This window comes from Centropristis striata, chromosome 18, assembly GCF_030273125.1.
Source record: "Centropristis striata isolate RG_2023a ecotype Rhode Island chromosome 18, C.striata_1.0, whole genome shotgun sequence".
Classification (NCBI taxonomy): Eukaryota; Metazoa; Chordata; class Actinopteri; order Perciformes; family Serranidae; genus Centropristis; species Centropristis striata.
The window spans coordinates 1,179,317-1,285,486 of record NC_081534.1 but is presented as its reverse complement, the minus strand read 5'-3'; the positions used below and the strand labels follow the sequence as shown (position 1 = coordinate 1,285,486).

Below are 106,170 nucleotides of genomic sequence, written 5' to 3'. Positions count from 1 at the left end.
AGGGTTTCAATATGGCCTCCTGGAGATCATGTGCCAAATTAAAGCATTGCTATTGGTTCCCTATACTCTTCCCTCTTTTTAAAGTATAGCATCACTCAAAAAGATGCATTGTAGAAATTTGACAGGCAAAAAATGGATATGTTGCCTGAGGGCAACACTGTACCATAGAGCAGCTATTCTCAACCTTGGGGTCGGGACCCCAATTGGGGTCGCGAGATGATTTCTGGGGGTCGCCAAATCATTTTGGAAGTCAGCTCTGTCTCCACTGTGTTAAAGTTCATGTGTTAATGTGTTTTAGTCTTTTTGGTCACTTAATGTTTTTTTTGGTCATTATGGTTTTTTTTTGTCATTTTGTGTCTTTTTTTGATCATTTTGTGGTCAATTTGTGTCTTTTTTGGTCATTTTGTGTCTTTTTTGGTCATTTTGTTTCTTTTTTGGGTCATTTTGTGTCTTTTTTGGTCATTTTGTGTCTTTTCTTTGGTCATTTTGTGTCTTTTTTGGTCATTTTGTGTCTTTGCTTTGGTCATTTTGTGTCTTTTTTGGGTGATCTGAACTGTGCGTGTGAGATTGTGTTCAGTGAGCGGGGGTCACGGACAACATGCATGTTAAATTTGGGGTCGCGACTCAAAAAGGTTGAGAACTACTGCCATAGAGGGTTAATGTGAGAAATAAAATTGTGAATGTGAGTGGTATTTTTTGAGCATGTGAGAGGTAAGAATGAATTATGGCCTATGCAGCCCCTCATATGTGTCTCCCCTTAAACAAGTTGGCCAGTAAGGTACACCTCAGTTTCATAAACATGCCCAAATGTAATGTCTAGCAGCAACCAGAGGGGGTCACTGGATCATATTCTTACTACAATATAATGCTCCTATTATATGACTGTGAGAGTGCACATGCTGGTGAATTAATCAGTAACACAAACAGACTGGAGCTTTGTGTTTGTTGAGGCTGGGCTTGATGACAATGCCACAGTGGTCAATGCGGCTGTTTGTCTTATTGCCAATGTTGATTGAACGAAAACCTGAATGGCAGAAATGTATGAATGCATGATGCAGATTCACTGATGCTTAGCTTTCAGTTAATTTTCAAACAACTGTGGAAAAAAAAGCTTCAAAATTAAACTGAGAGGCACATGTCTCGTCTCAAGCAAAACTGTACTTAAAGTATCAATAGTAAAAGTACCTGTTATGCAGAATGGACCCACTTAGATTGTTTTATATATTGTAAATATGTTGTTATTATTATTATTATTAGTAGTAGTAGTAGTAGATGCATTTATGTAAGAAGTGCATCTGTATCTCTCTGCATCTGAGTCCTGACTTGAGCCCGGCCAGATAAGAGCATTATAGCTGTATTTTTGTTTTGTTTCTTCTTATCTTATTTCTTTAGCTATATTTCTTTTGTTTATATTGTGTCCCACTAATGCTCCCCCTCCCCAACACAGAGACACAGCTTAACACATGAGTACTGCAATATGATCATTTCAGACATTTATTATTGTTTGTTTGAGTCAGTCTGAGTCTAATTCCTTCACATGTCTTATGCCATTTCATCTTTTATTTATTTGTTATGATGTTGCTCACTTGCATTGCACTGTAAAAAAACATTTTTTTTAATGAAATTTGTTTACTGAGCTATCGTTTTGGTTCCATTTGGTATAAAATACAGAATCCAGCAGTACTTGTTTAATACATTTAATTAAGTGCATGTATAAACTATTTTTTGATTAAGTCAAAACCAGTAGTGGAGAGTAACTAAGTACATTTACTCAAGTCCTGTACTTAAGTACAATTTTGAGGTACTTTACTTTAGTATTTCCACTTTATGTCACTTTATACTTCTACTTCACTACATTTTAAGGCAAATATTGTACTTTTCATTTCACAGTGTGTATTAGTACTTTTACTGTAGTGGAGTCATTTCACAGTGTGTATTAGTACTTTTACTGTAGTGGAGTCATTTCACAGTGTGTATTAGTACTTTTACTGTAGTGGAGTCATTTCACAGTGTGTATTAGTACTTTTACTGTAGTGGAGTCATGTCACAGTGTGTATTAGTACTTTTACTGTAGTGGAGTCATTTCACAGTGTGTATTAGTACTTTTACTGTAGTGGAGTCATTTCACAGTGTGTATTAGTACTTTTACTGTAGTGGAGTCATTTCACAGTGTGTATTAGTACTTTTACTGTAGTGGAGTCATTTCACAGTGTGTATTAGTACTTTTACTGTAGTGGAGTCATTCCACAGTGTGTATTAGTACTTTTACTGTAGTGGAGTCATGTCACAGTGTGATATTAGTACTTTTACTGTAGTGGAGTCATTTCACAGTGTGTATTAGTACTTTTACTGTAGTGGAGTCATTTCACAGTGTGTATTAGTACTTTTACTGTAGTGGAGTCATTTCACAGTGTGTATTAGTACTTTTACTGTAGTGGAGTCATTTCACAGTGTGTATTAGTACTTTTACTGTAGTGGAGTCATTTCACAGTGTGTATTAGTACTTTTACTGTAGTGGAGTCATTTCACAGTGTGGTATTAGTACTTTTACTGTAGTGGAGTCATTTCACAGTGTGTATTAGTACTTTTACTGTAGTGGAGTCATGTCACAGTGTGTATTAGTACTTTTACTGTAGCGGAGTCATTTCACAGTGTGTATTAGTACTTTTACTGTAGTGGAGTCATGTCACAGTGTGTATTAGTACTTTTACTGTAGTGGAGTCATGTCACAGTGTGTATTAGTACTTTTACTGTAGTGGAGTCATTTCACAGTGTGTATTAGTACTTTTACTGTAGTGGAGTCATTTCACAGTGTGTATTAGTACTTTTACTGTAGTGGAGTCATGTCACAGTGTGTATTAGTACTTTTACTGTAGTGGAGTCATTCCACAGTGTGTATTAGTACTTTTACTGTAGTGGAGTCATGTCACAGTGTGTATTAGTACTTTTACTGTAGTGGAGTCATTTCACAGTGTGTATTAGTACTTTTACTGTAGTGGAGTCATTTCACAGTGTGTATTAGTACTTTTACTGTAGTGGAGTCATTTCACAGTGTGTATTAGTACTTTTACTGTAGTGGAGTCATTTCACAGTGTGTATTAGTACTTTTACTGTAGTGGAGTCATTTCACAGTGTGTATTAGTACTTTTACTGTAGTGGAGTCATTTCACAGTGTGTATTAGTACTTTTACTGTAGTGGAGTCATTTCACAGTGTGGTATTAGTACTTTTACTGTAGTGGAGTCATGTCACAGTGTGTATTAGTACTTTTACTGTAGCGGAGTCATTTCACAGTGTGTATTAGTACTTTTACTGTAGTGGAGTCATGTCACAGTGTGTATTAGTACTTTTACTGTAGTGGAGTCATGTCACAGTGTGTATTAGTACTTTTACTGTAGTGGAGTCATTTCACAGTGTGATATTAGTACTTTTACTGAAGTAAAGGATCTGAATACTTCTTCCTCCACTGGTCAAAACAGGTGTTGGCTAGTTCAGCTGAACTCCAGATAGTGTTTTGAGGAACTCTGTCAAAAGCTGAAACCTTTGATCCATGATTGTGTCTCCGAACAGAACAGGAACACGTTATCAACGAGTTCCTGAAGATACAAAAAGATACCAGTCAGTCAGATACAGGACGCTGATTTTCAGGAATCTGCCCTCTGCAAGTGTGATCAAACATACACTTAGAATAAAGTTTCCACATAAAGTCCACTGTAAAGAATTTACTGTGATTTTTACAGTAACTGTAATGAACAAGTAACTTACTGTAATTATTCTTTACAATAGAAGTACTGCATCTTTATTTACAGTACTGTTTTATAAACTGCAAAATAAAAAAACAATTAAACACTGTGATTTTAGTTTTATTTACAGTACTGATTTGTTTACTGTAAGAATTAAAAAAAACAGTTAAACATTGTGATTTTAGTTTTATTTACAGTACTGATTTGTTTACTGTAAGAATAAAAAAAACAGTTAAACATTGTGATTTTTAATGGTACTGTATATGGGAATATAGCACAGAAAACAATGCTGTTAATTCGATAATAATTTCATCATTACTTTTTATAGAAATAACTAGTAATTGCAAGTTATTACTCTATACACTTAAGAAAATAATATTAATACATTTACTGTTTTACAATTGATTTCCATACTGTGTTTTGTATGAAAAACTTTAAGTTAATTATTTATGTGTATAGGACTGATTCTGATCAAAATTATGATAAAAATGGAAAAAATACTACTAAAAGTCTATTTTACTTTTCACAGTACTACACTGTCTACTGTGATTTTTCTACAGTAATGTTTTAACTACTGTGATTTTGTCATTAGGAGTGATTTTTATTGTAAATTATACAGCACAATACTGTAAAAATCAGTGTGTCAACAGTGATGAACAGTAAATACACTGTAAAAAAGGTTTGTAGAAATAACAGTAAATCTCTGTCAAATACATCAGAAATAGGGTGTAAAATGAAAAATTGTACATCACCGTATTAGACACTTTTAATTACCGTAAATCAAAGAATAGCACAAAACTTTTACTTTTTTCTATCATAAACTGGAAGAAACACACAGTTTTGCTGTAAAAATATAACATTTTCATGCAAAATTTATGGAGAAATACCATGATGTGTGAATGAATGACACAATTACCCTAAAAATAACAGGATTATTCAGACTAAATTACAGTTTTTGCTGATATTTACATTTAAATTTACATTAGAAAAATCCACTCACTGTAATTTTTACGGTGAAGTTCTGGCAACCACAGCTGCCAGTATTTTACCGTAAATTAAACAGATTATTTTTTACAGTGTAGCCATTATTTACAGTGTCTATACAAGCAATTCGTAGACTTTTGACACTGTAATATCGCTTAAGTTACACACCTACAGCACCTACAGCCAGCTCTTATGTACTGTTATGCAATAAATGTAATCCTAAGCAGGCCCCAACATGTATGATAAATTCTGCAGGATCAACACTGAAAGCTAGGCAAACTAAGATTGGTTCATTATTAATTATGCAATTTCTAAAGCCTGCTGTTGGCCAACAGACTGACACTCACATGGCATGTGCACGGTTATTTATTAACTGACGGGAGAAGTAAACAAGACAAGTCAACAACATGTTTACCTCTAGCTCTACTGGTGCTCCCTCTGACTGAGTACCACAATATTCTTGAAAGCAAGAAACTGCAAAGATGTTCTCCTGAGGCTGGATTTTCTGCACTGTAAAAAAATAATCTGTTAAATTTACGGTAAATAACCGGCAGCTGTGGTTGCCAGAACTTCACCGTAAAAAAAATACAGTGAGGGGGTTTTCTACTGTAAATTTAAATATCAGCAAAAACTAATTTAGACTGAATATTCTTGTTATTTTTAAGGTAATTGTGTCATTCATTCACACATCATAGCAAATCTCCATTAACTTTACATGAAAATGTTATATTTTTACAGCAAAACTGTGCGTTTCCTACAGTTCATGACAGTAAAAGTAAAAATTGTGCTATTCCTTGATTTACGGTAATTAAAAGTGCCTACAACGGTGATACACAACTTTTAATTTTACGCCCCATTCCTGATGCAATTTGACAGTGTTTTACTGTAATTTCTACAAACATTTTTTACAGTGTGCTGCACGACTAGAGTTCAAGCTCAAGTCTCCTTATTTCTCACACCTGTCAGGTTCAAGTCAGGACTCAGATGCAGAGCAGGTGAACTTAAAAGTGCAGGGCATGACATGCTTCGCTTTTAAGTTGTGACATCATGAAGAAGTGATGCTTCGCTGCTTTTGTGGACTAGAGGGTTAATTAATCCATGTTTATGTTGTGTTTATGTTATTGTAACACAATAATTAGTGGTGCTTTTGCATGATTCTAGGTGGAGAAACTCACAAAATTGTGTGAGTGTTAGTCAACTAAGAAGTAGTTTCGTCAAGGACAGACACGCACTCCTTTAGTCATTTAAAGTCATTCATCTTCTGCTGCTGGGGAACTCCCTCACACACACAACAACCTGAAAAACCACAGCGGAGGAGGGAACTCCCTGTCGAAACACAACACCAACCATGCAATACCAGTTCTGCACATTTAGAGTTCATGTGGGAGGAAACACGGGACTATTGTTAGACACTGCCCTAATCAGGACTCAGCTCTCTGATTACACTTCTAATGTGTTTGTGTAACGGCCCGTAGGCCTTAATGCAGCTGTTCTCAACCTGGGGGTCGGGACCCCAATTGGGGTCGCAAGATGATTTCTGGGGGTCGCCAAATCATTTTAGAAGTCAGCTCTGTCTCCACTGTGTTAAAGTGTTCATGTGTTAATGTGTTTTAGTCTTTTTAGTCACTTAATGTCTTTTTTTGGTCATTTTGTGTCTTTTTAGGTCATTTTGTGTCTTTTTTTTATCATTTTGTGGTCAATTTGTGTCTTTTTAGGTCATTTTGTATCTTTTTTTTATCATTTTGTGGTCAATTTGTGTCTTTTTTTTTGGTCATTTTGTTTGTTTTTTTGGGTCATTTTGTGTCTTTTTTGCTCATTTTGTGTCTTCTGGTCAATTTGTGTCTTTTTTTGGTCATTTTGTATCTTTTTTTTGGTCATTTTGTGTCTTTTTTTATCATTTCGTGGTCAATTTGTGTCTTTTTTTGGTCATTTTGTGTCTTTTTTGGTCATTTTGTTTCCTTTTTTTGGTCATTTTGTTTGTTTTTTGGGTCATTTTGTGTCTTCTGGTCATTTTGTGTCTTTTTTGGTCATTTTGTGTCTTTTTTTATAATTTTGTGTCTTTTTTTGATCATTTTGTGGTCAATTTGTTTCTTTTTTGGTCATTTTGTGTCTTTTTTTTGGTCATTTTGTCTTTTTTTATCATTTCGTGGTCAATTTGTGTCTTTTTTTGGTCATTTTGTGTCTTTTTTGGTCATTTTGTTTCCTTTTTTGGGTCATTTTGTGTCTTTTTTGCTCATTTTGTGTCTTCTGGTCATTTTGTGTCTTTTTTGGTCATTTTGTGTCTTTTTTTATAATTTTGTGTCTTTTTTTGATCATTTTGTGTCTTTTTTGGTCATTTTGTCTCTTTTTTTATAATTTTGTGTCTTTTTTGATCATTTTGTGGTCAATTTGTGTCTTTTTTGGTCTTTTTGTTTCCTTTTTTGGGTGATCTGAACTGTGTGTGTGAGATTGTGTTCAGTGAGCGGGGGCTGGGACAACATGCATGTTAAATTGGGGGTCGCGACTCAAAAAGGTTGAGAACTACTGTCTTAATGAATGACACTGTCATATGTTGGCCAGAATATTATCATAGAAGGAAAAGCACAGGTGTTTTATTCCATTTACCTGTCCCACGGACCTGGTATTCAACACCCTGGCTTACTGGCAGGATGTCTGTGACTAAATGTAAGGAATGCAATGAAGACATCATTAATGTTATTAATTACAGCTGTGCATTTCTTCTTACGTCAAGTTAACAATTCCATGGTGACACACGTCTGTTGGGTAAATGATTCACCACAATGTAATACAGGATGTACATGCAGAAACTCTAAGGAGAGGCTCGTATGAGAGGCGTTTTAATTAATGCTGGTTGAAGGCAAAGGTCGGTCACACCAAATATTGATTTGATTTAGATTTCTCTTCTGTTCACTTTGCATTTTGTTAATGAATAAAAAAAGTTGTGAAGGGATGGGGGTAGATATAATAAGAAATAGATCCTCAGCCCACTATACAGAGGTATTTCTATTGTCGACAACATTTATATCAATGTGCAGTCAGTTATAACAAAAACAAAAACAACTTTTATTTGCCGTTGTGTTTTTTGATTTGTCGTTGTGTTTTCTGATTTGTTGTTGTTGTTTTTTATTTGTTGTTGTGTTTTTTTGATTTGCCGTTGTGTTTTCTGATTTGTTGTTGTGTTTTTTTGATTTGCCGTTGTGTTTTCTGATTTGTTGTTGTGTTTTTTTGATTTTCCGTTGTGATTTGCACTTCAGGGCCACCGTAGTTTTGTTATTCAGAATAATCCCTCATATCCAAATCCTCCCAACCGATCTTCAATGAAATTGATAGTTATGCAAGATCCTTCTAGAAAGGGAGAAATATCCAAGATATACGAAAATCTGTCAAACCTGGCAAAGCTACTATGGATCATCTGAGGTTGGCGTGGCTCTTCAATATGTGCAAGACATGGCCTCCTGCAATTTAAAATAATACATCGTTTACATTGGTCAAAACAAAAGCTTCATAAAATATTTCCCTCAGTAGATCCTTCATGTGACAGATGTGGACTCAGACCAGACTCTGGAGCTGTTCGAAGCTATCAAATTACCGGGACAATATCTTTCAGACTCTATCAAATATCTTACATAGACCTATTAACGTAGATCCATTGGTGGCGGTTCTACGAATTATTGATTCAAGCATGACAAAGAGCAACATGGAACATATTATGGTTTCGTTTGTCAGCCTACTTGTGCAAAGATTGGTATGAAAAGGCAGCCCCAACTTATGCAAATCTAATGACAGATGTTATGAGACATTTAGAGCTGGAGAAAATCAGATTCTTACTGAAAAATCAGGAAATAAAGTCCTATAGAATTTGGCAAACATTTATTGATTATTTTAACCAGAACACATAGTCTGAGGGCAAGTTATAGAAGTGCTCTTAATAGAAGGAAAGAACTTTTATTTTAATTTATTTATTATTTCTATTATTTTTTACTTTTGAAGAGTGTATACATGTTTGGGTACATACATATAGAGGTATAACCCTTTTTTTTTTAATCTATTTCCTACATCTGTCTACTTTTCATTTTGAGATACATAAGTTAATACAACTTAAATTACCTTTTTATGTAAACGTGTACTTGTAAATGTGTCTCTAGTGTCTGATATGTTCTATGTTCAAAATGAGGAAAATCAATAAAAAGAGTTGAAAAAAAAACCCTCATATTAACCTTAAACACATTTTCACTGTTTAATCCTTTTTAAAAATGTAGCAGCTATAATAAGATTTGGTCTCCACTTTTTTATGCAAATCAAAGGTTTTCTACAGCAAAAGTTTGTTGTTTCAGCCGAGGGCCTCTGATAAGTTAAGGACCCCCTCATGTAGGCAGTTTCCCTAATTAAATATGAATAAGGGGTTTTTTTTGTGCAAGAACATCAGACGTGTATTAGAAAGATTTTTATTAGGCAAGGCAGGTTTATTTGTATAGCACCTTTCAACAGCAGGGCAATTCAAAGTGCTTTACACAAAACATTAAAAGCATTTTAAAAAGACATTTATAAAATGACATTCAGATATAAAAATTTAAGACTGAAAACAAGCACATAAAATTTTTAGGAACAAATATAAAAGTATATTCAAATATACAATTTTAAAATTGAAAGTGAGCTGATTAAATCTTTGTTTTTGTTTTTATATTAAATATCAATGGCATAACAGTTAAAAATATGACTTCTGTCCTTTTTTCTCTCCTCCTTGCCATTTATCTGTATCTCAGTCAGAGGATTCCTTCTAATTTGAACCGAGTCCAGAAGTTATCTCTCCTCCTGCATCAACACAACTCTATCAGCTCAGTTATACAGGTGAGTTGATTTTGCTGAGCACTTTAAAATCAATGATAGGCCTGTCTCCAGCTAATCCTGCACGGGTCCACAGGAGTCCAGACACAAGATTACAGGCAAGGTGCAATCAGGCTTTATAGACTTTGGTTTGCCTTGCATGCAAAGTTTGGAAAAGGTAGAGAAAAGAAGAGGTTTACACTACTGGTCAAAAGTTTTAGAACACACCAACATTTCCAGAATTGAATTGAAAATGATGCAGTTTAATGTCTCAGTGTACTCTGAAATTAATGCACATTTGCAACATTTAAAATTCTTTATTGAGCATGATAGTGTTTTGAAAATAAAAAAAAGATTCAAAATCACATTTTATGTTGGACTAAAGGACTAAAAAAAAGACACAAAATGACCAAAAAAGACACAAAATGACCAAAAAAAGACACAAAATGACTTTCAAAGACATGAAAAGAATTCAAAAATGGACAAAATAGCCCAAGACTCCATAGAGTTAAGTTGTTAACCCATTTCTTGTTCCCTGAAAAAGGCCTACTTGTATAATTCTGAAATGTACATTATTTTCCAGTTTTGGTTAAGCTTACCTTTTTTTATTTACCTCTGGCAGTTCACCACTTACCTTTGGACCCTTTCAAGCTGTTCATTTGACTTGAACTGCTTGAATTTCAATAAAAAACTGGAAAAATTGGGGTGTTCTAAAACTTTTGACCGGTAGTGTATATTTACAAATTATTGTCTTAAACTCACATCCACTCAATAAAGCCCACTTTTCTGCAGACTTTGGTCACTATTTTTAATGTAACTCCATGTTTTTGCTTTACTTTAGTGACCTTAACCCTTTGGAGTCCACAAATGTGCCGGTGCATTACTTCTTCATGATGCGACATCAAGCCCTGCCGTCAACTTCCATCTAAAGTTCTGGCTTGAAGCTCCAGGACAGTTTTTGTTTGATGATGACAGGCCAAGTAAAACCAGAGATAAGGTCAAATATATTTAGTCTAAAAAATATATATCTAGGAAATTTCCTCTGGGTAAATTCTGAAAGGGCCACGGGGGCTACTGCCGGTGTGTGTACACTATGATGAGATTCTTCAGAGATTTCAAACAATTAATACTAATAGTAATGTTATGATACTATATAATATACAAGGAGCACACCTACAACAAGCATTCCTTTTCAAGTATGTGAGTGTGTGTGTGTGTGTGTGTGTGTGTTTGTGTGTGTGTGTGTGTGTGTGTGTGTGTGTGTGTCTGGTTCTCTCTTTCTGTGAGAGATGGACGAAAGGATGAAAGGCTTTGGGGTCGACCAACCAGAGCAGAGCAATCAACGTAATTAACTGCCGCTGTAGAATGTTCCGGCACAGTGACAGCAGCCAGAGGTGGACAGACTGGAATTTCTGGCCTCGAACAGAAAGCATTTTTGGCAAAACCATAATACCTATCATTGATCCGACTTCACTTTGAGCGTCCTGAGTTCTTCCTGAACGTCTACATATGTTTTTTGTGAAGAAAAATTAAGAAATAGCTTTGTAAGAGCAATCTGAAAAACTGTTAAATATGCTTTTCTACAGAAATCTTCCTGCTTTTTTAATATGAGAGTCAATGGGGCTGTTGGTGATGTTGGTGGCGCATCTGTGCGTCCTACGCCCAAACTATAACTCTGACAGCTTTACCAGAGGATTGTGAGGGAGAAGACTAATTTTCCTACGTTTCTATGTATAAATTATTTCTGTAGAGTGAAATTTGCGGCCTGGAGCGCAGTTTTCAAATTTATTTTTTGACAATTTTTTCTCTCCCTCTACACTCTGGCGATGATGTCACACACTGTGACACGAACATTCCGTGCAATACACACCCATTATAATCTCAGAATTTCTCCAAAAATGATCATGGTCATTGAACAGGGATTGATAAAAAACTATATGACCTATCGAAACGTGGATTAATACACCGATACACAAGACTTGTGTCTACTGTTTAAAGTTTAAATGGAGTCTCTAGCTGAAATTATGCCGGAGAAGTAGACGTTTAAAAATCTCCAATTATTGTTATTTTTTGCTCAGTTTTTTTCAGACGTCCCATTCACTTCAATGCAAAATTATGCGCAGTTTTTGTATTCCGTAGAGAAAAGTAATAGCACACCAATCCCGATCAAACTGCACGTTTTGATATATAATTTGCCCCTACAGCTATGCAATTCTGTACCAGTGCTCAGTGCGATTGCCCCGTGGCCCTAACTAGATGATATCTATATTATATAATATAACTAATATGATATATCTCATTTTACCATTTATGTGTTATATTTGCAACCTGTTTTCACATTTGTAACATTTAAAGTTTGTTTTGAAAGTAAAAAAGAAAAACATTATTATTAAGTTTGCTTGTTCTTTAGATTATTTTCTTTTTTCTGATTTAACTAAATAATATTGCATACTGTATAATACTCTGGATAACTTGATTTTAAATTCATATAAAAACTAAAAATTAAAAAAAATATATGATAGCAGCATGACACTGTTAACATTTTTTAATTGCTGAATGAAAAGTATTCACAAAATGGACAAAACAGCCCAAGACTCCAAAGGGTTAACTTGGTGTTTTTTTTAATTTTATTTCATACGTTGTGATTGTTATTGATGACCACTGTAACCTTACAGTGACACCACATGGAACACTTTGAACCACATTGATTTAAAGTGATTTCACTCTTTCCACAATACAATTGAGTGACATGAACGCTTGAAGTGAAGGAGACGATCAGATCCACAGAATGAACTTTGACTGGAGCTTAGAAGTCCATCAGATACAGGGCTGGCAAAAATATATTTGTTTTTTATTGAGCCATATTCATGAGTCAGAGTTTATCAGAGTCATGCTCTGATATCAATTTTAATTTCTCTTTCAGGCTCCACATTGACCCTAATATTATTGTGCTTTTCAGACTAGTTCACTTACTTTAATTGCAAGCTAATAAATCATTATTTAAGAAAACATCTGAGAAGATATCTGTATGATCTATGGATATTTATTTAATCAAAATACACTGTAAAAAAAAACCTGTTGTTTTTACAGTAAAAAAACAGCAGCTGTGGTTGCCAGAACTTTACCGTAATAAATACGTTGCAACTTTTTATAATATTACGGTAAAAAGATGTTGGCACTGTTGATTTCACGTTCACCATTTTATTTCATTTTTTACCGTAAAAAATAAAAAGTTTTACCATCAAAAGAAACGCTGTTAAGAAAATACTTTATGAATGCCGCATGAATTAAAGATTTTACCATTAAATATTACAGTATATTTCTGGTGTTTGGTGTATGATGTTTAGTACATTTAACAGTTAGAAATTAGAAGAAAGGTTTTTTTTTTTACAAAAAATAAATGCAAAAATTATATATTACAGTATATTTTTGCTACAAATACTTGCCAGTGTATTTTACAGTTGAGTAATGTATTTTTTTTAAAAAGATACACTACCGGTCAAAAGTTTTAGAACAGCCCAATTTTTCCAGTTTTTTATTGAAATTCAAGCAGTTCAAGTCAAATGAACAGCTTGAAAGGGTCCAAAGGTAAGTGGTGAACTGCCAGAGGTAAATAAAAAAAGGTAAGCTTAACCAAAACTGGAAAATAATGTACATTTCAGAATTATACAAGTAGGCCTTTTTCAGGGAACAAGAAATGGGTTAACAACTTAACTCTATGGAGTCTTGGGCTATTTTGTCCATTTTTGAATTCTTTTCATGTCTTTGTAAGTCATTTTGTGTCTTTTTTTGGTCATTTTGTGTCTTTTTTTAGTCATTTTGTGTCTTTTTTGGTCATTTTGTGTCTTTTTTTTAGTCCTTTAGTCCAACATAAAATGTGATTTTGAATCTTTTTTTTACTTTCAAAACACTATCATGCTCAATAAAGAATTTTAAATGTTGCAAATGTGCATTAATTTCAGAGTACACTGAGACATTAAACTGCATCATTTTCAATTAAATTCTGGAAAAGTTGGTGTGTTCTAAAACTTTTGACCAGTAGTGTATATGCATTTACGGTGTTTCATTGTTACTGAAACTGAATTAGCTCATTTATCATTTTATGGTCTTTTACTGGTCTTTTCACCGTAAAATCCACAGACATTTTTTACAGTGTAACCCCAGGAAAAGCCTCTTTTAACTGTCCCACATTTACTTTGTGTTGCTATAACTTTTAATTATGTCCGTTTGCTTCAGGCCCAGTGAGGTATTTTGTACGTTCTGTGATCACTGTACTGCCATTGTGCAATTTCAGACCATCTTCTTCTTCTTCTTCTTCTTCTTCTTCTTAACTTATCTTGAGTTCAGCTCTGTTGTAATCCTGATCAAACAGCTGCTCTGTGTGAAAGGTTACCAACAATGTTATGACACCAGTCTTTTTGATCAGTAAAGTTTAACAGGCGTATGTTCTGTCTGACTGTCTCACACACAGTTAGTTATTAAGCCAAACACACTAGGGGCCTACCTTCATAGGCAGTTATCACATTTATCAATACTATTTGATTGGTGACTCCTTTTGTCATATAATTAGAATTATCCAGTAACTACAGTCATGTAAATGCAGTGGAGTTAAAAGTAAAGATTTTCCCTCTAAAAAAGTAAAGTGCAGATACCTCATACAGTCCAAGGTTATAATAGTTTTGGATTTTTCATCAGTTTTAGTTTCAATTTCGTTGTCAATTTTTGTTTTCAAATTCAGTTAGTTTTAGTTCGTTTTTAGAGTGAGTTTGCTAGTTTTAATTCGTTTTTATTTTTTGGAAAACACTTCATTTTAGTTTAGTTTTTATTAGTTTTAGTTTTTTTGTAATGGGGAATTTGTTGGGTGCCAGATTCAATAAGGTCATAATAAATGTTTCCTTTATTTCCTTTGTCTGATCCATCTCAGCCCCAATAAGTTTATTAAGTCATAAAACCAGATAGATGAAATAGATTTCATATCAACCAAAAAGGTTTATGTATGAAAAAAGTTGATAAAGATGAAAACTAAGGACATTTTCACTATAATTTTAGTTAGTTTTAGTTAGTTTTGTAACCACACAATACAGTTTCAGTTAGTTATCGTTTTGTTAATGAACTCGTTTTTATTTTTATTTCAGTTAACAAAAATGGTTTTGCAATTCTAGTTTTTGTTACTTCATTAGTTTTCGTGAACTATAATAACCTTGATACAGTCATGGAAAAAATGATTAGACCACCCTTGATTTCTTAAATTTCTTGTTCATTTTAATACCTGGTACAACTAAAGGTACATTTGTTTGGTCAAATAAAATGATAACAACAAAAATGGCTGATAAAAGTTTTATTTGAGAGCTGATATCATATAAAGACATTTTTTCATGATTTTTTTAAATAATAATTTTGGTTATTATCAATAAAACCATGAAAAATGTCTAGATATCAGCTCTTAAATTAAACTCTTATCAGATATTTTTGTTTGTTTTCAGTGGTCGATGACTGGCAGCCTTTAACGGTGGACGGTCCATGGGCCTAACTCTGAGTTGCATACAGTGGTTGTCATGGTTATAATAATAATAATAATAATAAAAATACTAATAATAATAACTTTATTTATATAGCACAGTTTAAAAACAGCAGCTTATAAAGTGCTTGGACAGAGAGCAGTTAATCACACAGAGAATGATGCCATCAGGCTAAAAACAATTCTTAGGTTAAAGAAAAAACAATAAGAGACAGAGGACCAATCACAAGACATTCTCACATACACAGAAAATAAAAGGTAAAAGGAGCAAAAAAGTAAAAAAAAAGTGAAGAAGTCACTTACGCCACGTTACGATACGATACGTTATGTTACGCTACGCTACGTTACGCTACGTTATGCTACGCTACGTTATGCTACGCTACGTTATGCTATGCTACGTTGCATTACGCTACGCTACGGTACATTACGCTACGCTACATTACGTTACGTTACGCTATGTTACATTACGATACGTTACGTTACCTTACATTACGCTACGTTATGTTATGTTACGCTACGTTACGCTACGTTATGCTACGCTACGTTACACTACGCTACGATACGATACGTTACATTACGCTACGCTACATTACGTTACGTTACGCTATGTTACACTACGCTACGCTACGCTACGTTACGTTACGTTACGTTACGTTACGTTACGCTACGTTGCGAAAACTTCATTATCCACTGAGTGTAAATTCCTCTTTGGTTTCACCATAGACATGTCTCAAAACAACAGAACAAATAGTAAAACAATAAAGAACAAATTTCAAGGATAGAAAAATATAAAATAGCCTACAGCAATAACTGTACTTCATAAATCACCCATTCAAGTACATCATTTCATAAAAGCACACCACAGCACATATCAAGTTTACAATTGTAGGTCTAAGACCTGATTTATTCAGAGAATAAAAGGAAGAAACAGGAGTCATCAGGTAAACAGCTGAGCATTCTGCTCTAATTTATTGCGTTGACAGATTCTGGGACAAAGGACTTTTTGTATCAGTTCTTCCTGCCATCGGTAGCCTAGACCGCGTCCCTGAAGGTAAAAGCTCAAATCCGCTGTATATGGGATGAGAGGAGTCATTAATTATCTTCTCAGCTTTTCTTCTAATTAATTTATCATCAAGACAGCTCAAATGTTTCTGTGGCTCCCCTAAAATCTTAGAGGCCATGTTCACTATTTTCTATTTGTTTCTCCCTTTAATATTCAGGTTTCTCTACCACATGTTCATATTAAATGATAAAATACTTTCCACCAGGCTCTTATGCACTGTTTCTAAAATACTTTGACTCACTTTACATAAAAGAAAATCTATAAAAGTGGGTTTTAAGAAGTGATTTAAAAGAACTTTCTGACTGGTTACAGTGGTTTAGGATCAATATGAAGTGCCAAAACATTCAAAACATTCCCTGTTTTTAACCTTTTTCTACATTTTTCCAAGAGCCAAATCTACCAGCAGCATATAGTTTCAGTCTGTCAATCCTCCCCTCACACTTCTTCTTTATAAACAAGATTTATTTTAATTTTTTTGCACCTTATTTACATTAAAAGTATTTTTTTTAAATCATCAAAAGTATATTAAGTAGTTAAAATTATTAAAATGATGCTTACAATATTAATAATCCAATTAGGGCTGCAACTAACGATTATTTTCATTATCTATTAATCCGTCGATTATTTTAACGATTAATCCATTAGTTGTTTGGTCGATAAAATGTATAAAAATATCAATCAGTGTTTCCAAACCACAAGATGACGTCCTCAAATCTCTTGTTTTGTCCACAAACCAAAGAGATATTCAGTTTATTGTCATAAAGGAACAAAGAAACCAGAAATATTCACATTGAAGAAGCTGAAATCAGAGAATTTAGACTTATTGCCTTTAAAAAACTGCTCAAACCAATTATTATTCAATTATCAAAATAGTTGACGATTAATTTAATAATCGATTATTGTTCGATTAATCAGTTAATTGTTGCAGCTCTAAATCCAATAATATATTTATAATATAGAAAACAATCTGAGTGGGTTCATTCTGCATAACAAGTACTTTTACTTTTGATACTTTAAGTACATTTTGATGCTTTTACTCCAGAAAGTTTTGAATGCAGGACTTTTACTTGTAGTGGAGTAATTCTGCAATGTAGTATTAGTACTTTTATTTAAGTAAAGGATCTAAATACTTAATACACTGCTAAAGAGCACAAAAATAGTCTTAAAACAGAGCGAGAGCTACAGCTTTAAGACATGCTCTAATATGTGGTGATAAAACTCTGCAAGTGCTGTAACAGAAGCAGGTCACGCAGGTTTCGATTCTGCGTGAATATGAATCATAAGAAGTCATGGGGCAAAGGCCTGCTGAACTTTCTTTAAGAGTCCTTCATATACACTACTGGTCAAAAGTTTTAGAACACACCAAGTTTTCCAGAATTTAATTGAAAATGATGCAGTTTAATGTCTCAGTGTACTCTGAAATTAATGCACATTTGCAACATTTAAAATTCTTTATTGAGCATGATAGTGTTTTGAAAGTAAAAAAAAGATTCAAAATCACATTTTATGTTGGACTAAAGGACTAAAAAAAAGACACAAAATGACCAAAAACAGACACAAAATGATTAAAAAAAAAGACACAAAATGACTTAAAAAAGACACAAAATGATAAAAAAAAGACACAAAATAACTAAAAAAGACACAAAATGACCAAAAAAAAGACACAAAATGACAAAAAAAGACACAAAATGACCAAAAAAAGACACCAAGAGACACAAAATGACTAAAAAAAGACACAAAATGGCCAAAAAAAGACACAAAATGACTAAAAAAAGACACAAAATGACTTACAAAGACATGAAAAGAATTCAAAAATGGACAAAATAGCCCAAGACTCCATAGAGTTAAGTTGTTAACCCATTTCTTGTTCCCTGAAAAAGGCCTACTTGTATAATTCTGAAATGTACATTATTTTCCAGTTTTGGTTAAGCTTACCTTTTTTTATTTACCTCTGGCAGTTCACCACTTACCTTTGGACCCTTTCAAGCTGTTCATTTGACTTGAACTGCTTGAATTTCAGTAAAAAACTGGAAAAATTGGGGTGTTCTAAAACTTTTGACCGGTAGTGATCATGACTGATCATGTTTGGGCTAAAAAAAGAAAGAACTGCAGAGTATTTCATTCTTTTTTCATCTCTGAATTAGTCAAAACGATGACAATCACTTGATTTAAATAATAGCTTGTAACATTCAGAATGTCTCCCAGAAATCCCCTTAATTTGCTGATACTACATATTAGTTTTTACAGCCCTTTTGAGCACGGCAAACAAGCAATCAGAGTCAGTTAATCAGGTTTTATGGTCTATTATATGACAGCAGTCTGCTCACAAAATGTTTTTTGAGGTAAAGACATGTAATGAACACGAATATATCCATTTATCCATTAAAAACACGACCTCAGGAGGGAACAACAACCCCAAACTATAAAAAAAGAAAGAGTTAAAGGAGGTAATGTAACTCCCCACCCAGTGCTGACAGACAAGTCCTAGTTTGTGAAACGCTTTAACCTTTGGCCTGCCACAGGGACTCAGACTTTGGAACCAGGGCAACACATTTGCAAGTCCTGCTGATCACTTACAGTGAGACTGGAAAAGTATAAAAGGCGAGGAAGAAGACCACAAGAATTAGTCTTCAGAGAAAGAGGAAGACTCTTTATATCTTAAGGCTTCCAGAGCTTTACTGATCCCACCATGGGGAGTATCAAGCTCTGCCTTCTGCTGCTGCTGGCCACATACACACTGGCCCGTAAGTATCCTGCTTTTATTTTGAAATTATATTTTAAGTGTAAATATGTTGGAGAGAAAAACAAAAAGTTGGAGGATGTTTATTGTTTTCTTTTAAGTTGCTCCTGTTTTTGGTTCTTGAGAATTAATTTTGTTATATGTTATAGTTGTGATGCTGTTTACATTTTTTAAATGTACAAAAATGTAATACAAACACTGAAAATGTGTCTAATTGTACTTGTAAATACTGATTTTATATCATATAAGTATTGAATTCATTTCAAAGCAGATTGTGGCTTTTAGAAATGTAAAGAAAACATTTTTTGTCATTGTTCTTTCCAGAGCAAGATGTTGAGGAACAATCTCCAGTTTGCTCATGTGAGTTGCTTTATTTTATTTTTTTTAATATGTTTTTATTATTAGTTTATAATAAGACTGACTTCACTGACACTTACACTACACTTTTTAATCCTTACTGATGAGCTCACTGTCAGTAACCTTTTATCAGGTTTTAATTTTTATATATATATATATACTTATTTGCAAAAAAAAGTTAAATTACTTGTGATGATGATCACACTTTCTATAGGCTATTTTATAGTGGAAGAAAATGGTAAAAAAAGACAAAATAAAGGAGTGGAGAAAATTTACACTTTTTAATCCTTACTGATGAGCTCACCTGTCATGTTTTAATTTATATATATATATATATATATATATATACTTCTTATTTGCAAGAAATTAATTACTTACTTATGATGATGATCACACTTTTTATAGGCTATTTTACAGTGGAAGAAAATGTTTAAAAAAAAAGAAATTTAAAAGAAAAAGAAATAATTATAATAACGACAAAATAAAGAAGTGAAGAAAATGCATAAAAAGGATTTAAAAAAAAAGAAAGTAGGCTAGTATGATGGTGCATGTATGTATATATATATATATATATATATATATATATATATATATATATATATATATATATTATATATACACACACGCACACACAGCCAAACACATACATGTTTTCTTAGTATTCAAGTAAGTTAAAACAAAAAAAAAAGTGCATAACTTAGCCACAACTTCTAACATTCCAGAGCTCTAACTGAAGTTTAAATGATATTTTAGTGGCCAAAAGATTCAAGAACTTCAGACGGTTTGTGTACGACTACGAGGCCGAGGCGTTCAACGGCGTGAAAGGAGCCACCGACAACATGAGCGGCCCCAAAGTCTCCTGCAGAGTGAGTCAAACAGACCCCATTTTTTTTTACTGCAAACTCAACAGACCCTAAAATGGAAACAGAAATGCTAAAGAAAAGCGTGTGATCTGCTGCCCAGGTGGAGGTTGAGGTGCCTCAGACCTGCAGCTTCATCCTGAGGACCACCGAGTGCTCTCTGAGCGAGGTCTCTGGTGTGGACGCTGAGGGGAACCCACTGTTCCGTCCTGCTGAGGGAGCTGACGCCTTCAGAGACGCTATGGCCAAGTACGTTATGATTCAAAAATATAATATTCACTGCAAAAAAGGTGTTTAGTCTAAAAACAAGAAGGTACGGTCAGAATCTGTTCTTAACTGTGAAATCTAACCTCAGGCCTCTTCGGGGGCTAAAACATTGAGCTCGTTGAAGTTATCTTTACACTTTATTCTCACTGAGTTAGTTTTACGATCGACAGGAAGTCTCTTTGTCCTTTCAAAATAAGTCAGTTGTCAAAACACACTCAAAAAAATCAAACTGGGTGTCTGCTACCTTCTCCTTAGTCTAACATGTAGCTTCTACTAAATAAAATGATGTTTTGTGGTTGAACAGTTTTAAAACATGTAGTTTTAGCATAAAATGCAACACTTTAAAATTTACTAGAATACTTTATGTTAAAACAACCCAATTAAATTGCTGAATTTAATACTAATACTGTTTAAAAATGATTTATTTCCTGAATAATTACTATTATGTTCATTTTCATATGATAAAGGTAATCTTTTAGGCTAAACCACTTCAACCTAACTTTGTTTTGTTGGCTCAGCACAATTAATTTATGTACTTCACTATTTTAAAAAAGTAGTTGTAACTACCCTACCCAAATTACAAAAATAACTTAAACTCAACACTGTACACTGCAAAAAAAGGTTGTCTGAAAACAAGATAAACACTAAATCTGAGGGAAATGATCTTATATTATTAAATTATCTTGCTGTGTGGACAGATCATTTGAATTAACATTGTTAAATCTAGAAATAAGCATGTTGAACACTTAAAATAAGAAATTAACTCTTAAAACAAGATAAATGATCTAACACTTCTAAATCTAAAGTTTTTTTTTATCTTGGTAAGAACCAAATAATCATCAGGTCACTCTGCTCGGGCCAGTTCATCACTGCTGGCAGCTTTAATTTATCTTGTTTTAAGAGTTTTATTTTAAGTGTTCAACATGCTTATTTCTAGATTTAACAAGCTTAATTTAAGAAATCTTGTCAAGAAATTATCTGTCCATGCAGCAAGATCATTTCCCTCAGATTTAGTGTTATTATCTTGTTTTTAGACACCTTTTTTGCAAGTGTTCTGCTAAATTATTAAGTCCTGAAACTGAAGATTTTATGATCAGAAAAGTGAGGTCAAAGGGGAATAAAAGTGTGGCTGTAAATGATGATGATGTGTCCACGTCCACAGCTTCCCGCTGAAGATCACAGTCCAAGGCGTGACAGACGTCAGCCTCTACCCCGAGGACGCCGAGCCGCTCAACATCCTGAACATCAAGAGAGGAATCGTCTCTGCGCTCATCGTTCCCGTCATGGAAGAGGAGAAGAACAACATGATGGTAGCCACTAACCCAACTCCTCTTTTTATTGCCTTGTTTGTGTTTTTCTCAGTATTTACAGCAGTTGCAAATCAATTCAGGACAAAGTTACAGCCTGATTCTGATAGAGGACAGGTAGGGCTCATGCAAAGATCAACAAGTTGCACAATAAGTAGATAAGGTGGCCCAGTCACGGTGATAAATAGTCAACACACTCCTGTAACATGATGTCCTCACAATGACAATCTGCAGGTCAAAGTCCCAGATAAGTTTATCTGGGTGATAGCATCACCTTCTCTCTTAATCAGATCGATTGATAATCATTCAGAGAGGTTGCTACAGGACAGAAAAGCATGTTTATCATGTTTTATTTTATTAGCATCCTTGATTGATTAAGATGATGCTCCTTTATTGCCTTATTTTTTCTGGCATCACAGCAGCTCCACTTTAAAATTAATCATGCATTTCATTTTTAATTTAATTTATATAGCGCTTCTTCTAGACCATGGGTCTCAAACTTGCGGCCCGCGGGCCAATTGTGGCCCTCATGATGATATTTTGTGGCCCCCACCTTGATATGAAAGTTTAATGTGAGTTTTATATGAATGGCACTTTACCGTGTTGTGTGTGGAAGGTCCCTTTAATTACTTTTTTTAGTAATTTTGTGTATTTTTTAAATGCTTTTGTGTCTTTTTTTTTTGGTAATTTTGATCCTGCCGATCCGATTTTCCTTTTAACACACTTTTATTCACAGATTGAGCTCCATGTTTAATTTTAAGATTAACTGGTGGACGAAGAGTACTTTAACCTTATTGAATCATTAAGAAAGAGGACATGGCTGCATGGGCTCAGAAACAATGTTGTTGGCATTGTTTCTAAAGGGTTACCCTATGATTTTTGAGTAGGTTTTTTCTATAGCAGGAGAAGTTTTGACTTTAAAGTATTGGACCGTGCCGTTTTAATACACAGTGCTGAAAAAATGTCTTTATCACGGAAGTAAAATGATGGTTTTTCTCGTTATTTTTCCTAGTCCACCGTGTACGGAGTTTGCTCCAACGACTTCACCGTCAACGCCAGAGAGGACATCGCCACCGACGTGACCGTCACCAGGGATCTCTCCAAATGTGACGCTTTCTTCGCCCGCCGCCAGGCCACCAGCCCCCTGGCCCTGCTCACCGGCATGGTGAGACTCCACAAATTAACCCATTGAAGCCTGGAAAGCGGATACGTCGTTTTGTAGTATTTGTATAAGCTCTCAAATACTTTTTGAATTTCATTTCTATCTGTTACAGAGGCTGAAAAATCTATTATTTAGTAGAAGCGTTGACACTTCTGTTGAATTTCCAGAAAAACTTCAGGTTTTAGGGGCTTATTTTAAAATCGCCCAGAGGTTTTACAAGCGTTTCAGGCGTCAATGGGTTAACACCACTGTCCTCGCAGGAATCTGTGAAACTGACACGGATTTGGCTACAATGCAAGTTAATATTTGTTCCTATTGGTTTGTTCCAAGTCACGTGACTTTCAAGGTCCTGGTGGTCAGAACAAAAAACATGGCGGACATTTCTCTCATTTTTAGTGAAAAAAATCAATATTTTGACTTAGTTTCTGCATAAAAATGGATTTTGATCACATTTCTAGCGAGAAATAAATGTTTTATTTTCTAAATCTTCACTCAGTGAATGTACATAATCACTTTGTATGTTGGAATAGCCACGGGATATGACTGGCATTAACTTGCATTGTAGCTAAATCTGTGTCACCCTTTTTGGGAAAAGTGGGGGAAAACATAGTACCCAAAATATGCTTAGTATGTCAAACGTACTGTTTGTACAATACATACTGGGGAGCATAGGGCCCTTTGGGTTAGGGTTAGGGTTAGGTTATTTGCATACGCACGTCAAACAGCCTGTCGGCCTACATAGGCCTATTTGCCATGGAATTTGGCAGTAATGGTGGAAAAAGCTTATAGACTGTGTACACAATTAAATAGCATAGTGTCCATTAAAAGAAGCTTTATTTTCTTACTAATTTGACTAACAAAGCCACAAAAACTAAACACTAAAAGCATCCGATTTGAAGCTGAAAACGAAACCATTAAATAGAGTCTGCTCTTCTTCATTATCTAAAGAAAAAAAACCCATGAATGTTGTCTTTCCACCATCAGAACTACCCTCTGTCCAAGATGATCAGCAGCACCCAGACCTGCAACTACAAGTTTGACAACCAGAAGAAGCACATGACTAGTGGAACCTGCACAGAGAAACACATCTTCCTGCCCCTCTCTCACCAGTGAGTTGCAAATCAATAAAGAATGCACTAAATAATAGAGGAGCATCACATTTACCAAGTCTTTTAGTCTTCAAAGGTGACCCATTTCTAGAGAGAGAGGATTCTACTGACAATAACTATTTCTTTTTCATCATTTGTGCACACTTTAGGGAATTTCTTGACTTATATACGCTTCAGAAAAATACTTTAAAATACTATCAATATGTTTTGATGAATGATGTTGTGTTGCATATGTACTGAGCAACCTAACTCAAGGATGGGCAACTGGAGCTACAACTACATGCATTTGAGCATGAAATCTTAAAAGTGCAGTGTAAAAATGCACAAAATTACTTCTTGCAATTAATTAATCAAACCTTTTGTATTCCTATTTATACTGTTCTACATGCATTTGAGCATGAAATATGTTAAGTTACTGCACTGTAAACATATTTAAAATTGCAGTTTCATCATATCTGGTTAAGTGCACGCTCCTATATGTGGCCCTGTGGTAGTGAACATGAAATATTGTGGCCCCCTGCAGCATTTAAGTTAAATAAAATGGTTTTGCGAAGTGTTTTTATTCTCTAGTATGTCTAGTTTGTTTAAATTGTCTTATCTTATGCAAACAGGAATGAATATGGAATTTCTACTCTGGTGAAGCAGACCGTGATTCTAAGAGAGATCGCCAAGATCAACGACAGAATCTTCAAATACAGTGAGTGTTTTTGGTATTAAAAATGAAAAATGAAAAATCAAAATTGGGATTATTTTTTAAAGATCTGGGCATGGATTATTTTTTAAACATCCTCAAATTAACCAACCTGGTCTCACAGGAATCCGTGAAACTGACACGGATTTCGCTATAGGACCCTTTTTGGGAAAAGCGGGGGAAAACATAGGACCCTTTTTGGGGAAAGTGGAGGAAAACTTAGGACCCTTTTTGGGGAAAGTGGGGGAAAAAATAGGACCCTTTTTGGGAAAAGCGGGGGAAAAAATAGGACCCTTTTTGGGAAAAGCGGGGGAAAACATAGGACGCTTTTTGGGGAAAGTGGAGGAAAACTTAGGACGCTTTTTGGGAAAAGCAGGCAAATGTCAAACGTACTAACTGCTTAGTATGTCAAAGGAACTAACTGTTTGTGATGTGATTGTGAACAGACAACAACCAGCAGGACCTGGCCATGTCTGTTGCCGACGATAAGTCCCGCGTGCAGTCTGCGGACGCAGTCATCACCACCATGCAGCAGCTGAACGACCTGTCAAAGACCACCAAGGGCGAGGAGCGTGCCTCCATCTTCCACAAGCTGGTGTCGGAGCTGCGCAGCCTGAACGTGGACGTGCTGGGATCTGCCACCGAGAACATGATGGAGGTGTCCCAGGCTCTGACATGGCAAGCTTTGGCTCAGTGCGGCACCCCAGAGTGCACCAGCGCCATGCTGAAGATCCTCAGGACCTTCAATGATGGAGCTATCGAGGTGGATGCTGCCGTCTACGCCCTGGGGCTGCTGCCCAACCCCTCCCGCCTCATGGTCAAAGACATGCTGGCCATGGCTCAGTACAAGCAGAGCAAACCCATCATGTTCGCTCTGAGCAACGCCGTCAGGAAGTAAGTAAACCTAACCAACCTCTCTTCTCTAGCTCTTACTTCTTTATTGACCCTCCACAGCGGCTTTATTCACAATAAACATACATTCCATGAGCTTCCAATCACGACTGCATACACATCTAAAATAATGTAAAAACTATTTCAGGACAATGTTTGGTAACACTTTACAATAACCAACTAAGTGATGTTTATAGATGGTTTATAGACCAATTTAAAAAGTGCTATACATATTTAATCATTAAATGTTTTAAACCAATTTCTTAAATGTATATGAATAATTTCAAAATCATTAAAAATACTTAATATGGTGATTAAAATGTTAAAATGAGTGCAACTGAAACTATTACTAAACTATAAATTATAATTCAATTGTTTGATATTGGTAAAGTAACTATAAACTTACTATAATTAATATACCATCCATTTGTCATTTTTATAAATGATTTAGTTAGTTAAACATTAATAAATGATGTATTTCCCATTCTAAATGGCCTATATATGGTTTATAAATGATGATTAAACATTAATAAACTGTAATCTGTTTACCATTTATAAATGATGGTTATTGTAAAGTGTTACCCAATGTTCACGTGTGTTTCCTGTAAGTCGCTTTGGATAAAAGCTTCTGCTGAATGACTAAATGTAAATGTAAATGTTCTACATGACAGTGATTTCCGCCAAAACTTATATCTCGTTTAAAACTATTAGAAATCATTTAATAGCATTACATCTTGAGAACATCACTGAGCACAACTTAAATACACACTTAAAACTCCTCAATACTGCAGCAGTGAACAAATGTCTAATGTGTGGTTGTGTTTCCAGACTGTACCAGGCTGAGGGCGTCACCCCCGAGATCACCGCCGTCTCTGAGTTCATGTCCTCCCTGCTGGGTGCAGACTGCGCTGGAGAGAAGGAGCTCACCTTCCTGGTCCTGAGGGTAGGTTACCAGCATTTACTCAAGTACTCTACTTAAGTACAAATTTAAGGTACTTGTACTTTACTTGAGTATTTCCATTTTATGTAACTTTGTACTTCTACTCCGCTACATTTAGAGGCAAATATTTACTCCACTGCATTTAGCTGACAGCTTTAGTTACTTTTCAGGTTGAAATTTAACATGAATAACATGATACATTTGAAGTTTTTTTTTATTAAACCTCATAACTGATATTAAGTAAACATGACACCTATGTTTACAGCATTAAAATGCTGCTATACATAAATGCATCAACCCAAGTAATCTAATATTTACAATAGATGAACACAATTCAACTTAAATATTTGAGTGTCCATGCTGCGAAAGATTTGTATGTCGAGACAACAAAGATAATGCAGTTAACTCAAATGAATCTTGCTATTTGAGTCAATATTTTGTTCAGACAAAGACAAAATGAACTTGCTAGAAGTAATATTTTAGGTTAAAATTACTTTTTGCACAAATCTTTGTTGTATTGAAAAGGAAAAATGTGTTATAATAACACACAAGCAACATTGTTTTACAGTTTTACAGCGTACTTTTACTTTTGATACTTTAAGCACATTTTGATGCTGATACTTTTGTACTTTTACTTCAGTAAGTTTTGACTGCAGGACTTTTACTTGTAGTGGAGTCATTTTACAGTCTGCTATTAGTACTTTTACTGGATCTGAATACTTCCTCCACCACTGCCAGCTATAACATTAGACACCTTATAAATAATATATGTATAACTTTTGAAGCAACTTCCTCTCCCATGTCTTTTCTAATGGTCTGAACCGTTCCCTCCAGGTTGTGGGTAACATGGGAGATGTGATGGAGGAGGCTGATGCTTCCATTAAGAACATCCTGTTGAAGTGCATGAGGCAGCCGGCCACCACTCTGTCTGTGCAGCTGGCCGCCATCCAGGCCTTCAGACGCATGTCTGTCACCGACGAGGTAACTAATATTTATATATATTATAATATAATCCCCTCCGCCAGCGCTCATTTGGCAGCTTTTTGAGATTTACTCTGAAGTCGGGCGAAGAACTATATTTGGTAACTTCAGTGAATATCAAAATGGGGTCCCCATGTCTCTCTGTGAGGTCGTAGAACCACATGGATTTGTAATATTTAGAGAAAAAAGTTGCAAATTTTCTAGATTAAAGTAGCAAATCTACAAGAAAAAAAGTTGCACATTTACAAGGTTTAAAGTAGCAAATCTGAGCGAAAAAAATCGCAGATTTACGAGAAAAAAATGAAAAAAAAAAACAAAACAACTTTTTAAATCTAATTAAATTAAATCTCATAAATCTGCACATTTTTTTCTCGTAGATTTGCCACTTTAATATCGTAAACTTTTTTCTCAAAATAAACCCCCTCCCCCGGGTCCGTATTTTTACACATTCTGGCAATATGTAATATCCTCCAATATTCTCTAGGATTGAAATTTGGAATTTGCAAGTATTTCAATGAGTTCCCAACACTGCAAAAAAAAGAAAAGTTGGGTGAACTCAAAATTTCAAGGCAACAAACTTCGATAAAATTTTAAGTTGGACAATTAAACAATTAATTTTAAGTTTTGTTTTTGAGTTTGCTCAACTCTGAATTTCTCTGGCACGATTGTAACGCCGCTATGAAATGTCAGCTAATGTTGTGACCACAATTTAGAGTTAGCATTGATACGCTAATGGCTACTCTTGTAGCTGTAACAAGCAGCGCCGCTAGCATCAGTTAGCCGCTAGCATCAGTTAGCCACTAGCTTTCGCTAATGACCGAACTTCCCAACAAAGAAATAAGAGTTATCAGAACTATTGTCCCTTGTTGTGAACCCCAACTTAAAGATATAAATAACAACAACTCACCAACTTGTTTTTGAGCAGACAACTGGCTTCCTTTGTTGTGCTAACTTACATTATTGCCCTAAATATCAGTAATTTATATTTATATTTATATAGTTTTACCAAATTAAATCACTGTTTTAGGCCAAAAAATACAAGTTGGCTTTTTTGCAGTGTATTAAGGGTTAACACTGCTCTCCACAGTTGAACAGTATCCTAGATTGCCAAGTTGATAGTGTGAAGTTTCCACAATACTAACCAGGTTTCTGTTGTTTTTCTGTCCAGGTCCGTTCTAACCTCCAGAGAGTCAGCCAGTACCCTAAAGGTGCTGTGCAGAAGCGCCTGGCAGCGTACCTGATCCTGATGAGGAATCCTCAGGACAGCGACATCGAGATCGTGAAGAAGCTGCTGAACCAGGAGCAGAACATGCAGATCAAGTCCTTCGTGTCCTCCCACATCTACAATATCCTCTCCTCCACCGACTCAGAGACCCAGAAGTAAGAAAGGAGCCCTTTATTAACTGACAGCACAATTTATAGTACAATATAATAAAAGAACTCTGCTGATTTACACTGTAAAAAAAAGATTTTACAGTGAAAACTGCTAAACCATGACAGTAAAAGACGTAAAATGATAAATGGATTAATTCAGTTTCAGTGACAATGAAACACCGTAAATGTATATATCAGCTAAGACAGTATTTTTTACAGTTTTTGAAAAAAAAATATTCATGACTCCACTGTAAAATACACTGGCACCGTGTTTTTAACAAAAAATATACTGTAATATATATACAAGCCATCATTTTTTTTTCTCACTGTTAAATGTACTGAACACCATATCTCTAACAGAAATATACTGTAATATTTAATGGTAAAATCTTTAACTCATGCAGAATTTTTGAAGTATTTTCTTGTCAATTATATGGCAGAACAGCATTTCTTTTGATGGAAAAACTTTTTATTGTTTACGGTAAAATATGGAATAAAATGGCAATCTTAAACGTGAAATCAGCAGTGTTGATATCATTTTACCGTAATATACGAAAAAGTTGCACCATATTTATTACGGTAAACTTCTGGCAACCACAGCTGCTGTTTTTTTAGCGTAAAAACAACAGGTTTTTTTTACAGTGTAACAACCAACTTTTCTTAATGAACCTGATTTTTCTCCATTCCCCCAGGCTCGCTCAGAGGATAATGGACGTTCTGCAGGATAATGAAGTTGAAACACACAGCGACTACTTGACAAAGTCTCGCAGCTACAAACTGGGCGTTGCTCAGGAGAACCTGCAGGCTGCCGTTCAGGGCAACATTGTCTTTGATCCCAGCAGCCAGTTGCCGAGGGAGGTGATGCTGGAAACCACCCTGAAAGCTTTTGGTTTCAGCATGGACCTTTGGGAGGTACGTTAATAATAATACAATAATCAGTCAATTATTGGGTAACTTTACAATAACCATCATTTTCTAAATAGTAAACAGATAGTTTATTAATGTTTAAGCGTCATTTATAAACCATATATAGGCCATTTAGAATGGGAAATACATAATTTATTAATGTTTAACTAACTAAATCATTTATAAATGGCAAATAGATGGTATATTAATGTAAATTCATAAGTAAGTAAGTAAGTAAAGTTTATTTATATTGCACTTTTCACAAGATAGGGGAACATAAGACAATTGAAACACAATTAAAACACAATTTAAAATATTTTTTTATAAAATGATATGTACAATGCATGGTGGTCATTTAAATGCCTGTCTAAAAAGATAGTATAATTTACAGACAGAAGACAACAAGACACGATAAAACAGCAACAAATAAACATTCTCAAGATGAGATGAGTCATGCAGAGCATCAGGAAAATAAAATAAAGTGCTCGTGAATATTTAATAGGGCTGCCCATCTGCCCTGTAATAACCACTAAACACACACTGTTTTAAATCCAATTGTTTTATTTTTCCCACAGATTGGCATGGAAGGAAGGGGCTTGGAGCCAACCATTGATGCTTTGTTTGGAAAGAACGGCTTCTTCCCCGACACTTTCAGCAAGACTCTCTACTGGACTTTGGACAAGATCCCACCAACCATTAAAGATGAACTGGAGAAGTGGATTTCTCCCCTGGACACGGAAGGAAAAAAGGTATTTCTTGCACTCATTTTAACATTTTTAACACCATATTAGGTACATTAATGATTTTGAAATGATTCATATACCTTTAAGGAATCGGTTGAAAACATTTAAAGATTAAATATGTATAGCACTTTGTAAATGGTTAATAATTAGTTTATAAACCATGAAACATTACTTAGTTGGTTATTGTAAAGTGTTACCGTTATTTCTACTGAAACTACCACAAAATGAACTTTGAAAGGCGAACAATAGCAACATGGTCTCACAGGAATCCGTGAAATAGCCACGGAATCACTCAAATTTCCGTGAAACTGACACGGATTTCGCTACAATGCAAGTTAATGACAGTCATATCCCGTGGCTATTCCAACATACAAAGTGATTATGTACATTCACTGAGTGAATATTTAGAAAATAAAACATATATTTCTCGCTAGAAATGTGATCAAAATCCATTTTTATGCAGAAACTAAGTCAAAATATTGATTTTTTTCACTAAAAATGAGAGAACTGTCCGCCATGTTTTTTGTTCTGACCGACGGACATTAAAAGTCACGTGACTTGGAACAAACCAATAGGAACAAATATTAACTTGCATTGTAGCGAAATCCGTGTCAGTTTCACGGAAATTTGAGTGATTCCGTGGCTATTCCACGGATTTTGAGTTAAGCGAAATCTGTGGCTATTTCACGGATTTCTGTGAGACCAGGTTCACAATAGACATCTAGACATTCATATTAATAAGTCTTTCTGTGTTTGGGGTGTGTGTGTTTTAAGGGGCTGTTTTAACGAGTGCTGCTGAACACACAACTTACTTGAAATGAAAACACAACTCTCTCTTTTTAGATCCCCGAAAATCTTATGAGAGAAATTGTCCGCAACTTCAACAAGCTGGTGAAGGACCTGCAGAGCCAGGAGGCCCCCGAGGCCATGGCCTACCTGAGGATCATGGGCGCTGAGCTCGGCTACATCAAGGGCAACGACATCAAGCCGCTCGCTTACAACGCCATGATGTACACCGACATTCTGATGAAGACCATTCCTACCAAGGTACTGCTCTCTGCTGCTGTTATCCTCCTGGCTCTTTCTCTACCGCGGCCAGAAAGAATTCAAATGAACTGTTGATTCTTTGTTTTTAACAGATTGTGGCTCAGCTGATGTCCAGCACTGACAATGAGATCTTTGCTCACTACATCTTCATGGACAACAAATTCATCATGCCAACAGCATCTGGCTTGCCTCTGACGTTTGCTCTGTCTGGTACCTTCGCTCCTGGAGCAAAGGGAGGCCTTCGCATGGCCCCCAACATGGTAAATGCTCCAATGAAAAGATTGAATATCACTGTTGTAGATGGTTTTAATTACCGTTAATCAAGGCATAGTACAAAACTTTTAAACTGTAGAAAACACAGTTTTTTTCATGTAAAATTAAAGGAGAAATACCATATTTTCATCAGGACACAATTACCCTAAAAATAAAGGGAATATTCAGTCAAAATTACAGTTTTTGCTGATATTTACATTTAAATTTACAGTAGAAAACCCACTCACTGTAATTTTTATGGTGAAAGTCTGGCAACCACAGCTGCCGGTATTTTACCGTAAATTTAACATCTCAACTGTGGTATTTCCTTAAGTGGCCTGAAAAGTGTTTATTACAATCTATTGCAAAAATAACAATCCAGTGTAAGTAGTATGTTAGATTGTAGTAGCAGTTATATCAGTGTCGTTTTATTAAATGTCATGTGATCTGTTGTTCACAGAAGGAGCTGCTGTTCATGCCCTCCATTGGAGTTGAGTTCGTGACCAAGATGGGAGTCCATGTCCCCGAATTTGTCGAGTCCGCCGTGGAGATGCGCACCAACTTGTACCACGAGAGCGCACTCAATGCCAAGATCACCATGGAGCAGAACCAGATCAAGCTCTCCATCCCCGCCCCACAGGGCACCACCAAGCTCCTGAGCATCAGGTAACAAATAACATAAAATACATTCACATGAAAGGTGTAATAAAAAAAAAAAAGTTAGTTAGTTTAGTAGTTATAGTAGTAGTTGTTGAATGAATTGTTGAAGCATGTTTAACAAAGCTAGCAGAAGATGGAAACTGATTTTGCTGTTTTTTTTTCTTCTGAAATAGCAATAAAGTGTTCATTGTGGGCGCCGGTCAGGCTGAACTGATCCCACACACAGAGGGTGATTCAAACTGCAGCCCTCTCTTCTCTGGAGTCAAATACTGCACCAAAACACTCCGCGGCAGCACTGGTGGCTCTGCTGGTCCTTACTTCCCCCTGAATGGAGAGACTAAGTAAGTTGTTCTTTTGTCCAGATTAATATCACTGATCGCAACATACTGAATGATTATCATTTTTTGAATGAGGCAAAAAAAAGACACAAAATGACCGAAAAAGACAAAAAATGACTAAAAAAAGACACAAAATGACCAAAAAAAGACACAAAATGACTAAAAAATGACCCAAAATTAAAAAAAAAAGACACAGAATGACGAAAATTGTTCGGCTAAACACACAAGACACAAATAAAATCGACACAACACCTGTATTTAGAAGTTTGGCCACACGAGTTAGTACTGTAGGTAAATATGGTTGTTTCTCCTGCTGTCCTAGTCATTCTCTGTAAAGTCCAGCCGTTTACGCACGTTTTTCTGGGCTTTTTAGTAGTTTAGACATTTGAAATCCTGCTTAAAATGAACATTCAGCGTGCTGTTCATTGTTTGTTTACATCCCAGTACTTCCAATATGGCCGACATCCTGGTAACTGGCTACAATGCGCTGTGTTAAACACTCTAAAAAGTGCCGGTCAGAGCTGCTCTGATTTTCTTTTTTTAATAAAAGCCTCCTTCAAATAATAGCCTGCCCCTATTATTAGCCGGTTCCCAAACTGATTTTTTATTAACAGAAGCCCCGGCTACTATTTTAGGAAATACGGTAATTATAAAAAGTAGTTTCTGACTCCTAAACGCCTCCTAATGTTGAAACAACAACTCTGAATATCATAGAAGATGTACCTGAAAGAGACTTACACTTTGCTCTTTCATTAGGTTTGCTCTGGACATCAAGGCTTCCAAAGAGGTCGGTGAGTACACCGCCACCATCGCCTACGAACTCCTCAGCGAAGGAAACGACGGTCTCGAGAAGGTTGATTCCTTGAAGTTCGCCCTGAGAGCTGAGCGTATGAACATTTTATTTGGTCAAAAAATGATTAATTATTTGTACATGCAATAACCTCCTTTTCCATTTCATAGGTTGCATTCATGAGTAATCAAGTTATATATTTTTTCTAACTTTAGGTGAACCACCCACTGAGGCCACAGCCACCATGAAGTACAACAGGAACAGGAATCTCTTCACCACCGAGGTTCTGGTACCTGACTTTGATGTTGAGGCCGGCATTAAGATTGGCATGTCCGACAGCAATGCCAGAGACAAATCCCTTATTCTGGAGCTCTCCAACAAGAATGTGCCCCAGCTCACTCTGATTGGCCGTGCCAAGTGAGTCAACTCAAATCTTCTGCCAATAAATAACATATCTAACTTAGAGCTGTATACTGTAAAACGCTCTTGTCCAGATTTATGCAACAGCAACATTCATTGACTTTATCATGTCTTTTTAATTGACTACAGGGTTCAGGACATGACTGATGGCATGCTGAAGGTTCAGCTGATAGTCCCCCAACTCAGGACTGATGCCGCCATCACTGCCACCATGAGCAACGCTGATGGACTCACCATGGAGATCAAAAGTGATGTCAAGCTCCCAGAGACCTCCTCCATCCAGGCAGTCACATTCAGATATGGTATGTTCAAGAAAATACTGCTCATTGACTTTAAAGATTGACCACTTCAGACATTTATCTCACACACTGTGGCAGATGTAAAAGTAAACTGTTTTGTATCTCAGGTGAAGACCAGGCTGAGGTTCAGCTGATGTCTGACATGAAGGCTGACACTAAGATCCTGGTGCCTTACACTGAAGCCCTCCGGGCCTGGCTCGGCCAGTTTGCGGAAGATGTCATGGACCAGCAGATTGTCAAGACTGACATGAAACTGCGTCATGTCCTCAACAAGGCCGTTGAGGTGAAAACAATATGATTATAATGATTATAACTATTTCCAAAGACTTAGTTTGACTTAGTTCTTAGTTCAGTTCTTTTGGACCAAAGCATGAAAACTTTTGTGTTTTTCTCATCAGGCTGGTGATATCTGGATGGACAAGATCTCAGCTGATGTTCCCTATGTTGAGTCTCTGAGGAACACAATTGCACGTGTGGAAATGCCCGCTATCCCTGAAAACCTGTTCATGGCCCTGTAAGTAAACTCCACATCTAATCATGATAATTGTTATTATTCGCAACATTTACTTACCAGTTCAGTGTCTGTTTTAAGTAACTTAATAACCCATGTTCTGCTTTAATCCTTTCATCAGTGACAGCACATTCAGATACAAGTTCAACAAGGACCGCTTGACCATCACGGTCCCTCTGCCTCTTGGAGGCAAATCATCTGAGGAGCTGAGGATCCCTTCAACCATCAACTCCCCACGCATCTCAGTGCCTCAGCTCGACATGGACTTTGCCTCACAGGAGATCCCAATCCCCACTTTTACCATCCCATCTGAATATGATTTCACCATGCCTCTGATGGGAATGGTGGAAGCATCTGCCAAGATCAACAGCAACTATTATGACTGGGAGGCGACTATGTCTGTTGGTAACAACACTGTAGACTCTCCCAACTACTTGGCTAAGTTCAGCATCCTGGCTGAAAGTCCAATTCAGCTTCTCTCCTTCTCAACTGAGGGTAATTTCATTTTTCGTTTATCCTTGTCTTTAATTATAGGGACTCTTTGTTTGTTATTTAACTCTAGAAACATCATATAAGGTCAAAACAATTAATATTTTTGCTTTTTTGTCTGTTTTAAAGGAGCTACATCAGTCACAGACACACCAGAGAAGACAATGAAATTCACTATTGATGGTGCCCTGAACCACATGCTCCTGAAAACCGATATCAATGTGCTGGAAACCATTGCTGTCACAGAGAATGTAATGTCAACAGGAAGGTACCACATCTCTGCCCTCAGCCCTGTGGGTCTGGAGACTTCTCTGACCGTTACCACCCAGGTCACGCTTGACTCAAACATACTCTCTGGAGATATCAACACAGACGGAAGTGTGACTGTTGGACCCATGAGTGCTACCACCACTTACCTCCACACCTTCTCTGTTGAGCCAGCGAAGAAAGAAGCTAAACTGGAGAGCACACTGAGGCTGAGCTCTGAAGTCCTGAAGGTTGTCAACAAGATCAAGGCATCATATGCAAATGAGGAGCTTCTGATTGAGTCCAACACCAACATGAACACCGAGCCCATCAAGCACACCACCAAGATGAGTCTTAGCTACAAAGATGTCACGCTGAACATCCAGTCTGACTCTGTGACCAAGGCTGATGAGCGCATGGTTCGTAACCAGATGGAGTTCTCTGCCTCTGGAGGACAGGCCAGCCTCAGGATCGAGAATCAAGCTGATGATACAGTGAACCGTGCCTACTCTCTGCTCACTGGGTCCCTGAACCCCTCCGGCTTGGAGATCAATACTGATGCCTCCTTGAACGTCTTCTCAAGCCTTGCCTCTCACAAGGCAACCTTGGCTCTGACCATGAATGGCCTGACCACCAGCTGCACAACAACTGCTCAGTACAGCCCAATGACCTTTGAGAATGTTTTCCACGGTGGAGTTGACACCAATGGCGCCACCATGTCTCTTAGCACTAAGGGAGCCATTAAAGAGAACAAAGCTGAGCTCAGTGTTGAGGGAAAGATTGCAAGCACAGAAGTGTATCTCAACGGCATCCTTAAGGGCAACCTCTTTGACGTCAACACCAGGAACAGAGTGAACCTCAGACTGAATGAAGATGGCTTGATCCTCTCCAACAACATTGTTGGATCTTTCAACGAGATCAGAACCGACAACACCCACTCCCTGTCTCTTACGCTGAGATCTTTCAACCTTCAGTCCAAGACTGACAACTTCCTCAACAACAGGAACTCCTACATGCACGACATCACAGTTAACATGGAGCGTTTTATTGCCTCAGTCAATATGAAAAATGACCTGAAGATCATGGAGATTAGCTTTGTGAATGATGCCCACTTCAAGGCAGAGCCCTACAAGATGGAGCTGACTGGAACAATGATGGGAGTCTTCTCAGAGGAAGAGCTCAAGCACACTTATGAAGTCAAGTTCGTTGACATGGTCCTCTCTGCAAAGTGCAACACCAATGGTAAACTCCTTGGAGCTCAGATGACACATGCCACTGATATGGAGGTTGCTGGTCTCACTATGAAGTTCAACAATGTGGCCAACTTCAACTCACCAGCTCTTCGCATGGACAGTACAGTCAAAACTGTTGCTGCACCCTTCACTCTGACCATTGATGCCATTTTCAACTCAAATGGTGAAGGATATCTGTATGGTCAGCATAGCGGCGAACTATACAGCAAATTCCTCCTGAAGGCCGAACCCCTGCTGTTCACACAATCCTTTGAGTACAGAGCCTCAACCACCAATGAACTGGAAGGCAGACCCGCTTTCAACACCAATATGGACAACAAGTTCACCAGCATGCTGAGCCTCCAGGAGCAAAGTGTCACACTGAAGATGGTATCCAAAGTGAACGAGCACACTTTTGATCAAGAACTAAATGCCTACAACAATGCAGAGAGAATGGGCATTGAGATGTCAGGAGCTGTTGCAACCTCCATCCTCAGTGACGCCAATGAAGATTACACCATCTCTGGGTTTGTGAAATATGATAAGAACAGCGAGAGCCACTTCATCCAGATTCCATTCATTGAGCATCTGCCTGCAGTTATTGAGGACATGAAGGCCACAGCGATGAGGCTTATGGACCAAAGCATTGTGATGCTGAAAGACATCAACACCAAGTATGAGATCAGTACCAAGCTTCAGAACAAAGTGTCAGAACTGAAGGAGGTCATTGACAACTTTGACTTCAACCTCTTTGTCCAAGACCTGAGAAAGTTCCTCAGCTCGATTGAAAACTACCTGACCAACCTGACAGCCAAGTTCCCTACTGACAAAGTCATGAATGTGCTGAAATCAATCAAAGACACTATCCTGGCTTGGATCAAGAAGTATAACATTGCTAACAACTTCAATGTAATTTATGCCAAAGCAGAGGAGATCCTCTCCAGCTACGAGATTGAGAAGATGATTGCCGCCGTCATGGATGAGATTGTTAAGATTATGAAGCAGTATCAGGTGAGGGAAAGGATGCAGTCTGCAATTGCTGCTCTCAAGTCTATTGACATCCAGCCTTTGATCGAAAAACTCATGGCACCTGTTCAGGAGCTTGTGAATGAGCTGTATTCCTTTAACTTCAAACAGCTGATTGATGACATGAGTGACTATTTCATGAGGATGATCCAGAAAGTCAAATCTTTCGATTACGACACATTCACCATGGAGTTGAAGGACAAAGTTGCAGATATGAGCAAGATTCCCTGTTTTGGAAAACTCTATGGAGAGTTCAAAGTTACCTCCCCCCATCTCACTCTCAAGACAACTGCTGACCTCGAGAACACCACAACTGCATCGGACACACCAGAGTTCAAGATCAACCTGAACTCAAAGGCTTCATCTACTTTGAAAAGCCTTGACTACACCGTGGACGCCAGTGCCCATTTCGCTGCACCCAAGATGAGCCGCCTGTCCATCTCTGAGACCGTTAAAGTTGATCAGTGTTGTTTCACTCTTGACCACAAGGGAACAATGACCCTCTATGGCCTCTCAGGTCAAGCTTCTGCTGAAACTACTGCAAAAGTCAACACCGAGGTCTATGTTGCAGAGCTTGTCAACAATGCATTCTTTGCCATGGAAAATGGAGTTTCTGCCACCGTGGAGACATCTTACAAACATGACATCAACATGCCAGCCTTCAACATCTTCAGTGACACAACAATGAATCAAAAGAATGTCCTCCAGATTGAGGCTCGCACTGCCCGTCTGACCATTACCAATGTGGGCAATGGAAAATATGCAGTTCAGGACTTCTCAGATGAGGCAACCCACAAGAGTGACATTGAGGTAGTCATTGATTTCCCCACAGCCAAAGTGACCATCACAGGAGAAACAGGTAGCAACAGCTTCAAACTCAATCAGAATGTGGTCGCTGACATTGACTTTTTCCACCGCATCAATTTTGATGCCACGTTTGAGACAGAAACACCTTTGATGAAGGGCAGCGTTGCAAGTATCAAGTTCCAGGCTGATTCTGGAGACCTGAAAATTGATTTGACTGCCTCTCACAGTGCAGAGCTAGTTGGACGGGTCGAGGGAACTCTCTCAAACTCTGCCCTTGCTTTGGTCACACCTAGCGAGCTTATGTTTGACACCAAGAACAAGGGAAATGTGAAGGTTGCCCTTCCATTCGACTTGGCTGGAAAAATTGACCTCCAGAATGACATCTCCTTGACCCTGAACTCTGAAGTGCAGCAGGCTAGCTGGACAGCTCTGGCTAGATTCAACCAGAACAAATACTCCCATTACTTCACCATGGATAATAGTGACAGTGAAATTAACATCTTTTCCCAGATCAATGGAGAAGCTAATCTGTATCTGCTGACCTTGCCTATCGAAATTAATCCAATTAAGCTGCCATTTATTGAAACAAGGGGACCTCCAACCCCTTACGTCATCACTCTGTGGCAAGATACTGGCCTGGACTCTCTCCTGATCACACCTCAGCAGACATTTGACATGAGCTCCAAGCTGATTTACAAGAAGGGCCCTGTGATGACCTTTGATGTGGAACCAATCATCAATTTCATGAATAACAATATCAAGACTATGCAAAGGAACATGGTCATCGGCAAGGATAAGGCTGCCGCCATCCTGGCTACATCTTTTGACCAAGTGAAGGCGGAGTATGAAAAGTACAGTACCGAGTTGCCCAAAACCATTGTGATCCCTGGCTACACAGTTCCAGTGATGAATGTTGAGGTCTCCACATTCACCATTCCCCTGCCCGATGTCACTCTCATCAGAATGCCTGCTCTGTATGTTCCCCCTGCCCTGAGAAGGCTGACTATTCCAAGAATCACCATGCCCAAAATTCAGTACATCAGGATCCCAGTGCTGGGTGATCTGACCCACGAGTTCTCCTTGAAAACCCCAATGGTCACACTCAAATCTGATGCCAGCCTCCAGAACCAGGACAGCATTCTCATCAAACTTGATGCTTTCTCAACCTCTGAACATGACCTCCTTAATGGAAAGGTTCAGGGCAATGCCAACATAAACAAAGAAGAATTTAAAACGGCCTCTTTCCTGTCTGTGGAACATTCACTTCTTGAGGGAAAACATGACGGCACCATCACCTTAAGCTCTGACAATGTGGATGCCTCCATCATCAACTCAGCAAAGCTCAATCTTCGTTTCCTCGATATGGAAGTCAATCAGGAGATTACTGGAAATCCAGAGGAAGGCCTTGTTGTCTCCATGTCCACTCCAGCCATGGGACTGATTGCAGTTCAAATGCAGACTAAGAGCCCAGCACAAGTGAAAGCAAGACTCTATGGTCGCTACCCGGTAAGAGAACTTTAACTTACTTTTTTGCCTACTAATAACCTTATATAGTAATTTCAATTTGAATGTTGTATTGATAATTTATGAATATTTATTTCGTGTTTTCTTTTCCCCCATAGTCTGAGCCAACAACCGACATTGATATTGCTGGTCTGAAGATGTCTGTGATCAACTCTGAGAAGCTGAACCTTCAGACATCCTGGAACATGGAGATGCCCTATGAGGTGATGCTGGCACTGAAGGAACAGGTCCCCACAATCATGGAATACGTGTCTGCCCCTGTTATCGGTGTATATCAGTCATTCTCCGGAGTTTTTATAATCCTTGAGAGTCCTCTTAATGAGGCTAAAATCATATTCCAGAGGGTCGTTGACAAAGTTGCCGAAGTATATCCTTCTAATTTCATGGCAAGTGTCACAGATAAGACCATTGTGATCCTCAGGGGATACCAAAAGAAAGTTGAAATCATTCTTGATGCTGTTGTGAAATTCCTGAGAGAGACCAAGTTCCAGATCCCCGGTTATGAACAGAGGCTGTCTGGACTTGAGGTTTACCAGAAATTTAGTGCTTTTGTTGCCGATGTATCTGAGGAGGCAGTTGAAAAGGTTCCAGCATACTTTTCCTCTATGTTTGCAGCAGTCCTTGATTATTTCCAGACCATTGAATTCACTCTTCCTGGCTCTAACTATGTTGTCCGTGGAAGTGAAATTCTTGAAGACTTGTTTGTAGCTTTGAAGAAAATTCAGGACCAAGTAATTGACGCTGTTAGGAAACTGGGAGAAATCCAGCTGGAAGATATCATTAACAATTTCTCCACATTTGTGAAGTTTACCACTGAACAAAGCGAGAAGCTTCTCCAAACCCTTAAATCTCACAATGTAGATAAAGTCATCAAGTTTGTGAATGAAGTGTACAAGGATGCAGTTAACTCTGAAGCCCTGGCTGATGTTATCACGCAGATTAAAGAGGCCCGCAAAATTGTTGAGGAATATCTAAGAGCTGTGAATGCTAAACTCCAGGATATTGTGGCTGACATGTCTTTTGAACAGCTTCAAGCTGACATCCAGTCCTGGATTGACTTATTGGTAAAACGTCTGAATGCTTTCCACAACAATGTCATTAAGATGCTAAAAGAGAACACCAGGGATCTTGGATTTCTGACAGTGGGTGACAAAATGATGGAGGTTGAAATTCCTTTACCATTTGTTGTCAACGCTAACTAACTCACGATGGCCAGCCAGGATCTACTAAAGTGTTTGTATTAACTGTATCTGTTGTGTAACCATGTGTGTCTCTCTACTCTGTTTTTCAAACTATTAATTTTGTTAGGCGGCCCTACTGTGCTCCCTTTGTGTCTTGTACTATTTAAAAAACATTGTGTCCTTCAATAAAGACAGTTTGAACTGCATACTGTACCTCTCTTTGCATTTCTTGCATATAAATTCATGTCTTCAAACCTTTCTTGACAGACTTATGAAAGTTAAAAGGTACTATGATGTGATTTTTACACACTGGTAGTAGATTATTCCTTTAAAATGCTGTTAAAATGTACAAATCCTGACAGAAAGCACATCCGTTTTCTCCCTTTAAACTCACAAATAAGACAGTTGTAGTTACTCATTAAAAAACAATATACTGAACACAGTTACAATATGGTATAATTTTAAAAAGCTTGATATACACCCCTGTCATACGCACGTTAGTCATTTGTATCCCTGGGTCTAAATTTAGCAGAGACACAAATAGCTTCTCTGACACACATGCTGTTTTATCTAAAACAATGAGGAAAGTGAGTCAGTTTGACGGCTTTTGTTAACAATAGTAGAAAGGAAAAAAAAGTCCTAAATCGGTCTCCTCCTTTGGAAAACATGAATTAATTTTTCCAATAATGCCTGTTGGCTTTGTGTGATCATAAGCAGATGTATTCAGATAATTAAGCAAAAGTAGCAATATAACAATACAAAAATACACATTGAAGGTGCTTTTAAAATCTTACTGTATGTCAAAGTACAGATGGATTATTAACTAAATGTATATAAAATATATATTTTTTAAATAATACAAGCATATAAGGCAGTATTCTAAGGTTCTTTTAAAATCTTACTGTATGTCAAAATACAGATGGATTATTATCTAAATGTATATAAAATATTAAAACTAATAATATAAGCATATAAGGCAGTATTCTAAGGCGTTTTTAAAATCCTACTGTATTTCAAAGTACAGATGGATTATTAACTAAATGTATATAAAATATATTTTTTTTAAATACAAGCATATAAGGCAGTATTCTAGGGTGCTTTTAAAATCCTACTGTACGTCAAAGTACAGAAGGATTATTAATTAATGTATAATATTAAAACAAATAATATAAGCATATAAGGCAGTATTCTAAGGTGCTTTTAAAATCTTACTGTATGTCAAAATACAGATGGATTATTAACTAAATGTATATAAAATATATTTTTTTTAAATACAAGCATATAAGGCAGTATTCTAAGGTGCTTTTAAAAACTTACTGTATGTCAAAGTACAGCTGGATTATAAACTAAATGTATATAAAATATTTAAAATAATAATAAAAGCATATAAGGCAGTATTCTAAGGCGTTTTTAAAAATTTACGGTATGTCAAAGTGTAGATAGATTATTAACTAAATGTATATAAAATATTAAAACAAAAAATAATACAGGAATATAAGGCAGTATTCTATTGTATCTTCCGGGAGTGGAACTACTTCACAAGCTGCTGGGTAGTTAATTATATAACATGCATTTTACTTCATAAATATGTTTTGTATGTAAACTAATAAATGGTCTACTAACAATAGCTGTCAGATACATTTAGTTGGGTAATAAGCACAATATTAAGTATTATATACTACAAATTAATCTGTTTAATTTACGGTTAAATTCACCGTAAGAAATACAGTGAGCGTATGTAAATGTAAATTATAGCAAAAACTGTAATTTATAATGAATAACCCCGAATACTTTTAGGGTGATTGTGTCATCATGGTATTTCTCCATTAATTTTACATGAAAATTTCATATTTTTACAGCACAACTGTGTGTTTTCTACAGTTTATGACAGTAGAATATAAAGTTTGTTATTCTTTGATTTACAGTAATTAAAAGTAACTACTACGGTGATGTACAATGTTTAATTTTACAACCTATTTCTGGTGCAATTTTACAGTGTTTTACTGTAATTTCTGCAAACAAAAAATTGTACACTAAAATTGTACATAGTTTCTTTCCACCAATAATCATAAAACTTGTATTAAAGTTAAGGTTAAATGTAGCCTATAAATTCACAAGATAGGAAAAAAAAGTTAATTTTTGATTTTTTATTTTATTTATGTTGACAGCTGCAATGCCACATTAAGTATCTGTCTTTATTGTGAGAAAACGGGACAAAAGAACGGAAAAGTAGAGGTGGTGACACACATTGATTTTTTTATTGACTTTCCCAAAACAGTACCAATTGTTCCCTTACATTCTGTATTGTTTTCCTCACAAAAAATCCATTGTTCCATTCGAACCTGGACCTTATGTCATTACATTTAATGTGGTCAGAATTTGACAAACTCTTACAAACATGTTTGGCACGTTTTCAGCATTTTCCTCCTCCATGATTCCATAGCTTTATTCTTCAAAGAAAGAAAGAAAGAAAGAAAGAAAGAAAGAAAAAGATGCTCTGCTCTGTCTGATCAGTGAATAATAACCCAACAACATTGGAAATCAGAGGCACATGAGGGGGGCCAGTGTGGGAAAATTAACCAGTCCAGCACAATGCATTCCTGTCCTGTAAGTCAGCAAAAAGCCCAGCAACAGAAGGCAGGCAGGAATGTGACTTTTACACCATTGTGACTCTGGTTGGGTTTATAAAAGATACTCTTTCTAAACTCTGATTTATCTCTACTATGGTTCTTTAATGAACCACAGAAAAATGACATGTTTTAAGCGAAAAGAGTAAATCCGACAGGGTTTTTTCTTATTTTTCAAACGCTGTATTCCCAGTGTTGCACCACCCTGGCCTGTGTAATTGATGTTCATAGCTGTCACTTGAAGCATGCAGCACTCCCAGCACCATGTAACAGGACAGCAGCACAACACAGATCATACATGAGCTGGAGTCATTACACAAGTGTGGAAAATCTGCTGAAATACATTTGATTTCTGTTGCCAACAAAACCTCCAACAATACTTTTCACCAAATAAATCTGAGGTACATTCATGGTCATAATGGAAGACATTAAGATTGTATTTCTCAATCAATCGTAATTCAGTTTTACTGCTGTAAACAAACCTTTAACACCACCACTGTAAATAACTACTTTACATGTACTTTGTGTAGTGTTTTAGTCAAAGATGTACCCTTTTGTTTCAGTTTGTGTAACTATTATAAGATTGTAGTTTTAACGACATATGATACAGTTCCATCCATTTCTTTTTTAAGTGCCACGCGCTCCCATAATGCCATGCGAGCGTGTGCCACAAGCTCACAGAGCTCTGACACAGGCTGCATTTCTTTTCACGAGCTAAGCGCTCACATGCTAAACCATCTCACATGCTTCATCTGCTCTTGGGAATATCCCCTCCAACACTGCTAGATAGAAAATGTCAAACAGGTCTTTTCAAACAGCTGGACCTGAATTTCAGAGTTCAAAAACATGGCATGTGCTTCAAATGATTTGGTTCAGCTGAGCAGTAAGGACAAAGCACCCCACCCTCCTTTGCTGGCTGTACTATTTACAGGCTACAATGTATTTGTGTGACATATTATTTCACTGTTTTTTTTCTTAATATTTCACGAGGAAAAAGCACCCCTTTTTTTTTAAATGTCCTCCCAGAGCAGATTATTGTAGCCACCAGCAAAGCGTAATGTTCAAAGTGGAAGCATGCTTAGCAAACATAAAAAAAAAAAGATATTTCCGGTAACTGTTTATACATTTAACTGTAAATAAGCATCTACCTGAAAACTACACTGGACAATATGGTTAGCCCTTTACTAAGGCTGGCCACTGTGTAGTCTCTAGACACAAACACTATGGGCATCCTGACACTCACACTTCTTATAAAACTGTCTGTGAATAACTGAAGTGTCCAGACGCTGTGCAATTTCACAAACTATATGCAGTAATTATACAATACAAAGTGGACATAAATAACGAGTGCAATTTTTTCACTGCTTTGCTTAATACAAAGTATAACCTTGGCAGTAAGGCAGTAGCCTATGCAAACACTTTGAAAACACAAAAAGTGAGCAATTTAAACCTTGGCTCCAAAGAAGGCCTTTTGCAAAAGGACATGTCCCCATGAGGAGGGGTCCTCTGACATGCAGTCTGTCCTTTTCACCCCCTCCACCTGTCAGACTGGGATCATGTGACCCACTATGAACATGCTGTAACCAGTGCATCTCACACACAAAAAACCCGATATATCGGATGATCATTGAGTGTGTTAATAAGAAAAAAACAACTTGTTTTGCAGTCATTGGTGCAACCAAGGTCGTCTGATTACTGAGGGAGTATCCAAACTCATGGTGACTGCCCAGACATGTTCAGACCGGATCCCAGCGGTGGAAGCGTCTCGCCTGCTGCTGCGCGTCGCTGTTGTCCTCCAGACAGCGTGGGTTCACATCAGAACACAGCATTTGAGACAACCTTCCGATGGCGTTTTCCGTTTCTGCAAGGCGGCCCGCGTCGCAGTCTCGAACACCTCCCAGATCCCCTCCTTGGTTTTGGCAGAGCACTCCAAATAGTCATATGCGCCAATGCGCATGGCCATGGCGCGGCCGTCCTCCGCCTTCACGGGCTCCAGCTTCAGCCGGGACAGCTCGTTCTTCACGTTCTCGTCGTTGCGCATATCTTTCTTGTTGGCCACTAGTATGATGGGCACATTGGGGCAGAAGTGTTTCACTTCAGGGACCCACTTTTCGGGGATGTTTTCCAGCGAGTCCGGGCTGTCCACGGAGAAACACATGAGAATCACGTCAGTGTCCGGATAGGAGAGGGGCCGCAGCCGGTCGTAGTCCTCCTGGCCGGCTGTGTCCCACAGAGCCAGCTGGACCTGCTTGTTTTCCACCTCTATGTCCGCCACATATGTCTCAAACACAGTGGGGACATACACCTCAGGGAACTCGTCTTTGCTGAACACAATCAGGAGACATGTCTTCCCGCACGCGCCGTCCCCCACCACGACAAGTTTCTTCCGTATGTCAGCCATTCCTGCCCTTCTTCTCCCGGCCTCTCGCTACCAAGTGCGGCGTCAAAAACACTAAATGTCCCCGGTGTCCTCACTGGCTCTTGCTTTTATACTCTTTAGTGTGTGTTGTCCCGTAAGCCGCTCCCGTCTACCAACTCCAGAACATTTACCAGGAACCGCTGCGATCTCTTTATAAAGCAAAGGGTGGTTTCCTAAATATAGCAATCCAATCGGAAATAGGGAGGTGAGATCACAGTTTGTAAAGGAGGAGGTGATTGGATCTCACCGGGTTTCCTTCTGGAGAGGAGGGTCATGGACCACGAGGACCCACCCGACCCAGGATCAGCCCAAACCCACCAATCTGACTGCATGATGATGTATTATAACCCCCTTTTGGTGTAATTCTCATTTAACTTCTATTATTGGCGTCATTAAAATCACCCCCCATATCCGATTTTATTTTTTTATATTTTGTTTCTCAGCCAACTAAATTGAATTATTAAGATTTCATTCAAACTTACCCAGCAAGAATATAAGTGCGACATTAGAGCATGTAAAGAGCTAATTGATATATATAAGGTTAGCTGCTAGGTTGTTAACCCTTTGATGCACAACATGGTGGAGTTTTTATTTTCTATATCTTTGCAATAAATTAATTTCATCATTAATTATTCCAGGCTTATCTTAAACAACTTGTTTTTGATCCTCATACATCCTAATATTTTTTTCATTTCTTACTTTTTGAATAAAAACCCTTTTTGTATCACTACGCTTCTAATGCACAACATGGGTTAAAAATTACCCATATCTATTTTCAATGTTATTTCATGTATGGCTGCGTGTTACTATTATGCATTTATGAAATAAATGTATTTTATCATTTATTAGTCCAAGTATTCAGCATAAGTACAGTACAAATTATTATTATTATTATTATTATTATTATTATTATTATTATAGTACTAGATCATTTCATTTTAAATCAAATTTGGATGAATGTTTCGCTATTTTTCTTTATAAAGTATGAAAGGAAAAATGAATATAATGATCTGTTGTAATAAAAAAAGATATTCAAACACACAAGCAGCATTAAATAACATGGGAAATGAATGCGGGTCATTTTTTTTTTACCCATTTTGTGCATTAGAAGAGGTGTCAATATGTTGTGCATCAAAGGGTTAAACACATTAAATTCATCTTAACCCTATAAAGCCTGAACCATGAAATAATTGCCAGAAAAATATATTTTTTTTAAAAACCAAGTGCTTATTAACCTGCTGACGAATTTTAAAAAATAAATAAATTGCATATATGAATTCTAATTTGTATCATATTTGATACATCAGGTCTTTTTGTGCAATTTGTTGCTCACAGATTGTTTTTCTTGAACTAACAAAAACATATAAAACCTAACATTTTTAACCTATTAAGACTTTGACTTTTCCTTTTTCCTCATACATGCAAAATACATATTTTTTCCATATAACACAACATCATACATCAGCTGATATTAAGTTTTTTAATGCAGCAATGACTGATCCACTCGTGGAACCTGCATATCATTTTTGCTACATCTGATATTTTTGTGCAATTTGTTGCTCAGTTTGTTCATCTTCAACACATGTATACATCAGGTTTTTGATGATGTAGAGGTCTCAAAAATTACTGTATCTAATATGATACACTTGGCTTTATAGGGTTAAACATCTATATGTTGCATTCATATTGTGTACAAAAGGTGCGTTGTGAAGGCACATTTACACTGACATTGTTCTACGCATGTGTAGGTAGTTGAGGCTGTTTACAGGGAGGGGGTACTTAAGTACTGTACTTAAGTACAATTTTGAGGTACTTGTACTTTACTTGAGTATTTCCATTTTATGTCACTTTATACTTCTACTTCACTACATTTTGAGGCAAATATTGTTCTTTTTACTCCACTACATTTAGCTGACAGCTTTAGTTACTTTTCAGGTCGAGATTTAACATAAAAAACACAATAAATTTAGGTGATTAGACACTTTTTAAAATAAACCTCATAACAGTATATTAAGTAGTCAATATGAGCCCTACCTTGAGAATATTAAAACGCTGTATACATAAATGCATCAATAATAATAATCTAATATAATATTTGGAATATATTTAAAAAAAACTAACTGTCTCCATGCTGCATAACAAGTACTTTTACTTTTGACTTGCAACATATAGGTGTTTAAACACCTATATGTTGCATGCATATTGTGTAGAAAAGGTGCGTTGTGAAGGCACATTTGCATTGACATTGTTTGTTCTACGCATGTGTAGGTAGTGGAGGCTGTTTACAGGGAGGGGGCACTAGCGGAGACAACTGACTACCAGCTGCTAAATCACCGCTCTGTCCAAGGAAACTAAACTCTACAGGACCTGGTTGAGGCGTGCAACAAGCACAGACCCGCTCTCTAACGACAAGGCGTGAGTATCTGCTCTTTATTCATCACATAAAGAACAAAAAGCTCCTGCAAAGCGACTGATTTAAAGGCGCTGCCGTGCTGTGAGTGTTTCCCCTTTTGTTTAGCAGTAAGGCCCCTCTGTTTGGGACCTGGAGGGGCCATGTTGTTTAGCCGCTAACTGTTAGCTTCATGTTTTAGCAACAACACCAATTAGCGCCTGCTAGCTCTTATTAGATGTTTTAATGGGGGGTTATTTGGCTTGTTTGCATTAAACTAATGTGATATTTAGAGATGATAAAATAGCTTGGTTTCTCGCCCAACAATAGAGGCCACTAGCTCACTGTAAAACAATAGTAAATTGATGAATTTAACTTTGATGTCTAGCGTCGCCAACCAATAATAAACAGAGGAGGCCCCGCAGCGGTTAGCATTAGCTTGTTAGCTTAGCAGGTTGCTAATGCTAACTGTAGCGAAGTAACATTAGGGAACAATAAACATGTCCAATATCCGCTACTGCATACAGAGGACTGGGTTACTTAAAAAAACAACAATAAGAAGCTCTGGTACAGGCTAGTAGCCGTTAGCCATTTAGAATAATAATTAAATGTAAAGTCCAAGCCGCTAAGTTAGCTTAGCTTGCTAGCAGCGGACCTGCTGGCTAGCTTAGCTACATTAGCTACATTAGCTAGCCAGCTGGCTAACAGGTTTGCACGTCGGTTTTCACAAATGATCAGCAATTGTGCATGTATCGTAGTAGCTAGTTGGGTTTTTAAAAAGCTAGCAGCAGCTCACATTGTGGCAAAAATCATAAATAATAATAATAAATAATAATAATAATAATAATAATAATAATAAAGAATATATGGGTAGTGTTGCGTTAGCCATGACAACCAGCTAACAGTAGGCTAACGACAGCGTTAGCTAGCATTCATCAACATGCTTCACATTCACCTGATTGTTATTTTGTCATTATGAATTACTGGATCAATATTTTGAAACACACAAAAACACACACACAAATACAAAAAACACGCAAAAAAAACAAAAGCACACAAAATAAGAAAACATTTTTTTAAACATTTTTTTTTTTTTTTTACAAAAAACTCACATATAAAACACAAAAATACAATAAATAATTTTTTTTTACAAAAATTACAAAAGGCACAAAAATGAAAAAATTAAAAAAAACACACAAATAGCCCCAAATCACACACACATACAAAAAACAGTCAATACAAAAGATTGCATTTAAAATGTTAATTAAATTAAATGTAAATTTTAAATGTTGAAACACACACGGCAACATCTGAAATCTCTGCATACCATGAATCCATACCTGGATCAACATTTTGAAACACACAAAAACACACACACAAATATAAAAAACACGTAAAAAAACAAAAGCACACAAAATAACAAAACATTTTTTTTAAACATTTTTTTTTTTTTTTTTACAAAAAACTCACAGAAACGCACATAAAAAACACAAAAATACAATAAACAATTTTTTTTACAAAAATTACAAAAAACACAAAAATGAAAAAATTACAAAAAACACACAAATAGCCCCAAATCACACACACATACAAAAAACAGTCAACACAAAAGATTGCATTTAAAATGTTGAAATGCACACGGCAACATCTGAAATCTCTGCAAAAAAAAGTAAAATCATGTTACACTTGGTTGTGGTGATTTTAGCCATTGCTAAAAAAAGAGTTGATGCATTAAATTGGACATTGAAACTTGTGGAAAAGCCAGAACTTAAGAGGGAAGCTGACAGCAAGGCTCCATGCTGCTTCGTTTTTACCTCATGAAGAAGTCAAGATGAATTTAATGTGTTTTAACAACCTACCAGCTAACCTTTTATGAATTAGCAATTTACATGCTGCTCATATTCTTGCTCTTGAATGAAAGCTTAACCCATAAGAACCCAGACCTGTTTACCCAAGCCTTCCTGTTATACACAATATGAATGCAACATTTCATCACCCTGTTAAAATAATCGCCTAACTGATTTTTTCAAGTTTTACAGGAAACACAAAAACTTCACAAAGTGTAACCTGTGACATTTATTGATCATGTCACTCAAAAAGGATGTAACAAAGGATGGCTATTGGTATAGTGATAACACTGTGTGTAAATTATGTAATTTAAGAGAAATAAATGACTTTTTTTTTTTTTTTTAACATGCCTTTGTGACTTAAGCAAGATATGGTAACACTTTTTTTATTATGACACGCTCATGTCACTCTTATGTAGACACCTTCAAAATAAAGTGTTACCATATCTTGCTTAAGTCACAAGGGCATGTTAAAAAAATTGCCTAAGTCACAGTTTATTTTGACTTGGGCATAATAAATCCACTTAAGTCACAGTTGACATAGGCCATTATCTTACAGGAGTAAAATCACATGATCTGATCAACTGAGGATCTAGGTGATTTTTACCATCATGAGGAGATGATGTAGGCAAAAGCCAATTTTGACCAAAAATGACTTGGGTGATTATTTTAACAGTGTGACGTTGTTGCTTTGCCCATTCGTAAATCCACAAACCACCAAATTAGACTTCCCATTTAATGTTTATGCACCGTCATTAACCCTTTGATGCACAACATGGGTCTAAAGTTTTTTTTATAATCTATATCTTTGCAATAAACTAATTTCATAATTCAGTATTGCAGGTTTTCTTCAAATAGCTTGTTTTTGATCATCATACATCCTATTTTTGTTTTCATTTCTTACTTGATTTTCCATTGTAATCTGGTGGTTCTAACAACTCTTTTAAAGTTAAACCTTAAAAATAAGACACAGTTACACATACACTAATTGATTCAGTGCATCACTTTTTGTATCACTACGCTTCTAATGCTCAAGGTCATTTTTGACCTGTGTGTAAACTTGATGTAGTAATACAAAAAATGTTTTTTTAAGTATGAAATGAAAAATGGATATAATCTGTTGTAGTAGTAATAATAATAATAAAAATGTCTTAAACCGTAGAACAGCAATGAGGCTAGCAACTCAGGAATTAGACATGTTCCAGCGAAGAAAATTAAGTTTTACAGGTTATTGGTGTTATTTTTGGCGCCTCTTTTTTTGGAACATTACTTGAAAAGTTGTTTTGTCTCCTGGCGTGCGTAGGAGTCAATGATGAAGGCTACATGGTGTAACTTTCAGCTTTTATTACTTAAAAGCCCACCAGAATACAGTAACCAACTCTCACTTTAAAATGGGTGCTATGTTGGCTTTATTTAGATATAAAAATTATGCAGAACAGCACTAAAGAGTGATGTAAGATTGCATATTCATGTAACACAATCGATTTCAATTCACCGATTGTGATTAACTCCGACAATTTCAATTTGCAAAAATAATTGAAATTGTCTTATTTGATCACAATCGGTGAATTTAAATCGATTCTTAAGGATAAAGAAATTTCCCTTGGTCAGTGTGACTGCTCCGTATAAGTCTCTACTGAGGCTCCTTCAGTATTATGATGGCTGGATTTGTTAATTGTTTATGTTAACTGTGTTTAAATGTTGAAACTTGTCTCTTTTTATGCTGCTTTCTTGGCCAGGTCTCTCTTGGAAAAGAGATTTTTTTTAATCTCAACGAGACTTTTACCTGGTTAGATAGATAGATAGACTTTATTTATCCCAAGCTGGGAAATTACAGTGTAGCAGCAGCATTACACACATAGACAATGACAATTAAATAAAAAGAACAACCTAGGCATACTTCAAGTAATAAAATATAAAAATACAATAAAATATAAAGTGTCTAAAGAAGGAGTATGTATTAAGGAGTAGAATAGAATTCCAGTGCAGAATAAATATGAATATACAGTATAAAAATAAAAATGTTGGTGCTATGAAACAAATAAGGTGCAATGAACAGTGTGCATAAAGAACACATAAAGTGCATAGACAGTATGTAATGAACCAGGCTATTATCTGTTATATATATTTTTACATAGCACTCATTTTTGCGTATTTTGTCGTCTGTAGGCTTTCCCGTGGAATGAGCGTTCCATGCAGCATCCTAGGTATGAATGACGTGGCCTGGCAGGAGTCAAGAGGTGGGATGCTGCATGCAAATGGCGCTCCTGAGACTGGTGGTGTCAGAGTTCATGTTGGAGGGTCCCTAGCCACAGTCGGGGGAGCCGGACAGGCTCCCGGAGTCCCACATTTACAGGGCATGGACAGGGTTGTGCACCCCACCCCAGGTACCCCGCAGCCTCCGCTGAGTGGACGGTCTCAGGACGACGCCACAGTGGGATACTTCTTCCAGAGGCAGCCTGGGGAGCAGCTGGGAGGCTGCACGCCCAGCAAGCATCGCTGGCCAACTGGTGATGCCAATCACGTTGATCAGGTAAAGGGACTTCGCTCATTTATAATATTTATTTACCGTATTTTCCGGACTATAAGTCGCAGTTTTTTTCATAGTTCGGCCGGGGGTGCGACTTCTACTCTGGAGCGACTTATGTGTGAAATTATTAACACATTATTACCGGTATATCATTTCACATGTTATTTTCACGCAAGAGGGCGCTCTAGGCCGAGTATGAGGATGAGTCTGACGTAAGCGACGTAGAAGAAGAAGCGCCGCATCTTCTACCTCCGGAGTTAGCGGAGTTGTTTAAAAGTGACACCGAGGATGAAGATTTCATTGGATTTTAGTTATTTGGAGTGACACGGATGGTTTGGTAAACTTCTTAGCATGTTATTTATGCTATAGTTATCTGAATAACTCTTAATATGTTATGTTAACATACCAGGCACGTTCTCAGTTGTGTCATGTAACGTAAGCATACCGTACAATTATTCAGCCTGTTGTTGCCTCTATTCTATTTTTATTTTAAATTGCCTTTCAAGATGACATGTCTGTTCTTGGTGTTGGATTTTATAAAATAAATTTCCCCCAAAAATGCGACTTATACTCCAGTGCGACTTATATATGTTTTCTCCGTCTTTATTATGCATTTTATGGCTGGTGCGACTTGTACTCCGGAGCGACTTATAGTCCGGAAAATACGGTAATTAAGTGCAGATTATAGGGACGGACAACAGTATTTTGCATCAGCTAAGGGCGACCAAAAGAGGTGAACTCGGTCCGGACCAAACGAACCAAGGTCCGAACCTTTTGCAGTGTGAAAACAACTTTTTTTTATAGTTTGGACCTTCGTATCAATGACAGGACGTTTTTTGCCATAACTGGCAGGATCGCGAGCCGTTTTCTCCTCCTCTCCTGTCGACAGCGATACAGTTTTGGCATGATGAGGAGGCTCATCTTGCGAATACCAAGCACTCTCATGTATTGCTCATTAAGCTGGTGCTGCTGGTAGCAAAAGACCAGCTAAAGTATTACCACAGGTGGATTAATTTTGTGTAAACACGTTGCGGAAGTAACACTGATGTCAGATGGCGGCCGGCCTAACAACGCAGCGTAACCAAAACAAAATAAAATAAGCCGCGAAAGTCCACAGGGAGATGACGTGTCCAGTAGAATTGTTTTGTAAAGTCCGTTATTCCTTTTGCAGTGTGAAACCAAAACCAACAGGACCAAATGTAGACAATGTAACAGAACATGGACCTTGGTTCGGACTTTCAGGTGTGAAAACGCCCTAAGGCTACAAGGTTCACTGAATATTTTCTCAGTAATTAAACCTATTGTATTTTCTTTGTTTGCATATATTCTACTTTGTTATGGGTAGCTGGGGGTGACAGAGGGGACGCCAGTTTTACTGCACACCAGTAACAAACAAAGCAATTAACAAAACATAATTATCTGTTAGTGATTCCTGTTGGGCTCCTATTTTGTTGCTATTGGAAACTTGTCAGTGGGGTTTGTAGCGTCCTGCTGTGTCAGGGTTTGTGTTTGGACACATAATTTGATGTGCAGCCCGGACAATAGTCGCCACTGACACCAGGTCACATATTCCACATGCTCGGTTAATATGTGATGATTTACACCATATACCAGCCATTCATCAATTACCAGTTTTTCTAGCCATGTTGTTATCGTAGCTGGAGCATATGAAAATGTAAATGTTTTTTGTTGGTAAAGCTAAATGATCTTGCATGCAGCAATACAAGAAGTTGAATACAGTGACAAACTAAACTAATAGAAAACAGGGAGTGCATATATAATTTCCTGATTTTAAAAAAACAAACAAAAAACAATGACTAATTTGAGGTAAAATGTTGTTTGGCTTGAATTTGCAGTTTTTAAAATCCAGTTTATGATTGGAGAGTACAATGTGTAGAATGAATTTAACCACAGCAAACAAAGAGGAAATGGTAAAATGGAAATACGTTAGATTTTTATTTTATAAATGACCCCAACATGCATAAAAAATACTGTCAGTTGTTTAAAGAACACACCTGAGAAAATGCATCTATCTACTATAACCTCTAAAAAAAGTAATTTAATTAATCTGGATTATTTTTATGTAATTTGACTGACTTTCACTAAATTAATTTGAAAACAAATCCAGAAAATGGAAATATTTGCTCCTGCAGCGTTGTTGCTTTATTCACTCAGTAAATATTTTTTGCTTATATCAGATAAGCTGCAGCATCCAGTCAGTAATATATTTCCCGTGAAGTAATGTGTCCATTCAATAAAACTTCAGGGTTTCTGCCAGTGTACTGGGGCAGAAGTAGACTCCATATGGGTGTTAAGCATTGAGCAGTTGTTTTTGAGTACAGTTTTTTTAAAACTATTTGTATAAAATGTGTTATTCAAGTAGCAAAATTCTGTGCTTACATTTTTTTAAACTTCAGCGAGTGTGTGATGAAGAGAGAGAGACCCTGTGTGTGACAGTGAGTCTGAAGTTGGCAGTAATGTTGTAAACGTAGCAGTTAATTCTGTGCACACTTTAGGCTATTTGTTGATGAATAAATGCTACAACCTCCCAAAACCCAAGCCAAGTTCCTGAGTGTGGCTTGTGACTATAGTAAAGGGGGTTAAACTTCTGGTCAGGCTAACTTTAGGTGGACTGGTGTTTAAAATGGGCCAGTTATTCTCATTTTAGTGGCATGCAGGCTATCTGTCTGAATTTTTGTTTTCAAATTCAGTTAGTTTTACCAAAAAAGACACAAAATGACCCAAAAAAGAAACAAAATGACCAAAAAAGACACAAATTGAGCAAAAAAGACACAAAATGACCCAAAAAAGAAACAAAATGACCAAAAAAGACACAAATTGAGCAAAAAAGACACAAAATGTCCAAAAAAGACACAAAATGACCCAAAAAAGAAACAAAATTACCAATAAAACCCACAAAATGACTAAAAAAAGACACAAAATGACCAAAAAAGACTCAAATTGACCAAAAAAGACACAAAATGACCCAAAAAAGAAACAAAATTACCAATAAAACCCACAAAATGACTAAAAAAAAGACACAAAATGTCCAAAAAAGACTTAAATTGAGCAAAAAAGACACAAAATGACCCAAAAAAGAAACAAAATTACCAATAAAACCCACAAAATGACTAAAAAAGACACAATGTCCAAAAAAGAAACAAATTGACCAAAAAAGACACAATGACCCAAAAAAGAAACAAAATTACCAAAAAAAGACAGAAAACAGTTGGTGGCGTCGGAAAGTTGTTAAAGTAATTACCAAGGTTATAATAGTTTTGGATTTTTCATTAGTTTTAGTTTTAATTTCGTTGTGAATTTTTGTTTTCAAATTCAGTTAGTTTTAGTTAGTTTTAAGAGTGAGTTTTCTAGTTTTAGTTTAGTTTTTAGTTTTTGAAAATGCTTAGTTTTAGTTTAGTTTAGTAAGTTTAGTTCAGTTTTAGTTTTTTTGTAATGGGCTATACGTTGGGTGCGAGATTCAAAGTGGTCATGATAAATTTTGCCTTTATTTCCTTTGGTTTATCATCTCAGCCCCAATAAGGTCATTAACTGTTTTGTATTTTGGTTCTAGTGTAAACATCCCAGTCTCAGTAAACATATTCACCATGTGTTGCATGTTCAGATAGAAACACTGAATTATGAATGAAAAAAGTTGACAAAAACGAAGGACATTTCCACAATAATTTTAGTTAGTTTTGTAACCACGCAATACAGTTTCATATTGTTTTTTTAAAAACTGTGGTTTTTATTTCTATTTCAGTTAACGAAAATGTTTTTTCAATTCTAGTTTTCGTTATTTCGTTAGTTTTCGTTAACTATAATAACCTTGATATAGACCTAGGTGAGTTAACAATGCTTTAGAAAACAACAACAACAAAAAACCTCATGTGTGACGAGTGGTTTTGCCCCTATGTTGGCGCAGCAGGAGAGTGACGGTGTCTGTGATAACCAGCCAACCTTTAATACCCCGTCTTACAGTATTTAAGCTCCGTTACATTCAAGCCCTTGTCAAACTAGTTCATGCAATTCTGGTTTAATCCCATCTCTCCCAGGGAAAGCTCTGTATTTTACAGCCAGGAGTTGTGTTGTCTGTGTTCCCACGCTGGCCTGCTGGAAGTGATGTCAACCAGCCAGTTTTAAGTTTTAAGTTGTTTTGTTTTTTATGCACCAGAAGACTTAGGGGCGGTTGAAGATGTGGTGATCTCACCTGCAGGCATATGTCATTAGCACGCGTCAACAGTGCTTGTGTAATTACTTTCACTGCCGGAGGACGAGACAAAAGTTCACACGGCAGGTTTTGGCATCTGAAGTCGTTAGTTATTGTTTGTATTTCACAAACTGGACTTCCTGGATTAGATTTGTTTTTTACAGTACATGTAGCAACACACCCACCTCATCTAAGGTGCATGTGTTCAGGCTATTGAGTGGAATACAATAGTCTAGAGCTGCAATAATGTTGGAGGAAATGTTAAAAAATAAAAGAGAAATCATGGTATTAGCCGTGTTTCGACTGGGGGGGGGAAAGTCTCAGGCCACGCCCTCTCAAAAGTCCGCTCACTCTGCCTGTCTCCATTACAAGTTAGCCCCCAGAGGGATTTAGAGACTCTGGAGGTGATGTGTGGTTTTTCGCCATCTCTAACTGTGAGTCTCCTCTGATCATAAACAGTGATTGTTAATTAACGGCATCACTAACTGTGCACAGAGTGTCTGGTGCTTGTTGTAAACAAACAGAGATTGCTAAGTGAACACCTCCTGCAGCAGCAGCACATACACACTGTACTGCTACAGAGCTAACTGTTAGCCTGTTAGCACATACACACTGTACTGCTACAGAGCTAACTGTTAGCCTGTTAGCACATACACACTGTACTGCTACAGAGCTAACTGTTAGCCTGTTAGCACATACACACTGTACTGCTGCAGGGCTAACTGTTAGCCTGTTAGCACATGCACACTGTACTGCTACAGAGGTAACTGTTAGCCTGTTAGCACATACACACTGTACTGCTGCAGGGCTAACTGTTAGCCTGTTAGCACATGCACACTGTACTGCTACAGAGCTAACTGTAGCTAACGGCGGCGCTTCTTTACAAGCCGGTTAGCGGCGTAAGAAGGAGTCTCTAGATTTGTCTCCAGTCGCTTTCTTGAAAAATAGTCGCTAAGGGGGTCTGAAAAGTCGCAAAATTTAGCAACAGTCGCTAAGTTGGCAACGCTGCTTTGCCGGCTTTTACAAATGGCGTGTGTTGTTGTTGTGTAGAGTACTTCGTCACATCCTGCTTAGCGATCTATCCAATCAGTAACCAGGCTGTTTTCAGGGGAGAATAAAGACCCTGCTCTTCTACAGGGACTAAAAAAGTCCAGACAAAAGCCGGCTCTGGGCTGCTCGTATTCAAATGAGGGGCGTTTCGCCTCATTCCAGGTAGTGAAAACAGCCCTATTATGTACTAAGTATATTGGCCCTCATTGGTCTCATCTATTAAATGAATAGGTGGCTGATCCACCAGACACTCCAACTAACAAGCTCAGTTTGAAAGAGCTTTTTTTTTTTTTTTTTTTTTTTGAACTTAGTTTTTATTTAAGTTTCATTCACAATCGTGTACAGAATCATATTCAACATATCTGCTGTTTCATACACATGGTAACACACATATAAATTAAAATGGAATAAAAGAAATAAAATTATATCAGTATACCCATAGCAGGGCTCCACCTTTTAGTGAATATATGTTTTTGAAGTCTTAAGGAGTATGTTATTTGTTCCATTTGATATATTTCCTTTATTTTTTCAGACCACATACTATATGTTGGGGCTTCAACTGCCTTACTGTATTTGCATTTAATTGCTGTTGCTAGTAATATCTGTAAAAGATATTTTTTTGGCTCTTAGGCCCTCCTAGTAGGGCCACCATTGGATCCATAGTAATATTTCCACCAAATATGTTATTAACTGTTTCAAACACTTCCTTCCAGAATGCTTGAAAGAGCTTTTTTTTGTGTATTCTTTTGTTCTTTTCCCTCTTTTACACATATGCATTTCATTTGTGCAAGCTTTCTAATTGAGACATGCGGCCCATTAATCTGCCCCAATCCACTGACTGTGCAATGGCCCCTCTCCAGTTTGTGTATTGAGCCCCCTGTGTCCTCTGCATGTCTGAGACCTTTGTCCAGGCAGGCCCCCGTGCATACAGTGGGTCTAGCTCAGGGTTATCACTCAGCCTGATAAAGGGGAAGATGTTATTGTCGGGCGACCTATTTCTTTCTTTGTGTTTTTACCGCTGATATAAATCAGGTTAACGTTGCATTACTGCGGTTTTCTTTTATTCCTTAAAATATTTTATTGTATGGTGTCCAAGGTTATTATAGTTAACGAAAACTAACGAAAACTAGAATTGAAAAAACATTTTCGTTAACTGAAATAAAAATAAAAACGAGAGATTTTAAAAAAACTAACTGAAACTGTATTTTGTGGTTACAAAACTAACTAAAATTATAGTGAAAATGTCCTTAGTTTTCGTTTTTGTCAACTTTTTTATTCATAATTCTGTGTTTCTATTTGAACATGCAACACATGGTGAATATGTTTACTGAGACTGGGATGTTTACACTAGAACCAAAATACAAAACAGTTAATAACCTTATTGGGGCTGAGATGATAAACCAAAGGAAATAAAGGAAACATTTATTATGACCACTTTGAATCTGGCACCCAACACATAGCCCATTACAAAAAAACTAAAACTAACACTAAAACTAATAAAAACTAAACTAAAACTAAGCATTTTCAAAAAATAAAAACTAGAAAACTCACTCTAAAAAAACTAAAACTAACTGAATTTGAAAACAAAAATTCACAACGAAATTAAAACTAAAACTAATGAAAAATCCAAAACTATTATAACCTTGATGGTGTCATCTCTTTGTTCTACGACAAAGATCTCCATTTGAGATGATAAAAAGGCCCACGGGCACACCAGAGTGAAGTTTTAGTTTTCTATTAGGACACCCCTACTTTCCACATGAACACAATCAGGAAGGGCCAGAATGAAAAGAAATTGGGTGTAACACGATTGCTTTGTTTTGTTCTTAACCCATAAGAACCCAGACCCAGTAATGTTTAAAGGAACATTATGGGGGATATACCACAGACCAAGTGGACCACATAGAACACATTTATGATTATTTTAAAAAAAATACTACACCTAAATGTCAAAGATCTGTGATGTGACATAAACGTTACATTGGGCGTTTATGGTATTTATGTTCATAATATTTCTTGTTTTAAAATAAATAAACTAGACATTTTGTGCTTACAGAAACACAAATTTGACTTTTTCTTTGCATCTCCACAACATTTATCAAAATTGAGACATTAATAATGCTGTTTAACAACAAATTATCAAAAATTTTCAGATTTGTTTTTAAGTAACAAATTAATAATAAATAAAAAAACAAATAACCATTTGCCTTTTTGTTTTCATCTCCATAACATATATCAAAATTTTGACAGGAAATATGGTCAGAACAAGTTAAATGCAATACAGGACAAACTATTAATGGGTTAGACTTGTTAAATGGGTTTAATCTTAGATTCTAGACGATTTAAAGTGTTTGTTACAAGGGTGTCACCATGGGTTCTTATGGGTTAAGTGTAAGGTTTTAGTGCCATTATTCTAGTCTTTGGTGTGTTTGTAACCTTTAAAAAAAATCCACATTAGTTTCAACAACTTCACCCACAGTGCAGAAAGTGAACAAAGACTCATCCCTTTTAGGAAAATCCTTCTTTAGAGTATTTTGAAGATTAGAATAATTGATGGATAGCTAATAATGCCTGCACATTTATAATTACATGTCAAAGCAAAAACTGGTGTTGATCCTGGGATGTCGTCATTTTTTTGTATTTTGTTTCTATGTGGTTGTATTGTGTGGATTAGTGAGATGTTGAATGTGTCTCTATTGAAAATGCCTTTGTTGACTTAGTGGCCTCTAAAATAACGTGCAAGGCCATATTTTGTAGTTGGCTTTTTATTTCACATAATCAAAATATTTTCATGGTAAAGTAATAATAATGGCCGATTTATGGAGGGCATGTCATGGCACATCTACACTACTGGTCAAAAGTTTTAGAACACACCAACTTTTCCAGAATTTAATTGAAAATGATGCAGTTTAATGTCTCAGTGTACTCTGAAATTAATGCACATTTGCAACATTTAAAATTCTTTATTGAGCATGATAGTCTTTTGAAAGTAAAAAAAAGATTCAAAATCACATTTTATGTTGGACTAAAGGACTAAAAAAAAGACAAAATGACCAAAAAAAGACACAAAATGACAAAAAAGACACCAAAAGACACAAAATGACTAAAAAAAGACACAAAATGACTAAAAAAAGACACAAAATGACTAAAAAAAGACACAAAATGACTTGCAAAGACATGAAAATAATTCAAAAATGGACAAAATAGCCCAAGACTCCATAGAGTTAAGTTGTTAACCCATTTCTTGTTCCCTGAAAAAGGCCTACTTGTATAATTCTGAAATGTACATTATTTTCCAGTTTTGGTTAAGCTTACCTTTTTTTATTTACCTCTGGCAGTTCACCACTTACCTTTGGACCCTTTCAAGCTGTTCATTTGACTTGAACTGCTTGAATTTCAATAAAAAACTGGGAAAATTGGGGTGTTCTAAAACTTTTGACCGGTAGTGTAAATCTTTTACAGTGTCTGTTTGGTGACCTTCATTGAGTGCTTTTAGTTTTTTTTGTTCACAGTCCATTTTCTCTTGCTTTGTCTCAGGTCCGTGCTGTGGATGAAATGAACTATGACTTTCAAGCCCTGGCTCTGGAGTCGAGGGGGATGGGAGAGGTAAGGGCTTTTTGGTCATAACATCTGTCTTTTTCTTCATTGCACTAAAGCAAAAAAAAATCTAAATCTGTATGGAAAACTCATCCTGTCTAGACTTAAAGTGCCAGTAATACCTCCTATAGTTTGCTCCTTTACATACCTCAGGTTTTGGACTTTAACACAGGGGTGTCAAACTCAAATACACAGTGGGCCAAAATTTAAAACTTGGACAAAGTTGCGGGCCAACATTGATATTTATTGAAAAAATGGACCTTAACAAGTTCAAACGAAATGGAACAAGCAAAGCTTGATATAACTTAATATTGCAAACATGCAAAATCGAATATCAGATAAAACAAACAAACACATCAATGGCATTCATTTCTTAAATAAAATGTAAATAAAAATCGTATGTCCCTTTATTTTATATGTGGCCTTCTTTAAATTTAAATTTAACAGTAATCTTTTTCCACAGGCTAAAATAAATGTGAGAATAAAATAACAATAATAAACCAAATGACTAATAATAATATCCTTCAATGAATGTGCAGCCATTCAAGCCTTGGACTAGCAAGAAAAAGTGCATAAAGACACTTTAACTGTTGCTCAGTTTGCTCCACACTGATCTACTGTGTTCAAGCCAAAACACCAGCAGAGCATTCTGGGATTTGTAGTATTATTTGCGCTGTATAATACCGGCGGGCCAGCTCTGGTTGTCATTTGGTACAAGTTTTTGCGGGCCAAATATAATTATACCAGAGTTTGACACCTGCTTTAACAGAAGGAAACCAAAACCAGTTCATGCTTGGTAAAAGTTGTAATGTAAAGTTGCATTTAAGGATATTATAGTGCAAGGGTGAATGAATTTGTCACTATAAAAATAAACCATGACAGCACTGTAGTAGTAACGACCATTAAAGGGACATTTTGACATTTTCAACCTGGCCCCAGGTGACTAATTAGGACAACAATTTTTTAAATTGGTCCAGTGTTGACCGAGAGTGCTGCAGCGGTGCAATTTTGCATCATCAATTTATATCCACTTAAGGTGGGAGGCGAGAGGTGACTTGTCGTGGCAACATGAGTGAGAGTTTGAGAGAGAAGTTTGTAGTGTTGGAGTACAGAAAGCGAAGCTGTTATCTAGGAGATTTACAGTTGTCGTGGCTGGAAAATTAGCTGATTTGGAGACCACAAGATTTCAGAATAGATAGATAGATAGATTACTTTATTCATCCCCGAAGGGAAATTCGGTTGTCACAGCAGTCCGGTATTCAAGTACAATAAAATACAATAGAATAAAATACTGAGATAGCATAAATAAAAACAACAATAGAAAAAAAAACACAGAATAGAACAAGGACACTTAAGAAGTTAAAAAAGAACATCAGTTGGTAGGATGGTTGGCAAGATGATGGTAATAATTAAACTGGTGATATGATGGAAACAATGCTATATTGACTAGACGGTATATAATAATAATAATAATAATAGTACAGTATATAATATAATATATATAATATAATATGTAATAGATAATAAACAATATAAAAATAAATAAAATGAAAAATATAAATAAAGTAATTTTAAATAAAATAATATGATATATAATAATAATAATAATAATAATAATTAAGGCTGGTATAATAATAATAGTAGTATATTACAGTATATAGTAATAATAGTAATGGCAGCAACAGTATATATAATAATAATAGTAATATTAATAACATAGCAAAGTGTCGTGCATAGATTTAGTGCATTTGAGTAATGTTGGAATGAGACTTCTCCTTGAGGGACACTTGGTTGTCAAGTTAATAGTCAGTCAAAAGGTAAAGGAAAAACATTGCCTTTCTCTGTAGGGTCCCTTTTCCATAATGTTTTTCAACTCCTAGAACGGGGATGGGCAACAGGAGGCCCGGGGGCCGCATACGGCCCGCACCCTCACTTGAAGTGGCCTGAAATCTTAAAATTGCAGTGTAAAAATGCACAAAATTAATGTTGCAATTAATGTTGGTCTGCTGTTCTTGCACTGATAAAAAAAAGAAATCACAGTAAGTGGTTATTTTTAGCTGCTTAAAACCTTTTATTTACTATTTATACTGTTAAACATGCATTTGAGCATGAAATATGTTAAGTTACTGCACTGTTAACATATTTAAAATAGCAGTTTCATCATATCTGGTTAAGTGCACGCTCCTATATGTGGCCCTGTGGTAGTGAACATGAATAATTGTGGCCCCCTGCAGCATTTAAGTTGCCCATCCCTGCCCTAGAATAACAATCTGAGCCTGTTGGAGGCAAGAACAAGCACTTTAAGTGGAAATAAATTGATAGTTCAAAATTGCCCAAAGGATTACATTGAAGCCTTTTTTGTGGCTGCAGCACTCTGGCTCAATACTGGACCAATTTCAAAGATTGTTGCCCTCATTAGTCACTTGGATACGAAATGATCGGCCCAAGGTGGAAAATGCCACAGTTTGCCCTTTTTGGAGAACACTTTGTAGCAATTTTATCTGAAAAGGGAAACTCCAGCCCTTTACAGCCACCATTGGAGGGAAAAGTGTTCAAACTATGACAGATTGTTGATGTATGGTGTACAACTTAAAGTGAGAGAATGTTTGCAGACCAAGACTACAGTAACGATGAATATTTGAATTTCAGGATTGTAGAACCTGATAATGTAATAAATTCCCGATAATGTAATAAAAATCTGCACTTGAGTCCATTGAAAATGTAATAAAACCTGATAATGTAATAACTTCCCGATAATGTAATAAAGTGCATTTCCCAATAATGTTATACACTTTTTTTTAACCAATAATGTAATAAAGTATAACATTAATGGGAGGTTATTACATTATCAGGTTAGCCTTCATTTTGCAAGTCCTGATTATTTAATAATTCCCGATAATGTAATAACCCCAATAATGAAATAAAAAACTACACTTGAGTCTATTGAAAATGTAATAAAACCTGATAATGTAATAACTTCCCGATAATGTAATACACTTTTTACCAATAATGTATAACATTAATGGAGGTTATTACATTATCAGGTTAGCCTTCATTTTGCAAGTCCTGATGATGTAATAATTCCCCAATATTGTAATAATGTAACAGCAGACCACCCATTACTTGGGTTCAAGTGGTGATACTGTGTATCAACTCTAGCTCAGAGCTCTAGCGCCACCAACAGGTCAAAGTTGAATCTTTATTAACTTTTGACTAAAGGTGCTTGGTCAAAGTCAAGTCAAAGTTTATTTATAGACATTTAAAAACAACCTCAGTTGACCAAAGTGCTGTACAGTTATTAAAATAGAATAAATCATACACAAATGGGTATAAATAAAAACAATGAAAACAATAAAATACTAAAAACAATAAAATAAAATAGTAATAAAAGCTCAATCCAAATCAGAGTTAGAGATAAAAAGACAAAAGGGTAAAAAAGTAAAAAAGAAAGCCATGGATTGTTGCGTAGCTGGGACTGAACGCCAAGGAGAATAAATAGGTTTTAATAATGTTTTGGTATTATACTTTATTACATTATCGGGAAGTTATTACATTATCAGGTTCGCCTTCATTTCGCAAGTCCTGATAAGTCCTGATAATGTAATAATTCCCCAACAGGTCAAAGTTGAATGTTTATTAACTTTTGACCCGTTCATCCATTTTTCACAAAAGAGGTATCCATGACAACACGAATGCATTTAACAGCTTCTTGAAATCTAAAGTGTTATACTTTATTACATTATTGGTAAAAAGTGTATTACATTATCGGGAAGTTATTACATTATCGGGTTTTATTACGTTTTCAATGGACTCAAGTGCAGATTTTTATTACATTATCGGGGTTATTACATTATCGGGAATTTATTACATTATCAGGTTCTACAAGGATTTTAACCCAACTGCTATACATTCATTTTAAAACAGGGGTGTCAAACTCAAATACACAGTGGGCCAAAATGTAAAACTTGGACAAAGTCGCGGGCCAACATTGATATTTATTGAAAAAATGGACCTAAACAAGTTCAAACGAAATGGAACAAGCAAAGCTTGATATAACTTAATATTGCAAACATGCAAATAAAACAAACAAACAAACACATCAATGGCATTCATTTCTTAAATAAAATTTAAATAAAAATCGTATGTCCCTTTATTTTATATGAGGCCTTCTTTAAATTTCAATTTAACAGTAATCTTTTTCCACAGGCTAAAAATAAATGTAAGAATAAAATAACAATAATAAACCAAATGACTAATAATAATATCCTTCAATGAATGTGCAGCCATTCAAGCCTTGGACTAGCAAGAAAAAGTGCATAAAGACAACTTTAATTGTTGCTCAGTTTGCTCCACACTGATCTACTGTGTTCAAGCCAAAACACCAGCAGAGCATTCTGGGATTTGTAGTATTTGTGCTGTATAATACCGGCGGGCCAGCTCTGGTTATCATTTGGTATTTCCTCGCGGGCCAAATATAATTATACTGCGGGCCAAATTTGACCCACGGGCCAGAGTTTGACACCTCTGTTTTAATATGATGTTATTGTTGATAGTGGCATATATCATTGCATCACATTGCATTTAGACATGTAGCGATCTTACAGATGCTAATAAAATCTGTACAATTCATTTGTAGCTTCTGCCAGCAAAAAAGCTGTGGGACTCTGATGAGCTGGCCAAGGATGGAAGGAAAGGGATGCTTCTCGGAGAGGAGTGGAGGGACAACGCATGGGGATCACCTCGTGAGTGGCTCCTCTGTCTTTGTGTCTTTGTATTCTCACTTAGCTTTTCTTTCTTCCAGATGCAGAATTCATTATAAGATCTGATAAGATGTGCAGATTTTCTTCACAGTAAAATAGGGCTGCAACTAAAGACTATTTTAATAGTCGACTAGTCACCGACTATTGAAACGATTAGTCGACTAGTCAGATAATTATTAATTTTTTCTTAAATTTAGCATGAAGTTGCTTTAAATATGTGGCAAATGATAATAAACACAAGAAAGATGGGTACTTAAATGAAAAAAGCATCTTTTATTCAACAATTCAGCTGCTGATTCACACAAAAAATAAATAAACCTCTGTCCATTTTTTCTGGACAGGAAAATGTGTTTTATAAAACTGTATTTCTGCTCCATCAAGTGGGTGGAACTGGTTCTGGGTTCTGGATGTAGTCTGGGTTGAACTGGGCTCACCTGTTGGAACCGCGTATCACAGACCAGAACCAGTACTGACCATAGACTGTATAAATATAAATATATATATATATATATATATATATATATATATATATATATATATATATATATATATATATATATATATATATATATATATATATATATATATATATATATATATATATATATATATATACTGACTCAGTGAGGAGCTTGTTGCTGCTGCACATCTGCTTCTTCTGCAGAAATTTAATTTATAATACGTTTGTCAGACATAACGTTAAAGCTCTCTTTTAAAGCGAAAAAATGCGCTTATAAACGAAACGTATGGAATTCATTGTCGACTATTTCTATTATCGATTTTTGTCGACAACGTTGACGAATCGTTGCAGCCCTACAGTAAAATGCACATTCCTCAGCGAGTGACTATGATTTTCAGTGTTTTCCTTCAGCTCCACTTCATGTACACGACTATTCAGATATTTGATCACGGCTTCTCATTCAGATCATTCAGTGTCTCAGCCAATCATGGTGCAGCGGCGACCAGGCCAGAGTTTCCATGGCAATGGTGATGCCAATTCTGTGCTTTCACCTCGCTCAGAAGGTGGAGGCCTGGGGGTGAGCATGGTGGAGTACGTCCTGAGCTCCTCGCCTGGCGACAAGATGGACGGACGCTACAGGAACGGAGGCTACGTAAGTTCAGCTCCCGCCTCATTCATTCAAAACACTTGTTCTCAAGGGCAGCTGTTCTCAACCTTGGGGTCGGGACCCCAATTGGGGTCGCGAGATGATTTCTGGGGGTCGCCAAATCATTTTAGAAGTCAGCGTGTGTTGATGTGTTTTAGTCGTTTTGGTCACTTAATGTCTTTTTTTGATCATATTGTGTCTTTTTTTGGTCATTGTGTCTTTTTTTGATCATTTTGTAGTCAATTTGTGTCTTTTTTGGTCATTTTGTGTCTTTTTTTGGTAATTTGTGTCTTTTTTTTTTGATCATTTTGTCGTCAATTTGTGTCTTTTTTTGATCATTTTGTCGTCAATTTGTGTCTTTTTTGGTCATTGTGTCTTTTTTTGTGTCTTTTTTGGTCATTTCGTGTCTTTTTTTGATCATTTTGTCGTCAATTTGTGTCTTTTTTGGTCACTTAATGTCTTTTTTTGGTCATTTTGTGTCCTTTTTTTGGTCAATTTGTGTCTTTTTTGGTCATTTTGTTTCCTTTTTTTGGTCATTTTGTTTCCTTTTTTTGTATGATCTGAACTGTGCGTGTGAGATTGTGTTCAGTGAGCGGGGGTCATGGACAACATGCATGTTAAATTGGGGGTCGCGACTCAAAAAGGTTGAGAACTACTGCTCAAGGGTGCCACATAGTCTGACCTAATCATTTTTTTTTTTTCTTTCTTTCTTTGAATGCAGGGTGGAGGAGATGTTGACCAGGACGGGAGAGAGAAGATTGATGCCCAAGAGAAAGTGTCGCCCTTTGAAGAGGACAAGAGTCCAGAGAAGAAGGTGGGAGATGAGAACGATCCTGCTAAAGCCAACGGGAGAGGTCTACTAAACGGCATGGACAGAGACTGCAAAGACTTCAAGTATGTTTTTCATTTACACAAATATAAAGTAACTGTGGTGGTTTTAACCCATAAGAACCCACGGTGACAACCATGTAACAAACACTTGAAATATTCTAGAACAGGGGTCTCAAACTCAAATTACCTGGGGGCCACTGGAGGCAGTATCAAAATGACCAAAAAATCTAAATTACTTAAAAAAGACACAAAAAAGACAGACAAAATGACTTAAAAAGACACAAAATGACTAAAAAAGACACAAAATGACTAAAAAAGACACAAAATGACTAAAAAAAAGGACACAAAATGACAGAAAAAAACTAAATTACTTAAAAAAGACACAAAAAGACAAAATTACTTAAAGACACAAAAAGACTAAATTACTTAAAAAAGACACAAAATGACCAAAAAAAGACATAAAATGACTAAAAAAAGACACAAAATGACAGAAAAAAACTAAATTACTTAAAAAAGACACAAAAAGACACAAAATTACTAAAAAGAGACACAAAATGACTTAAAAAGACACAAAATGACCAAAAAAGACATAAAATGACTAAAAAAAGACACAAAATGACAGAAAAAACCTAAATTACTTCAAAAAGACACAAAATGACAGAAAAAAGACACAAAATGACAGAAAAAAACTAAATTACTTAAAGACACAAAACCCCCCCACAAAATTACTAAAAAAAGACACAGAATGACCAAAAAAACCCCACATCTGTGATATATCCCCCATAACTTTCCTTTATGGATAACTGGCTCTGGGTTCTTATGGGTTAAATTCAGACTATGAACTCTAACCTAGATTCCCAGAAACAGGGATGCAAATTAACTGCTAACCAACAAGACTGGCACCTTGCATGCAGCTGCAACACAAACATCAGAGTTGACTCTCCCCAGGCAAGCAGACAAACACTGTTTGTGCAAGTGGAACACCTTGTACAGTTGTCTAACTGAGCTATTCTCAACCTTGGGGTCGGGACCCCAATTGGGGTCGCGAGATGATTTCTGGGGGTCGCCAAATCATTTTGGAAGTCAGCTCTGTCTCAACTGTGTTAAAGTGATCATGTGTTTCAGTGTTTTTGGTCATTTAATGGCTGTTTTTTTTTTAGTAAATTTTTTTTTTTTTTGTCATTTTGTTTACTTATTTGGTAATTTTGCGTCCTTTTTTGGTAATTTTGCGTCCTTTTTTGGTCATTTTGTCTTTTTTTGTTAATTTTGTGTCTTTTTTTTGTTAATTTTGTGTCTTTTTTTGGTAATTTTGTGTCTTTTTTTATCATTTTGTGGTCAATTTGTGTCTTTTTTTTGGTCATTTTGTGTCTTTTTTTTAGTCATTTTGTGTCTTTTTTGGTCATTCATTTTTTTTCTTTTTTGGGTGATCTGAACTGTGCATGTGAGATTGTGTTCAGTGAGCGGGGGTCGTGGACAACATGCATATTAAATTGGGGGTCGCGACTCAAAAAGGTTGAGAACTACTGGTCTAACTGAGCATGTGAAAAATACAGGTGATTTTTTTTTTTTTCATTTATCCTTTATTTCTCAATAATCATTGAGGGCAACCCCTCATTTACAATTATGTCGAGTACAGAGAAAAACAATGGAGAACAAACGGCACAGACAAAACACTTGAAAAAAACATTAAAAACAGTTGCCGTGAAAGGAAGATTTTCAGTTATTGGTTATCATAGTTTTAACCTGTTACTATTCAGAAGTATGATATGAAACTAGAAGCTCCAAGGAATCTATAGAGCCCCACCCAGCATGTTGGGGAAGTTACCGCGTCAGGAAGTTGCTGAAAAAACGCTGCAAAGATCTGCTATTTTGGTGATTTTCAAAGTGGTCATGTGACCTCTGACGTCACACTATCTTAATGAAAATAGACCCCAATTGGGGTCACGAGATGATTTCTGGGGGTCGCCAAATCATTTAGGAAGTCAGCTCTGTCTCCACTGTGTTAAAGTGTTCATGTGTTTGTCTTTTTGGTCATTTAATGTCTTTTTTTGGGTCATTTTGTGTCTTTTTTTGGTCAATTTGTGTCTTTTTTTTGGTCATTTTGTCTTTTTTTGGGTAATTTTTTGGTCAATTTGTGTCTTTTTTTTTGTCATTTTGTGTCTTTTTTTGGTCAATTTGTGTCTTTTTTTTGGTCATTTTGTGTCTTTTTGGGTAATTTTTTGGTCAATTTGTGTCTTTTTTGGGGTAATTTTTTGGTCAATTTGTCTTTTTTTTTGGGTAATTTTTTGGTCAATTTGTGTCTTTTTTTTTGGTCATTTTGTGTCTTTTTTGGGGTAATTTTTTGGTCAATTTGTCTTTTTTTTTGGGTAATTTTTTGGTCAATTTGTGTCTTTTTTTTTGGTCATTTTGTGTCTTTTTTGGGGTAATTTTTTGGTCAATTTGTGTCTTTCTTTTGGTCATTTTGTGTCTTTTTTTGGGTAATTTTTTGGTCAATTTATGTCTTTTCTGGTAATTTTTTGGTCATTTTGTTTCTTTTTTTGGTTGATCTGAACTGTGCGTGTGAGATTGTGTTCAGTGAGTGGGGGTCACGGACAACATGCATATTAAATTGGGGGTCGCGACTCAAAAAGGTTGAGAACTACTGGTCTATTTGCTGTTTGAGGCCAAGTTTTGTCCTAATGTTGCATATCTGCTGATTAATCTCCTCAGCCCGACCCCTGGGAGCCGCCAAGCTTCCCCCACTGAGGCCGTGGAGAGAATGGGTCCCAGTCAGACCAGCTTGGAGATGATGGCCCAGCACCACCAGCACGTCCTCCAGCAACACAACCCCGCCCAGAACAAGGCCCCCGAGGACTTCCAGAACCAGGAGGCCCAGAACATGGGGGGCATGGAGCAGCAGGCCGGCGTGGAGTCCCTCCAGTTCGACTACGCTGGGAACCAGATCCAGGTGGACTCCTCGGGGACTCCAGTAGGACTGTTTGACTACAACTCACAGCAGGTCTGTTGAAAGTCACAACTCATCTTTTAAGGCAGGGGTGTCAAACTCTGGCCCGCGGGCCAAATTTGGCCAGCAGAGTAATTTTATTTGGCCCGCGAGGCAATACCAAATTATTATCTTATTATTGTACTATAAAAGCTGACCCGCCGGTATTATACGGCGCATTTACCGCTAATACTACAAATCCCAGCATGCCCTGCTGTTGTTACCCAGAAACGCTCCTCTGTGACAGTCGTCATAGCAACCTCCAGCTAGAGCTGTCTCCCAGCTACCCCTTCCCAAAAATGGAGAAAAGAAAGGCAGAATTTATTAACCTGTTGAAAAAGTTTATTTTGATATTTAAATCAGAAGGATGCAAATAGAAAAGAGGCATACGATTTTTATTTAATAAATTAATGACATTGATGTGTTTTTTTTATTTGAAATTTGATTTTGCATGTCTGCACTATTTAGTTATATATTGTATGTTTTATAAGCGTTGCTGGTTCCATATTTAACCCATTGAGGCCTGAAATACCGCTGGGCGATTTTAAAATAAACCTCGAATTTTCTGGAAATTCTGGAAAAATTCTGGAGAAAAAAAGTGTGAACTCTGCCACTAAATAATAGATTTTTCAGCCTCTGTAGCAGATAGAAATGAAATTCAAAAAGTATTTGAGAGCTTATACAAAATACTACAAAACGACAAACGCTTTCCAGGCTTCAATGGGTTAATGTTAAAGCAAAACATGTTTGGTATATATTAAAAGGTTTATTTGTTCAATGTTGGCCCGCGATTTTATTCAAGTTTTACATTTTGGCCCATTGTGTATTTGAGTTTGACACCCCTGTTTTAAGGGATCTAACTGCTAAGTTTGCTCAGCAGATTGTGATCCTTTTCTCCTTTGTTTCTGCAGTTGTTCCAGAGATCTAACGCTCTGACTGTTCAGCAGCTCACTGCAGCTCAGCAGCAACAATACGCCCTGGCTGCAGCCCAGCAGCAGCATCTGGGTAAGTGCTGTTGGTCTTACTCCGTATGTCATTTTTACATCTATTTTTGGTCATTTTGTGTCTTTTTTTGCTCATTTTCACATCTATTTTTGGTCAATTTGTGTCTTTTTAGTCATTTTTACATCCATTTTTTTGTCATTTTGTGTCTTTTTTGATCTATTTTTGGTCAATTTGTGTCTTTTTAGTCATTTTTACATCTATTTTTGGTCAATTTGTGTCTTTTTAGTCATTTTTACATCTATTTTTGGTCATTTTGTGTCTTTTTTTATCTATTTTTGGTCAATTTGTATCTTTTTAGTCATTTTTACATCTATTTTTGGTCAATTTGTGTCTTTTTAGTCATTTTTACATCTATTTTTGGTCAATTTGTGTCTTTTTAGTCATTTTTACATCTATTTTTGCTCATTTTTACATCTATTTTTGGTCATTTTGTGTCTATTTTGATCATTTTGTGTCCTTTTTTGGTCATTTTTACATCTACAGTCATGGAAACGTTCTTGATAATAACCCAAATCATTATGAGTAAAACCATGTTGTGTTACGTCACTGCGACAAACCCAAGACTAGGAAAAGACTGATATGAAACAGATTACTACCTTTTTACTCTTTTTTACTCTTTTTTTTGGTCATTTTATTCCCTTTTTTTTGTAATTTTGTGTCTTTTTGGTAATTTTGTTTCTTTTTTGGGTCCTTTTGTTTCTTTTTCGGCCGAAGTTACAGTTAAACTACTTTTTTTTCTCCTCTCGATCTGTTTTTGAAGTTGTATTGTCATTTGAATGAGATGTACTATGGAAATCTGAATCTCCTTCCTGTTTCTCATGCGCCCCAGCTGGCCTTGCTCCTGCGTTTGTGCCAAACCCTTACATCATCAACGCCCCGCCTGGAGCTGACCCCTACACCGCCGCTGGGCTGGCAGCAGCAGCCACACTCGCAGGTGATCACGCTGCACATTTTAACCCCATGTTCACCCTCTGGAGTCCATCTATTGATTGAAAATACACTGAACATGTTTTATTGATTGATTGTCTTTATTTCGAACATGCAGGCAATAAAAAAACAAGTTTAAATATTAATAGATAGAAAAAAATAGATAGAAAAAAGCAAAAAAATTGAAAAGAAACAGACACTTTCTGCAAGTAGGAAGAAGTTAAAAAAAACATATCTAGTATATACATACATATATGAATAATCAATATAGTCACATACAAATATTATAAATTAAATATATACATATACTATAAACAATTTATATTACATTGTGAAAACCTATACATGTATATTATAAATTACTATATATAAATATTATAAACATAATACAATTACCATGTATATTACAAAATTACAGTCTACAAATGTACATATGTATTTACAGTAATAACTTTATTTATATATCGTATGTAGACAAGCTGAGAAAGCCAGTTGAAAGAGCAATCATAGCAGTGTGCCATTTATGTTTCTAGACCATTTTTAAAATGTGAATTTTCTTTCTACAATGAAAACTATTACTATTTTTATATTTACATGCAAATACTGTTTTATAGTTTTATTATTTTTTATTTTTTATGCTGTTTTTGTGTGTATAAATGGTAAAAAAAAAAATGTTACATTTCCAAAGACACTATATTTTGGGTTCCTGGCAGCTTTATACTTTAATTAAAATAAATAGAAAAATCTGACAGCCAAGTTTGTGTGGAGAAAAAGGAGCCATGCATGTGATGTAAGAGACAGAAATTAATGCATAGGAAGTTGACAAATTTGAACCAAAATCTCCTGGACTTCAGAGGTTTAAAGCCTTTATTAAAATGTATTTTTGCTGCTGTGCCCAGTTCAGATAAAGTTATTTGGTAACACTTTACAATAACCAACTAAGTTATGTTTATAGATGGTTTATAAACCAATTATTAACCATTTACTACTTATTTAATCTTTAAATGTTTTCAACCAATTTCTTAAATGTATATGAATCTTTTCTAAATCATTAACATACTTAATATGGTGTTAAAAATGTTATAATGAGTGCAAATTAAACTATTAATAAACTAATAGTTATTTAATTGTTTCTTTATGGTAAAGTAACTATAAACTTACATTAAAATACCATCTATTTGCCATTTATAAATTATTAGTTAGTTAAACATTAATAAATTATCTATTTTCCATTCTAAATGGCCTATATATGGTTTATAAATGATGATTAAACATCTGTTTACCATTTATAAATGATGGTTATTGTAAAGTGTTACCAGTTATTTTAATGATCAGTTGTACAAGATGTGTGTGTAACGTTAAAATGTTTCCCTCAGGCCCCACAGTGGTTCCACCTCAGTACTACGGGGTTCCTTGGGGTGTTTACCCAGCCAACCTTTTCCAGCAACAGGCTGCATCAACTGCCAATCACTCAGCTAATCAGCAAGCATCCAATCAGGGACCAGGACCAGGCCAGCAACAGGTAGGAAGTGTTTAATGCGAAGAGTAATTTTTTTTGTGTTTGCCAACTGTTGAGATTTGAACTTCACACTACATTTTACATTTTTATTTATTTATACATACTAAATCTTTATCTTTTTAAGTATTTCGTAATATCGTCAAGAATATCATTATCGCAAAAATTGCCTGAAATATCGTGATATTCTTTTAGGGCCATATCGCCCACCCCTACCCTAGTGCAGCTATTCTCAACCTTGGGGTCGGGACCCCAATTGGGGTCGCGAGATGATTTCCGGGGGTCTCCAAATCATTTTGAAAGTCAGCTCTGTCTCCACTGTGTTAAAGTGTTCATGTGTTTTAGTCTTTTTGGTCACTTAATGTCTTTTTTTGGTCATTTTATGTCTTTTTAGGTCATTTTGTGTGTTTGTTTTTTTTTATCATTTTGTGGTCAATTTGTGTCTTTTTTTGGTCATTTTGTTTCCTTTTTTTAGTCATTTTGTGTCTTTTTTTGGTCATTTTGTTTGTTTTTTGGGGTCATTTTGTGTCTTTTTTGATCATTTTCTGGTCATTTTGTCTTTTTTTGGTCATTTTGTGTCTTTTTTGGTCATTTTGTGTCTTGTTTGATCATTTTCTGGTCAGTTTGTGTCTTTTTTGGTCATTTTGTGTCTTTTTTGGTCATTTTGTGTCTTTTTTGATCATTTTCTGGTAATTTTGTCTTTTTTTGCTCATTTTGTGTTTTTTTTTTAATCATTTTCTGGTCATTTTGTGTCTTTTTTGCTCATTTTGTGTCTTTTTTGATCATTTTCTGGTCAATTTGTGTCTTTTTTATCATTTTCTGGTCATTTTGTGTCTTTTTTGATCATTTTCTGGTCAATTTGTGTCTTTTTTTGGTAATTTTGTTTCCTTTTTTTGGTAATTTTGTGTCTTTTTTTTTTTTTATATAAATGATGATTAAACATTAATAAACTATCTGTTTACCATTTATAAATGATGGTTATTGTAAAGTGTTACCAGTTATTTTAATGATCAGTTGTACAAGATGTGTGTGTAACCAGGACCAGGCCAGCAACAGGTAGGAAGTGTTTAATGCGCAATTAATGTGAGGGATGTTTTTGCTCTGGGCGATTTGGGTCCAACATAGAAAACAGAGTACAAAGTACTTTCTGTTAAATTAAAATGTTCTGTGTTTTGTTTTCCAAATGAGGTTGTCAGTTAGAAATTGGGGCATATACCTCTGCACACTGTGGTGGAAAGTAACTAAGTACATTTACTCAAGTACTGTACTTAAGTATAATTTTGAGGTATTTGTACTTTACTTGAGTATTTCCATTTTATATAACTTTATACTTCTACTTCAATACATTTTAGAGGCAAATAATGTACTTTTTACTCCACTACATTTAGCTGACAGCTTAAGTTACTTTTCAGGTCAAGATTTAACATGAAAAAATGTAAATTTAAAATGACTACACTTTTTTAATGAATCTAATAACAGTATATTACGTGATTAAAATGAGCCCTACCTTTACAAAATTAAAATGCTGCTTACATAAATGCATCAATAATAATCTCGTAATATATTTACAATATATAAAACAAACTGAGTGGGTCCATTCTGCATAACGAGTACTTTTACTTTTGATACTTTAAGTACATTTTGATGCTGATACTTTAGTACTTTAACTTAAGTAAGTTAGAAATGCAGGACTTTTACTTGTAGTGGAGTAATTTCACAGTGTGGTATTAGTACTTTTACTGAAGTAAAGGATCTGAATACTTTCACCACCACTGTCTGCACACCAATCAGAATCAGTACATTTGAATTAAACATATGATAACAGTTGCCTAGCAACCTAAACAATCAAATCTGATTTAACCAAAAAAGCAGTCTCAAAAGAGCAGATTAGCTGAACTTTAACTTCCTCATTTCACTTTTATATCTTAAAACAAGGTTTCAGGTGCTTTAAATGCATGTTTAAAAGCTTTGAGTATGTTTTTTTTAGCATCCTGTGGTGTTGACAGTATGTTTACCTTCTCCTCCAGGTGATGCGCACTGGAAACAACCAGAGACCTCTTACACCTGGACAAGGCCAGCAGAGTCAGCAGGAATCTCTAGCTGCAGCTGCTGCTGCCAACCCTGCACTGGCATACGCAGGAATGTCTGGTTGGTAGAACACTTAGCTAACGTCTAGAGCAGACCTGGGCATTTAGAAGTCAATACTGCAATGCTTTTATTTTGAAAAAGATAGCAAACATTAGCATTAGCACTAGAGCTAACAAGCACTTTTACTATAGTTAAGACAACAAATATAGCCACTAATATATATGACAGAATAAAATAAACTCTAACAAACTTTGTTTCCTGTCAGTCAGCCACTATAGAAGCCTTTTGATACTTTATATCAACTTTATATTAATTATGACGCACTCGTTATTATTTACCGTTCGTTTTTTCATTTAACCGTTCTACCAGTTATTTCCTGTCACTACCTTTCAAAATTAAAGCACCCGTTTCACACTGGACGGCACCTTTTCAAAATAAAAGCATCACAAGATTGTTAAACACCTTGAAAATGTACAAACATGAAAAACAAGCTATATATTACAAATATACCAATAGGAACCCTGCTAAAGGTCATTTACAGTTATAAATGGAAAAGTGATATAGTGATTGGAGTATTTACTACTTTTTACTGCTATATTTGATTTACTCCATATTAACAATCTTATCATAACATGTATTCCTATCAGTAGCAGCTCAAAACCAGATAATTTACTGTATTTTATAAAGCGATCAAATTAATATTAAGCAGAATTTAGTTCAGAGTTTTGGTCCGGCCCCTGCAACCTTCGTGGTGTTGGTCATGTGGCCCCTTGGGGAAATTAATTGCCCACCCCTGATCTAAAGCCAAAGAAATAAGAGCCAACTAGGACTGCGCGCAGTACTGAACGGGCCCTCGCAGAGTGGAGCCGTCGGGGGAGGGCACGTCGGACGCGGCGCTGTTGGCTCAGTCCCTATGTGTACCAAATTGCATGTCTCCTACCACTGTGCTCGGGGTTGGTGCATAACATGTGACTTCCTGTAGCCAGCAGGGGGCGCTATGACTGTGTGTCAATATTGACACGTGGGTGTGTTCCGGGCTGGATCCTAATCACGTGTGTGAAATTTGGGACAGATTGGACAAAGTCTGTCCAAGTTAGACAGTCTCATGTGTTATGGCGAGACGCCATATTTTGCCGCCATGCCACGCCCACATAGTGTGACCGTCAGTAAAGATTTATATAAGTTTTGATCCCAAAGGCCTTGTGATGATACTGACCAAGTTTGAAGTCCATGGGACGAAATCTGTCGGAGGAGTTATGTAAAGCATGCAAGGTGGTCATTTAATGAAAGGGGGCGTGGATAAAGCATAAGGGGCGGGGATTTTTGAAATATTGTTATGTAGAAGTGTTAAGGGCTGGACTGTGATGAAGCATGAGAAGTTTGGACCAGATCAGACAAAGAATGGAAAAGTTATAACGATCTCGTGTTTCATGGCGAGACGCCATAATTTGCCGCCATGCCACGCCCACATAGTGTGACCGTCGGTAAAGCTTTATACAACTTTTGATCCCAAAGTCGTTGTGATGGTACTGACCAAGTTTGAAGTCAATTGGATAAAATCTGTAGGAGGAGTTCGTAAAAGTATGCGACCTGGAAATGGCGAAAAACGATGACAAGTGCAATATTCAATCCAAGATGGCCGACTTCCTGTACGTTTTCGGGTATGGGTTCTTGAGGCTTTTTGGTGCGTCTTCCCATGATACACATATGTACCACCTTTCGTGTGTCTATGTGAAAAAAACCTATATTGTGAGTATGTTTTGAAAATTTTGAGGGGGCGCTAGTGAGTCATTTTGCAAGGTCCATTCCCGCGAATACCAGAATACGTAAATTTCAAATCTTATTAATGTATATTCCAAATATAGCGAGTTTTTGAATATGATAAAGGCCTCAAATAAGCGATTTATTCCCCCTAAAAATAATAATAATAAACGGACCAATTTCAATAGGGTCCTCGCACCGTTAGTGCTCGGTCCCTAAATATGTCTTCTGCCTGATGTGGACTTTTGAATGTCACTTTTAAAAATGTTTGGTAGTAATAAAATATTTTAGTCCTTGTTCTCACACATTAAACCCCTCACTTTGAGTTGAGTGAAAATGGATTTATAAGCAGTTAACTATAATTTCTGATTCCTTTTTGTGTTCTTTATCTTCTCAGGTTATCAGGTGTTGGCCCCTGCTGCCTATTATGACCAGACCGGGGCCTTGGTGATGGGCCCTGGGGCCCGAGCTGGTCTAGGCGGGCCGGTACGTCTAGTCCAGACCCCTCTCCTCATCAACCCTGCAGCAGCACAAGCTGGTAAGATCCAGTCCATCATTATTATTTTTTATATGATAATCCACTTCTTCCTGCTATTAATGAGCCTAATTTGATCAATCGAAGTTCTCCTATTACCCCTCAGTGGTTCAAACAAACACTCCCCATATCTGTGAAAAGTGCTATAGAAATAAACTTTACTTAAGCCGTGTTTCTACTAGGGGGAAAAGTGGCCATCGGGAAAAAAAAAAAAAAGCCCTCTCAAAAGTCCTCTCACTCTGTGTGTCTCCACTACCAGTTAGCCCCCAGAGGGATTTAGAGACTCTGGAGGTGACGTTTGGTTTTCACCGTCGCTAACTGTGCACAACGTCAGCAGCTGAAGTCTCCGCTGATCATAAACATAGAGATTGTACACAGTTAGTAATGCCGTTAATTCACAGAGTGTGGATTTGTCTTCAGTCGCTTTCTTGAAAAATAGTCACTCAGGCCCGTTTACACGAGGACGCTCGCGGGTAAAAACGACAAAATATTTTATGGGAAGTGCCTTTCGTTTAGACGGTGACGGCGTTTTTGGGGCTTAAAAATCTGAAACCACCCTCCAAAGCGTAAAAGTGTAATCCTCTCCTCCGTAGCGTGTCGTCTACACTGACAAGACACAAAACTCTGATCTGATCTGCTCACGTCACGTATGTGTTTACGTCACATACATGCTCCAGGACAGGAAATAAAGAAACGTGGGATTATTTCCATGGTGGGACCTTCAAGCTGCTCTGGCAGCTCTAATAAACTTACAGGAGTCTTTCCACCAAATGTCCAGGATATGTACAGATAGTATTAGTGAACAGAGAAGGATCTGGAATTACCTCCATCACATTCTGGATGCAGCGATTGGTGGGAGGAGCCAGACGGCTGTGAACGAGACCTGGGAGCTCTAGTGATGGAGGAGAACTTTGTGGAAGGAGTAGCTGATGAAAATGTGTGGCGTGAAAACTTCTGCATGCCCAAAGATGCTCTTATGGCTTAAAGTGATGCCGCCTGGCTGCATACAATCACATTCACACACTTTTGCGTCACCGTATGCAGCAGATTTCCTCCTGAAAACGCTCGTCTAAACGAGGAATAAAAAGTGAAGACGCGACGCCACTTTTGCGTCTTCTGTTCAGACCGTCCTCGTGTAAACGAGGCCTAAGGGGGTCTGAAAAGTCGCTAAATTTAGCAACAAAGTGGCTAAGTTGGGAACACTGCTTCGCCGGCTTTTACAAATGGCGTGTGTTGTTGGCCTGTAGAGTACTACGTCACATCCTGCTTAGCGATCTATCCAATCAGTAACCAGGCTGTTTTCAGGGGAGAATAAAGACCCTGCTCTACTTCAGGGACTAAAAAAGTCCAGACAAAAGCCGGCTCCGGACTGCTCGTATTCAAATTAGAGGCGTTTTGGCGAGTGAGACCCGCCTCATTCCGGGTATTGCCCGCTAGTGGAAACAGCCCTTTACTTGCAGGGTATCCGCGGGGTCTTGAAAAGTATTAAAAGGTGATAAATCAATTTTGGGAAAATTAAGACCCTTAGAAAAGTTGTGAAAATACTTTTTTAATACTTTTTAAGTCTTAAATTTTGAAGGTATTTTTTCTCTCAATTCACTGTCCAATAGTTTGGGTCCTGAAAACATGGCAAGCGTGTGTGAATTTATTTGTTTCATAAAAAAAAAAAAAGATGAACCGGTACATGAAAAAACTACTCTCTTGTGGATGCGTTTGGAAATTGTCTCCGAGAGCGGCAGAGCGCACTCCGAAATTCATGAAGTACACTCTGGCGCTCCCAGTGCATATTACGAACGCACCTTATGTCACACGATGCCCTCAGTGCGAAAAAAACGGAATAGAAAGCTTGAATGAACGGTCATGGGCAATTGCAAGTTTGCGGAGTAGGGCTGCAACGATTCGTCGACGTTGTCGACAAAAATCGATAATAGAAATAGTCGACAATGAATTCCATTGTCGACTATTGTAGCCAGACGTGTTTTCTCACTTCATTACAATCTCTGCCGAGAGTGCGTCTCTGTCGAGTGCGAGCAGTAACGTACACAGAAATGGCGGCGTCCAACACAGCTACGCGTACGCGTAACTTCGGAAGTTTGGGAGCATTTTAGCCTGGATACGGCGAATAAAAAAAATTAATAACTGATGTAAATGGTTACATATTGAAGTGGCGGTGAGGTATTAAAAAGTATTGGGAAGGTCTTGAAAAAGTCTTAAAGGTATTAAAATTAACTTCAGGATTCCTGTATATACCCTGACTTGCCTACTGACTCCCCCTCTCCTCTCTCCTCCAGCAGCAGCTGGGGTGCCATCATCCGGCTCTGGTAACAACATGTCGGGTCCTCCAGGGAACGGGCTGTACCGCTCCATGCCTCAGCCTCAGCCCCAGCAGCAGCAGCAGCAGGCCCCCCCACAGAACAGCGGCCTGCCCTCCAGCTCCTTCTACGGCTCCGGGTCGGTGCCCAACACCTCCCAGAGCAGCTCCCTGTTCTCCCACACCTCTGCTGCCCAGCAGCCTCAGAGCTCCTCCCTGGGCTTCAGCAGCACCGGAGGCTCCCTGGGCGTCGGCCTGGGCTCCGCCCTCGGAGGCTTCGGCTCCTCTGGTCAGTCACTCTTGCCACAAGTTAACTGAAGATTAACCTAACTTTTTTTTATTTATTGCCAGTGGGCACAAGAACATACAACATAACATAAACATAACAAGGTGAGGATTGTGCATTAACCCATTGAAGTCTGGAAAGCGGATATGTCGTTTTGCAGTATTTGTATAAGCTCTCAAATACTTTTTGAATTTCATTTCTATCTGCTACAGAGACTGAAAAATCTATTTAGTAGAAGCGTTGACACTTCTGTTGAATTTCCAGAAAAACTTCAGGTTTTAGGGGCTTATTTTAAAATCGCCCAGAGGTTTTACTGTCGTTTCAGGCGTCAATGGGTTAAGTAAAGCAGCAGAGTCGACATAAGCACGTCATACATAAAAATATAAAGATGCTGCTTGAAAATAGCGAAGTAATGTCAAATAAAATCTTAATAGAGGGTTTGATCTTATCTTTGCGATCTATATGAAATCAGGTCTTACAGTTAACACATAGCTGAGCCATTTTGACCAGTTCTCTTCAAAAATATCAGCTTGGTTTCTTAGTTTAAATGTAATTCTCTCCATAACATATATATTGTAAATTACATCAATCCAATCATTTATTGTTGGTTTGTCTTTCTTGAGGCCATTTCCTGGTAACCTAACTATTTGTTGTTTTCTCACACTGGTTGTCTCTTCATCTTGCAGTATCCAGCTCCACCAGTAGCAGCGTATCTCGCCGGGACTCGCTGCTGGCGAGTTCTGATCTGTACAAACGTGGCGGCAGCAGTTTAACTCCCATCGGCCAGCCCTTCTACAACAGCCTGGGCTACTCCTCCTCCCCCAGCCCCATCGGCCTCACACCAGGCCACTCTCCGCTCACTCCTCCACCTTCTCTGCCCTCCTCTCACGGATCCTCCTCCAGCCTTCACCTAGGTAAGCCTCATACAGGGTTTGTACAAATAGTCAGGCGGCTTAGCGAAAAAAAAGGGGACACGCCGGACAAAAGCACCACGTTTTTTCCACATGCTCTCTATGACCATAGGTTTCAATTTTTGGTAGGAGCCACTTCATCAAGATTGCAGATCGGAGATGGCACCCATATAAAGTCTGTGAGAACCAGTATATCTTCCAAGCCACTTAAAAATGGCCAAGAAAAAGAAACAAAATTACCCGAAAAAGACACGAAATGGCCCAAAAAAGACACGAAATGGCCCGAAAAAGACACAAAATGGCCCGAAAAAGACACAAAATGACAAAAAAGACACAATCACCAAAAGACACAAAATGACAAAGACACAAAATGGCCAAGAAAAAGACACAAAATTACCCAAAAAAGTCACAATGACCAAAAAATTACATAAAATTAAGCAAAAAAGGACTCAAAATGACCAGAAAAGACACAAAATGACCAAAAAAGACACAAAATCCCCAAAAGACACAAAATGACAAAGACACAAAATGGCCAAGAAAAAGAAACAAAATTACCCAAAAAAGTCACAAAATGACCAAAAAATTACATAAAATTAAGCAAAAAAGGACTCAAATTGACCACAAAATGACCAGAAAAGACACAAAATGACCAAAAAAGACACCTTATGTCCTTATTGGCCAATTTGTGTCTTTTTTTTGGTAATTTTGTGTCTTTTTTTTGGTCATTTTGTGTCTTTTTTTTGGTAATTTTGTGTCTTTTTTTTGGTCATTTTGTGTCTTTTTTTTGTCATTTTGTCTTTTTTTGGGTCATTTTGTGTCTTTTCTGATCATTTTGTGATGTAGAAGTGGCTCCTACCAAAAATTGAAACCTATGGTCATAGAGAGCATGTGGAAAAAAAATGTGGTGCTTTTGTCCGGCGTGTCCCCATTCTTCTCAAATCTGGTCCTAAAGCCGCCTGATTAAAAGTCTTATGCATCAATTACAACAAAAATTGAAGTGAATGCGAGCTCCTAGCTGCAACATGTGCATGTGCTACCGTCGTTAGAAGTATACTATGATGATGATTATTATTAAAATATTCTTCTCATTTTTTTCTTACCTTCTCACACTTTCTCATACATACCAATCATGATGGACTACCACCACCACTACAACAGTATCCTGTCATTCTGTGACCTTAGGTGGCCTGACCAATGGGAGCGGGCGTTACATTTCTGCAGCTCCCGGAGCTGAGGCCAAGTACCGGAGCACCGGGGGGGCGTCCAGCCTCTTCAACTCCAGCAGCCAGCTGTTTCCTCCGTCTCGGCCCCGCTACAGCCGCTCTGATGTCATGCCGTCCGGGCGCAGCCGCCTACTGGAAGACTTCAGGAACAACCGCTTCCCAAACCTGCAGCTCCGCGACCTGCCGGGTCACATGGTGGAGTTCTCTCAAGACCAGCACGGATCCAGGTGGCTCAGAGACGCTTTCTGCTGCTTCCTTCTCACACTTTAAAACCTCAGCGAGGGCCTCGTGTCGGTGTTAGGGCTGCAACTAACGACTATTTTAATAGTCGACTAGTCACCGACTATTGAAACGATTAGTCGACTAATCGGATAATTATTCATTTTTTCTTAAATTTAGCATGAAGTTGCTTTAAATATGTGGCAAATGATAATAAACACAAGAAAGATGGGTACTTAAATGAAAAAAGCATCTTTTATTCAACAATTCAGCTGCTGATTCATACAAAAAATAAATAAACCTCTGTCCATTTTTTCTGGACAGGAAAATGTGTTTTATAAAACTGTATTTCTGCTCCATCAAGTGGGTGGAACTGGTTCTGGGTTCTGGATGTAGTCTGGGTTGAACTGGGCTCACCTGTTGGAACCTGGTATCACAGACCAGCACCAGTACTGACTCAGTGACTCACATCTGCTTCTTCTGCAGAAAGGCTCCATGCTGCTCTCTGCTTCAGACTGCATGCATTTAATCTAAAATACGTTCGTCAGACATAACGTTAAAGCTCTTTTAAAGCGAAAAAATGCGCTTATAAAAGTCTGCTTTGCAAACCTTGCAAGTCATTTTTTTATTGCCGTATCCAGGCTAAAATGCTCCCAAACTTTCTAAGTTTTGGTACGTGTAGCTGTGTTGGACGCCGCCATTTCTGTGTACGTTACCGCTCGGCAGAGATTGTAATGAAGTGAGATGCCTCACTCTGTTGGAAAAACACGTCTGGCGACAATAGTCAACAATGGAATTCATTGTCGACTATTTCTATTATCGATTTTTGTCGACAACGTCGACGAATCGCTGCAGCCCTAGTCGGTGTACCAAAATGACACATTTGTTTTCATCTCCACTTCTTTGTTCCAATGTGTCCAGATTTATCCAGCAGAAGCTAGAGAGGGCCACTCCAGCTGAGAGGCAGATGGTGTTTGGAGAGATTCTGCAAGCAGCGTACCAACTGATGACTGATGTGTTCGGGAACTATGTCATCCAGAAGTTCTTTGAGGTTGGACTATTTTTTTTAATAAGTATATTTATGTGTAATTTCAGTAACCACTAGGGTTGTCACGGTACTAAAATTTAACTCGATACCGATATTCACGAAAATAGTCGATACTCTATACCTTTTTCGATACCACAAGGATAAAAACAAAGACCCCAAAATTTAACAGAAATATTTTTATTAACAAGAAAAATGCAACATGTTAAAATTAACAGAACCACAGGTTAAATGTAAACAAAATGTTAAAAATTGTTAAAAAAAAGACACAAAATGACCAAAAAATTACATAAAATTAAGCAAGAAAGGACTCAAATTGACCACAAAATTACAAAAAATTACCACAAAATTACACAAATTGAACAAAAAAGACAAAATGACTAGAAAAGACACAAAATGACCAAAAGACACAAAATGACAAAAAGACACAAAATGGCCAAGAAAAAGAAACAAAATTACCCAAAACAGACACAAATTGACCAGAAAAGAAACAAAATGACAAAAAAGACATAAAATCACCAAAAGACACAAAATGACAAAGACACAAAATGGCCAAGGAAAAGAAACAAAATTACCCAAAAAAGTCACAAAATGACCAAAAAATTACATAAAATTAAGCAAAAAAGGACTCAAATTGACCACAAAATGACAAAAAAAGACACAAAATGACCAGAAAAGAAACAAAATTACCCAAAAAAGACACAAATTGACCAAAAAAGACACAAATTGGCCCGAAAAAGACACGAAATGGCCCGAAAAAGACACGAAATGGCCCGAAAAAGCCATTAAATGACCAAAAAGACTAAAACACATGAACACTTTAACACAGCGGAGACAGAGCTGACTTCCAAAATGATTTGATAGCTGCATTATAAAACATGCATTTTGCAGGATGGCTACAAGTATAAAGAAAATGATATGTAATCAAATGCAAATGTCTATTAACTCCTGCAATAAAGAAGAAAAACGCGTCTATCTTGTGTTTGTGTTGTGCAGTTTGGGAGTGCAGACCAGAAGCTGGCTCTGGCCACACGGATCCGTGGCCACGTGCTCCCGCTGGCCCTGCAGATGTACGGCTGCAGGGTGATCCAGAAAGCTCTGGAGTCCATTTCCTCAGACCAGCAGGTAATTGTAAGTGAGATTATACTTCTTTTTAACAGTGTTTTCTCTAACTTTTTTGTATTGACTTTTTCTTTTCTTTTTTTTAAATCAACCCAACATACACACTACCGGTCAAAAGTTTTAGAACAGCCCAATTTTTCCATTTTTTTTTATTGAAATTCAAGCAGTTCAAGTCAAATGAACAGCTTGAAAGGGTCCAAAGGTAAGTGGTGAACTGCCAGAGGTAAATAAAAAAAGGTAAGCTTAACCAAAACTGGAAAATAATGTACATTTCAGAATTATACAAGTAGGCCTTTTTCAGGGAACAAGAAATGGGTTAACAACTTAACTCTATGGAGTCTTGGGCTATTTTGTCCATTTTTGAATTCTTTTCATGTCTTTGTAGGTCATTTTGTGTCTTTTTTTGGTTATTTTGTGTCTTTTTTTTTAGTCATTTTGTGTCTTGTTTTGGTTATTTTGTGTCTTTTTTTTTTTTAGTCATTTTGTGTCTTTTTTTGGTCTTTGTGTCTTTTGGTCATTTTGTGTCCTTTTTTTTGGTCATTTTGTGTCTTTTGGTGTCTTTTTTGTCATTTTGTGTCTTTTTTTGGTCATTTTGTTTCTTTTTTTTAGTCATTTTGTGTCTTTTGGTGTCTTTTTTGTCATTTTGTGTCTTTTGGTCATTTTGTGTCTTTTTTTGGTCATTTTGTTTCTTTTTTTAGTCATTTTGTGTCTTTTGGTGTCTTTTTTGTCATTTTGTGTCTTTTGGTCATTTTGTGTCTTCTTTTGGTCATTTTGTGTCTTTTTTTTGGTCATTTTGTGTCTTTTTTTTGGTCATTTTGTGTCTTCTTTTGGTCATTTTGTGTCTTTTTTTAGTCCTTTAGTCCAACATAAAATGTGATTTTGAATCTTTTTTTTACTTCCAAAACAACTTTCATTACCATTAATTTCAGAGTACACTGAGACATTAAACTGCATCATTTTCAATTAAATTCTGGAAAAGTTGGTGTGTTCTAAAACTTTTGACCAGTAGTGTATATTACAATCCTAAAAAATTCCACATTTGTTCCCTGATTTCTTCCCTCCAGAGCGACATCGTCCGTGAGCTGGACGGCCACGTGTTGAAGTGTGTGAAGGACCAGAACGGGAACCACGTGGTGCAGAAGTGTATCGAGTGTGTTCAGCCTCAGGCCCTGCAGTTCATCATCGATGCCTTCCAGGGACAGGTGCGTTTATTTTCACATTCCACTTTTTATTATCTAAGTTTTTGAGGTTTTTTTGGAAATGAAAAAATCAGTGAAATGTGATACGACTACACAGAAGAGACTTGCATGTAAGAAACATTTATATTTGTGCATCCATCACATGCACATTAAACATGTTAAAACTTTAAATGCCAAATAAGCATCATGATAAAGAGAACATATGTTTCACACAGGTTATAAAACTAATTAATTTGTAAAGTAATTGTGAGGCTACAAGGCAGCTTTTTTTTGTAAAGCACCTTTCAACAACAGCACAATTCAAAATGCTTTACACAAAATATTAAAAGCATTTAGTTTTCATTAGTTTTCGTTAACTATAATAACCATGGTACATTCAAATATAAAATTTTAAAATTGAAAGCTAGCTGTTAAATTTTTCTTTTGTAATTTAAAATTCTCTACTCATATTACTAAACGAGAGGAGTCAGAAGATCAGAAATGCAAAAAATATAAAAGTATATTCAAATATAAAATAAAATTGACGACCATTGAATGACTGAATACATAAGCTTAAGCAACAAAAATATTGTTTATTTTTGTTCAAGTCCAACAGACCAGTGACATTTTTGCCATTAAGTGTATCAATAGCATATTAATAAATATAGAACATTTCATAAATCCAGGTAGCCTATAGGTAGGTAGACCTTCTGTAAACTAGAATACTTTGGTTTTTGAAGTAAAACACAATCCACGCTAGCTAGCACACTAGCCGCTAGCTGCTATATGTTTAGCATTGAGGTGATACTTGAGGCTGGATGTGCTGCTATGGTGATATGTAAATTCCTTGTTGCATAGCAACACAACCATGCTCTAGTAGTAGAAAGCAAGCTGATAAAAGTTAGTGCAGTATAAAAGATACAGTGCATCAAAGCGGTGGCAAACAAAAAAAGTTGTTGGGAGTTGCAGCAGATCTGCAGTTTCTTCCAGATATGTGGAGCATAAAAACTGAAATGAAAGACACTTTTCCTCCAATTTAGTGCAACTGCCATTCAAGGTTATTATAGTTAACGAAAACTAACGAAATAACGAAAACTAGAATTGAAAAAACATTTTCGTTAACTGAAATAAAAATAAAAACTAGAGTTTTTTTATTGTGTGGTTACAAAACTAAAACTAACTAAAATTATAGTGAAAATGTCCTTAGTTTTCGTTTTTGTCAACTTTTTTCATTCATAATTCAGTGTTTCTATTGGAACATGCAACACATGGTGAATATGTTTACTGAGACTGGGATGTTTACACTAGAACCAAAATACAAAACACCCAGAACTGTAAGAGTTAATAACCTTATTGGGGCTGAGATGATAAACCAAAGGAAATAAAGGCAACATTTATTATGACCACTTTGAATCTCGCACCCAACATATAGCCCATTACAAAAAAACTAAAACTAACACTAAAACTAATAAAAACTAAACTAAAACTAGAAAACTCACTCTAAAAACTAAAACTAACTGAATTTGAAGACAAAAATTCACAACAAAAATCCAGAACTATTATAACCTTGCTGCCATTCTGTATATTGATCCGCCTGTACCTTTTTTATTTCCTTTCTTAGGTGTTTGTGCTCTCCACACACCCGTACGGCTGCAGAGTCATCCAGAGGATTTTGGAGCACTGCACCCAGGAGCAGACTCTGCCCATCCTGGAGGAGCTGCATCAGCACTCTGAACAGCTGGGCCAGGTGAGCACACCTGTCTCCAGCCTCTCATTGATTGCAGACGTGTGTTTGTAGTCAGGCGGCTTAGCTAAATAAAGGGGACACGTCGGACAAAAGCACACATTTTTTTCCACATGCTCTCTATCACCATAGGTTTCAATTTTTGGTAGGAGCCACTTCATCAAGATTGCGGATCGGAGATGGCACCCATATAAAGTCTATGAGAAATGCTATATCTTCCAAGCCACTTAGAAGGTCAATCTTGGTGTCAAAATATACATTTTCTTGGCCAAGAAATCATTTAAAGCTCTTGAGAATATCCCTAGATGATTATTTGATCAAATAGATATGATCATTTTGGCCATGTATTTATGTAATTTCCAACTCACTTCCTAAGCAGTCGAAAGTATATGAATATAGGTCATATACAGTGCATGTATTCTGAAAAATGGATAACGTGCATACATTTAATTGATGAAGCTTAACTTTAATTATCTATTACATTTGCAACTACAAAGATCTGTGCAATCAAGGGCTTTAAATGATTCCTTGACCCAGAAAATGTATGTTTTGACACCAAGATTGACATTTTAAGTGGCTTGGAAGATATGCTGGTTCTCATAGACTTTATATGGGTGCCATATCCGTTCCGGAATCTTGATGGTCGCCAAATCATTTTGGAAGTCAGCTCTGTCTCCACTGTGTTAAAGTGTTCATGTGTTAATGTGTTTTAGTCTTTTTGGTCATTTAATGTCTTTTTTTTGGTCATTTTGTGTCTTTTTTGTGTCTTTTTTTTTGATCATTTTGTGTTGTTTTTTTGTCAATTTGTATCTTTTTTTTTTATTCATTTTGTGTCTTTTCTGGTCATTTTGCGTCTTTTTTTTTGGGTCAATTTGTGTCTTTTTTAATCATTTTGTGTCTTTTTTCTGGTCATTTTGTGTCTTTTTTGGTCATTTTGTGTCTTTTTTTTGGGTCATTTTGTGTCTTTTCTGGTCATTTTGTGATGTAGAAGTGGCTCCTACCAAAAATTGAAACCTATGGTGATAGAGAGTGGAAAAATGTTGGTGCTTTTGTCCGACGTGTCCCCATTAAGTCGCCTGACTATTGTGTTTGTTTGTTATTCATTGTTGACGTGTGTTTGTGTCATGTGTACTTGTGCATGTCTTCTCCATGTTTGAGCATTTCATATTTTCAGCTTGTCATTGTTCCTGTGTAGTGTGTAAAGTGTAAGGATGAATGCATTTGTACTGTTGTAGCTGTCATTACATCTGACATGTGAATATTTAAACATCCACCCTGCCCCCCCTCACTTATTCCATCTAGAAATATCAAGGCGTTTCATTGGAGATGACACCCAAAACATATTATACAGTGTCCCGCGATGCACTGTTCAAGGTCAGAGCAATTTGCCTCTCTCTCGCGGATTTCCCTGTGCTCCCTTCCTCTTTCCCTTTTTACTCCTTTCTTCTAAAACAATAGGGTTGCAAAGGGTTGGAAAATTTCCAAGGGAAGTTAAGCTCGGGAGTTTTTGCACAATTTCAATTAAATCTACATTTTTTTTTTATTCTTTGGTTCAAATGCTCATTAAATTGAATTGTAACCATGCTAAGAATTCAATAGCATTACAATGTTCTGCATGCACAGTTGCATTTCCATCATATGTGCAGCCAAGACTAATGCACTGTGTTGATTATATACTATATTTTTTGTTAACCAGCATACAGTTGCCATAAAAAAATAACACAGTGTATGCATTAGGGCTGGGCGATATGGCCCTAAAAGAATATCACGATATTTCAGGCTATTTTTGCGATAACGATATTCTTGACGATATTAGGAAATACTTAAAAAGATATAGAAAATATGATTTTTTTTGTAGTCTGTATAAATAAAAATCTAAAATGTAGTTTGAAGTGCAAATCTCAACAGTTGCCAAATACAAAAAAATGTATTCTTGACTCTTGAGTATGAGCAAATAATAAAAATAACCATTTAGGGGTTCATATTTTAATGACATTTTGTAAAGGAGAATAAAGGTTCTTGTATGTTTTATTTAAGGCATCTTATTTTGACAGTCTTCTTGTAAATTCTGTGGTGGATTCTGTTAACACACTGTGCTCTTATTTTGAAAGCTGCATGTGTTTAGCTACAGGGAGTAAGTAGCTTTTTGTGATTAAAACAACTTTAACCACGACATCAAGAAGTAGGAACGTTGCCAATATCATGAAATGCATTTTTTTAACCATAAAAAAAATATACCGATATTATCGTGAACGATACGATGTGGCACACTCCTAGTATGCATGCTAATTTACAAATATTAGTTGATTGATTTCCCCTCTATTATTTGAGGGTTTTTTTGTTACTTTACAACACTGGTTGCACTGCTAAAATTTTAGTTGTAAGTCTTGTGTTGCACAAAAAAAAATCAACAAAGAACAAAAAACAACTGATCATAAACAATCAGTTTAAGTTTCAAGTACATATTGACAATTTTTTCTGCATTTGTACATTTTTAAAAAAAAAATCTATTAATATCCGTACAACCTTTTTAAATCCTGTAGTTGGGAATTCCATATTTAAACAAACATCTGTTTTGAAGTAGTACGAGCAACTTGGTGCTTAAAATCAAATCTCTTTGGCTTTCCTAGCTGGAAGTAAGAAAGTTGAATTATTAACAATGAGAGAAGCATTTTTCTCCTCATTATCCAGTTTAATAAATTAATAAAAAAAGGGTTTTTGGTAGTTGTGGGCTCATCTGCAAAGGTTAACAAGAATATGTAGTGGGAATTTTATTGTAAAATATGTATTTAATGAATTACTTTTTCATTTTAAACTCTAAAGTTGGCACATAATCTGGTATCTAACTCACCACATTCACACTGTAATTGACAAATAATGGATTAACGGTAACACTTTACAATAACATCCAAGTGATGTTTATAGATGGTTTATAAAGCAATTATTATTAACCATTTACAAACTTCTATGCATATTTAATCTTTGAATGTTTTCAAGCAATTTCTTAAAGGCATAAGAATCATTTTGAAATCATTTACATACTTAATATGGTGTTTAAAATGTTATAATGAGTGTAAAGCTATTAATAAACTAATAATTATGTTTGTTTATGGTAAAGTAATCTATTTGGCATTTATAAATTATAGTTCAACATTATTACATTTTCTATTCACCATTCTAAATGGCCTATATATGCTTTATAAATGATGATTAAACATTAATAAACTATCTGTTTACCATTTATAAATGATGGTTATTGTAAAGTGTTACCTGGATTTATATTACAAATCAATAGAAGAGGGGTTTGGTAGTTGTGGGCTCATCTGCAAAGGTTAACTTTTATTGTAAAATATGTATTTAATGAATTACTTTTTCACTTTAAACTCTAAAGTTGGCACATAATCTGGTATCTAACTCATTACATTCACACTGTAATTGACAAATAATGGATTTATATTGCAAATTAATAGATTATATGTCTTTATGATTTGGTTAAAGGTTTGATTCTATCTGCGTTTGATGCAACCTGAGCACATAAACCCTATATTTATTTTCTATTTCCATAAATTCCCATGGAAAGTTTCCACCTTGAGTACTCCTGGAATTTTGCAACCCTAGTAAAGAATCTAATTTAACATTTAGATAGTTCTCCAACACCCAACTTCCACCTCCAGGCCTTCTCCTAACCCACTGAGCCGCCTCTTTCTCGCCTTTCCCCCTTCTTGCTTTATGCCACAGAGGATTCACGAGGCTTCCCTGCTGTCTGATGATCCCTCTCTCTCTCTTTTTGCCTAAAGCATCTCCTGATCAATCTGTTTTTCTGTTTTCATCTTCCTGATTCCACTGTGATTGTTTCAAAGAAGCTTCCAGAGAGTTTGAGCCTCTTTGCATGACTAAAAAATGTTGTTATATATATACACTACTGGTCAAAAGTTTTAGAACACACCAACTTTTCCAGAATTTAATTGAAAATGATGCAGTTTAATGTCTCAGTGTACTCTGAAATGAATGCATATTTGCAACATTTAAAATTCATTATTGAGCATGATAGTGTTTTGAAAGTTAAAAAAAAAGATTCAGAATCACATTTTATGTTGGACTAAAGGACTAAAAAAAAACACAATGACCAAAAAAAGACACAAAATGGCCAAAAAAAGACACAAAATGACTAAAAAAGACACCAAAAGACACAAAATGACTAAAAAAAGACACAAAATGACCAAAAAAAGACACAAAATGGCCAAAAAGACACAAAATGACAAAAAAAGACACAAAATGACCAAAAAAAGACACAAAATGACCAAAAAAAGACACAAAATGACCAAAAAAAGACACAAAATGGCCAAAAAGACACAAAATGACAAAAAAAGACACAAAATGACCAAAAAGACACAAAATGACCAAAAAGACACAAAATGACCAAAAAAAGACACAAAATGACCAAAAAAAGACACAAAATGACAAAAAAAAGACACAAAATGACTAAAAAAAGACACAAAATGACCAAAAAGACACAAAATGACAAAAAAAGACACCAAAAGACACAAAATGACTAAAAAAAGACACAAAATGACTTAAAAAAGACACAAAATGACTAAAAAAAGACACAAAATGACTAAAAAAAGACACAAAATGACTAAAAAAAGAAACAAAATGACCAAAAAAGACACAAAATGACTTACAAAGACATGAAAATAATTAAAAAATGGACAAAATAGCCCAAGACTCCATAGAGTTAAGTTGTTAACCCATTTCTTGTTCCCTGAAAAAGGCCTACTTGTATAATTCTGAAATGTACATTATTTTTCAGTTTTGGTTCAGCTTACCTTTTTTTATTTACCTCTGGCAGTTCACCACTTACCTTTGGACCCTTTCAAGCTGTTCATTTGACTTGAACTGCTTGAATTTCAATAAAAAACTGGAAAAATTGGGGTGTTCTAAAACTTTTGACCGGTAGTGTGTATGTGTAGTGCTCAAATCTCTTCACCTTGAGTACTAAAATAAATAAATAATGCAGGTTATTGTTAAAACAGATTGACAGGAAATGGATTTGGAAGGCAAATACTACCAAATTTAAGGTGGAAGTCACATGATTTACCCAAACGTGACTACTTTACTTTAACAAGATAACTTCAGAGTGGTTTTATTTTTATTTGTGGCTTGGTCAGGTGAGTTTCTGTCTCCATCTTGTCACACTAAAAAATTACACCCATAACTGTCTATCACCCATTTCTGAAGGGGCAACAATGCTCTTGGTTGCGTTGCTCTGTTGGGCAACGCTCCAAGCCAGCAGCATCTGTTTTGTCTGACCTTCCGCAGTGATGACGTAAGGGTTTTTCTAAGACTACAGGTACATCTCAGAAACTAGAACATCATGAAAAAGATCTATATTTTCTGTCAATTATTTCAGAAAGTGAAACTTTACGCGTAGATTTAAATATTTCAAGCCTGTATTTCAGGGGTGGCCAACCTGTGGCTCTTTAGGCTGCCTGCAGGGTCTCCCTGTGGCTGAGACAAAAAAATGATATACATATTTTTACATTAAAATGTTAATTTATCAATGGTGTATACCAGGGGTCTCAAACTGGCGGCCCGCGGGCCAATTGCGGCCCTCGTGAGGATATTTTGTGGCCCCCACCTTGATATGAAAGTTTAATGTGAGTTTTATATGAATGGCACTTTACCGTGTTGTGTGTGGAAGGTCCCTTTAATTACTTTTTAAAATAATTTTGTGTCTCTTTTGGTAATTTTTAGTGTTTTTTTTTTTGGTCATTTTATTTCTTCTTTTAATATTTTTTTGTCTTATTTTGGTCATTTTGTTTCTTCTTTTAATATTTTTTTGTCATTTTTTTGGTCATTTTGTTTCTTCTTGAAGTAATTTAGTTCTTGTCTGCCATTTTGTGTCTTTTTTTGTAATTTTGTGTCTTTAAAAAAAAGTAATTTAGTGTTTTTTCAGTCATTTTGTGTCTTTTTTGTAGTTTTGTGTATTTTTTGGTCATTTGTATACTGCCTCCAGCGGCCCCGAGGTAATTTGAGTTTGAGACCCCTGGTGTAGACCAAAAGCTATTTGTATTCCTCAATTGTAAAATTGTATAGCCTTTTTACAGCATATTAAAAAAATGTTGACGTTTAAGTCAACTAAAATGTGCTTCATAGCTTACGAAAGTCTCCTGCCCGGCACCTTAACTTTTAAGTTTTGCCGACTTTGAGTTTAGTTTTGAGTTCCCCGAGACAGACTAGTTTTCAAAAGCATATTCATAAATGCTCAATATGACTATTAATAATGTTGGTAGGCTAATTTAGACTTATTAGGCTGTTTAATTTTCATTTTAGGCTCAATATAAGGTTTGCGGCTCCATTCCGTGATTTTCTTCTTTTTTTTTTGGCCAACAGTAGCTCTTTAGTTAGTAAAGGTTGCCCCCCCTGCTGTGTTTCTTGTAATTTTGATGATTCTGGCTTAGAGATAATGAGAACTCAGTTTCTCAGAATATTAGAATATTGATGGTCAGTGTAATGTGCTGGTCCTGGGTCAGTGGTGGTTTGCCCAGCCCATAGGAGTCTATGGGCTGTTGTCAAGAGAAAGGTGAGTATTGAGTGTATAGAAATGAAAAACAGACTTTTTTTTTTTTTTTTTTTTAAGTCAAAATATCGAGAAAGCAGTCGAAGTCATGAGAAAAAAGTCAAACTGAAGAAAAAAAAAAGTCGAAATCGTGACGAAAAGGTCAAAATGAGACGAAAAAAGTCGAAGTCACAAGAAATAATTCAAAATAAGAAAGTCGAAATCACGAAAAAAAGTCAAAATGAGAAGAAAAAAGTCGAAGTCACAAGAAATAATTCAAAATAAGAAAGTCGAAATCACGAAAAAAAGTCAAAATAACGAGAAAAAAGTCGAAGTCACAAGAAATAATTCAAAATAAGAAAGTCGAAATCACGAAAAAAAGTCAAAATAACGAGAAAAAAGTCGAAGTCACAAGAAATAATTCAAAATAAGAAAGTCGAAATCACGAAAAAAAAGTCAAAATAACGAGAAAAAAGTCGAAGTCACAAGAAATAATTCAAAATAAGAAAGTCAAAATCACAAAAAAAAAGTCAAAATAACGAGAAAAAAGTTGGTCACAAGAAAGTCAAAATGAAAAAAAAAGTAAAAATCATAACAAAAGCCAAAATGAGAAGCCTGACATTTGTTTAAAATATCCTTTTTTTTTTTAGTTAAAATATTGAGAAAGCAATCGAAGTTGCGAGAAAAGTCAAAATGAAAGAAAAAGTCGAAATCATGACAAAAAGAGGAGAAAAAAGTCGTCGTCACAAGAAATGATTCAAAATGAGAAAAAAAGTCAAAATCACAAAAAATCTAAATATCCAAAGCAGTCGAAGTCACGAGAAAAAGCCAAAATGAGAAGCCTGACATTTGTTTAAAATATCCTTTTTTTTTCATATAAATTGATCTTATTAATCTGTATAATGAGTTTCACTTTCTGAAATAACTGACAAAAAATATTGAATTTTTCACGATATTCATATTGAGTTGAGATGCAGCTGTTCTAATGGGGGTGTCACTCATTCGTCTACCTGATGCATGATTATCTCACAACAATCAGACCAGTGGTGAATCGTAGTGCATGAGCATCAATCAGCAGAAGGTGTCACACCGATTGATCCCAAGTGATTTAATCATCAGTGTTATAAATGTTTTTTACCTCTACTCACACCTCCACTGCCCCCTGCAGGATCAGTACGGTAACTACGTCATTCAGCATGTTCTGGAGCACGGCAGGCCAGAAGATAAGAGCAAGATAGTGGCCGAGGTCCGTGGGAAGGTTCTGGTCCTCAGCCAGCACAAGTTTGCAAGGTAAGAGGTTTGTTTTATGGTTCTATAGTGACAGAGGTGAAGACTGACACTGACAACATTGTTTTTGAACATTATCTTTATTGTTATTATAACATAACAAGCCAAGGGCTGGATCAACAAACGATGTGCAAATACAGATTCCTATAGATATTTAATCAGCCTCCTTTTCATGTTAGAGTCGCCCAACAAAAAAAACCCACAGTCTCCTGTGGTTAAATTACTCTCCTGTAAAATAAGGTTGCATACAATAATACTTCACTATATTACTAATCAGTATGACGTTTACTTGCATATGAAATACTGTATAATTCCGTTAAAACATAATGTTTTCACATTAGCAGTTTAAAACAAACATCTGCAAGTCAATAGAAAGCAAAAACATAATTACAGCTAATAGAATACTGATTGGAAAATGTCTATTCTTAGCCTGTTTATCCAAGATAATAGGCCTAAAAAGAATTTCATTTTGAAGCGAGCAAAACTATATTTGACAATTTCAAATCTAAATCCACTTCATGATTATAATGTTTTAAAGTGTTCAGTGTAACAGTGTGTGTAGCTGTCAGGTTAGAAATCAGCAGTAGTCACTGAGAGCACATGGAGTGGTTAAATAAAAATATTCACTCATGAATTCACACAAAATTAGTCACGTGCCTTATTTAGAGCAACTGTATTACTTTTAGCTGTAATAATAATTCATATTCTTCATAGAAGTGGCAGGAAAGTTCTTTTTCCAGTAGTTGAGTCAAACAACGGCCCTTTATGTGAACACAGAGAGCCTGAAGAGGTTAACACAGGAAGTTATAACCACCTTCATGAAACCACGTATCTGTGACTGTGGTTGTTAGCTTAGTGACGCCAGATCATGAGAAAATATCGTGGTGCAGGGCTCTGCTCCAAGGTTATAATAGTTTTGGATTTTTCATTAGTTTTAGTTTTAATTTCGTTGTGAATTTTTGTTTTCAAATTCAGTTAGTTTTAGTTAGTTTTTAGAGTGAGTTTGATAGTTTTAGTTTAGTTTTTATTTTTTGAAAATGCTTAGTTTTTATTAGTTTTAGTGCTATTATCTGTTCATTACATACATACATACATACATACATCATTTTTCTCTCTTTCTGTCCCTTCAGTAACGTAGTGGAGAAGTGTGTGATCCACTCGTCTCGTGCAGAGAGAGCTCTGCTGATAGATGAGGTGTGCTGCCAGAAGGACGGTCCCCACAGCGCGCTGTACACCATGATGAAGGACCAGTACGCCAACTATGTTGTCCAAAGAATGATCGACATGGCCGAGCCCGCTCAGCGCAAAATCATCATGCACAAGGTCAGGAAACTGCTAAATATATACACTACCGGTCAAAAGTTTTAGAACACCCCAATTTTTCCAGTTTTTTATTGAAATTCAAGCAGTTCAAGTCAAATGAACAGCTTGAAAGGGTCCAAAGGTAAGTGGTGAACTGCCAGAGGTAAATAAAAAAAGGTAAGCTTAACCAAAACTGGAAAATAATGTACATTTCAGAATTATACAAGTAGGCCTTTTTCAGGGAACAAGAAATGGGTTAACAACTTAACTCTATGGAGTCTTGGGCTATTTTGACCATTTTTTAATTCTTTTCATGTCTTTGTAAGTCATTTTCTGTCTTTTTTTGGTCATTTTGTGTCTTTTTTTAGTCATTTTGTTTCTTTTTTTAGTCATTTTGTGTCTTTTTTTAGTCATTTTGTTTCTTTTTTTAGTCATTTTGTGTCTTTTTTTAGTAATTTTGTGTCTTTTGGTGTCTTCTTTGTCATTTTGTGTCTTTTGGTGTCTTTTTTTTTTTGGTCATTTTGTGTCTTTTTTTGGTCATTTTGTCTTTTTTTTTGTCATTTTGTGTCTTTTTTTAGTCCTTTAGTCCAACATAAAATGTGATTTTGAATCTTTTTTTTACTTTCAAAACACTATCATGCTCAATAAATAATTTTAAATGTTGCAAATGTGCATTAATTTCAGAGTACACTGAGACATTAAACTGCATCATTTTCAATTAAATTCTGGAAAAGTTGGTGTGTTCTAAAACTTTTGACCAGTAGTGTATGAAATGTGTTTCTTATAGGGCTGGGCGATATGGACCAAAAGTCATATTTTTTATTTTATTTTTTTTACCTTTATTTAAGGAGGAAGTCCCATTGAGATTCAGAATCTCTTTTTCTCAAGAGAGACCTGCCAAAATGGCAGCCAAAAATCAACACAAGTGTCAAAAAATTAACATTTACAATAAAACAAATACAATATAACACAATATTAAAACATAATGAGCCTTATTAACTTATAATAATAATGAGCCTTATTAAATTTAAATTCACATTTGTAAAAAAGATTCCTTTGTTTCTCAGACGATATTTTTAATTTTCTCGATCAAATTTAAAAAAAATTAAAATTCTGGCTATAATCTAAATTTCTTGTCTTAAATAAAAACAATAAGTTACATTTTTAAAGCAAATTGCATTCAAATAAATACCCTTGTAATATATATGTATTTTCTCTGTTTTAAACAAAGGAAAGTCAGAAGTGGATAACGCCCTCTGCTGTTTGAAAAGGAGTATTGTAATTAATTTTTCATCTCTCTGATTTGAATTGTCACATAATTGTATTGTAGATTTAATTTTTAGTTTGTTGAATTTTATTTATACAGACTAAAAAAAAGATAATTTCTATATATTTTTCAGTATTTTGTAATATCGTCAAGAATACCATTTTCACAAAAATACCCTGAAATATCGTGATAATCTTTTAGGGCCATATCGGCCATCCCTAATAGGAGTTATTGATCAACAAACAATTGTAAACAACTAATTATTTCAGCTCTTCCCACACCTGGAATACAATACCAAACACAATATCTTATAGCTTTTTATTATATATTTATTTACTTTTTAGGTATTAGGGCTACGTGCAAGGCAAGATGCACTTTATATTCTAAAAAATGGGTACTCCCAATATCATAAAATTACCATTGCTGGTATTTAATAAATGTAACGTGTATTGATTATTGTGCATTTAAAATAGCACTTTGTATTTACTGTAAAATCGGGCAATCTGCAATATAATTACACACCTAAAACACTTTAAACACTTAAGCAGTCTGCACTTTAATCAACCCTTTGATATAATAAACATGGCGTTTAACACTAGTGAAATACATTTGGTCCCCTGACCCTTGACCCCTGACCTCTGACCCCTGGCCTGTATGTTCCATGATCCACTATACTTTTCATTGTTCTTGCTTCTCTTTTTCTTTTCTGTTCTATTGTGCTCAAGGACACGTTTTCTCTCCTCCTGCTCATTCTGGCCATGAAGGCCAACTGTTCTACTTGTTGTTACCGATGTTTTATTGATTTTATTGTTATTATTATGGTATTAACATCAAAGGGATGCCAAAGGGACTAAAGATGGAAATTAGCTTTTGGCTATAATCTTGCATATTTAAATGTATACACTACTGGTCAAAAGTTTTAGAACACACCAACTTTTCCAGAATTTAATTGAAAATGATGCAGTTTAATGTCTCAGTGTACTCTGAAATTAATGCACATTTGCAACATTTAAAATTCTTTATTGAGCATGATAGTGTTTTGAAAGTAAAAAAAAGATTCAAAATCACATTTTATGTTGGACTAAAGGACTAAAAAAAGGCACAAAATGACCAAAAAAAGAAACAAAATGACCAAAAAACACACAAAATCACTAAAAAAACACACAAAATGACTAAAAAAAGAAACAAAAAGACCAAAAAAAGACACAAAATGACTAAAAAAAGACACTAAATGACTAACAAAAGAAACAAAATGACCAAAAAAAGACACCAAAAGACACAAAATGACCAAAAAAAGACACAAAATGACCAAAAAAAGACACAAAATGACAAAAAAAGACACCAAATGACTTACAAAGACATGAAAAGAATTCAAAAATGGACAAAATAGCCCAAGACTCCATAGAGTTCAGTTGTTAACCCATTTCTTGTTCCCTGAAAAAGGCCTACTTGTATAATTCTGAAATGTACATTATTTTCCAGTTTTGGTTAAGCTTACCTTTTTTTATTTACCTCTGGCAGTTCACCACTTACCTTTGGACCCTTTCAAGCTGTTCATTTGACTTGAACTGCTTGAATTTAAATAAAAAACTGGAAAAATTCTAAAACTTTTGACCGGTAGTGTATGTTCATTAATATGTATTGTCCCTGTTTTAAATAAATAAACTCAACCGTTTGCCGTCTCTCTCCTCAGATCCGGCCTCACATCGCAACTTTACGCAAGTACACCTATGGGAAGCACATCCTGGCCAAGCTGGAGAAGTACTACATGAAGAGTGGGTCTGAACTGGGGCCCATCGGGGGCCCCACAAACGGCCTCATGTAGTCCCGCCGACCCCCCGGGTCCCCTGAAGGAGCCCCGCCCCCCCCCACCCTGTCCTGTGAGAGATGCTCCTTAGCCATAGGGCCTTTGACCCCCACCCTCTGTTATCCCATGTTTTTGGGGGGGAATTACCAAAAAAGAAAAAAAAAAAAAAGACAAGTCAACTTCACCTAAGAACGCTGTGAAAACTGACCCTGCCACTCTTCTCGGGCGGGCTGATATTTTTTTTTCTTTCCTGGGTAAAGCACAAGCCCACTGTTAATGATGTAATTGATGTATTTGACTGGTTTTCATATTATCTTGTACATTTAGTTTTTTACCTTGTAAATTCTCTGTAGAAAAAAAAAAAAACTTACTTATACACATTTGCTGAAATTTCCAATTCCTACAATTAACACCAGCAAGTGATTTTATAAGGCTAAACTGAGTGATCCTTTTAACACACAACAAAAAAAAACAATTCCACTTGTTTTTGTAACCAGACTTATTATGTCAGCTGTTCTAATGAAGTCTAGGCAATTGAATATTATATTTGTATATTATCCCATGCACAGTTCAAGTGTTTTCCCATGCCAAAGCAGCTGATGGATTAGTTTTCAAATATAGCACTACATAGTACTACATAGTGGATGGAGAGTACTATGTGTCCTGTGCCACAGTCCCCCAGAGGTCCCACAGACCTGGTTTGCCAGCTTGGCTTTGGGGATTGGTGCTTTAGTGTTTTAGGGTGGTGTTTTTTCCAGTGGTGGCTTATTCTCGCCTCCTGTTTCCAGGCAGATTTGGGGGAGGGGCGTGTGCGGCTTGTAGTCTGCCTGATGTAATTATCTGAACAGTTTCGGTACTAAAACTCCTCCAGACTGACCAACCTGAGCTGCTGCATCCACTGAGCCCCGTCTGAGCCGTCTGTGTCGTTTATGCAAGAACAGAAACAGCTCCATTAACTTATAGAAGCAGAGCATGAGGTCTGGTTGTACAGTGGTCACCTGCTATACTCTTAACATGAAATGACCGTAGTGGGGGGGCTTTTTGTGGGGGTAGCGGGGTGGGAGGGAGCGGGGTAAGTGTCGGCATGCTGTGACAGGTTTTAATCCTTGGAATGAGTTTTTTCTTTATCATGTTTTGTGTAACATCTTATCTGTCTTGTACTTTGAGATGAACACTGCCCTAGAAACGGTATCTTTATGTACTGAATAATCATCTCTTGCGTAGAAGTAGCTTAGCGGTGTATAGCATCTTTATGTATGAGTAAATTGTTGCTTTTTTGGGGTTTTAGGGGGGCTTGAAGCGACGATGGGACCCCCACCACCGCCTGAAGGTCAGAGTAGTCCAAAAAAAAATAAAATAATTAAGTCGTGAAGTGGCGCTCGTCCCAGTTTTTTGTACATCTGAGGTGACATGAACTAGACGTAGAGGGATGAGCTGGAGAAAGGGATGCAGAAAGAACCTTTTTTTTTTTTTTCTTTCTTTTTTTAATGGTTCTGTTTTTGTTTTTTAAATCTATTTCTTTTGGATGGGGATGCAAGTGGTCGGTGGAGGCCGGTGGGGCCGTCGGAAGCTAAACAATTCACCTGTAACGCTCGTAGTGATGGCTTCTTTGCTTCATATGAATAATTGTAGAATACATGTAGTATATGTGCAGTTAATAAGTGTAAGATTATTAGTTGAATTGAAAAAAAAAAACCGTCTAGTCGTGGTGTTTGACAGGCCTTGCTCTAAATTTGTAGTGATGCTTTTATTTCGTCTGTACAGTTGTACATTTGTAAACGTTTATGCTGTAAATGGGATGTCTTTTACACTTTTTGGGGAGAAAAAGGCAAAAATGTGCATTTTGATGTGTGTATATTCATCACTCCTTTCCCCTTGAATATAATGTATACAGTTTTATTTGATCAAGTGTTATTTTAAAGGAAGAAAAAAAAACTTTATGGCTTCACAATCTGGCATGGTTTTTTGTTTTTAATCTGTTATGGGAAAGGCCAGCCTCTATTTGTACTGAAGCTGTAACATCCACTGTTGATAGTCTTTCTGAAGTGTGACAGTTTAAAAAGAAGAAGAAGAAAAATAATAATAATACACTCTGTACTAAAACTGAGGCTGCATTTAGTCCTCTCTGCTACCATGGAAACTTCACAGGATATGACAAGAATTATTTTTGTACAGAAGAGTGCTGTATTTTGGAACAGCTTCTACCTTGTAAGCAAAAGCAATGTAAAATATTGTCAATTATATAAATATGAACATATGAGTTTTGTCACACTGTCAAAGTCATGTACATTTTCAGGTGGCCTTATGTACATTTCCAGATGTTAGATGAAGAAAACAAACTCATTTTTGGAAGCAGAATTGTGACTATGTATGATTAAACTGTTCTTCTAACATTTGACCCGCATTGTTGTGGTTTTTCTCATCTTTGATCGATTTTTTTTAAAAGCGGTTTTTAACTTGTTTTCATTTTCAAACAGGAAACGCTCCGAAAAATATATTTTTTTAGCTTTTGGTGCATTTCTCACATCACTAACATTTGCACAACAGTTAGTTCAACCTCCGTACTTCAGTAAAAGTACCACTACCACACTTTGAAATTACTCCACTACAAGTAAAAGTCCTGCATTCAAAACTTACTGAAGTAAAAGTACAAAAGTATCAGCATCAAAATGTACTTAAAGTATCAAAAGTAAAAGTACTTGTTATGCAGAATGGACCCACTCAGATTGTTTTATATATTCTAAATATATTATTACATTATTTGTATTGATGATTTTATGTAAGCAGGGTTTTAATTTTGTAAAGATATGGCTCATTTAAGTATTTAATATACTGTTATATTTGATAAAATAAAAAAGTCTAATCACCTTAAATTGATCATATGTTTTATGTTGAATCTCGACCTGTAAAGTAACTAAAGCTGTCAGCTAAATGTAGTGGAGTAAAAAGTACAATATTTGCCTCAAAATGTAGTGAAGTACAATTATACATTTAGATAAAAATAGAAGCACTCAAGTAAAGTAAAAGTACCTCAAAATTGTACTTAAGTACAGTACTTGAGTAAATGTACTTAGTTACTTTCCACCACTGGTCATTAGTGCTCATCATAGTAACAGTTTCTCCTTACAACACATTATAAATGCTTTTGGACAGTCATCAAGTGCTTTCATACAACTCTCTGCTGCTTTATAACATTATCATTGTCAGTCTTAACCCACAATAGGGCACTCATTGAAATACTTGCAAGTTCCTAGTTTCAACCCTAGAGAATATTGGAGAATATTACATACAGCCAGAATGTATAAAAAAACATACAGACCCGGGGGCGGGGGGTAATATTTTGAGAAAAAAAGGTTACGAGATTAAGGTGTCAAATCTACGATAAAAAATGTGCAGATTTACGAGATTTAAAGTGGTGAATCTGCGATAATAGTTCTTTTTTTCCCCACTTTTGTCTCGTGAATCTGCAACTTTTTTCGAGCAGATTTGCCACTTTAAATCTCTTAAATCTGCAAAAAAATTTTCTTGTAGATTTGGCACTTTAATCTAGTAAATTTGCGTCATAGTCAAGTTCTCCTCGTACAAGTCCATGTGGTTCTACGACCAAACAGAGAGACATGGGGAGCCCATTTTGATATCCACTGAAGTTACCAAATATAGTTCTTCGCCCGATAAAGGGTTAATTAACTATACCTGTGAATGCTGAATAGTCATTCCATATAAAACTAATAGTCCTCATTTCATTGCTTGAGTCATTACATACAAAAATGTTGAACTAGTTGTCAAAATCTGGCAAGCAAATTCTATCCTTTTTTTTTTTTTTAACTTTTTTTTTTTCCTAAAAATGTCTCCTAAATTGAACAATTCCTCTCAGGTGAAGCTCTGTGTGAAGCATTAGTTGAACCAATGATGAGCCACTTCTCTACACTCAGAGCTGAATCCATAAACCCATAGATGCTTTACATCACTGTCTATTATTCTTGTCTTCACTATTCAACACAATGAAGAATATATATATATATATATATATATATATATATATATATATATATATATATATATATATGTCAGCTTTGGTTTTGAGTTGGATTTTGTAGTTTGCATTTTTTTTATATCATTATTTCTCTGAAATAAAGCAAAATTGAAATCTAAACTTTGTCACAAGATAAAACAGACATGAAGGAGTTAATTTTTAATTATAACTCAATTTCAACCAAAAATGTATTGACTGCAGTTAGTCTTTGTGGGGCAGCAGCCTGTAGGATTCTTATGCTCAATTATGTCTCATAAGACAAAAAAATCAGTGAGTGTATATTCTGAAGGTTTTTCTGCAGAGGGGTGTGTGCATATATCATTTATAACGTGATTTAAATAAAACATTTGATTCCCTTCTTTTTTTATTATTGCTGTTGACAATATTTTCTGATTTATGGAGTGATAAAAAGAGATT

At 36.2% G+C, this 106,170-nt stretch overlaps 1 pseudogene; it reads left to right on the top strand.

Moving 5' to 3' along the window:
• Positions 1-18,734: 18,734 nt before the first annotated feature.
• On the top strand, positions 18,735-104,116 carry LOC131991432 (apolipoprotein B-100-like; annotated as a pseudogene).
• The last annotated feature ends 2,054 nt before the right edge of the window (positions 104,117-106,170 follow it).